Source organism: Saimiri boliviensis, chromosome 1 (assembly GCF_048565385.1).
Source record: "Saimiri boliviensis isolate mSaiBol1 chromosome 1, mSaiBol1.pri, whole genome shotgun sequence".
NCBI lineage: Eukaryota > Metazoa > Chordata > Mammalia > Primates > Cebidae > Saimiri > Saimiri boliviensis.
In genome coordinates, this window is record NC_133449.1 from 185327938 (window position 1) to 185472116 (window position 144179).

Sequence of the window (144179 nt, forward strand, 5' to 3'; positions counted from 1 at the left end):
GGCATAAAATTGACACAATTTGCTGCCTTTTCTTTTTAATTATTTTAAGATGGAGGATTGGAGAATATATGAGGAATTACATAAACATAGAGAGTTTGTAAGTACATAAAGTTCTTCAGTTTTATATTGCTTTACTAATTAAATGCATTGTAGTATTAAATAAATTCATGTAATATTTGCTTTATATCATCTCAACTTGTTTAAGGTAATCTGCATTATAAAGACATGTCAAGACTGTCATTATTTTCCCTCCCTTGGATGCAGGGTCTTTTTGCTATACTCTAAGGAATTTAAACTGGAGGTGAATTAATAGGGCATAGAAATATCTTGAAAAGTTAACATAGCAGAGTTATACAATGTGTATAAATAGCCATATTTACAAAATGTATATTGGAAATGTCCCAGAGTCTTTCCTGACAGGAGAACACTGTTGGTATTTTTCTTCCTCGACACCCTGTTCCCCAAAAGGACCTGAAATGTTACGGTGTGCAGAGGCCCCTCTTTCCCCTGTAGACAAGATTCTCGGTGCTTTTTCTTGCTCCAGTGATATTTCAGGATAATGCAAAACATCAAATGTTTGACCAAAAATAACCCTGCTTATCTCTTTTTCAGCACAGTTATATAGAAAGTTATATTTTTTGTTTTTGTTTTTGTGACAGAGTTTCACTCTTGTCACCCAGACCGGAGGACAGTGGTGCGATCTTGGCTCACTGCAACCTCTACCTCCCGGGTTCAAGAGATTCTCTGGCCTCAGCCTCCCAAGTAGCTGGGATTACAGGCACCGGCCACCACACCCGGTTAATTTTTTTGTATTTTCAGTAGAGACGGGGTTTCACCATGTTGGCCAGGCTGGTCTCAAACTCCTGACCTCCGACGATCCACTTGCCTTGGCCTCCCAAAGTGCTGGGATTACAGGCATGAGCCACTGTGCCCGGTGGTTTTTGCTTTTTTTAAAGAGAGGTTTTGGCTCTGTTGCCCAGGCTGGAGTGCAGTGGTGTGATTATGTGTCACTGCAACCTCGACCTCCTGGGCTCAGGTGATCCTCTTACCTCAGCCTGCTGAGTAGCTGGCCTTACAGGCATGTACCACCTTGCCTAGCTAATTTATTTATTTTTTGTAGTGACAAGGTCACTGTATGTTGCCCAGGCTGGTCTTGAACTTCTGGGCTCAAGCCATCTTCTCACCCCAGCCTCTAAAAGTGTTGAGATTATATTCAGGAGTCACCACATCTGACCTGGGAAATGGATATTGTTAAAAGTACTACCCAGAAACTTGAATTGGATTTAGCATGCAAATACGACAATGTAGAGAGTGTGTTTTCTAGTGGACCTTTAGCAAGTCAGGATGTTAGCCGTAGACAAAAAAAGCAAAAACCCTCTAGTGTTTGTGTGGATGTTTAATAAGTCATCAACTACATTCCCAAGAAACCAGGGCAGGACACTTGCCCACCGCCCTGAGGCCGTCCTGTTCATAAGCAAACCCAGAGAGATAAGAATCTTTCTCCATAATCCTCTTGGATAGCCAGTAAGTTTGTCATCACGTCTGAATTAAATTCCTTTTCCTATGAATTAACCCCATTTCCATGAAGGTTTTATTTTTTATAACTTTGTTTTCTGCTTTTTCCCTTGATCATGAGCAGATCTCAAGTGTCAATGCTGGCATAAATATAGAAAAGGTAGGCCTAGGAATAGACTCCTTTACAAATACACAAAAACTGGAGAAATATATATACATGCAGACATGTTCTTATTCTGTTGCCCAGGCTGGAGTACAGTGGTATGATCATAGCTTACTGCAGCCTCCAACTCCTTGTCTCTAATAATCCTCCCACCTCAGCCTCCAGAGTAGCTAGGACTATAGGCATGTACCAACACGCCCGGATAACTTTTGTTTGTTTGTTTTGTTTTTTGAGACGGTGTCTCGCTCTGTCGCCAGGCTGGAGTGCAGCGGTGCAAACGGTGTTACTTGGCTCACGGCAACCTCTGCCTCCCGGGTTCAAGGATTCTCCCGCCTCAGCCTCCTGAGTAGCTGGGATTACAGGCACCTGCTGCCACACCCAGCTAATTTTTGTATTTTTAGTAGAGGTGGGGTTTCACCATATTGGCCAGGATGGTCTCAATCTCTTGACCTTGTGATCCGCCCACCTCGGCCTCCCGAAGTGCCAGGATTACAGGTGTGAGTCACCGGGCCTAGCCCAAGAAATAATCTTTGATCTTTAATAATATACCCTAAATCAGAGGAAACAGCACCAAAGAAAGATCACCATGTTTCCTTGTGCTACTGCTAGAAGCCCCTGGTCTCAGTGTCAAGATCTTCTGTCTTTAAAAAAAGAGGAAAGGGCAGGGCACAGTGGCTCACGCCTGTAATCCCAGCACTTTGGGAGGCTGATGTGGGCAGATCACCTGAGGTCAGGGGTTCAAGACCAGCCTGACCAATATGGTGAAACCCCATCTTAAAAAAAAAAAAGAGGAAAGGAACAGTTTGATGACCTTGACAATGATGTAGTGAGTGTTAAGTGTCGGCAGAGTTGATCTTGAGACCCAAGGAGGGGTTAGTGGAGGTTATTGGAGGTGGGATGATACTTTTTTTTTTTTTTTTTTTTTGAGATGGAGTTTCGCTCTTGTTGCCCAGGCTGGAATGCTGTGACGTGATCTTGGCTCACCTCAACCTCCGCCTCCCAGGTTCAAGCGATTCTCTTGCCTCAGCCTTCCAAGTAGCTGGAATTACAGGCATGTGCCACCAAGCCCGGCTAATTTTGTATTTTTAGTAGAGATGGGGTTTCTCCATGTTGGTCAGGCTGTTCTCAAACTCCCGACCTCAGATGATCCTTGCCTCTGCCTCCCGAAGAGCTGGATGACACTTTTAAAATGCCCCTTTTACACGGTCCTCATGCTCCTTCCACCCCTCTGTTCCAAATACTCATTTCCAGTCATCTCCTCTTTTCCACCACCACTCTGAGTAGATACTAAAATGTAAAATTACAAAGTGCGCATATTATAAGGTAGTGTATTGGTATGATGAAGTATATGCATGTGGATATCAGAAAGGAGACAAATAGGTTCTTAGTTACATTGAAGAGAGATTGAGGTAACATTTTTGTCTCTAAAAATACAGAAAACTTCCCGATTTTGCAAGAGCAGTAGCTCTGATTTTCAAAGCTGGTAGTTAATTGTCTTAGTTTCAGTCTTCAGTTAGCTGATGGTCCTCTGATGCCTCTTGATTGGTCCCTTTGTCAAACAAAACAAAACAAAACAAACACAAGAAAAGCCAGTCTGACAACACTGGTTTATTCAAAAGTCTCCTGGAAGAACCTGGGAGGAAGGAGGTGGGGGTGGGGTGTAAAGGGAGTGTGGAGATGTTGGAATGGAAGGAAATGCACTAATTTATCAAAATGGTTTGGGTTAACCCTGTGGTCGAGTTGGGCCTAAGCCTTTATCTCGGCCAGGAGGGTTTCTCGGAAAGGTTTAAGGTTTGGGTTTAAGTGTTGAAGCCAGGGTTAGATTAGATTATTTGATTATTAGGAACTGTAAACTTTGGTTTTAGTTAGACTTCATCTGTACTGCAGACGCTGTAATTTGTTTTGTATTGGAGAAACTCCAATCTCCTCCAGCTTCACTAGGTCTCATTTTTTAAATGTCTGATTATTTTAAGAGCTAACTATTGATTTTTCCAAACTAATATAACATACGGGGTAGGGATGGGCTTCCAAAGACTGAGATGTAGATGACACACCAGGGACACAGGAGGTGCCCAAGAGTGATCTGGTCCCTTGAGAAATCACTCTTTTAAAAGAAGAAAAGTTAAAAATCACAGTATGCTGCTGTATTGTTATCAATGGGTCATGCACAAATGTAAAATCTCTACATTCAAAAATATAAAACAAATCTCAAAGCTAAAATGGGGGATAGGCGGATTTCAGATGCCTAATTTGCCCGATTTTATTTGTTAAAGTGCAGCTTTGATTTGAATACAAATTGACTTAGGGAGAGCTAAGGATTATTACAGATTGCATTCCTCTGGTTTATATATCCCAATAAAGGGTGGAAACTGCTGTTTATTACTATTTGCAGCCTCAAATCTAGTTCATTTATGGTAGTGAAACAGCTAATTGGCAATTTTTTTATGGACTAAATATACTGAAAGCTCAAACATAAGTCAATAGCCATTATTTAAAACATGTGACATAAATATTTTTATTGATCCACGAAGTCATCACTGAATATTTACATCAGAAGCTGTCTTCTGGTAGCACTCATTCACTTTATGTGTCCATATGACTCAGTTAAGACACAATCTTAAATTGCAATTGTCATGTGGAAATTACAATCCTAGTAGTACTGGATCTTTACAACTTGAGATCACGATGCTTGTGATTCACAGTACCCTTTGACTTTAAAATGTCCACATTTTAGCTCCTAAAAATAATGGAAGGTAACAATAAAAAATTGAAACTTAAATGCACTCTAAAGGCTTAATATGTGTAAATACATTAGCTTAAATATGTTAGCTGTTACAGTAAAATGTTAAACTTGTTATTTCATATTAGCCTCTCTAATCCTATGACCTGAGTCTCAATTACTCGGTTGATGACATTTGTCCTATAATAAATTCTAAAATATTTCTGTGTTTGTGGATTGTAGATGTAGCATTCAGAGGATTTATGACACCCTGTTCCCCACCAAAAAATTTGAGGGAAGAGGAATTCTGATCATCCCACGGTTTAAATATGTGTACTGGGACTATTTAAGGCTAATCTTCCTAGTATACTTATTTCTCACAAGTCGATTTTTTAAAAGATGAGGCTTACCCTTACAATGGTAGGCTGGGGCCTTATTCAACATTATTTTTTTCCTTTTGGAGCCACATAACACCAGGTGGAAAAGATCTGTTACTAATTTCAGGGAAGACCCATTCACGTAGTGTTGGTTAAATGGTCGCCTGCGTTCACACTTCACTGCTTGTAGACCAGAGCCCTGGAAACAAAAGGGTTACTTGTTTCCCCACCATCGCCTTTACCCGCAGATCGATTTTTCTTATTTAATCAGCGAGTAAAAAGAGAGACACAGGGAAGAAAAAAAAAAAAATTGCAGGAAGGGCAAAGTGGTGGGGGGAGGGTTGAAAGCCAGAAGCTGCAATACAGAAAATCAGTCTTGGGAGTTGGGCTGCGGAGTCCTTGGAACAAGGAAGGGAAGCCAGCAAAATGATCGCAGTCATTTCCACACAGCCAGCCTCCCTTTCCTCCTCGCTACGCGCTGGTGGCTCATTTGGCTTCCCTCTGCCACGGAGCGATCACATACATTATTTCCCCCAAGATAACACAATCACACTTGTATTTACCGACATCCTCTCCTCGCAGCCTGTTTGAGATTTGTTTTAATAAATAAGTGTTTTATGTGAATGATGTAGTAATTGAAACAGGCGCACCATTTTTTTTTTCTTCTTACTGCGGGAGGTTCCTCAACCCCAATCTGGTTGGAAAATAAAACGCTTTGTCTCCACAACCACCCCCCACCGCACCCCCACCCGCTCTCAGTGTGTGTTTTATACGTGTGTATATCTCAACCCCCTACAGTAGCCAAGAGAAAGCAGCTAGCCAATGAGAGAGCCCAGTTTCATAAAAGCTGCTCTCTGATTGGCCCGATGCGAAAGGGCATTGGGAACAAAGAAAAGTCCCTTTCAGGTATAGAGGCTGAGAGCTTCTTTTGCTCCACTCCCCCTGTGTGTGTGTTGTGTTTCAGTCCTGATTTCAGTGTTGCAGAACAAGCTTGTTGTGTGTGTGCACCAGGGGGATTTTTGTTTTGCTTTTTAGAATTTTAATTTTTGCTTTTATAAAAAATACACAGGACGGTCTGTGACATTTGATGGTCCATCTTCTTTAATAGTAAATTTGTTGAAGATATTATAATTTCCAAAATAAAGCGGCTGCAACCAAACACATTCAATGCAGTTAGAAGGAAAAGGTCAACTCGATCCAATACAGACCGTAAGTACGGTTGCGTGGTGTGTCTCTATATAGCACTTAACGGGGACTTCATGCAGGGGAATGTGAGAGTTTTATGCATAGAAATGAGGAACTAGTTACAGGGTTTGGCTTTTGCATTTAGAACAACAACCCAAGAAGGGTGGATTTTGTTCAGTAGAGGGTGAAGCATTTGTAAGTTCACACAAATTAAGCTTGACTCGGCACTCGGGGTAACTTGGAGTAAATTAGCTTTTGGGCTCTAACCCAAAGGAGAATAAAAGTGACACAGTTACATATCCTGGTCTGCAATGTCAGTTCTCTAGCTCACCTTACTCCCTCCCTCTCCTGTCCTAGCTCGGTAGACCCCCCCCACCCCCTCCCAAACCGATCCAGGAAAATGGGGGCAAGGGCAGAACAAGCCGATTTCTGTCTCCTGTCAGATCCCAGTGCCCGATAATTTAATATTAAACAAGGGAATAGTGACTCATTACATGTAATGGTTATAATTACCATTCACCATCCCCTTAAAAAAGCAAGCAACAAAAATACCATTAAGAGAAAAAATAAAAGCCCCACCCAAACCAAACAAACCCACAAATAGTAACAATGGTGTGTTTATGACAGGACTGGGCTGGGGAGCAAGCAAAAGGTTTTTCTTTGTTTAATATAGGTAGTGGGGGTCCCTAAACTCCAGTAGCTCGGAGGTACCCTTCTCCCTCCCCCAGGCGTCCCCGTCCCTGGCCCCTTGGGAAAGCCGACAAATTGGAGATAAGTTGAGGAAAGGTTTGTAAAGTGTTTCTTTAAAACATCTGCTTCGCTCTTGTGCTCATTACATTTCACTCCTTCCGAACTTCGGAGATCCTACATCTCCGAGAAATGTTTCACATTCATAACTTGTAGCTTCGCCCACTGCGGGGGGGCGGCGGGGGGAGGAGGTGGGGGAGTGTGTGCAGGGGGAGGAGAGACCTTCAGCTTTTTTTTTTTTTTTAAAGACCAGATCAGTATTTTCTTGATACGCTTGTCACCATTTTTGTTCTCACGACAACCAATTGAGCCCTTGATCCTCACGTGATGTGAAAGGCTTGCACTGTAACAAAATCGCTCCTTTTAGATGGTTGGTTCTTACTAACTCGCCCATCCCCCTCTCCCGGCCCCGACATTTCCAGCAAAGCGACTCTCTACTTCCAATCCATCAACAATTCATTACTGCTTTTAGCTTCCAAACGCCAGCTAATTAAAAATACTAAGCCAAGCTCCAGGGCCATCTGACTAAACACAGGAGGGCCAGTGGGCGAGAGGAGGAGGAGGAGGAAAGAAAAAATAAATAAAAGGGAGACACACCGTTGGCTGCGAGTTTAAGAGTGAAAAACTCCTGAAAAAGGTCGCCTTAAAAAAAACAAAACAAAAAAAAAAAACAACCTTTTTTTGACTCTAATTATCGAATTACCACATGACTGATTGACCTGAGCGACAGAGGATTCCACCCCCCTCGGGAACTATACTAGGAACTCAGTTCCTTTTTCTTAAAACAACATAAGACAGGAAAACATCACATCCTTTAGGTTTCGAAGACTGAGCCCATTTTAAACGCCGTTATTTTCCCCACCCCGCCGCCCCCCGCCCCGAGCGAATGCTGTTGTAACTGGTTTATCAGCTCATTGAATCATCTGCTCCCTCCTCCTCCACACCTTTCTTTTTCTCCTCTTGCCCAGCTTCTCATCCCACCCTTTCTTCCTCCTTCTCCTCCCTCTACTCCCCCCTCCTTTTCTCTTAAGTTAGTTCAAGAAATCAAATCTGTCAGGACGGGCGGAAAAATGCCACTTCCCGACTAACAGGCGGAATCCAGCCCAGATTTTCAGTCCTTTCTTCTTATTCTTTCTTCCCTTTCACTAATTTATCCCGATGTTAGCACATTCTGTCTTGTTACTAGCGGACGCCTGTAGGTTTGCTACATGGGATCATTACTGATCACGGTGACTCTGAAGTCTGGAACTGAAGGCGGAATGAGAAGTTGGGAAAACTTTTTTCTCTAAACTCTCTGTTTTTTTAAAAAAACTATTATTCTCGATGCTTGTTAAGAGGAAAAAAAAAAACCTATGGTGCTTCTGTTGTGAATGTGAAACATTATCTTCCAGCTGTACAGTGACACATTTTTTTTTTTTTTTTTTTTTTTTTTTTTTTTTAAGGAGAAAAGGACTGATCCGTTTGCCAAAAGGGGGGTGGGGAGGTGGAATAATGTTATCGAGTGATTATTCTGGCTGAGATGTGTTATTTGGTTTCTTCCTTCTTGATCATTTGGTGTTTAAGTAAAATGAGGCACAGGCTTGTTTGCCGAGTGGAGTGGGAGAGGCATTTTGATTTGCTGGCCTAATTAAAAAATGATAAAGGATTAAAAGGTAAGCAATGTTTGTGTGTGTGTATGTGTGTGTGTATGCATATTTATTTATTTTTTTTCTTGACAATCAACTGTTAAAAAGGGGCTGATCCCTTTAAAAACCGTTTTAACTGCTCTTTGTCAAACACACACTCATTTGCGGTCATTGAGGCCACCTTGGCGCAGATCACTTAAAGTGTATGTCTTAATCAGTTTTCCGTACAGTCAGTAGCACCATATTTAACAGAGTGAGCAATTCTGTGACCTAGGAACATGGTAGAATTGTTTAAATGTATTTTTTTCTCAAAAGGCAGACATTTAACTTTTTATATAACACTGTCTTTTTAGAGAGAAATGCTCTTAAAGACCTATACGTATATTTAAAAAAAAAAAATTATATAAGCTGTTGGGGAAAAGAGGATAGGAGGGAGGTTTGTGTGTGTGTCGGTGGGGGGGAGTTATTGGTTGTTTTTTCTGTTCCTTACTAGGAACAAAAACCAGATTGCCCAGACAATTTGTAAAAAGAAGTACTGAAACCTAAAATTAGAAATAAGGAAAATTTAGCAACATTCTTTTCTGAAAACTAGCCTCAGAACTTCCAGGGTCTGGTCTTTTAAATTGCAAGATCTAGGACATGTTTAGGGATGTTTAAAGCTCTGTTCTTCCTTCTTGTCTGAGTGTTCAGGCTGTGTTTCTGGGGTTGAGATATCACATGTGCCAGACAGAAATCCTAAACTTTAAAAAAGAACACAAAAACCTTTCCGGACTGGAATCAGATCCTTAAGATAATTTAATGCTTTTAAAAAGGTGATTATCCTCGTGTTGTTGATAAAGGGATTTTCCTTTTAGCTACCGTAAGATGCTTACTGTCATGGGTTTATTTTTCGGGTTTGGTTATTTTCCTTTAAACCTGATATTGGACTGTGGAGACAATACATGAGCTACCTTACTCTCCATCCTTCCCTGTCCCCCTTACTGACTCCCCAATACTAATCGTTTTTTATTCTGGTAACACCCAGACAAGAAATATTCGACTTTTCCCCCCTTCACAGGAAAAGGTGGACCTGGACTGACTGAGGGTGTAAAATCCCTGGACACATTCGTGGGGCAGGAAAAAGAAGAGGAAGATTAGAAGATTTTTTTTTTTCTTTGAGAGAAAGCCCAGCGGAGATAAACGAATGTCCCCTCATCTCCAAAGGAAAGTTCATCGGATTTTTATTCTAGAGAGCTCATCTTCAGGATGTCAGTGAACATTTCTACTGCAGGAAAAGGTGTGGATCCAAATACGGTTGATACTTATGACAGTGGCGATGATTGGGAAATCGGGGTTGGAAATTTAATAATTGATTTGGACGCTGATTTGGAGAAGGACAGACAGAAATTTGAGATGAATAATTCCACCAACACCACTAGCAGCAGCAACTCCAAGGATTGCGGAGGTCCGGCCTCCAGTGGGGCTGGTGCTACCGCAGCCTTAGCTGATGGCCTAAAATTTGCTTCTGTTCAGGCCTCTGCTCCCCAGGGGAATTCACACAAAGAGACCAGCAAATCAAAAGTGAAAAGGAGTAAAACTTCTAAGGATGCTAATAAATCTCTGCCTTCTGCTGCCTTGTATGGGATTCCCGAGATTAGCAGCACTGGCAAGAGGCAGGAAGTCCAAGGGCGCCCTGGAGAGGCAACTGGCATGAATTCAGCGCTGGGTCAAAGTGTGAACAGCGGCGGCAGCGGCAACTCAAACAGCAATAGTACCAGCACCGGCACCTCTGCCGCCACCGCGGGGGCAGGCTCCTGTGGGAAAAGCAAAGAGGAGAAGCCAGGTAAAAGCCAGAGCAGCCGAGGCGCCAAGCGGGATAAGGATGCGGGGAAATCCAGGAAGGACAAGCACGACCTGCTTCAGGGCCACCAGAATGGCAGTGGCGGCCAGGCCCCTTCTGGGGGGCACCTCTATGGCTTTGGGGCCAAGAGCAATGGAGGTGGCGCGAGCCCCTTCCACTGCGGGGGCACTGGGAGTGGCAGCGTCGCCGCTGCAGGGGAAGTTAGCAAAGGTGCCCCGGATTCAGGGCTCATGGGAAACGCTATGTTGGTAAAGAAGGAAGAGGAGGAGGAGGAGAGCCACAGGCGAATCAAGAAACTGAAAACTGAGAAGGTAGGATAAAGTCGCCTTCCTAGATGTCCTACTATCCTCTGTGTGCATTTGTGTGGGTGTGTGGGGGTGTGCCTCTGTGTGCCTTACACTTCTTTATGCTTTCGGGTTCTTTGTGAGATTTCTGTGGTATGCATCTTGTATATTAAAATTGGATATGGGGGAGCTTACTCGGGTGCAGTGTTTGGCTCTTGCTTCTGCTGTCCTTGCTGCTGCTGCTGCTGCTGCTGCTTGTGATGATAGTGTTTGGGTTCCCAGGTGGGAGGGCCTGCGTGTTCTAAGTACCTTTTGCCCTGTAGATCGGTTCTTCACTAGTCAGCAGGTTGCCGTGTGCTTTTAATAGAAAACCTGCTCATGTACCCTCTTGACTCTTGTCCTGGTTTCTTCCTTAAGGGAACATTTTTCTATTTTAATTTATTCATCCTAGTATTGCTGGTAATGTGTCCTTAGGTTCAAGGTTCAAGTTTCCTCCCCCAGAGGAATGTCGAGGATTCTAATTTATATTCTACCCTCATCCCATTTTTTTTTTTTTTTTTTTTTTTTTGTTACTGTCTCCAAAATAGTACTGTGAAAGGGTATCCTTGAATGAGTTCTTGTTATTGGTCCTGAATTAGACCCCAAGCTTGATGCGTTTGGGTCATTGGTTTCATAACTGCACCAATACTGGATGGTTTTGCTGACTGTTAGCACTCTACCCTCGTTCCCTCACCCAGTTCTTATCTAGAGATTTAAGAGTGTTCTCACTTGGATACCTAGCTTGACTGGGGAGCTGCTGAGAAGAATAAAACAGACTTGCTGGACTGATACTCCTGAAATGTGCAGGCATAGCCAAAGGGGATGTAGATGGTTGAGTGAATCGGAGTACTGGAATGATGTGTCGCGTTTGAACGGTTGTGGATAGTTGATTTAGGCCGTTTGGAATTTCTCCCATCTTCGTACAAGTCTGTAGTTATACGCTGCCTTGGAAGAAGTGCCCGCCCCCACCCCCCACCGCAGGTGGTGCCGCTTAGTCACAGACCACATTGACTAATGTTTGGGGAAAAAAGGTGTTCTGTCCACTAGGCAGGTTGGGAAGGAGTTAGGGGTGTGTGTGATATTTCTGTGAAATTAATCTTCAGATTAATTCTACAGGTTGTGCCTTGTAGAAGATTTCTGTCATGTGGGTTGTGGCATGGTTGTTTGGGAACATGCTTATTAAATAATTTCATTTTTTTTCTTTTTTTTGGCTATAGTTGGCGATTGGGATTGTAATGGTGCTGATATGTCTTTGGAGAATTATGTCCATGTAAAATTGTTCACTGCTACTGAAACCTAAATTCTTGTTTTTGTGTTCAGGATTTAAGTTGGAGTGTAAGAGTAAAGTTCTGATTTTTAAAAGTTGAGAGACAGACGTTAAGATGTAGATAATGCGAAATTTGCAAATAGCTTCCGAATACTTATAAATTCATGCCCTCTTGGGCAGGCGGAATTTGTACACTGATGAGTCTAAATGAATTTTTTAAAATTCCAGGTTTTGATTGTTATGTTTAAACGTGTAGTTTCCCATTATTTCTGCTAAAAGGCGTTCTGAAATCTTCTTATTACTTAGTACAGTAGGGCATTTACTTTTGTTGCCAATAGTCTTCAAATTGCAGTTCTAATCTGCTTTAACTATCTAGATGAATTGCCCTAATCCAGTGCTCACAATGGCTGTGGTTAAGGAGTCAGAGCCATTTGATTGGATTCACTGGCTGCTTGGAATGTGGGAGGTACTGCCCTTTTGCATTCCCCTTAGCCTTTTAATCTTCCAGCCAAATGTTCACATTCAACAATTTTGTTTAGCTGGCAATCGGAACATTTCAGTATCTCAAAGGCTGCTGTCATGGCAACTGAGATTAGAGCGTGGTGTCGTTTCTCCAGTTTTTTGTGTTCTTTTCACTTTCCAGTCACAGAGGAAACTGGATGAAGAATGGAAGAATTAAATTATTCATATACGTGCAACTCATCTTCAGTTAGAGCAGCATAAATGTGATAAATATGAATTACATAAATGAAGAGAAAACAAGTCAGAGTGGATCTGGAGTGGGGGAGGGGAGAAAGCACATTGCAATTTAGATTCACTTCTGGTCCGATACCAGAGGAAGTTGTGCCACCAATCTTAGCCACTGGAGTTGGCACAGGGGCCCCTCAGAGTCTTGGATCCAAGGGCTTGGGTCCTGCAGTGTTGGCCATTCTCTGTCCAGGGGCATTGGCTCAGGATCTCAAACCTTATTCCTTAAGGCTTTCCTCCCCACCCCCACCTCACCCTGAGAACGACTTCCGTTAAGAACGCTTTTGGGGCCTGGTGGGGTGGCGCATGCCTGTAATCCCAGCACATTGGGAGGCCGAGATGGACAGATCACCTGAGGTCAGGAGTTCAAAACCAGCCTGGCCAACACGGTTATACTTCGTCTCTACTAAAAAATACAGAAATTAGCTGGGCGTGGTGGCAGTCGCCTGTAATCCCAGCTACTCGGGAGGCTGAGGCTGGAGAACCGCTTAAACCTGGGAGGCGGAGGTTACAGTAAGCCAAGATTGTTCCACCGCACTCCAGCCTGGGTGACAGAGAGAAACTCCATTTCAAAAAAGAAAAAAAAGCTTTCATCCTTGGCACACAGAAATGGCACTCCCTTGCATGAATGCCACCCAGGAAAGTAACTCTAATTCCACTAACTAGTGGTTATGTCAAATTAAGCATCAATTTGGAAAATACTTCCTACTGATATGAGGATACCTATTTAAGAAGTAAAGATTTAGTAGGACAAGAAGCTTCACCTGGAAAATTATTTCAACACTGAGATTTTTTGACATTTTATACAATGTTTTAATTTCCTTCAGCCTTGCCTGATTATCTGGGTTTGTGAAGAGTAAATGCCTTGAGAGTGAAGATTATTAATTTTCAGCAATCAGACGTGGCTCATGAGGGGCCACATGTGAAAACCAAAGGGGAGTGTATGTGTGTGTGCATTTTTTTTTTTTCTAGTTGGAAGGTTCACAGGAGATTCATAAGACTTGCTGTCACCGGTTAATTTTCAGAGCATGCTTAAATGTCTATTTTTGGTCTGTTTATTCTGTTTCTTCACTACACAAAGTCGTGTAAAACATGATAAATTGGACCTTATGAAACCTAATTAAATCAATGGCTGTTCTACTCCTTTATGTGGAAACCACAAGTATGTTGTAAAAGTCGCCACTCCCTTAATACGTGAACAAAATCAAAACATGCCATAATTCTAAGATGTTTGAGCTCTATTTCTATAGCCCATTTTGTGGTTAAGCCACCAGTGACATGTCTGAATAAGTAGATTTGACGGGCTGGCTTTTGGTTGTTAAAACCTGCCTCTCTACCCTCCCCTCCTTTCTTGTGAAGTATAATGGCATTGTATTGAAACTCTTCTTTATGTATCCTCCTTAGCCATCTTACAGTTTTGACTTATTAGATAGGGAGGCATTCAGCTGGGCTAACTAAATAGTTTATATAGAGTTGATGGGTTTATTTGATTTCTGGAAAATTCAAAAATATATACAAAAACTCAAATCTTGAAAGCAACTGATACTTAAACAGAAGTGAAAGGCACAGGAGGTCATATAGTTGTGTCTCAATACCTATTCAGAGAAGAGAATTATTTCTGTAATATCATATTGCTTTCATTAAGATGGCCCTGGTCATAAAGGTGGTGACTACAAATGGACCTGTTCATAAAGGATATCATTCATTTTATTTTATTCTTTTGTAGAAGCCTTTTTATACTTCACCAGGGAATTCTGCCACATTTTCTAAGTGAGTGTGAGCAATTCAAGAACATATTTTGATTAATGAGTTTTGTGGATGATACCCCTTTTTTTTTTTTTTCAAATATAGTATCCTAAATGAATTCTACTTAGTATAGTGTATCTACTGTGAAATAAAAGGGCAGAAAGGTCACTTGCTATAATTAAAGAACAAAGTCCATTGTCAGACAGCAAACTGTTCTGAAAGCTACATAAGGGATTTAGCTGTTAAAAACGTTGGTAACTAAGGGTGGCTTCCAATCAGCATTGATCCAGCTCCTTACTTTTCTATACGTTGACAGGACTTTCTGAGATAGGGAGGGGCTGCCCTTTCACCAAGAACCCGGGGAACTTAGGTATTTGTGTGATCAGATCTATCACTAAATGCTGACTTTAGTATGTGAAACCTGTTAACTTTGCTGGAGAGAGAAGGAATACGCATAACTCATCAAGATTGTCCTGTAGGAGATAAATAGTGTTTTGCAACTTTTAATAACTCTGTAAATAGTCTGTTAAAAACAGTGGGGGCAGGGGAGGAGGTGTGGTGGCTCCTGCCTGTAATCTCAGCACTTTGGGAGGCTCAGGCGGGTGGATTGCCTAAGGTAAGGAGTTTGAGACCAGTCTGGCCAACATGTGAAACCCTGTCTCTACTAAAAATACAAGAAAATTCGCCGAGCATGATGGTGTGCACCTGTAATCCCAGCTACTTGGGAGGCTGAGGCAGGGGAATTGCTTGCAACCAGGGACGTGGAAGTTGCAGTGAGCCAAGAACACAGGTCACCGCACTCCGCTCGTGGGTGACAGAGTGAGACTCCGTCTCAAAAAAAAAAAAAAAAAAAAAAAAAAAGGTCGGGGAAGGGATTGATAGTCCAAAATGTCAAGAGGTTAAGAATGCTCTTCACGTGAAATTGCTTGGCTGCAAGATGGTTTTAATTAGACTGTTATAAAGACTTATTTTTCCTAAGCAGCATTTTATAGTTAGTAAATGAAATGTATGCCGAAAGTGCTAAGCAGAAATCTCCCTAACCACAGAGGTGTTCAATAACCAGATTCAAATAACATGGAAAGTACCATCTGTTCTTCGTTTTCAGCATGAAAAAGAGGGATTGAATGGCTGAGATTTGCTCCAATTTCGATGGTGTCTGTGTGTGCGTGTATTTTTTTTTAATTTAAAAAAGTTCACCTGGTACTTCATAGAAACTTGAAATTGCAGTAATATGAGCAACACTGTGAAAACACATGTTCCTACATTTATTTTAACCAGTTCCACTTTCATTTAAAAGATTTCCAGAAGCCCGGCCATTGAACACTTTATAATGGTTATACAGTTCCTGCAGGCAATCACAATGAGCGGTCAGCTTTTCCAAAGATCTGACTATTTAGTGAGTACCTGAATTATTCTGTCAATTTTCCCCCTGGAGGCAAGGATTGGCTCTCACACTAACTCTGGTCAGCGTTTATCAGTTAATCTAATTGTGTGAGATATTGCTGTGGCCTGGTGTTTACTATACATAGAGACCTTGTTCTTGTTCAGAGCTGTAATCTAGGATTGTTGATAATAAGGAAAATATCCTTTTAAGGGTAACTTTTGAGTCTTTGACTTTTAGATACTAAGAATCTTGGTTCTGTGTTTAGTTAGAGCCCTGGGTAAAACATTATCCTGCCTTTGTTTGAGGTCTTTTATTGAAGCTAATGACTGGGCTTGTGCCTCCCTGAGATAAATGACATTATCTCTGAGTGGACTGACAGGAAACAGACATGTTAATGGTGAAGCTGCAGGGAGGATCTGCTTGGGTTCTGACAAAAGAGTTGAGAAAGGGACCCCTGGTTGTGGTCATTAACACATAATGCATTTTTGCTCTTCCTAAGAGGCCCTTGATAATTGGAAAGCTATTTTAGCCACAAGCACTTAAATCATAAATCTACTACTCCTAGTTCCTTTGCATTCTTAAAAGTAGTAAAGTAATGTGTTTTTTGTTAACAAGTGTGTGATACGGTTTTTTAACGTGGTGGCAGTTCTAGGCTGCCTGGGTAATGACGTGTGGGAGAGCTGCACATTGAACTGTTTCTATCAGTTCAGATTCTTCTTTGTCTTTCAGCACTGCTCAGCCATCCCTCTACTTTCATAAAGTGAAAAAGTGGCTACAGAGCAGAAAGGAAGTCATTTTTCTGTTTGAAGATGTCTTGTGGGAGGGGGATAAAATCCGTTTTGTAAGATTTTGTGCAGTGATTTGAATGTGATGAAACCTGACTTTTGGAGTATGTTTTCAAAAGTCATGGGTATAATTGAGTTTCAGTGCGGTTTAAACTCTCTGCTTCTTGAACAAAGATAATTGCCATGTTGAACACACTCTAGAGGTGTAGAAGAGGTGAAAGGATCATGTTATTCTATTCTTTAATATTAAGCACTGGAAGTTTTTCATAGTAATTACTGCAGTACAACATAGTTTTGATTGCCAGCACTCTGAACTTGCCAGCAATCTGAACATCAAGGGTTTTGCTTGAATACTAAACAGTTTATTCCTAAATTACTTGTATTATGTTCTTGTGTAATGTGGAAGTCAGAATTAAAGAAATACTGGGCTATCCTTGTTAGCAGCATCTTAGGGAAAATAAATAACCCTTCTTCACTAGGATTGTTGTTGCTAAATGATCATAATACTCTCCTAATGTAGTCATTGAAGATTAAAGGGATGGAGAACAGGTGAGCTCCCTGCCTCAGTAATGACTTAGGTTGTCATTAGAGAGTAAATAATATGTGTATGATATTGGTGCCCTGTAACTGATATTTCATAGGTGTGTGTGTGTATAAATGTTGTAATCACATATACAGATGTTGCATTGGGAGTATTTGGTTAGTATGAGCTTTATTCTTTAAAAAATCTTCACTGGTGGTTTTACGTTCCACTCTGCTGCAGTGTATATGGACCTCTCCCTCTGCATCTAATTCTCTCTCCCAGTTGCAGTTTCACTAGTGACTACTTGCTCCCTGTCGCAAGTTCTTTTTAATTTCAGCTCAGGGTTTTGGCAATGGGAACAAAGCCTTTGCAACTGAATGAAAGGTTGTTAAACTATTCATAGCTGATTGACCAGCAGTTGGGCTGTTTGTAATGTTATTTTGAGAGGTTGAAGGATATGCAAGAGGGTGAGACTTAGCACTTTGCTCTTAAAGCTGAATTTTGCATATTTGCTAAATTTTGCTTAGCAATTCCTTTGGGAATGTAGTACAAAAGATGATGGGTTTTGCCTTAAGAACGGAAATGATCACAAAGCAAATACTTATATTTTGATAGGTCAGTAGGCCTTGAACCACAGGGATCTCATCTGATATTCAGAAGGCTTCTCCCCCTAGTGAAACTAAATGAAAACTAAAAGGTATATATTATAATTTTAATAGATAACTCAAAGGAAAGGGTGTTTCACTTAGAACAAATGAGTTTGAAATGATGAACTAATACTTCCATAGATTTTTCAAAACCACTTTCTCTTCTCTCTTCTCTCCACCCCTGGCTTAGTTTGATTATTATTCACTGTGACTGTTCCAGCCCAACCACTGATCTTTCTGCCTCCTGGGAATCCTCATGTCAGCTAGCACCTTAAGAAAAATGTGCCTACAGGGACATTTAGGCATATTCCAATAATGCCATATGAATGCAGCTTTTACAGTTTAAAAAGCAAGTAAAAATATATTGATTATATTTTGTGTTGTACATAATGATTTCAGAAAACAGATATTTAGGTTGTGGGATTGGCTTATTATGTTAACCAGAGAGCAGATGGCATGGTGCCACAGACGTATAATTTTACTTAAAGGGACTTTTAAGGTTTTGATGTGTTTTCTTTTCCTCTTATTTCCCTGATGGCTTCTTTTTATTGAAGGGTAACTTAAGGAGACCTGGTAGCAATTTTACTGCCTTCCCCTGACAGTTTGAAATAATAGCTTGGTCTTTGGTTGCACTGATCTTCTACCAGTCAACTCGATTCTGGTTTTTGTCAAGTGGCACAGAATTTTTAAAAAAGTGTTTGTAGTATGTTTTAAGAAGTGGACTCTTTTATTTGCCTCAATTAGCAACAGACGACAAAGTTCCAATTGGTCATACTTTCATAAACTCCTGGAAGTCACTGTTTGTCCTTTTGATTAAAGAAAACTCACGGTTTAGTTTCCTAGGAAAGCACATCTGGCCCTCCAGCTGCTTTTGGTACACCTTTTTGTCCTTCGCATTCGTCACTGAAGGTTCAAAGGTTGTGTCTAAGTTGTTCCTAGTTAGGTTAGAAAGTGTTCCTCATGCTGGAGGAAATGTACCTTTTTAAAATTTTTTAACTACAGTTTATCATGTATTTGAATTTAGCTGGCATAAAAGTACCTTTTGTTTTTGTGCCTAAATTTTACAGTTTTATCCATTCTTCACCTCAAACATCATCAGGATGAGTTGGAAAGCATCTTCTAACTTTTTTTCTTTTTTGAGACGGGGAGTCCTGCTATGTGGCCCAGGCTGGAGTGCAGTGGCATGTTCTCGCCTCACTGCAACCTCCACCTCCTGGGTTCAAGAGATTCTCCTGCCTCAGCCTCTCGAGTAGCTGGGACTACAGGTGCGTGCCACCACGCCCAGCTAATTTTTTTGTATCTTTAGAAGAAATGGGGTTTCACCATGTTAGCCAGGATGGTCTCGATCTCCTGACCTCGTGATCCGCCGGCCTTGGCCTCCCAAAGTCCTGGGATTATGGGCGTGAGCCACTGAGCTCGGCTGGCACCTTCTAACTTTTTTTCCCCAAAGTGTGCATAGCCGGACCAGATTGCTTCTGGATTTCCTGTCACTTCCTTGGCTGATTTTATGGATGGCTCATTTTAAAAACAACAAAAATGTTTGAATTGGAAGGGTTGAAGCCTTGAGTTTTCATTCTTCATGGAAAACTGTTTATTTGTGTGTGGTTCACCACAGTACATGGATAATGCTATCAAATCTGTGCTTTATTATAGGCTTATGACTAGCACAGCAGCACTTCAGTTACGTGTTCCTGTGCTTTAGTTCTTTGCCAATTCTTTTGTGATGGAAATGAAATTAGAACTGAATCTTTGCAGCGAAGGGGAAAACAGGCACAACAAATAGAAACTATCCCTTGAGCCAGTTAAGAAGTCAGCAGTGGTGATTAAACATGGCTTTTTTTTTTTTTTTTTTTTCCCCTTCAAAGTAAGTGAAACACAGAGGAAACTATTTCCGTTTAGCTTTTCCGTGAAGATAGGTGGAAGATGAGCTGAACGCTTTGAGAAGTGGAGGCTGCAACTAGACTCTATCTTATCCCCTTGTATCGTTTGACATCTTAAGTAATTGAAAAGCGATTCGTATTCCCAAATCTTTAAACTTCTCTGAAGGTGTAATTTGAGTTAAGTAGTATTGTTTGTTTCTGCTCTCCAAAGGGAACAACATGATGTTAAAACAGAGCAATTGAGCCTCTCCGCATCCAACTCCATTTGGCCAATTGTCTCCATTTACATTCCTTGCCCAAATCTTTCACCAGCCTTTCCCATGATGCCGCAGCAGATGCCAGACACTGAAGTAGAAAGCGAGCAGCTGTTTCCAAACATTACTCCATTGCTGTATTATCCTCCACAATCTGCTTTCTTTTGCTCTCCCCTTCCCCCATTCTTAAAATAAAGAAGCCTTCTCTCCCTTGGACTTTTGCATCCTCCAGTTGATCAGTGCGCCGGTTTTCTGTCTTATCAGTGGCACTGGGTTCTTCGGCAGGTCGGTTGATTGTTCTCTCTGGGAGCAGATGGAGGACCCTGGGCTCCTGGGGGCGCGGCCGCTACCTCCTCGGGCCCGGGGCTGCGCGCTCCCGACGGGGCGGCGGGGGCGTGCAGCCGGGGACGCGCCCTTCTTCCCTCCGGGAACCCGTTTATGGCCCTGAGCGCTGTAAATCTGTCAGCTCTTCACGACGCCTTCACCTCTTTCTTCATTTGCTCCAGCTTCTAGTTTGACAACGTTCCCCTGAGGCAGAATTCTAATCTGCTTCCAATTAGTCGCAAAATGTGACTGAAATTTCCACATTATGACTGCTGTTTTACTTGCACGCACACATCTAGAAACAAATTAATGCTCTTGAATATTTATTTTTTGAGCCCTTGGATTTACTTTAAGAGGAAGAGTTTCCAACTGTTTGGAAGGACTTCCAGGATTTGCATTCCCCCCCGCCCCCCCGCCCCCGAAAGCCTCATATACTGGGTACATTCAAAGAAAACAAAACCACGAGGGTTGCCTGCCTCTCCCTCAATAAGCGTTTCCCATCTTTTCAAGATTTCCCAAAATGTATTGCATATGTTTAAGTAATGCAAATAAATTTTGTAGTATTTCTAAAATAAACAAAACAAGGATGTTTGGCTAAGGAAGGGTCCCTATGCAGTGTTTTAATAAAAGAGAAATACACACAGATTTCCTTCTAAATATAGCTTAAGTATACTTTGGCCAAAACACAAAGACTTTTGTTCCACACGTTTAAATTCTTTCATTCAGTATTCAAAAGCTGTAAACCTAAATAAACGAATTGGGTGATTAATTGGCTTGGCACACATCTAAGGGCAGCATTGAAGAAGTCACTGTGGGCATTAATGTGTACCCAAGTTTTTGTGTAGGTCTCTGGAGCACACCCTCCCCAAGCTGCGGTGGTTTTGCTGAAATCAGTATAGTGGGTGGGTTCCTGTGACTTTGGTCTTTCCAGTCCCTCGGTCAGCGGCCGGTGTTAGGAGAATGGACCTGGCTGTGGGCTTTGGGCTGGTTCTGTTTGGAGGGTGATCATCACCCCAACTGCATTTCCTCTCTTTAAGTTATTTTCTTTTTCGAAACAAAGATGTTGAGCCTCCTAATTATATGTAAATATTAGAGTTCTTTAAATCTTGATTGCTGAGAATGTCAAGTTAAGACAACCATTTTTATTACTTGCCTTAAAGACTGCTTTCTTAAGTACTGGAGAATTTTAGTCCCAAGACAGTGGATCCCTGGATTAGTGTTTGTGAAAAGGTGCTACTCTTAATGTAAACAGCGAAATTTACTGATGCATTTTATAGTAGAATTAGTCTTCAAGCACCTTGGCAGATTGATATCAACAGTAATAATGGGCTTTAAAGAGGTGTGAAGGATTTTATTGATGGTAAAGTGGTTATGTTGATCGCATCACTCTATTAGTTTCTGAGTAACAACTTCGTGTGTAAATGGATGCATAAGTTTTTCTAAACGTTTTTATCACATATAATCATAACACCCTATATTGATTGATTTATAACGATCTTTTATGTGCTACTTTGAATTTCTAATCAGGAGGGGGAGAATTTATTTCATTTTGTTTAAACAAAACCTATTTTGAAATTATTTATTAGATATATAGAGTATACATTATTTAAATGATTTTCTAAAGACTTATTTTTAGATACGCCGGAATTCCACAAAAGAAGTAGGAGGGCTCTTTGTATTGCTTCCTTTCTTCTTACTCAATCACTGGTAGTAGAAAAAACCAGCCAGATTGAAATCCTTAAAAATTTAAAATGTTGGGCCTTCAGATTGCAGAGACCTCCTGGGTTAAAAAAAAAAAAAAGAAAGAAAGAAAAGAAAAGAAAAGAAAATAATAGTGGCCCGGTAGTGAAATGCTCACAATAGCAGTGATTGTGGTAGCCCCTCAAGTCCTGGGGTTCACTAATTACCCTTTAATGAGGTCAGTCTGCCCTAGCTTTTTGCCTACCTTGGGCGGAAAAGCACACAAGACAGTTGGAGTTCAAGTGGATCTTGCTGTATTTGCAACTTAGCATAACTGCTTTGAAAACCCCCAGGGTGCTTAATTGGGGCCTGGACATTTTTGTTTGGGGGAAGACTACACACAGCTCCTCATTGTGCTTGTAGGAGCCACTGTGCGTCTTGGAAGCATTACATGCTTTTGTTGATGGTGCATAGTTTTATAAACTCCAAATGAGCTTATTGCTTTTTAACCATTGGGAGAGCTAAATAATGGAAGAACCTAGAAGTCTTTGGGTTGGGCAGCCGCCAAACAGTTACAAAAAAAAAAAAAAAAAAAAAAAAAAAAAGAGAGAGAGAGAGAATGAATGGTTTAATTGTAGAGCAAACCATTTGTTTGCAGATCAACATTTACTCGGTCACCAAATCCTATGGATGAGGTGAAAGAATGAGGCCTTAAGGTACAGAAATGGAATGCCCAATGTTATGTTTCGTGATCATGCTCAGCTGTTTTTACCCTTTTTTTTCCACAAAAAAAGGCAGTGGAAGAATGAATTGTTTAATGGTGAGAACTGCTGGCCAAGTGCACTTTTTAAGCTGTACAGAGGGAGGGAAGAAGAAGGGGAGTCAGGTTGTTATTTCTGTGCTGCCTGGTCAGGAAGCAAAAATCTTAACGTTCTTCTGGCTGAGAGAGGGGCTACAAGACTGTGCTGAATCTTCCTGTTTGCGCGCTCGAGGAAGATTGGTGGTGGTGGAGGTAGGAGTAGAAACCAGAAAAAAGGTGTGTGGGAAAGAGGGTGGTTGGGGAGAGCTTTTGTTGTAAGGGCCCTAGACAATGCATCCTCTTGAATAATTGGGACCATTTATAGAAATTCCCCATGATTTCATTAGTTAGTAGCCCTGTTTCTGAATAGAAAGGGACTCTCTGGCAACAGCAGTGAAGTGGTACAGCAGTTTTGGAGGGGAAGAAGCTGTTGCCTGGAAGCCTGAATTTCAGTATGTCTTTTTTTTTTTTTTTGAACAAACAAACAAAAAACCCTTTTCTTAGGACTAGAAGACCAGAAATCATGACGTTTGTTCATGTTGTAGTTGTAGTTTGTCCTTCTAATCTTCTTGTGAATAAATAGGTTTCTGGAAAGAGCTAGTATTGTTTCTAGAAGTATCATTCTAAACACTCCCCCACTCACTGTTTTTATTTTTAGGTTAATTTTGGGAGTGAAACTCTTCATCTTAATCTGTTCTTTTGTATATAAACTGTCTCCCTTTTCGATAACTCAGGATGCTTTGTTGCTACATGGTGCGGAAAAAGCCCATTTCTTCTGTAACATTAAAATCGTTTGTTTATTGATACATATTTGATACATTGAGCTTTTAAATATCTTAATTGGCCTAAAGTGATCTTGTTTTGTTTTTCTCCTTGTTTTAAGTTCTGGTATTATTTATTATTTTGGTGTCATGATCCTTTTGAAATGGCATGATTTTTGAGTCGAAACAATGGCTGATAGCTTCATTTTATAGATCTGTTTCTTCTGAGGGGCGGGGAACAAGAGGAAGATTGTAGGAACTGGGGAGGCAAAGAGAGTGTAAAAAATTAATCTAAGTAGTTTCAGTCTTGTCAAACTGCTACTAACTTTTTAAAGTGCTATTGCTCATTCCCGAAGCTTTCCTGTTAATATTTTCCATGTTAGTGAGGAAAGAGACTGGATTTTACTTCTATGAATGTCTAAACTTCCAAACTTCTTTTTTTTCCTGAGACGGTCTCAACTGTGTCACCCAGGCTGGAGTGCAGTGGCTTGATCTCAGCTCACTGCAACCTCCAACTCCCGGGTTCAAGCAGTTCTCCTGCCGCACCCTGCCCAGTAGTTGGGATTACAGGTGTATGCCACCATGCCCGGCTAATTTTTGTATTTTTAGTAGAGACAGGGTTTCAACATGTTGGCCAGGCTGTTCTCAAACTCCTGGCCTCAGGTAATCCCCCAGCTCGCCTTCCCTAAGTACTGTGGTTACACGTGTGAGTCACCATGCCTGGCCTAAAACTCCAAACTTTTAAATCTCATAAAACTTAACACTGCCATAGTCACTAAGTGGACTAAATTTGTGTAAACACATTTTTTAAAAGTTATGCCAAAAAAAAAAAAATGTGTATTAACAGTGGGGAAACCTTCAGATGCTCACCTAAATGTGATTTCTTTGGTTGTTTGAATGTTAACATGTGCTCAGTCTAGGTTTACTTAGCAAACCAAAACAAAAGTACAAAGATAAACATGGCTTCTCTTAATATTTGTGACAGGCTAGAGGTTTTGCAATCTTGAAATTGCTCTACGATTTTAACCCTTCCTGGAAAGAAAGCTTTTTACCAAATTGTCAGTGCCTCCGCAATATGAGTGCTTCTGAGGATTTAAAAATCACCCCTCCACCAAATGTACATTTTATTTTTGTAAGTTTAATCTGTGCTCACACGTAGCGTAAAGAATGGAGAGTAAGCACTCAGCTTTCAGCCCCTCAAAATTTAGTATTGACAAGAGTTCTTCTTCTCTCTTGCTTCTCCTCTGTAACCTGTTCTGTATACTACAGACGTGGGTCCTGTTGTTGCCCATATAAAATGTGAAAGGACAAATGCCAACCTAAGACACTGTGAAAACGATTTTTATAAACCTGTTTACACCAAAGTCTAATACTTTCTATCTTAGCTCATATTAAAGGCTTTAAAGTCTCTTTTGAAAGACTAGCATTTGTATCCATAAGCCTGCTGTAAATTTCTGTACATGATTTCCTTGTAAAAACCAGTATTTTCCATTTACCTGGAGTCAGGACAGCTGCGAGAGTTACTTCCAGCAGATCATCCTGTCTAGTTTTAGGTTGGTAGGGATTCTGTAATATCTATGGTTATATACCGGTGATTGGATGACAACACGAAATCACTTGCCCTTGTTGGATTTCAGCTCTGTAAGTATATTGGATCTTAAACATGTTAAATCGTCCTTTTCTGACACTTACAGTAAACTCTGAAGCGGGTTGAAGGCTTTCACACTTGAAAAATCTAGAAAATGCCCTATGTATTCAAATCACATTTTTGCCGATGTTTAACACATAAACACAGATCTCTTCAAATCACTTGTGCATTTGGTGAGCAGCTTGCCAGCACTCACCAGAAGCAGGAGGAAGTTAAATGGTGGTGAAAAAATAGGTGCTGTTTTTATCTTTTGTCGGTAAAATAAATTCTGAAAGGTTTTTGAATAATTCGACTTCGGCTTTGTTGTTCCTTCAGGATCTCAAGAATAATACTGATCGTACAAATCTGTGCAGCGAGGTGTAGTTGCTCCCATGTTATTTGAGCCTGAATGTGCGTGCATAATTGGAGAGATTGTTGGAGAGAGAGTGTTTTGCTGTGGTAGATGTGGTTTAAATCCTAGCACTGAGCATAGCATTTACTTTCTCAGCTTACCCACAAAATCTGTGACTAATTTAGTGAATGTGAAGATTTTTGTCCAGATGGTTAGGTTTAATTGTAAAAACTGGAAAGATTTCAAAGTACCCTTTGGGGGAGTGCGGGAAACAACAAGTAAACATCAAAAAAGAAATAAAAGTAACCACAGATCGCTAAATATAGCATCTATGTAGATTTTATATTTATAAACACACATAGACATATATGCTTAAACATACACACATATAGAAGTACAGTATTTACAGTCAAGGAACAGCTTAAAGAATCTATTATAACAGCATGAACCAATACAATCGAGAAGAGAAGTCATTTTTGATGTTTGAGGATTTACTGTATTCTTAAGTGTTTCCTGATTTGCGTGTTTAGCCTTTCCTGGGCTCAGAATAGGTTTTCCCTCCAGTGTGTTAATATACCACTTTCCTGCCATTGGCTATTCTTGTATCAGATGCATTGTTAGGTATCTCACCAAACATTAGGGCAAAGATCCCTGTCACTCAGGACTTCCATTGGGTGATCTTTCCTCTCTGGATGCTCTTCGAGGCCTGGGCCAGCCTGTTCTTCCCAAACTGCAGCTGTGAAGCTCAAAGAGAGGGAGTAAGCTTGCAAAAGGGACAGTGAGATGGTGATTAGTGTGCTATGCCAGGACGAGCCTTCTTTTAAAACACCATACATTCTTCTTCACACTTCTTGCATTTGATGGCCATGCCGGAATGAGTACAATAATCGGAGCTGACGCTTTTAAAGCTACCCAGGACCTCCTTCTTCTGGTTGCTTTCTGTGCAGATGAGAGCTTAAAGCACAGAAATTGGTCTCCTCCCCCTTCACAGAGTTGGAATACTGGTGACTTAAATCTTGGGCCCCTAAATTAACTTTGAAGCTGGTGGGCTAATAGGGTTCTATAGTGAATTTTATTTGTGTTACCTGGAATTATAAGAAGAGAAAGAAGAGTGATGTGTCATGGGGTTAGGAAATAGCAGGACAGCAGGTGAGGTTATGGGGCTGTAAATAAAGTCGGAATTGTTTGAGTGGGTAGGGTTTATGATTCTGTATAGTCTACAAGGCAAGCAACATGGATATATTTCTTATACTTGAGTGGAAATGTGCCCAAATATTTATAAATCAACATATTTCATAATATTTAGGAAATATAGAGAAATGAGCTAAATGTTTACGTATTTATCATAAATTAATGGCTGTAATATTTGATTATTGAGTCCTTAGTATTTAAAAATGGCTCAAGGAACAAGTTTGAGGTTGTCTTGAATGGTAGGGAAGATAAGCAGAAGGCCAGCCATGTTAAGATAGTGATTTTCAGATTATGGAAAATCTGTGTAGGATAGGTCAAGAGAAGGTACTTCCTGTGGAGGAGTGAGTACTGTATATGTCTTTGAGGCCATTATTATTGCCAGTAGCATGGGAGAGCTAGATAAACAAAAGGTCAACCACCCCAAAGCAGAGGTGATCTTTGCTTTGATCCCCTTGGCTATGTTCCTTCTGAAAATATCTTTCTGATACGTTCCTATCCACCTAAAGCCTATTTCTCCCCCCTCCATTTATCAAGAACTTTGCCCTCCAACACCAACTTATTGAATGATCCTTAAAGTGATTTTAAGAGAGTACCTCTATCCCATCATGAGTAGACTTTTAAAGACCAAGGTATGAAATTCAAAGATAGGGACTGGTCTGATAGGAGGAGAGGCCTAAGAACTTTTCTGGTGTCTTAAGTCACACCTCTGGGCAGTCTTCTCTTCTGCCTATTGGTAATGCTGTGTTTGAAAAGAACCTCCTTTATAAAATGTTACTTAAGATTCTTGGAGACGGTAACAAGGTATAACTGATGAGGTTGAAGCTGTATCTGATGTGTGTGTTTGTGTGTGTGTGTGTGTGTGTGTGTGTGTGTGTGTTTGGTCTGATTTTTTTTTTTTTTTTTTTTGAGATGGAGTTTTGCTCTTGTTGCCCAGGCTGGAGTGTAATGGCGTGATGTTGGCTCACCACAACCTTTACCTCCCTATTTAGAGGGATTCTCCTGCCTCAGCCTCCCAAGTAGCTGAGATTACAGGCATGTGCCACCACACCTCGTTAATTTTGTATTTTTAGTAAAGACAGGATTTCTCCATGTTGGTCAGACTGGTCTCGAACTCTCGACCTCAGGTGATTCACCCGCCTCTGCCTCCCAAAGTGCTGGGATTATAGATGTTAGCCACTGCGCCTGGCCCTTGGTCTTAATTTTTTTTTTTGAGGCGGAGTTACACTCTTGTTGCCCAGGCTGGAGTGCAGTGGCACAATCTTGGCTCACCACAACCTCTGCCTCCCGGTTTCAAGTGATTCTCCTGCCTCAGGCTTCTGAGTAGCTGGGATTACAGGCATGCACCTCCATGCCCGTCTAATTTTGTATTTTTAGTAGAGACAAGCCTTCTCCACGTTGGTCAGGCTGGTCTTGAACTCCCGACCTCAGGTGATCTGCCTGCCTCTGCCTCCCAAAGTGCTGGGATTACAGGAGTGAGCCACCGCACCTGGCCATTGGTCTGACTTTTTAAAAAAGGGACTTTTATAACTAATTTAAGAAGTGAAATTCAATAGGGACCTAATAAGAAAATGAGATCCTGAGGATTTATACCATCTTGAAAGCAGTATATATTTTATATATTTCTTTATTCCATATTTGTTAATGTGTGTATATATATATATATTCATTTATATAAGTTGGGCTTTCTAGAATTTCTGCAAGTTTCTAACATATCCAATGAAATTGATTTGAGAAATAGAAATAAGAGAAGTAGTGTGCATAAATGACAGAGATTCTGTGAGGGCAGCTAGCTATACAAGGTCAAGGCTACTGGAATCCCAAGGACACAAGGCTGAAAGATAATAGATGTGATAAACTCAATATAACTTTTTTTTTTTTTTTTTTTTTGAGACGGAGTCTTGCTCTGTCGTCCAGGCTGGAGTGCAGTGGCACCATCTTGGCTCACTACAACCTCTGCCTCCCAGGTTCAAGTGATTCTCCTGCCTCAGCCTCCCGAGTAGCTGGGATTACAGGCATGTGCCACCACGCCCGGCTAATTGTTGTATTTTTAGTTGAGACGGGGTTTTACCATGTTGGACAGGCTCATCTTGAACTCCCGACCTTGTGATACGCCCACCTCAGCCTCCCAAAATGCTGGGATTACAGGCGTGAACAATACAACTTTTATGAGTATGGTACTTTTTATTTCCTCTGAAGCTTTGACTTAGGGAGAGGAGAGGGTTTTAAGGTTGACAGAGTACAGGGTTGTGAGTTTCCATTAAACATCCTGGCACATTTACAACACAGTGGAGAAGAAATTTACCAGAAAAAATAGAGTAGGAGATTTGCCTACTTCCTGCAAACCTCTGTTGCTGTCGTGTAAGACCTTTGGTGCTGGGAACTATAGGTAAGGGATGAAGTACAGATCTCACTGTGATTTTGAAGCTCTATTACAGGGTAGAGGCCTGCAATAAGTACAAGCTTGAGATGGGAGAGAAAGAGCAGGTTCAGCAACTGATGCTGAACTGAGAGAGAACCCAAAGCCCGGAATATCAATTGCTTGAATGTTTGCACTTATTTTTCTGGATGTGCTTCGTAGTCTGTTTCTTGGCTGACTGCACATGCTGTAAAATCCACTCAGATAACGCACATGCAATGTTTGGGCACAGAGCATATCCAGATTGGACAGGGAGTTGCAGAGGCCAGGTCACGCAGGGCCTTGGAGGCCATGGTAAGGAACTTGGATTGTAGTTTGAATGTGATAAGAAACCATTTCAGAATTTTGAGCAAGGAAGTGACTTAAACACACACACACAAAACAAATCTGACTGTTGACTGTTGTGTGGAGAATGGATTGCAGAGAGACAAGAAGAAGACAAGGGAAATCAGTTATAAGACTTCTACAGAGGTCTTGGTGAGAGAAGATAGCCTTTTTCGGTAGGCATGGAAGTGGTGGAAGTGGCAGGAAGTGGTCCCGGAGGCCTGAGATGATGAGCGTATGGATGTATGTGGAGTTATGAAAGAATGAGCATTAAGGAAGATACCTGGATTTTGGAAGTGGGTGGAGTCAAGAGTCGTGACTCAATTTTGATATATCCTGTGGCTGCCAACTGATTATGTTCTTTCCACAGGAAGGCCAGGGCTGGATACACAGAATGGGAGACATGGGCAAATAGGTGGGCTTCACAGTTATTGGGTTGGAAGAGGTCACCGCTAGAGTTAGTATCAGCGGAAGAGATGAGGGCCCAGAGGTGGGCTATGGAGCAGTAGGGGCCAGCACCGTGTCCATTGAGGGGGAAGAAAACCCAGCCAGTCTGGTGTTTCTGTAAAGCACTTGAAGAAATTCTAGCAAGGAGGGTATGATCAGCTGTGTCAACTGCTGCCAAGAAGTCAGGTTAAACAGAGACTCAGAATTGATTTTTGGTGACATTAGCACAAATGGCCCTGAGGTAAAGGGTTGTGATGGGGGAATACAAAAGTCTGATTGGAGTGCTTGGATTTTTTGTGGATGGTGAGAAAAAACAGGACCCGATGAACAGATCACCCTTTTCTGTAAGGGGCAACGAGATGAGGGAGTATCTGTGTTTGTTTGTTTGTTTTCCTTGAGATAGAGTCTTGCTCTGTTGCAAGGCTGGAGTGCAGTGGCTCCATCTCAGCTCACTGCAACCCCTGCCTCCTGGGTTCAAGCAATTCTCCTGCCTCAGCCTCCCCAGTAGCTGGGACTGTAGGTGGCAGCCACCATCCCCAACTAATTTTTTGTATTTTTAGTAAAGATGGAGTTTCACCATGTTGGCCAGGATGGTCTTAATCTCTTGACTTCATGATCTGCCCCTGCCCACCTTGGCCTCCCCAAGTGCTGGGATTACAGGTCTGAGCCACCACGCCCAGTCATATCGATCATATTTAAAGTGGAGAGCCCTCACAGCCTGTTTGTATGCTGATGGGAATGATGGGAGGGAGATGGAGAAGGAGCTGTCCACGCTAGAGAGAGAGGAGACAATCTCCTGGAATAGGGTGCAGCCGTGGGTCTCTGGAGCTAGAACAGTCCTCCATTATAACAGGAGAAAGAGAATATGTACAGATTTGAGGGTGGTACAGTTTTTTCTAGAAAACAAAACAAAACAAAACAAAACAAAACTAGAGTGTTTTCATTTTATTACTGTGCAGGGTATTGTTGCTATGTTAAGGAATTTAAAAAAAATACACTTGTTGGCCAGGCGCAGTGGCTCACACCTGTAATCCCAGCACTTTAGGAGGCCGAGGCAGGCAGATCATGAGGTCAGGAGTTCGAGACCAGCCTGGCTAACATGGCGAAACCCCATCTCTACAAAAAATTAGCTGTGAGTGGTGGCACGTGCCTGTAATACCAGCTACTCAGGAGGCTGAGGCAGAGAATTGCTTGAACCTGGGAGGCAGAGGTTGCAGTGAGCCGAGATCACGCCACTGCACTTCAGCCTAGGCAACAGAGCGAGACTTCGTCTCAAAAACAGAAAACAAATCAAAAACAGAAACAAAAAAACCCCACACATGTTGTAGACGGAAGTTAAATATTCATCTCCCTGTCTCCTACAGTTTAGAAGCTTTGGCCATTTTGGGTTCTCACAGCAAAAGTATTAGAATGGGGGAGGTATAAAAGCAGGTCTCAATTATTCTTTCATTCATTCATTCCTTTATTCATTCCTTGCTTTGTTTACCCAGCAAAAATAGTAAAAATATTTCCTCAGCAAAAATTCTTTTGAATGTCTATTACATGCCTAGCACAGTCTGGGTCCTGGAGGTACAGTAGTGAAGAAAACAAATCTCTGCTCCATGAAGCTTATATTCAAGTTTATTCTGGGCAAATAAATATATTTTGGTTGGTGTTACGTGCTATAAGGGAGAATCAAGCAGGGGAAGGTGGTAGAGAGAGACGGTGGAAAAGAAGAATTTTGTTTGTTTATGTTTGAGTAGGGACCTGAGTACAGTTAGGAGCCATTTGGCCCCCTTGTGGAGGGAACTTTCTAGACCCAGGGAACGGCCTGTGTACAATCCCCCAGGGGTGGGGGAGAGGGAGAGTGTATTTGGTGTGTTTGAGGAGACACCAGAGTGACTGAAGCTGGTTGAGGGAGAGAGGAGAGTTCCAGAAGATGAAATCTAAGATGGAGCTTGAGACCAGGCTCCAGAGAGCCTTCCAGAACCAAGTAAGACTCAGAAAGGTGGGAGAGACTGGGGGGCTGTGAGCAGAGGAGGGACAGGCTATGACTTCAGTTCTAAAAGGATTTCAGTTTGTGGGAACTGATCCTAAGCTTAACCTCTGGCGTTTGATTTCATTGTCATTTCTCAGTGGTTAAGGAAGAGGGTGTTACCTTGTGCGAATTATATCAAGTGATTTCACATGCTAGATTGTAAATATTGAGTCCTTTTTCAGAGAGTGGACAAAATGGTACCTTTCTATGAAGGTGTTAATTAAAAGAGTATTTACTTTGCCCAGACAATGTTTTCCAGGTGTCTCTAGTTGTGTACACACACACACACACACACACACACACACACACACGTGCTGTTGCATTAATATAGTTGATCTTTACTAAAGTTACAAACAACAAAAGATTGGAAATGATGAGGTAATAATTTAAAAAGAAATGCCAGTCTTTTTATGTGTGTGTGCACTTTCTGGGTTTGAACATGCCTCCTACTTAGGAGACTGGTCTAGAACCCTGAGAAATTCGCCGCATTTATTAAATACTTTTTGACTATTTTTTTAAAAATTCAAACAGCAGGTCAGAAATTGGTAAAAGCTCAAACTATAGTAAAATGTTATGTAATGGAAAGTGGGTTTTACTTCCCCCTTATGCCCCCCAGCCTGTTCCCTAGAGCCAATTATTTTGAACAGTTTTGTATGTCCTTGAAATAGTCCCCGTATGTTAAAGCATATATATTTATATTTTTGTCTCCTTATACAAATCACAGCATATTAAAGAAACTGATCTGCACCTTTAAAATGCCCCTTTGAACATCTTTGCACATGTGTGTTTCCAAATTTAGTTGCCCCCCAACTTGATTCTTGCCTTCCTAGCAACTGTGGAACATGAATTGCCTGTAATTTCTACAATTTAACACTGTGAGTTATAATTTTCTGACTTTAATCTGTACTAATCTGATAGTAATCTATTATTTTAAATCGCATTTTTCATCTATACAAAGAAATTGTATCTATTTTCCTAATATTGATAATTTGTAAACTTTGATTAACTTTCTAGTGAGTGGTTGGCTATTTCTTACTGATTTCTAAAGTATTTCAGTGTATATTAATTAAATACATAGCTTTTCATGTGCTTTGCAATTTTTTTTTTTTGAGATTTGGTTTCGCTCTTGTTACCCAGGCTGGATTGCAATGGCGCGATCTCGGCTCCCCACAACATCCGCCTCCTGGGTTCAGGCAATTCTCCTGCCTCAGCCTCCTAAGTAGCTGGGATTACAGGCACGTGCCACCATGTCCAGCTAATTTTTTGTATTTTTAGTAGAGACGGGATTTCACCATGTTGACCAGGATGGTCTCGATCTCTTGACCTTGTGATCCACCTGCCTCGGCCTCCCAAAGTGTTGGGATTACAGGCGTGAGCCACCGCGCCCGGCTGTGTTTTGCAATTTTTTTTTACATGCTTTGCAAATATTTTTTCCCATCTCCTTATTTGTTGTTTGATTCTGTTTATGTTGTTCCTCTCCCTACCCCGTACAAGTACTGTATAGTCAGGTGGATTGATTGATTGAGTCAGTCTCACTGCATCACCCAGGCTGGAGTGTAATGGCACAATCTGTGGTCACTGTAACCTCTGCCTCCTGGGTTCTCCTGCCTCAGCTTCCTGAGTGGCTGGAATTACAGATGTCCACCACCATGGCCAGCTAATTTTTATATTTTTAGTAGAGATGGGGTTTCACCATGTAGGCCAGGCTGGTCTCGAACGCCTGGCCTCAGGTGATCCTCCTGCCTCAGCTTCCCATAGTGCTGGGATTACAGGTGTGAGCCACTGTGCCCAGCCAAATAAATTTCTTTATTAACCTTGGAGTAAGAAATGTCTCCCTAATCCAATACAAAATCTCATAGCCATAAAAGGCAATGAGTTATAAATCTGACTATAAGGCCGGGCGTGGCGGCTCACCCTGTAATTTCAGCACTTTTGGAGGCCAAGTGAGCGAATCACCTGAGGCAAGGAGTGCAAAACCAGCCTGGCCAACTTGGGGTAACCTCATAGCTGGGCATGGTGCTGCATGCCTGTAATCCCACCTATTTGAGAGGCTGAGAAATGAGAATAGCTTGAACTGGGGAGGCGGAGGCTGCAGTGAACCAAGATCGTGCCACTGCACTCCAGCCTGGGCAACACAGACAGACTTTGTCTCAAAAAAAAAAATTTTTTTTTTTTTAATTCTCCTACTGCTTTTATGGTAGTTGAACTATTTTTATGGTCTTTAATTGGAAGTTGTGATTCTCATCTTCTTGGTTTTGGGGGTCATATTTCTACTTAAATAATATTTGATTCAGTATCCAGAAGTGTTGAATTCTTAATATAAATATTATTTCTTAATCATAGCTGTGCGTCTGTATTACCTGGAGAGTGCTCCGTCGTTTCCATTTCCACAAATATCCAGTCTCAGGTCTCTTAACCCTTATTCTGATTCTCCAGCTCTAAAGGTTGGCTCCTCTGTGTGCATTTAGCAAAAGCTTCAGATAGCTTATTTGAAGATATCTTCTCCAACCCGCTCCCTCTCTCCCCCCGCCCTCGCCTTCTCTCAAAGGACAGGTGTTGGAGTGGTTATTAGAATTTCTCGTGTGTGTGTGTGTGTGTGTGTGTGTGTGTGTGTGTGTGTGGTATGTGTGTGCGCGTGCGCATGCGTGTGTGTGTTTTTAAGAGTTCTTATAGAAAAATCACAATATTGCTTTAAATATGACTTCATTAAGGTGTTTTACAGGTGGTTAATTAGTGTACTTGGTTAAATGGGAGGCAAATGGACTAATGATTTGCAGCTCCAGCCCTAGGAATATTTACAGCCAGTAAATACACTTACTAGTGTTTTGTTTCCCAGACTCCTAGGGCAGAAACATCCCTGCACAAATGAATTGCTTAAGTAGTAAAGATGAGCCATAGCTTTGCTTAGTTAGCCATTTTGGTTTAGTAGCATGTAGATAATTGCCATGGAGGCGGGGGAAACGTTTTGGGAGTGTATACAGCATGAAGTTTTAAGTATTACTGCTATAGGTCAGATCTATGCAGTTCATCTGTTCTGGTCAGTTGGGCTTCAGAAAATTGCCATTTTGCTATTGTGCCTTCAGCATGGAGCATAGCCAATAAGTCCTGCTGATGTTGGCTTTTAGGTAGATTGTACCCTGTTGCAGACCTTTTATTCTTGATTCCTTCCTGGGTCACGATCCAGGGGAGAAGCTCTAGAACTGGTAATTGGGGGATTGTTCCCACTTGATGATTTGGCTTTCAGTTCTTTTTTTTTTTTTTTTTTTTTTTTTTTTGAGACAGTCTTGCTCAGTTGCCAGGCTGGAGTGCAGTGGTTCGACCTTGGCTCACTGCAACCTCTGCCTCCTGGGTCCAGGTGATTTTCTTGCCTCAGCCTTCCGAGTAGCTGGGGTTACAGGCACTCACCGCCATACCCGGATAATTTTTGTATTTTTAGTAGAGATGTGGTTTCACTATGTTGGCCAGGCTGGTCTCAAACTCTGGACCTCAGATGATCTGCCAGCCTTCCAAAATGCTGGGATTACAGGCGTGAGCCACCACACCTGGCCTGGCTTTGAGATCACAGTCACTGTCTGTGAACCTTACTTGCTTCCTGGTTATGTTTCTGACTATCTTTACTGTTCCAAAAGAGTTGTGATTTCCCCCATTTCTATTTATTACACTGCAAACACATGTCGTTTATCTACACTTTTGCTGTTTTGTTCTATGATGTGTGAGTGCCTGCCTCCCCTGCCAGCCTGGGACCCCGAGGGCATGGATGCCATCTTATTTCTTTTTATCTCCCCAGCACCTAGCACTTCGCCCTCTTCTAGGAAATGCTCAGTCAGTATTTGTTGAACTGGATTTTCTTTTAGTAGGGTTACAGAGGAAAAAAGGGCCTTAAAACTAGCTCTGCGGGGTCCACATCTTATGTCTTTTCTTCCATTTGGTGATCATTGGCAAAAACATTGATGGGAATTACCTGCGTTTTCTTGTATCTTGCATTTATGTGACATTTTAAAATCATTTAAAAGCAGTATCATCTGTATGATCAGTTATATTGCACCTAGTTTCCCAGGTCTGGTAGGGCATGCCTGCTGAATTATATTTGTTTATTTTTATTTTTAGACAGAGTCTTGCTCTGTTGCCCAGGCTGGAGTACAGTGGCGTAATCTCGGTTCACTGCAACCTCCGCCTCCTGGGTTCAAGCGGTTCTCCTACCTCAGCCTCCCAAGTAGCTGGGATTATAGGTGCATGCCAACACATCCAGCTAATTTTTGTATTTTTAGTAGAGATGGGGTTTCACCATGTTGGTCAGGCTGGTCTCGAATTCTTGTTCTTGTGATCCACCTGCCTCAGCCTCCCAAAGTGTTGGGATTACTGGCATGAGCCACCACCTCGGCTAATTTTAAAGAATAAAGATGCTTTACTCAGAAGGGTCAGGCTGTCAGAATAACAAATTGTTATGGTATCCTGTTTGCAAAAAGCTGCATCAGGCAGATTTTTGTCTGATGATTTTTTTGTTACCCACACAACTTTCAGGGCTAAAATGAAATGCTCCTTTTTTCAAAAGTCATTATTCAGAAGTAAGAGAGAAATGCTTATTATAATTTATGGCTTAGATGTGACCTTGGGAAAGTTGTTTAAATCAAGTTAATGATTTAATTTGCAAAAAAAAAAAAAAAGCCAGCCCAGGAATTTGGAGTGTAACTAGATATTACAAAGTCAGTCATGAATTTGGCTCCTTTATCTCTGTTGAAATTTGTATAAGAAAATGAAGCATGGCCCATTCTGACACTTTTGTTGTATAACCATTGATTACAATTATACGTCATTAATAGCCATAACTGTTGTTAAAAAGAACAGTGGTTTGATTTATTTTTACCTGGAAGTTGCCCATTAAACACAGCATGTTATTAAAATTTATTTTTCCTAAAAGTATACTTTTAAGCATACATTCAATAGATTGAAGCTGTACATGTTTACTGTGAAAGTCTGTTGCGCCTGAATGAATTCCAGTGTTGCTGTGTTAGATAGCTATAGCATGGTTGCAGTTTTTGTAGAGCCTCTACTCAATTTTATCTTTCTTACCATTCAACTTTTTGCCGGAAAAGTGGTAGAAAAAAGAAATCTCATAATCAGAAAGGTGATAGAGAAACCTCATGATCGGTTATATTGTAAAAGAAGATGATGACACTCATTAATGAGAAATCTAGCATTTTTTAGAGTGAGCGTCTAATACTATATCAACACAGCTTTGGATTATTTAGTTTCCTTTTTGACACACTCCTCTTGCCCTCCAATACGTTTACTCAGATAAAGTACTTACTGAGAAGGCTGTTTTTTGTGTTTTTTTTTTTTTTTTTTTTTTTCTAAAATAAAAATGACAGTCCATAATTTGTAATCTCTGTACAGTGCCTGGTGTCTAGCTGCCCAAGGAGCATTGGTTGAATTCAGTCGCGCCTTCAATGGTGCCTAGGTACTTCCAAAGCCATACTCCCGTGGGTTGTTCTGTTATTGTTGTTTTGACAGCCTTCCGAGATCGTTAGAGAGTATGTCATTGTTCTGACTTACAGGTGAAGAAACTGAGGTTTAGAATGAATGCATGTGTTTTTAGTCTAGCAAATGTTTATTGAGCGTGCATTGTAATGAAGAAGAGGCACAGCTCTTGCTTCTGAATTTACTGCCGGGTCAGTTCTCATCTCCTAGGTAGGTTGGGATGTTACTGGGCAAAGAAAGTACACACACACGTAAACCTTTGCTTCTGTAATTACAAGGTTTCTCAGGCTCTACAAATCTTTGAACCCTAGATGAAGAATCTTTGATTCCCACATAAAGAATCTTTGATTTAACCATTGCTTGTCAACAAGCCCTTGAATTAGGTAACTGACTTAGGGGGCAGATAGTTTAACTACTGAGAAGCAACAGGAACCCCATGCTTTTTTTCCTCCTCTAATGTTTTTCCCACCACCCCATGCTGATTTTGAAATGGTGAACAACAAATTAAATAACAGGAAAACACTTCGTAAATATAGTGTTCTACAGATATAAATGCAAACAAATCTGTAAGTGGTAGGGAAACCCAGACCACACATTTTGCGGTGTGGCTTATGCTCATATATTAGGGAGCCTGCTGGAACCCCACTAAACTGTTAGTTGCCAGCTGCTGAGTTTAATCTGATCATTTACAAAAATATAGCAATCCTCACTGATATGTTAAATACAGACATCACTGGAACGATTGCTGTGCCTGTGGCATATATCTTTGCAAGTGTTTTCTATGTATGGATTGTCAGAGCTAGTTTAATTCTAATTGCAGAACGAAGTGGGATTTATATCTGTCTTCTTCAAATAGTTGGAAAGAAGACATTTAAGCACTTAGCACATATTTTGATTTTTGTTCTACATTGAAAAGAATCATGTTAATGTCAAGAAACTCATTAATGTGCAGGTCAGTACTAGCAGATTCTCTTAAAAGTTGGTGGATGGCAGAAGTATTAAATATGGCATCTATGTGATGAGATTTTACAAAATTTCTGACTTTGAGGGTAAAGAAAAAGCCAATGGATTTCCTTTTGTGCATGTTAATTTAAACATAATTTAATAATGACTTCATTTGTTTCATTCCAGCATTAAAAAGGGACATGGAGAAGGCTTGCCTGTCTTTATTCACCAAATAGCAGTTTTGCAGACCCTTACAAGTTCCCATATGCTAGCGAAAAACATTTTCCAAGAAGTTGGCAGCATTGCGCTTTGTAGCTGATGCCAGCTTCTTCCTTGGGCCAATTCAACAGAGAGGAGAGAAAGAAAAATGCCTTGTTTTAGTGGCTGAATTACTCTGACAAGCTTTCACATCGCCCCTCCTCTTATTAATATTCTTTTTGATGTGCGCTTGTAAAACAGAGGATTGGCTGTTAATCTCCAAGATCTCAAGGGCTTTTGGCAGTGGCCCATAATTGATGTGTTCACATGGCTGTTGTCTGACTACTAATGATTAGACAGCAGTGTTATCTACCAGCTAAATCAGTGTTGCTTATAAATCACACTTGATAAACTGCAGTTTCATTTCTTCAAAGAGTTCGTACATGTCTGCATACTTTGATGGAAGTGCCAAAGGCATTTCATGATTCTTTGACAGCTTAGATTAGGTTTATTTTTCATTTCTGTTTGACAAAATATTAGACTTTCTAACGCATGTGAAAGAGAATTTTTTTGTTCCCCTAACAAGGCATTTAAGGAGTGATAAGCAGAGAAAGATGACCTGCTTTCAGTGGGAAGATAAACAAGTTGGGATAGCAGGTCCTAGTTTTGCTTTCGCTACCTACTCCAGGGTGAATGGAGTGGGGCCATTCCATTTGGTACCATGTCACTCTGAAAGAAGACGAGAAGAGGCCACCAGGGAGGCAGTTTGCAGTGTGCGGGCCTGTGCTCAGATTGTGACATGGTGGAGCAGTGAGACTGCACTAATTGTTCAGCCATGTTATGTGTTGAGCCCGTGCGTCAGGGTGTGATTCTCCTTTATCCATGGGCAAGAGAAAGCAAAAAGGATTTACAAGAGGAAGAGCTAACAGCCATAGTGTTCATTTTCCTCCTTCGCTGCCCGTATGGGGACACTTGGCTGGCCACAGACACACCCAGCGTCCCCCATCTGCCCAGAACTCTGTGTACTGCAGAGATAAAACCGGGTCGCTTGTTGCATGCACATGGTGGGCTTTGAGAACTTCTGCTAAGTTTTGGGTCTTTATTGGCTGCAAACTCCTGTGGTCTTGAGTTAACTTTCCTCATTTATAAAACTAAAAAAAGAAAAAGGACTAAATAATGTCTCAGGTCATTTTACTGGTCTTAATTTCGCATGTCCTTGGGCTGTGTTGTTCTAGAGCCTGGAAAAAAAAAAAAAAAAAAAGCCTTTTTGCTAACATTAGTTAATCTTTGTTTAATTTTTGAGACCAAATATTAGTTTGCAAAGAAGTGGTTAAATCAGAATGGTTTGCGATTATAAGAAACTGATTTTTAGAAAGTGAGTGAGTGAATGAATGAATGAATGAATGAATTTATTTGAGGTGAAGTCTTTCCCTGTCACCCAGGCTGGAGTGCAGTGGCACAATCTTGGCCCACTGCGACTTCCGCCTCCTGGGTTCAAGTGATTCTCCTGCCTCAGTCTCCCTAGTAGTTGGGATTACAGGTGCGCACCACCAGGCTCAGCTAATTTAAAAGAAGTTTTTAGTAGAGACGGGGATTTGCCATGTTGGCCAGGCGGGTCTCAAACTCCTGACCTCAGGTGATCTGCCTGCCTAGGCCTCCCAAAATGCCAGGATTACAGTCGTGAGCCACTGCTCCCAGCCAGCAAAAATGAGTTTTAAAAATCCCATTTCTTTTAAGAGAAGTTTATATAATTTTAAGATGTGTCAGAGGGTAAATATTTACTCAAATTTTTCAACTTTTATTCAGAATAAAATTATGTTCTATGACAAAAATTGGGAGTGGGGTTTTGCTAACAAATTGTTAAAGTTTAAAGAGTGATTAGAGCTCTAGAATGCAAGAATGCAGGAGAATGCACTTAACACTAAAGCTACCTGAACAAATGTCACCTACCCTACCCTACCTCACTCCACCAAAACAAAAGTCCTGTTAGATTTCACTGAGCCCTTCCTTTTATGTCCAGTACTTTTATGTCCTTAATTCTAGGTGCCAAGTTTATTTCCCAGCTTCCTAAGAGTGGCTTTGACGTGAGCACTACTTTTTCCTAGTGTATTTTAGGACTGTAATTAAAATAAGCACTATAGTCAGGGAATAAATGTTTATTGATAAGTATTAACATTGATGAACAAAGGTACTTAACTAAGCTGCTTATTAAAATGACTTGTGGTTGAAGGAAATCCCCTCTTTTTTGTTAAACGAAACAATTTAAATGTAAGTTGTTTTGGTTATGGTTATTAGATTTTAATGCACTGTGGAAAAATACCCATGATTAACTTAGAGACGATAGCCATTCAGTGATTCAAATAGATGCTTCATTTAGTTTTGATTCGTAAAGCAACTGTATCAGTTTCTAATGCACCTATAAAATATGAGAAAAATGCATTAAAAGGTATGGAGTATGGTGTTCATTATGTAAAATATGTATGTATAAGTAAGGGCTGGTTGGTAATATTAAAAATAAAAATAATGATAACATTTTAAAAAGATTTTTTACACCACTTAAAAATAATATTTTCTGTTAAAAAGCAGTATATGTACCTATATCTGTGAGCTTTATGAAGTGTGTATATTACCAATATGGCAAAAAATAAGCATGCCCTTTTTAATTTTAGAAGATACCAGTTTTTCTTGACTGATGATTTATATCATGATTCAAATCTACTTGATTTAAATGTAGCCTAGATAATGCTAAAAGTGTATTGCAGGTGTTTGTCGACTAGCTAGAAATTATTTTAATGGTTAAGGGAGTGCATAATAGAAATATTTATTTTGCTGTAGTTATGGGAAGCTCTGTCACCCATAAGGTGCTTGTACTTTGATATTAGACACATTTGTAAAAATAAATAATAAATATTCTGGAAACGTGATGCCAAGGTAGTGTGATCCTGTTTACCACCCCTGCTATCTTTCATTTCTTTGTGGCTTCATTTTTTTGTGTTAAAGAGTAAATAGGCCAGACGCGGTGCTTCACGCCTGTAATCCCAGCACTTTGGGAGGCCGAGGCAGGTGGATCACTTGAGGTCGGGAGTCGAGACTAGCCTGACCAGCGTGGAGAAAGCCCGTCTCTACTAAAAATGCAGAACATTAGCTGGGCATGGTGGCACATGCCTGTAATCCCAGCTACTGGGGAGGCTGAGGCAGGAGAATCGATTGAAAACCTGAGAGGCGGAGGTTGTGGTCAGCTGAAATCGAACCATTGCTCTCTAGCCTGGGCAACAAGAGCAGCACTCCATCTCAAAAATAAATAAATAAATAAGAGTAAATAAGGTGACTTGGTAATTGTGCAAGAATAAATGGATAATAACGTTTATTTTTATTTACATTTGTGTGTTCTTTTGAGACCATTTTATAGAGTTTGTTTCATTTGATTTTTGAACTGCCCCTATAAAATAGCTGAGGCAAAGCATTCTTAGTTCTTATGGATGTCTACACTAGATGTAGAAGATCCTGATCTCATTCTTAGGCTACTGTGATTTTTCCTAGGATGTCAACTTTTAGAAGAGGAAAACTCAGTCTTCCATCCAAATAAAATCTTATTATGTAGTTGGTTCTAAAGAACTTTAAATATTCAATTATAAATTCATCCTCAGGTATTTTGAAGGGGTTCATTTAATTTGAAAATTGTCCTCCCATTTTCAGCGACTATAGCAGTATGTTTTGCATGTGCTGGTTTAGCCATGTGACAAATTAAGCAAGCCCTATGAACATGTGTTATCGAGATTGGCATCGGCAAGGACAGTAATAACTAACATTTCTTGAGCACTTATACGGTAGAGATACTAAGGGCTTTATATAGGTTCTCTCCTTTGATGTGTCTTAAATACAATTAGGTCATACTATAATCCCCACTTTATAGGTGAGGAAATTGAGGCTTAGAAAGGTTAAATCAATTTTCAAGATTATACAGCTAGTAAGTAAATGATCTGAGATTCAAATCACAGAGACCACCCTCTTATTACACTATATTACCGAGTTCAAAAGCATCAGTGAAACATGTCACGTGTGACATCAACCTGTCTGTCATCCTCTGTGAGAAGTAGCTTCTGGGACTGATGGTCTTAGTTGTTCATCCATGACTCCACTTCTGGATGAAAGAACCCCAAGTTTCTAGGAGGGATTGTTTCATTTCTAGTCTACAACACAATGTGTTTGAGAACATAATTTTTTCATCTAATTCATTCACTTGTGGGGGAATTAAGATAAAATATCCTGGTTTTCAAGCTGAAAATGTTATCGAAAGCACATTGCAATTACATAGTAGGCTTAAGTTTCTTCTTTTAGGAATAGAGAGGTATAATAGATTGACAATTTTTTTTTTTCCCCATTTTGAGACAGAGTCTCACTTTGTTGCCCAGGCTGGAGTGCAGTGACGCCCTCTCGGCTCACTGCAACCTCCACCTCCCAGGTTCAAGCAATTCTGCTTCAGCCCCCTGAGTAGCTGGGATTACAGATGTGTGCCACCATGCCTGGCTAATTCTGTATTTTTAATAGAAGTGGGGGGTTTCACCATGTTGGCCAGTTTGGTCTCGAACTCCTGACCTCCCGTGATCTGTCCGCCTTGGCCTCCCAAAGTATTGGGATTACAGGCGTGAGCCACTGCACCCGTCCTGACAAGGTTGTTTTTTTTAAAAAGTCTGGTTCTCTGTAAGTTCTGTGAAGGGAGGGATCTTGTCTGTCTTGGTTATCATTAGCACCCAACACAATGGCTGGTATGATAAAAAAATGTTCAAGAAATATTGAATGTTTTAAGTTATGACTGCTTAAGTTAGAACTGGAATGTGGCTCCTCGTATCTCTTGGTTTATGACTTCTGTTTTTTTTTTTCTTTTTTTCTTTTTTAAGAGAATTAGGTAGTAGCAGGTACATTTATTATTATGTTTCTTTCTCTCTCATTGAGAGATGGATCTGGATGTTTACTTTTAAAATCTCCTACCCTTCTCTCCACTCCCTACTTCCTTTTTTCCCTTCCTTCCGACCCTTTTCCAACATACCCTTAACTCCCCTTCCCCCCCACCAACATATGTTAACGTCCAAGAGTAACCTAAATGAGCTCTTGAATTCACTAGAGCAAGGATTGGCAAACTTTTTCTGTAACCGGCTGATAGTAAATATTTTAGGCTTTGCAGCCCAAGAGGCAACATCACAGATACTATGCAGGTACTTGGATAACAAGAGAGAAAACAAGTTTCCGTGGAGTTTTTTAATTGACAAAATTTAAAATCCAGTGAGCCCAGTGTTTGGTAATACAGGTCTACTAATGAGAAGAATGAAATTCTTTTTCTGGGAAAGAATAGCATTCCACTTAATAAGTGTTCAAAGTTAATGTTTGCTGCCATTAAATTGATTGCCAGAGTTCATATGTAGAAAACATTCTTAGCTTTCAGGCCTCAGGAAGACAGGCAGTGGGCCAGATTTGGACCATGGGCCATCATTTGGTGACCTTGTAACTAGACTGTGGACTGAGAAATCCCTAAGGAGGGTCACTTGCCCTCGATATTCCTTCTCCTAAAGGCTCATTCATTGCTCTAAGGACTGGAAAGAGGTACAAGTGGGATTTGTAGAAGTGGAAACACCTCAGGGAACTAGTGAATATAAAGATACAAGAGTTCTAAGAGAGAAGGGAAGGAGAGAGCGTTTATCTCTGTTCAGAGACCAATGGTGACTAAGGAGCATATACCTTGGACTCATCAGATTGGGAAGGCCAGGATCAGGTGGTGGCGGCTGGGGATGGAGGTCTGGAAAAGCTTTATTTGGGATACTCATTGCTTTTGTGACTTAGCTTCCTGAAATGAAGGGCTCCTTATTTTGGCCATCAGTGACACACAAAGATTAAGGGACATGGCATTTGGGGATAGGGTCTGGTTTCTCAGAGATCATGAGTCATCTAATGGAAAAATAGGTGACTGCAGCCATGCTGGGGAGTCATTTCTTCACCTGAATTGAAACAAAACATTCCAGGTTGGTGTAGGGGCAACACTGTGAGGTGTTGCCACTGGCAGTTAGGGTGAAATTCAGGGAATTATTAGGAATAGCTGGAGGGTAAGCAGGGACCCTGGGCCAGCTCCACAAAGTGGGCCCTCTCTCCTTGTGGCTTCTCCATGGCATCATTGGACACCAAACGGCCCAGCCCTGCCTAGTCTTAGAGCCCCGCTCCTTAGATTGCAGTCACCCCACTCTCCTGGTTCTCCCATACCTCTCCAGCCACTCTGCTCCTGTTCCACTCTTTGTGCCCCGTCACTGTTGAGGTCTACAGGGTTTTGCCCCTTCTCTTTCCATTCTTCACATTTTCTCTGAGCCATCTCAACCACTCTGCTGGCTTGATTACTTTCTCTGTGCCAGGGGTCACAGAGATGATCTAGAATGATCTAACGTAGATCATTCTCTTTGAGTTCCGGACAGCTCTGTCCCTCCACCTGATACACATTGCCCAGCAGGCAGTCCTCTGCCCAGCCTCCCCATTCCAGTACATGACACTGTCACCAACGGAAATAGAGCCCCGGGGCACATCTTCGAGTGTGTCCTCCTCTGCCACTTTCCTGAGTCTGACCTCTCCTCCCTATTCCCCTATCCCCAGCACAGGTGCCAGCCAGGTCTTCTTGGAGTACTGCAATGGCTTCTTTTCTTTCATATTTTTTGTGATTGACTCCGGCTGTGTCGCCCAGGCTGGAGTGCAGTGGTGCGATCTCGGCTCACTGCAACCTCCACCTTCCAGGTTCAAGTGATTCTCCTGCCTCAGCCTCCCTAGTAGCTGGGATTACAGGTGCGCGCCTACAGCCAGCGAATTTGTAATGGCTTCTTGTTGTCCTTCCTCCAGTCTTGCCCTGTCTTACCTGTCCACATGGACAATCGGATCCTCCTGTGCCCCTACTTCAAAATCCTCAGTGCCCTCTTCCAACTTCACAATAACCCCCTGGATTCTTAGTCTGGCCTGGGCTCTTGTGAGTTCTCCGATATTCCAGCCTCAGCTCTCCCTGCTTCCCTGCTCCTTAAAGTGCTAGCCCCTTCACAGAACGTGCCATCCAGAGCTGCCCAGCTCCACTCCACCTCCCATCCCTTCAGGCTAAGTCCTCCACTTCCTGAAAACCCAGCTGGGCAGACGCCCTGCCCCACCCTCCTGGTGCTCCCACAATGCCCTGGGCTTAACTGACCGTCTTCAGCTCTGACCACAGCCTGCTCTGCCGCCACTGCTCATCTCCCCGCCTTCCGGACATTGTGGCACCTGGCACAAATTTGTTTGATGAAGGAATGACTTCTCCAACAGTGAGGCGGCTTAAACAGCAACCCATACAAAGGGGGAGGCATGGGGTTAATACATGATCCCCATTACACAAACTGGGTCCTTATGTCACCTTGGACTCACTTGTGAATTTCAGGACCTCTGTATGAGGAGTTGAAATAATAGTCTCCAACCATCTGCCCTCTCCTGTCTGAGTTAGCCTCTGTTTACTTTTACTCTACAGTGGAATGGCATAGCATCTTTTCATTAAAAAGTTAGTTTAAAAAAATGATAAAAAAAAAATATATGGTCATGTTAAAAGTTCAAGCAGCACAGAAGGCTATAAAATGAAAAGTGATTCCTTCTTCTTCTACACTGGTAACATTTCTGAAAGAACACACAAGAAACTGTTAGAAGAGAGGTTCTCTCTGGAGAGTGATCTGTTGACTTTTATTAATCAAATCTCCTGTGTTCTCAGGTGGGGAAACTGAATTCTGGAACTTTGAGCAAGCAGCTTTTTTTGTGTGCAGGGCTCTGTGAAAAGAAACTTTTAAAAGTGGTTTATGGTTTAGAATTTGGTAGCGGGCATGACAGACCTCACTGAGGCAGCCTATGGCCCCTTGTTTTTGCTCCTGACCCTGAGAAGTAACTTATCTCTTAAGACTTAAGTTTCCTCACTTTATAAAATCAAATGAGAAAACCCACCCTTGCCTTTCTGTAAAGCTGTAATAAGAACGAATGTCTCTTTAAAGAGTCCTTGAGGCTGGGCGTGGTGGCTCACGCCTGTAAACCAAGCACTTTGGAGGCTGAGGCGGGCGGATCACCTGAGGTCGGGAGTTCAAGACCAGCCCAACCGACATGGTGAAACCCCGTCTTAAAAAAAAAATGTAGATAAGTATTACATATGGATGGAAATATCACATACATGCACATATAGAGGCTGTATGAAAGCAGGAATACAGAAGCTTTGTCGTGTTTTCTCTCTCTCTCAAACATTTCATCTCTGTGATAAACTGTGGAGAGCTTTATCCAGTTGCTTAACTGATACAAAATGAAATTTTCAAAACTTCGTTTAATTTATTAAAATTGATCAGTACTTTGGATCAACATTTGGGAGGTATGGAAAGAAGAGGCAGGAGACATACATAAGAGGCTTCTTAGACATATGTTGAATTGATGTGAGCAATATTCAGATTTTGCAGGGAGGAAAGTGAGCAGTACCAAGATAGTATCCTCGGCAGGGAGTCAAAATTGTCTTCTATGGCCGACCCACAGTGCTTTGGAAAAGCAGGTTTTTGACCTTTTTAGGATGCCACATAGCTCCCATACAGTGTGACTCAGGTCCTTCCTTTTCATTTAATTTGTTATGACCAGCATGTTTTGAGTTTGTGATTCAAATATGTAAAATTTTGGTTGAAAATAATCCTTTTAGGTGATTGCAAGTGAGATTCCCTAAAAGAAGGTAAGAAAAAGGACTGATGTTGGCCAGATGTGGTGGCTCACGCCTATAATCCCAGCAGTTTGAGAGGCCGAGGCGGGCAGATCACCTTAGGTCAGGGGCTCGGGACCAGCCTGGCCAACATGGTGAAACCCAATCTCTACTAAAAACATAAAAATTAGCCAGCATGGTGGTGCATCCCTGTAATTCCAGCTACTGGGGAGGCTGAGGCAGGAGAATCACTTGAATCTAGGAGGCGGAGGTTGCAGTGAGTTGATATCATGCCACTGCACTCCAGCCTGAAAAAAAAAAAAGAAAAAGAAAAATAACTGATGTTAAGCTGAGAGAAATCTGAATACGGTGATGTTTCCAAAATGGGCTTTACTTTCCTTTTTCCCTGCCTTTCTTTCTTCTTAAAATCATGTCCGCATCCAGAAGCGTGAGGATGAGAGACTTCTAACCTTTCTCTGATTTCAACCTAATTTCAAGGAGAAATAAGAGTCATACAAGGACAATGTCTTTATGAATGACCGATATCAACTAAGATACGTGCATGATTCATGTGTTTTGAAATTGATTTAGGCTACTGTAGGCACACTCATGTTTAGCAACATCCATTTACCATTGAGCTTTCTTTTTAAAAAGTTTCACTCTTAAGGGATTGGGAACAAGATCTAATTGATAGAAATGGAATTTGTGTGAAACTTTACAGGAATTCAGCTTTGTACAAAGGGCCTTGTGAAAAGGATTAATTCAAGAACACAGGCTTTTTTAGTACCTTTATGATGGTCTCCTTTCTTTGTGGCTTAGTTTTGTGCTTTAAGTGTCTTTGGAAATAGGATGAGAGGAAATCAGAGAACTCTTATGAACAAGATATGAAAACACTGATCATTTACTGCTGCTATTTAAAGCACACACAGCTCTCTGAGCAGTGAAAGATGTCAGCGGCACTTTTGAAACAGATTAAGTATCTGTGGCTCAGCAGTAGGACAGGTTTTCAAAGAACACAAACGAGGCTAAGTATGTGACAACTGATGTGGTGTGGTGGAAGAGAGTCCCTGTGCCTGCCCCCGCTGAACCAATATCGCTTTGCTATGGAACTCTACACAGTTCAAGGCCTTTGAGGGAGGAATTTAATTTGGCTTCATAACAAAAGAAATTTAAGACATTGAGTTGAGTAGTTTAATTATATTCTATCTTTACATACTACCTTCTGCTTTGCTTTGAAAACTGTCATGGCTAGAGAATGAAGTTAAAAATAGACACTGCTGTTTAAAGCAGATTTTACACATGTAGCTGGGTGTACGTTCTCTTGCTTTGTGACCTGCCTATAGGGACCCTTCTGGCAGTCAGACACAAACAAGTCAGTGACCCCCTTTCCCCTCCCCCAAAGCAGTGCCATGCAGACCCTGGATTTATTTATTTATTTAGAGACAGTCTTGCTCTGTCGCCCAGGCTGGAGTGCAATGGAGCGATCTTGGCTCACTGCAACCTCTGCCTCCTGGGTTCAAGCAATTCTCCTGCCTCAGCCTACAGAGTAGCAGGGATTACAGGTGCCACCACCACGCCCAGCTAATTTTTGTATTATTATTTTTTTCAGACATAGCCTCACTCTATTGCCAGGCTGGAGTGCAGTGGTGTGATCCTGGCTCACTGCAACTTCCATTTTCCGGTTTCAAGCAATTCTCGTGCCTCAGCCTCCCGAGTAGCTGGGACTACAGGCAAGCACCACCACGCCTGGCTAATTTTTTGTACTTTTTAATAGAGATGGGGTGTCACCATGTTGGTCAGGCTGGTCTTGAACTCCTGACCTCAGGTAATCCAACCACCTCAGCCTCCCAAAGTGCTGGGATTACAGGCATGAGCCACTGCACCCAGCCCTGGATTTTGGCATTCTGGAATTTCGGCGTGGCCAGGGTCCTAGCTAGAGGTGGAAGCATCCATCTTGGCCCTGCCGGCCTTGAGGCCAGAACCCTGGTCCATTCCCAGGCTAAGTCTGACTAGATCAGCTGCTAAGCTTGAACAGCACTTGAGGGCAGAGTTGGTCTTTATACTGGTAATGAGAAAGTGGAAATGACGGTGTAATTCCCAGTCTGTGCGTAGTTGTAGTTTTAGAATTGGATGGTTTAAAAAAAACAACTACAATAAAACAAAAGCTGAGCTTGGGTTTCAGTAGAGTTTTAAAGTAAGGTTTCTGAAGGGCTTGTAGTATTTGCTTGCAAGCCCAAGACTCACTATTCTGAACTATGACTAGTAAAGGGTGATTCAGGTATATTGCTTCCAACATACAGAAAAGGGTCAGAAATTACCCATGGAGAAAGGTTTCTTTCCATCTCATCTTCTATTTTACATTTAGAAGGGTTTGCTTTTGATGTTAGACCAATGTGGGGTCAAATTCTGGCTCGGCCACCGACCCTGAGTGACCTTTTAAGTTACTTAACTTTTCCCACGTTTCCTTTTCCTCATCTGTAAAATACTTCCCTTAACAATTTTGTAAAGATCAAAAGACAGAATGCACAGTATAATCCCTCCTACACTACATGTGGTAAGACAGTTATAATCCCTCTATGTTGTATGTGTTTAAAGTAGCTGCTGATGTTACTATTTTTATGAGAAAACCCCTGGACTTTAAGATCAGAGAGCTTTGGTCTTGAATTTCAGCTCCTTGGATGAAGTTGCCCATCCTCTGAGCTCTTCAGTTTTTCTGCTTCTATAAAATAGAATGTTGTGAGAATTAAAGGAGATAGAAAAAATCTGGTACCTTAGACTCTTTGTGAGAATTTGCCCGTGTTGTTTTCTCAGCAAGCTGCAAAGCGTCAATGGCTTTGATCACGCTTCTGAAAGGAAGAGTTGTCTCCACTGCGTTTACAAAAGGCGGAATTAGAAGTGACCAAAGTTCACTTGGTACAGGTTTGTCCTTTAGGGATGGAAATTCAGCTTTGATGATTAGTTTTGGAGAAAAGATCAGTGCCTAATTTAAGGAAAGGGTTTTTTAAGCTTCTCCTGCTTTGCTAATGAAGCAATGATGTCAGGCAGAAAAAGGGTGGTTAAAATGCAAAGTGAGAGACTGCAGCAGTGGTCACCTCTAAAGAGCTGTGATTTCCCTTATATGGTAGTGGAGTCTCTTTCTAATGCTTTTTAAATGAGGAGGTGACTGTGGGCAATCTCATAAAACAGCCCAACACCAGGATATGGAGAAAACGTGAGCATTAAGTAATCGGGCCCCAGCATGCTCTTAGAATATAAAAATACTGGCTCTGAGCAAGGTAAAACACCATCCCCGCTCTGGTTGTTGGCGATCCCAGGAATGAGGAGTTAATAGCAGAATAGATGTGGAAATTTTTGGCAACAGATGGGAGAAAGCTGTGGCAAGCTTCCTTGTCAGGGTTTAGACCTGACCCCAGGCAAAGGAGCAAACCTCTGTTCCTTCTGGAGGCTTGCTTCTTTCTCTGCAGCCCTGGGTTTCGACTTCGCCCTCCACCTGGCAGCAGAGCCACTTGAATGTCTCTTTGTTGGGTCTGGGTGGAGCAGGAGTGCTCCAGGGAGCACTCTCCAGCCCTGCCCTGGCAACCTATCCTCAATGGTTGTCAGTTTCCTATTACTGAAAGCATCACTGACCAACACAGTCAAATGCCCCAGTGATGAAACGCTGTCCCCACCAACACTCCAGCTTTGGATTCTTCCTTCCTCACCAGCTCTCAGGAAGCCCTTAAAAGAAGGTGAACAGAGAAAATATTGCCAGGGTTTCCCTGCAGATTGCCCCCTCCCTGCCCGCCCTTCCCCGCAACCCAGCCCTCTGATTACACACACTAAGTGCCGCTATCTGTGTAAATAACCTTTTCTTCCCCACCTCCCTTCAGCCTCCCTGCTCCCGGCTCCCATGCTCTTAGGCTCTCTCGCGTGATAAATAGCCAGGCTACTGCTCAGCGTGCACCAACACCTGGGAATAATCATGCAAAAATAACAGTGAGAGACTGCCGCACGTCTGTTCTTGACATTAACTTTACTCAGTTTGACAGGCTGCCACCACCAGCTGTTAGACTTATGGGTCTTTTTTTTTCCAGTGGAGATGGCTGCTTTCCTGCTTTCCTCTTTTTTTGGGCTCTAATAGGTTACATCAGTGTCCTATCAAGATGACAGAAAAGAGCTTTGACAAAGAAACCATTGCTAAAACAGGCGGGTTCTCTATTCTGATATTTTATTCCAGTTATTAGTATTATTAGAGTAATAATCCCCCACTGATTTTTAAATGAGGAGTATCTGATTAGAACTATATTAGTGTTTCCCCCCACAGAAAGGGATTTGTAGTTGCCTCTTGTGAATTGCCTTTGAATGTAGCCGATACTAGCATTTGGTCTCATAGGGCCAAACTGCCTATCGATTTCAGGTCTCAGGTATATTTGTAATAATGATACTAATATTGACAATAGTGATAGCTCCTATTTATTGAGTGCTACCTTATACCAGGCCCTGAGCTCAGGTTATTTGTATGATCTTATGTAGCAGTCACATGAGTCGGGTGTTATTTCCGTTTTACAGATGAAGGTACTGAGTCCCCAGAGAGATCAAACTACTTGCCTAAGGTTTTTGTAGCTAACAGTAGAGCTGGGATTCCAACTCCCAGTGAAGACAGATCCCTGCACCACCCTGTCTTCCATTAACACCCTACTTTTTGCTCTCAGGCCACCATGAAAGGTCCTTTGGCTGTGGTTCTACACTTATTGTTGTAATTTTGCTGTATTTGTGTGATTATCTGACGAGTGTCACAGTCTTGCCCACTGCACAGTCAGTCCACAGGGCAGGGACCTGGTCAGTTTGGACCCCTCTTGTTCCAGCAGGTTGTGTGGTGCCTGGCACACAGCAGGTGTGTAGTAATTATTGGGTGGATGTGTGATAGAGTTAAGGTGAGCTGCAGTAGACGATTAGGGTAGCAGTGCATGAAAAAAAGCTGCAACTAGAGATTAGGAGGAGGAGATTCTCTAATCAGTACAGGACTCATCAGGACCTTCATGGTGATTCCATCATTGCCATAAAATTGTAAAATGGGATGGGTTAAGCCGGTCAGTCGACTGCTGCCAGATGCCAGTGTGTGAAAGATGCAATAGTTCCCCAGGCTGAGCTTCTCAAGGTTAAGCCCCCTTTCTTATATATTTTTAACATACTTTAACTGCACTTAACCATGCATTTGGAGGGGATTATAGATTTATGTTAAATATAGTAGGATATAAAAAGGGGCTTTGGAAGGTTGTGTGCAGGGTTAGGGAACTGTAATATCAGACCAGGGACTTTTAAGCCAGTGTTTACTGAGCTAAGCACTATGCTGAGCATTCGCTTTGCATGGATTATCTCACTGAGTCTCCATTGCAACCCTTGTGGGGGTAATTGTTATTATGACTCCCATTTCTTAGAACTAGACACTGAGTCTTAGAGAAGAGAAGCCCAGCAACTTGCTCAGGGTCCCACACAGCAAGTACTGACAGGGTCAGCGTTTGAACCCAATTCTGTCTGCTCACAGGACCAGAGGTTCAGGGCGTGGTAGGCTGCCTCCTCACTGGAGGGAGTCCTTGCGGAAACCGTTCCCACCTTCTGCCTTAATGACCTTCATTGATTGAAGAAATTATGGTTTCGTGTATGGATCAGTGACCTGAGAAATCAGGGTGCAGTGGAGTTGATCTTTTGGATAAGGCAAAAATAACTACTGAAAATGCTTTAAAATGCTGCTTTGCATATGATACATGTGACTTCATGTTTGACACTGAGATACACTAGAGAACTGAAACCTTTTGGGGGGAACAGCTCCCACTGGGCGCATTACCTAGCAGAAAGAATTGGCCACACTCTTTGAATTACTTCCCTTCTACCCTTCTTCGGTTTCCCGGTGTATGTTGAACTCCTGTCAATTTTCCGCTTCCAGGATGCCATTGTTTTATGTGTACCCGGGCTGCCACTAGAGATAGCTTATTACACTTGTGCAAATATGGGCCATAGTTTTCCCTCGACTGAGTAGGGCGGGCTAGGCGATGTTCTGTGATTGCTTCAGGGAGAGGCTGGAAGCCCGAGCTCCAGCAGCCTCTGGTTGGGCAAGTCATGTGGCAAGGCTGCAGTGAAGCTCAGCCCTGTTAGTTGATGCCACAAGGAATGTGGACCCAGCAGAGCATATTATCCAGTTGTTATTTTATGAAATAGGATACATTTAAATTCTTCCCTAATTTTTAAATTGTTGGTAAAAAAAAAAAAAAATTAGAATGTTTTAAAAAGTAACATACCTGCCACATAAAGACACCTTTTGGAGTGGCTGTAAACCCCACCTGCAAATTCCGTTCTAATTGGTGACCTCCAAGGAAGAGGGGCCTATGGTGGGTCACATGGGTAGACTTTCTGCTCCACCTCCTCCCCAGTCCCGGCATCTCACAGGGAATGGGGGGAAGGTGCAATTCTCCTGTTTGGTTCTCCTCTCACTGGTAGTGCTGGTCTGGTACCTATGGGAATGGCAGTTCTGAGCCCCCATGAGACAGCCTGTACTACAGTTGAAAAATGAAGAGAGAAATTCACTTGTCCAAGTCAAAGATGTGAACCTTGAAACAATAGCAACTATCGGGTTTAAGGCTTTTAGACTATTATCGCATTGGGGTGCTATTTATGATTAAGTTTATATTTCTAGTCAAACTTTCTGAACCTTAGCTTTCTCATTTTAAAACAAAAAGGTTCTTTCTGTAAATATCAATTGAACTTGCATGGTTACATTTGGATTGTGTTACTGGAAACAAACACAATTAAGTTACAGGTAGGCCCAGAGTACTCTGGCTTCTCCCTTCAAGGCAGCCAGATTCCAGAGAAATTTGATCTTAGAAATTACATAAATATCCCAGAGAGAGAGAAAGAGAGAGAGAGAGAGAGAGAGAGAGAGAGAGAGAGAGAGAGAGACAGAGACAGAGACAGAGACAGACAGAGACGGAGAGAGAGGTGTGTGTGTGTGTGTGTGTGTGTGTGTGTGTGTGTGTGTGTTTCTGCATGCAAATACATCTATAGGTGGAGTTAGGATGAAATAAGGATTTAGTCTAGAAACTGTTGTGATAGGATTTGTCATCACTATTAGGCGACTGAAGAATGCATTTGTTGTTGTTGTTGTTTTTAAGAGACAGGGGCCTGCTTGTTGCCCAGGCTGTAGTGCCATGGTATGATCATAGCTTACAGCTGCCTTGAATTCTTGGGCTCAGTTGATCCTCCCACCTCAGCCTCTTAAGTATCTGGGGCAACACACATGCCACCATGCCTGGCTAATTTTTAAATTCTTTTTTGTAGAGATGGGGTTCTTGCTGTGTTGCCCAGGCTGGTCTCCAACTCTCAGCCTGAAGTGATACTCCCGCCTTGACCTCCCAAAATGTTGGGATTATAGGTGTGAGCCACTATGCCTGGCCAAGAAAGAATTTTTCTAGTTGTGGAAAATGGGCCTCAGAGAGGTTAAAGGACTCTCCAGAGTCATAAGCTGTAATATCGGAGTTATCATAGGCGCCAGTCCCAGTGTTAGCACGTCTTGCCACCGTAACCCTTATTGCCCCATTGTGTTCTCATCTCCAAACCAGAGAACCGATACACTGTAAGACTCTTCACCTCTACTTTTATTCCATTTTCTTGTGTATCCAATTCAAGCTACATTTGTTCCTTTGGTATTAATGTAGGCTGTCGATCAGGTGATGTGAAGAATGTTTTCAGAACAATGTTCATTTTGCCTTTTCAATTTATACACATGACATCAAATTGCAGTCAATTTACAGCTAACTATACAAATTAAGAAGTTGGAAAGTGTGCAAAAAACCCAACCGATGTATCATTTTCTTTGGTTTTTTATTTATTTTTAATTCTGGAAAGTGATTCTGATCTCAGCCAGTCTTTTAGTGGTAATAAAGACTACGAAGTAGCATTGTTTTTTTCCCCACTTAAATTTCCTCTCTCAGAACCCCTTTGTTCATTTGTCAGCTCAGTTTTAAAATAAGAACTATCAGTGTGAACTTTGATCCACATTAAGCTACATTTACACAAAAGCATAAATCACAGTATCTGGGGCTTGGGGCTGTTAAATGCTTTTCTTTCTTGGGCTCTGTGATCAAGAATGCAGAACAATAAAAAGCATGGAGCAAAAGAAGTTTTATGGCAGCTTTGAGAGCAGGAAATTAAGTTTTTTTAACATGCAGATGGGTGAAAGGCTGTTCTGTTGCATCTTGGATCACTCAGACAAGTGAACGTCAGTTTATCATTTTAGCGAAATGCAAACTGTAGAAATAGTTCCTACAGTCATATGAACAAGAAGCCCACACAGATGACTGCTTCAGCTGTTTAACTAGGAGCACACTTCCTCATATGACTCCTGAAATACACTCTTTTTGTTTTGTTTCTTTTTAAAAAAAAACCAACAAAGACTATATACTATTATGCCTATAGCCAAGTGGCTACTAAAGATAATTTACAGTGGATAACTGGGAATCTGTGAACAGCAGAATAAGGCAGCGTTTTACCAGAACGATCTTCGATGTGTCCTTTTTACATATAGGATTTGTTAGCCCACCTGATAATACATGCGAGGTGTCATCCCTTAAATGTAGGCCGTTTCTATGTGCAACATGAAGACATAGGGAATCTGGAGTCCTGGTACAAATGGGCTTTGCATTTGGCATTTTCGCAACCAATCATCAGTGTGAAAGCTCTCTGGAGCAGTCCCAGCAGTTGTGACAATGGGCCAAATGAGTGTACTGTTTAGTACATGCATAGCCTTTGGATTCATTATGGCCAGACTTAAACTTTTTGTGACGAAGAACTCCTTTGCTGCCTCCTGGGGATAGCGGTGCAAAAGAGATATCATTGCATCACAAGATCTATGGTTGGCTGCGATTTATATTTCCTATATTTGGAGAGACGGTGGCTGAGCCTTAATCAAACTCATTAGAGATCTTTAGCAGTTTAACCACGGAAGGATTTGTTCATCGGAGAAACTCAAGTTATGTTGATGTTGGGTTCATGCATTCATCTCTCACCTTGTATGAATTCTGCTGAACTTTACAGTAGAACACTTAATTAGGAGTTGATGCTTAATACATGCAAACAGTATCCAGTTTATGTGTTTCGGTGTAGATAATAAAGTTTATATGTTTTATGTATTCAGCAAAGCTAATGTATTTTAGTAGTGATTTAATTCATTATGGTTTATAAAGTACTTTGAAAACAATTTTACTTCATCTCTTAAATTATCAGTGTTTATTGGAGTTTCACCTTTGGAAAATGTTATAATTTTTTAAGTAAGATTTTGTTACATGTGAGAAGTAGCCTTCATTTTGCAAAACATGTTTCATTCACATCTGCTGAGGCTGACAGTTGTCCACTGATGAATTCAGAAGAACACTGGAGGCCTGCTTATGATTCAGGGAGCTAGCACTCTGTTTACCTTGTTTGGCATGAAAAAAGAAAATGCTCATTTCTATTCGACTTTATATTTTGGCACCATTAAAACACTCAAAGCATATTAGAATTGCAAATGGAATTTGGAATGGTGATGTATTCTAGAAGTGATATAAGCAAATTGCATTAAAAGGAATTCACAGAATGCAGCACCTCTGCAGTAAGCCTGTCTGTCTTTCAGGTTGACCCCCTGTTTACAGTGCCAGCGCCACCACCACCGATTTCCAGCAGTCTCACGCCTCAGATTCTACCCTCCTACTTTTCCCCATCTTCATCCAATATTGCAGCACCGGTTGAACAGCTTTTGGTTCGGACTCGTTCTGTGGGTGTCAATACATGTGAAGTTGGAGTAGTGACAGAGCCAGAGTGTCTTGGGCCCTGTGAACCCGGGACCAGTGTGAATTTGGAAGGGATCGTGTGGCATGAAACAGAAGAAGGTAAATACAATTTATTTTTATCTATTTCCCCATGCCCTCTTCCCCACAATGTATTTATGTCCACCTATGAGGAGAATTTGTGTTGCGGTATTCAGAGGAAAGAAAAGTGGTTTTTTACGCTCTCTGGATTTGTGTTGAAATAAGAGCTGTGTTTGTCTTGTGCATGGCTGCTTTTACATTGTGGATGAGTTGGGTATTTCTAAAAGTGATTCTCTTCTTTAAGTGCTAACATGGAAGGACTGTGAGAAGCAGGGTCAGGGTTTACTCTTCCCCTAAAAGGTATTGTGGAAATTAGGAAGGGGGAAGTTAATTTAATTCTTAGGGTGCCAACCAATGTGTTTGTCTTGCCATGGTGGTTTCTGTGTTGTACAGGCTTATATTTCCTTTCTGAATTGAGCCAGGGTTCTTGCACATAGTGAGGACCATTGTCATGATGTGGTATGGCCAGTTGGTGCTCAGGAATAATGAGGCCAGGGCCAAAGACTTAAGCCCCAGTTAAGCCGGTCACTTCTCTTCTACGGCCAGAGACGTAGAACGTTTTCTGCTCCTTTACTCGCCAAGCCATTTGGCAAAGGCAATGCATTAGTCACGAGAGAAACAAGGTTCAAAGGAAATGGATCAGGATTAATCTATCATTACTGTTGGAATGTAAGTGAGAGCATATGCCATGCTGATAGTCCAAATCATGGTTGGCCGTGTCTCATAGGACAGAACCACCAGGTACAAAGTGTTTCGTATAGCCAGTGTCATTAACAAGCCAACCAATGACCGAAAACTGCCCAGGCGAGCTGCAGCGCTCCATTGGGGAATGAGAAGAGTAGAAGAGCTAAGGGAAGAAGAGTGCCCCAGGGTGCTTCAGAGAGCACCAGGGAACAAAGGAAAATGAAGGCGTGGGGGAACTCTGCTCCCCTGCAAGTTAGATTGGTCAGAGTTAAAGGACATGACAGTCGTTGAGATCATGGTTATTTGCCAGAGGAGTAAGGGCAGGATGTGGGTAACAAGAAGGGTCTGAGACTCACAATTATTCATTCCATTCGTCTGAATCAAGGGGAAAAAATTGAGGGCTGCAACTCAAAGGGAGAAGGTGGCATGTATTAAAAAGTGGCTGAGTGGTTGGGGAATGGGGATATATTGAGGGTAATTGCTGGGCAAGTAGTAGTTGATAAAAAAAATTAGTTAAAGATAGTGAAACTGGGGGGATGAAAGAAGAGAATAAAAACCAATGAGAATCAGATGATAAGTGTTAAGCATAATACCTAAAAAAGGTAGAAAATGGCTCAAGCTGTTTCAAGATAGAAAACACAGATTCTTAGAGAACTCTGAATTCTACATATTACATTAGACATAGTCTTGTAGGATATGTTTCATAATTAAATAAAAATATTTGTACCTAGCACTGGTAAGTATAAATAAAGAATATGCAAGAAAGAATCAGAGAAAGAAACTGAAAGGAGCTGTGGTGAGCTCTTGTTTGCTCAGAGGGAAGTGATTAAAATTCACTTTTTTTTTTTTTGGCTTTAGAAATTTTTGAGTTTTGGGTCTCTTCTTTCTTTGGACTTTTAATTTGGGTTTTTCTGATATTCTGGGAAGTCATTTAAAACAATACTGTGGAGCCACATGGGGAGGAATTGATGTAGAAGGAGCTAGAATTTGTCTCATCTTGCTTGCCTGTTCAGTCACCGTCCAGTACAAGGGGTCCCATATGGGCAGCAAGGTTCTATCACGTTATTCTCTTGGGCTGTGCACGATTTGCCTTCCCTTAGATTTTCTCTAAGGGAAATGGTGGATAAGGCTTTCAAACTGACACTTCAGTGTGAAAAGTTTAAAAAAGGAATGAAGACATTAATAAGGCCACAGTGAATTTGTTCAGGTGCAGATTTTCAGGAACAGAAAGAGTAAGGGTTAATTTCCCTAAACTTGAACATCAGATTTTTTGTACTTGGATAATTACTCATTAGGGTGAAGCGCTGTCTTCCCATTTCTTAGCTGTGACTTAGCACGCCCATCAGTTTATTGCTTGTCATGATTTTATTTATTCAAGTGTGGAGTAGGACTGAGTTCCTGCAGTGTGACCTCACTGGGTGGTAGATGCTGTAAAATTAGCCACAGACTTTCTGGAACAGCTATAAAGCTTGGGTTATTTTTCACTTTGCTTAGAAGTCTGCTTAGTTTTGACTTTTAACCTTAGCCTCTTCTCAAAGATAGGATTATTTAGGGAAAAATCCATGCTTAAAAACTATAGCAGTACCTAAGTCGATGTGGAATTCTGGGCATATGCTTAAAGAGCTGTAAGATATTATTACTACTATTATTATTTGATAGTGATATACATAAAGCCTCACCAGCTCCGCTCTGTCCTCTGAAAAATTGGTCTCCTGAGTCCAACGTAGCTGCTTTTATGTGTTCTCTGATCCATCCATCTCTTTGGGTATCTGCACATTCATACAACAGACTGATAGCCTTAGAAGGTTTTCAGGCTGTTGGCAGATCCAGCCTTCTTTTAACTGCCTCACATTTTCCAGGATTTGGAATGTGTGGATGTTTACTGTGGTGATGAGAAGGAGCTGGAGCTGTTAATAGAGTTATTCTTGCTGAATAAACTAAACTTCTGACCTCCAAAGAATTTAAGAACTCGTCTTCGTAAAGGCCTGGGTCATAAGATGTATGTTTAATGTGCAACCATTTTCAAGAGTGTTCCATTTGCATTTTTTCTCACTGCAGCGTGTTTAAAGCTCTTGTACCAATTTAAAAATTAAACCCACTTGACCATTAATTTTTCCCTTTTGGGAAAAACAAAGAGACACACAGAACAAACACATTGGGAGCCAGTTATTTGGCAGAGCTGAAAGAGGGATTCCGGGAGAAGGGGAGGGGAGAGTAAGCTACAATAGTTTTGTGGTATAAGATTTCACTAACAAAGAGCTTCAAGTCGAGCATTTATAAAACTGTCAGGTGCCTTTGACTAATGTCCTGTAGATGGAGTTGAATAAACCCCACCCCGTCCCTGGTATTTTCACTTTGAGAGTATTGTGTAACTTGGTAGTGTTTTCCACAAACCTAATTTGTTACATCCGTTCATATGTGTGTGAAGGTTCATATGTGCGTGTGTTTTAAGATCCTAGAATTGTAAGAGTTCATGTCTGCCGTCTTTGGGGAATATTGAATAGTACCGTGATTTCTTTGGATGGTGGAGAATGGCAACACTGGACTAGGAAAATCCCCATTCAATACTTAATTCTTTCTCGTGTTTGGAATTTCTCATTAGAGGAGGAGTCTTTGAGTCACAGTCTTTCCCCTAGTGTTACTGCTGGTACATGAAGTACTGGTTGTCTAAGAACCAAGTTGTGCTCAGGAATAAAGTGTTACTAGTGAAGTTCCCTCTGGAAAAAATTAATGGGTTTCAGATCATGCCTAATAGGAGAGAAAAACTATTACTGCATTTGGATGTTTGGTTATTCTACTCTGATCTTTTTTCTTTAAGGTGAATGCATAGGAGCAATGATGTATTGTACAAAATTACTCACAGATGTTGGAAAGAATTTCCCTAGCATGTATTCCTGCCATTTGGGGCACACATGCCTCTGTATGGGCATTTGAAAATTTGCTCTTTAATAAATAAACCAGAAAAAACATGATATGTATAGCAATGTGTGTAAATAGATATGTGCTGAACTTAGTAGCCTTTATGAATGTGTTTGTTTCTGATTTTTATTGAATTGTGTTTCTTATTGGCTTTTTTTTTTTTTCCGTCTTACCTGAGAATGTACTTGGTTAGGCTGAGAACAGTCGGTCGCTATTGTTATGACTGTTATTTACTAATGCTCTGCCACTCTGTCATTCACAATCCTTTCACTTTCTTTCTGGTTATGTACAGCCATTGAAGAAAAAATGAGAGAAAGAAAACTGGTATTTGCCAAAGACAGTTCTCAGAACTGTGCCTTTGAATCACCTTGGGAGCTTTTTCAGGTGTTTGTTTAGTCTCGGTTGGCATTTGGGTCTGGTTTGGTATTGGTGTTTGGTCAAAGCTCCCTAAGGGATTCTAACAAGGCTGAGAACCACTGTCTCACGGCAAAGAGTGGATGCCCTCGCCCTTTGCAAGTTCCTTGACCTTTTCCATTGAAGGAAGACACATGCATTATTACTTCACTTTCCCAGGTGTAAAATGGATGTAGGGACTCCTGCTTACCTCACAGTGCGGATAGTGTCTATCGAGATCCTATGATGAGGGAGCAGGGTTGTTTAATCACTGTGCTGACGAGAAAGAGGGTCTGGCTTTGCTCCTCACCATGAACTGCACAGAGGATTTAAGAGGCTTAACAAACAGCTGGTAGTACCACTCTTCCTAATTCACTGACATGGGGAGAGTGGACCTTCCTGTTGATTTCTCAAGTGAGCCAGATGCACTACTTTTCTTTCTGTGTGCCCTCCGCTGAATAATTTTTGATATGTTTTAGAAGCCCATAGTATTAGGAAAGTTGTTGGCAACTTAAAATAGTGACTATCATTTTAATGAGAAGACTCAGTACTAGGTGTGAGAGGAAGAATGCTTGTTTGTATGAAAACCTTCTTCATCTGATGTGTTTTTCAAGGAAGGAAACAGATTTTGGGAATCAATGTTTTCAGGGTAATTAACTGGAGAAAGAAATGATTCTTTTTTTTTTTTTTGAGACAAGGTCTCTTTGTCGCTCATGCTGTAGTGCAGTTGCTGTGATCGTGGCTCACCGCAGCCTCAATATCCTGGGCTCAGGGGGTCCTCCCACCTCAGCCTTCCGAATAGCTGAGACCACAGGTACACATCACCACACCCAGCTCATTTTTTGTTTGTTTGTTTGTTTTGTTTTGTTTTGTTTTTGTATTTTTTGTAGAGATGAGGTTTTGCCATGTTACCCATGCTAGTCTCAAACTCCTGGGCTCAATCCATCAACCCACCTTGGCATCCCAAAGTGCTGGAATTATAGCGCACCAGCTTACTCAGCCTCAAGCTAATTCATGAAAAAGCAAATGATCCTATGTAGTGGAAGATGAATCTGTGGTATTGTTATTCCTGTTCTGCAGTATTTCCTTACCAATCTTACTAATGAAAATAGAACTTTTCTTTTGAAATTCTGATTAACTTGAGGCAAGATTAAACATTCATCCAGGCTTACTTTGTATTTGCAGGAACAGCATGGAGTTGGTACAGTACTTTACAGAGTGAAATATTATTTATTGAGGTATATCATAGTGACTTTGTTAGTTCAACTTTGACTCACAGGAGGAGTAAGATGTCTATTTCGTTACCGTGTCCCAACAGTGGCGATGCTAACAGCGTAGTAACGGGGAACTTGAGATGGCTAATAGGCATGCTTCCTGTCACTCCTATGCTACGCGGAGATAAATCAGCATCCAGTATGTGAATTGGGCAGGTGAACATGGTTGTTTAATCGCCATGCTAGTGAGAAAAAGGGGTCAAGGGGTGAGCTTCAACCATGAACTCTACAGAAGTTTTGAGGGGCTGGAAGAACTACTAGTTAGGGCCACTCTGTATTGGCTATGAACTTTCCTCTCGCCTTCCTGGGCCATCTTGCCATGGAAGCTGTCGGTGAAAGTGTGGATGGTTCCTTGAGGTTCATCATCCTCTGCAGCAGAGCAGCTCAGGGTAGCAGTGAACTTCCAAACTACGCAAGTGCTACCCATTTGCACGTGGAAAAAGCAACCCAAATAGCAAATCAAATTGACTGGACCATAGACCACCTTAGTTACCTCTGATGGTTCTGAGTACAATGATGAAAAAAAATCTTTTTAGTAAAAATAAAATTGAATTAAGGATATATGATAGGCAACAAAACTCATCAAGGTATTTTTGTTTTAAGATTGATGAAACAAAACGTTACCAGCTTCACAGAAAAATACAGAAGGTAAAAAAAAATGGAAGACAGGACTTCACATAGGCATACAATAGACAGTCAATGAAGTGTACTGAATGGGGAGAAAGGAAGGAAGGAAAGAATTGTCCTGGGTTTTGTGCCATTTTCCTGGATTTACTTTACTGTTGAACCTAGTTGTTTATGCTTTCCTGATGAGGTAATGCAGCCAAATTTGGATGTGATGAGTGATTGCGTATTTTGCTGGAAAGCAACAACATGGACTGTCACTTTATCTCCTGTCAATGTGAAAAACAAGCTGCTGTTGAGCAGAATTCCATTTAATGTTTTTAGATCAAGTATTTGTTTTTTCGTGTCATTTGTGTATATATTTTGGTGGTGACTTAGGTGCTAAGTAATGAAGCAATAAGTTTAAAATTCACTGTGTAAAGACATTGTTACCTCTTTTTTTGTATTGGTTGAGATTGTAGCCAGTTTTATTCTTATATGCGAATATATAATGGAAAAGTTTAGTTCTTTCTTAGGACTTAGGTATAGTAAAAGATGTAAGCACTGTCTTGTAATATTTGTGTGTATGTGCTATTGTTCTGCTTTTTAATCTTCTTCCTGTAAAGAGGAATTAGTAAGAAAATCTTGAGTGTCTTAATATTACGGTGACTTGGAGCCAAAGATGTATTTTCTAATTACAAAATGGAAATAGTCTCACTGGTTGCAAAGAATAGTTTGTTGTCCTAGGTAGGCATTTGATTCAAATATTTCACTGACATTTTAAAAATAAGTTCTCACAGCAGCTTTATTAAGATATAATTCCCATAATTTATAATCTACCCACTTACAGAGTATAATTCAGTGTTTTTTGGTATATTCAGAGTTGTTCAACCATCACCACAATTCATTTCAGAAAACGTTTATCATCAAACCCCATATCCATCAACAGCCACTTCCACTTTCTCCAGGCCCATTTTGTTGATTTTTACATCATTGTCCTTGATTCTTTGTTGTTTTCATGTGTAAACGTGTATGTTTTGTGGCTCATAGAAGGGACTGGTTTGTTGAGTACTTACTTTGTGCTAGGCGTTGTGCTAGGCATGCTTGTCAGGTCATGATTTCCTTTAACCAAATCCAAAGTAAGCCCACTGAACCAAATCCGCAGAACCAAATCCAAAGTAAGCCCACTGTCGTGATCTGTATTTTAATAAAGGAGACTTAGAAAGGGATTCACCTATGCCAGGTAGCACACCTGGCGAGTGGGGGAGAGTCTGACTTTGAACACACTGTGGTTGGACTTTCAGAGCCCTTGCTCTTCACACAATTCCTGGGTGTTCTGGATTTCTGTCTACCTCTTCACAAAAGTTCCTGTATATTTTACAAATTGCTCTTTGGAAAGGGAGTCAAATGTGATGTAATAACTGGAGTTTATTTTTAAACACAGAATGATAGGAATTTCTTTATACTTCCAGCATCTGATTTTGGCAGTAGTATTTGAATCAGCTTCAGCTGGGTTGATGTATATAAACCATCACTTTCAGCCCCACTATGCTGCGAGCTTCTTAAGTGCACAAATTCCATCTGTTTCGTTCACTGTTGTCTCCCCGGCGCCTGGCGCAGAGTAAGTGCGCCATACATATTTGTTGAATGTTGAGTAAATTCGTGGAACAAAGTGATATGGTCTTGATACCTGTTTGAGTAGTGTAGCTTTCTAGTCAGAAATATGTTACTTCTAAATTAAGTTTCGTCTAGATAATTGAAAATAGAGAAATCTACTTTGCCATTGATATAAAAAAATCCATTATAAAATCTCATTACATTTTATTATATTTCAGCTTTCAACCTTGTTATTGTTAGATTAATCTGCCCAAAAAAAGATGAACAAAATATTTGACATACTTTTTCCCTTAAATCATTTATATCCTCAATATGGTTTTTATTTTCTGATTTTAAAAGGAATACATGGCGTTTTAGGAGATTTGGGGAAAAAAAGTAAAAATGTAGAAGGGAACAAAATCTATAATCTCACAGTTTTGGTAACCACTTAATATGTTACTTTTTCTTTCTTTCTTTCTTTCTTTCTTTCTTTCTTTCTTTCTTTCTTTCTTTCTTTCTTCCTTAATTCTTAACTCTAGGTACAGTGTTGTACAGCAGGTCTCTAATCATTATGAAAAACTAAAACTTTAAACCTGTTAAGCAGCAATTTCCCCTTTTTCCCACCCACAGTTGCTGGTAACCACCATTCCACTCTGCTTCTGCCTGGCCAACTACTTTAGATACTTCATATATGTGTAATAATTATGTAACTGGCTTACTTCACTTGACATAATATCCTTAAGGCTCTTGCATGGTGTCACATATGACAGGATGTCCTTTTGACATGCTGAATAATATTCCAGTGTGTGTCAGTTTCTCAATAATATTCCAGTGTGTGTCTGTTCCTCAATAATATTCCAGTGTGTGTCTGTTCCTCAATAATATTCCAGTGTGTGTCTGTTCCTCAATAATATTCCAGTGTGTGTCTGTTCCTCATTTTCTTTTCTTTTCTTTTTAATTTTTATTTTTTGAGATGGAGTCTCACTCTGTCTCCCACGCTGGAGTGCAATGGCGCAATCTTGGCTTATGTAACCCCTGCCTCCCGGGTTCTAGTGATTCTCCTGCCTCAGCCTCCTGAGTAGATGGGATTACAGGCACATGCCACCACGCCCAGCTAATTTTTTGTATTTTTAGTGGAGATGGGGTTTCACCATGTTGGCCAGGTTGGTCTCAAACATCTGACCTTGTGATCTACCTGCCTTGGCCTCCCAAAGTGCTGGGATTACAGGCACGAGCCACTGTTCCTGGCCTGTTCCTCATTTTCTTGATCCATTCACCCATTGATGGACACTGAGTTTGCTTCCATATGTTGGCTATTGTGAATAATGCTGTGATGAACATAGGGATACAGACATCATTTAAAGACCCTGATTTCAATTTGGATAAATAACCCAGAAGTAGAATTATTATCTTTTGATTTTTTAATAATAGCTATCCTAACAGGTATGAGATGGTGTCTCATGGTTTTGGTTGCATTTCCTTTGTGGCTAGTGATGCTGAACACTGAGCATCATCACACATAGTTGTCGGCCATTTGTGTATCTTTAGAGAAAAGTCTATTCAGGTGTTGCACCAAACCCCACCTTAAAAATAAATAAATAAATAAATAAATAAATAAAAGAGGCAGGGTCTTGCTCTGTCACCCTGCCTGGAGTGCAGCCTCAAACTTTTGGGCTCAAGTGATCCTTCTGCTTCAGTCTCCCAAGTAGCTGGGATGGGCCTACAGACGTGTGTCACCATACCTGGCTAACTCTTTTGTGGAGACGGGGTCTCACTGTGTTGCCCAGGTTAGTGTTGCACTTCTGACCTCGAGTGATCCTACCATCTTGGCCTCTCGAGTTCCTGGGATTATAGCAAATAACAAATAACCCAATGAAAAATCGTGTAAAATGGGGCCAGGTGGGTGAGCCTGCACCTGGCCTTATTTTGCACACATTTTCATTGAGTTATTTTTAAAATATTTTTTGCTATTGCTTTGAAGGAGTTCCTGTTTTGGATATTAACCTTTGTCAGAAACAGAGTTTATAAATATTTTTTCATTCCTTTTTTTTTTCACTCTGTTAATTGTCTCCTTTACTATGTGGAATCTTTTTAGTTTCATATAGTCCCACTTGGCTATTTTTGCTTTTGTTCCCTTTGTCTTAGTGTCTTTATTGAGATCATTGAGTAGATAAGGTATTTTGTTGTTTGTGTTTCTGTAGAGGTGGGGTCTCACCATGTTGCCCAGGCTGGGCTTGAACTCCTGGGTTCAAGTGATCTTCCTGTCTTGGCCTCCCAAAGTGCTAGAATTACAGGCATGAATCTGTGCCCGAACCTGGTTACACTTTTTAAAAAGGCTGCTTTGTAAGAGCAGTTTTAGGTTCACAGAAAAATTGAGAGGAAGGTACAAAGATTTTCCACATATTCTTTGCCCTCCCTACACGTGCATAGACTCTCCGTTATCAGCATTCCCCACCACAGTGGTACATGTGTTACAGTTGATGAATCTAATTGACACACTGTCACCCAAAGCTTATAGTTTCTATTAGGGTTTGCCCATGGTGTGATACAATCAGTGAGTTTAGACAAATGTATAATAACCAGTATTCACTATGTAGTTTCTATAGAGTATGTACACTGCCCTAAAAATCTTCTGTGCTCTACTTATTCATCTCTCCTTCCCCCATCCCTAGCAACTACTGATGTTTTTATTGGCTCCATTGTTTTGCTCTTTCTAAAATGTCATATTGTTGGAATCATTCTGCAGACATTTCAGACTGGCCCTTTTTTTTTTCCTCAGATGAAGTCTTGTTCTGTCATCCTGGCTGGAGTGCAGTGGTGCAATCTCGGCTCACTGTAACCTCTGTGAGTTCAATCAATTCTCCCGCCTTAGCCTCCCAAGTAGCTGGGATTACAGGTGCCTGCCACCACATCCAGCTAATTTTTGTATTTTTTCTTTTTTTTTGTCACACAGAGTTTCGCTCTTGTTACCCAGGCTGGAGTGCAATGGCGCGATCTCAGCTCACTGCAACCTCCGCCTCCTGGGTTCAAGCAATTCTCCTGCCTCAGCCTCCCGAGTAGCTGGGATTACAGGCACACGCCACCATGCCCAGCTAATTTTTTGTATTTTTAGTAGAGACGGGGTTTCACCATGTTGACCAGGATGGTCTCGATCTCTTGACCTCATGATCCACCCGCCTCGGCCTCCCAAAGTGTTGGGATTACAGGCATGAGCCACCGTGCCCGGCCTTAATTTTTGTTTTTTTTTTAGTGGAGACGGGGTTTCACCATGTTGGCTAGGTTGGTCTTGAACTCCTGACCTCATGATCCGTCCACCTCAGCCTCCCAAAGTGCTGGGATTACAGGCGTGAGCCACTGCTCCTAACCAGATAGGCTTCTTTTACTTGCAGTATGCATTGAAGTTTCTTCCATGTCTTTTTGTGGCTGGGTAATTCATTGCTTGTGAGTGCTGAATGTTATTTCATTGAGTCTGGATATATCACAGTTTATTTGTCCATTCACTCCTGAAGGACATCTTGGTAACTTCCAAGGTTGGCAGTTATTAATAAAGCTGTTGTAGGCCGGGCGCGGTGGCTCAAGCCTGTAATCCCAGCACTTTGGGAGGCCGAGGCGGGTGGATCACAAGGTCAAGAGATCGAGACCATCCTGGTCAACATGGTGAAACCCCGTCTCTACTAAAAATACAAAAAAAAGTAGCTGGGCATGGTGGCACGTGCCTGTAATCCCAGCTACTCAGGAGGCTGAGGCAGGAGAATTGCCTGAACCCAGGAGGCGGAGGTTGCGGTGAGCCGAGATCGCGCCATTGCACTCCAGCCTGGGTAACAAGAGCGAAACTCCGTCTCAAAAAAAAAAAAAAAAAAAGCTGTTGTAAACATCCATGTAGAGGTTTTTATGTGGACATAAAGTTTTTAACTGCTTTGGGTAAATAGCAGGGAGTGCAATTGCTAGATCATCTGATAAGAGTATGTTTCGTTTTGTAAGAACCTCCCAGACTGTCTTCTGGAAAAGTAGCAATACTGTTGGGCATTCCCACCAGATATTTGGTGTTGTCAGTGTTGTGGATTTTGACCATTCTAATGAGTGTGTAAGTGGTAGCTCATTGTTTTAGTGTGAATTTTCTTGACAATATGTATGCGGAGCCTCTTTGCAAGTACTTACCAGACATATGTATATCTTTTTTGATGAGCTCTCTGTTAAGGTTTTTGGCTTTTTTTCTTTTTTTTTTCTCGGAGTTGTTTTCTTATTATTGAATTTGAAAAGGTCTTGGGATATTTTGGAGACATGGTTTTACTCTGTCACCCACAGTGGATTACTGATTACTCTGTCACCCACACTGATCACTGGTGTGTTCATGGCACATTGCAATCTTGAACTTTTTGACTGAAGCCATACTCCCGCCTCAGCCTCCTGAGTAACTGGGACTACAGGTATGCACCACCATGCCTGGCTAATTAAAAAAAAATTTTTTTTTTTTTTTTCAGAGACATGATGTTGCTCTGTTGCCCAAAGCTGGAGTGCAATACTACAATCATAGCTTGCTGTAACCTTGAACTCTTGGCCTCAGATGATCCTCCCATCTTGGCCTCTTACTTGATCTTAGCCAAAAGGCTGAGACACGCTCCATCACCTTGGCCTCTCAAAGTACTGGGTTAGAGGCATGACCTAGTATGCCTGGTCTTTAGTTTTTCTGATACAGATCTTATACATGTTTCTTTTACTTTTATATTACCTAAGTATTTCACCTTTTGAGTTGCTAATATAAATATTATTATGTTTTTAATTTCAAATTCTACTTACTCATTACTGGTATATAGGAAATTGATTGACTTTTGTGTATTAACTTTATAGCCTGCGACCTTGCTATAATTTCTTAGTCATTCTAGGTAGGTACACTTTAAAGTGTTGCCTTCTTTTAATCTTAACATTAAAACACAAGCATTTCTGATGTTATTAAAACACTCTCTAGGAAGCATTTAAAAAAAAATCAAATATTCCATGGAGTGGACACACCGAAGCTTAATTGTAAATATCCATTAACAACGGATATTTACAATTGCTTTCAAATTCTTAGACAAATATAAATAGCATTATATAATATATTTCTATGTATGAAGGTTTTTTGTTTTGTTTTATAAATTTGGAATTTTTATTCTGGGATCAATGTTCAGGAAACTGAATTGCTGAGTCAAGGTACAGAAACATTTCTAATGTAGTGGAAACACATATTGCCTAACTGCTTTCCCCAGGAGTGTGCCAGTTTATACTTTCTGGATGAGAGTGCCCGTCTCAGTTATCCTTTCCAACTTAGGACTTGCTGACATTTTGATGACAAAGGGGATGAAGCTGTAAGCCAGATGTATAGCTGTCAATGTTCATATCCAGGGTCCTACCCTAGGTAGAAAGGGAATGAGACTTTCTCCTCATAGTAAAAATCAAAGTTGTTCAGCAAGAGAAAGCAAGAGTGCAAGGGATGCTCCCAGGAGACCACATGGCTGGGCTCTGCCTCAATGGAGGGCTTTGCTGGGATGACAGAAAGGTTTGGATTTAACTTCCGCTTGTGTCTAGAATGACTTTTACAGCTCTTTCTCTCCCAGGTGAACGAAGTTAAAAGAGACTTTTAAATATGAAGAATTCAAACACTCGAGGGAGAAAATTAGTCTGTCAAGCATCCATGCTGAACTGGAAGGAATCTGATTTACTTGTGTTTCTGTCTCTGTAAACATTTTCTTTTGGATTCTGCTTTTTCAGAGTAAAGAAGGATGAAGGACAGGATTTTCCAGAAAACCCTTTGCATCTCATGATTTGTTTGTAGTATATAATTCGTCACCTGATGTGTGCAGTGTGCAGTTTTGCCTGGCATGTCCAAGTCCTGTCCCCTGCCACTTCTATTTTCTCTCTTAGTTTCTTTTTCCTTGGCTGCTTCTCTGTATCAAACTACAGCCGAAGGAAGAACCATCGAGGTAGTTTTTTAAAGTAATATCTACAAAAGCATTCCTATATGCCCTTCTGTGGCCTTTCTGTTCTCAAATAAGTTTGGCTGGTATTTTCCTGGCAAAAGGAAAATAGATATAATATGAGAGAAGGCATATCATGGATTTTCAAAAGCTGTTCTCAGCAAAGAAAGTAGGTGGAATTAGGCTCGTAGGCACAATTGCAGGGTATCTAGCAAAGGCTGACTTAACCCAGTGAGGAGACCCAAGAAGGTAGAAAAGTGCTGTGAGGCAGGCAAGATGCTTACTGCTCATTTGATAATTTCTTGTAATTGAATAGGAAATTAAGCAATTATATATATATATATATATATATATATATATATATATATATATACACACACACACACACACACACACACACACATCTATACACATTATACCCATATATATTCATTTCATAATTAAGTCTTCAGACTCAATACATGTAATTGAGACCCTTTCACAGTATTTCAGTCCTTGGACATTAGCGATGTGGCTGTTTCCTTTATGTGACACATGACACATTTGGTGTGTCTGGACAATTAAACACTTTTGCCTGGAGAACCTTCTGTTGCTCTGTCAACACCATCTAGTTAGCATTTTCTCATTTGTGGAGAAGATTCCCATAATTAGGCCCATTATTCTTATGGAAAAAATGAGGTACAGACTATTGAAATCAAACGGCTGTGGGAAGTGTGTTCTTTCTGGATTTCTAGTTTTATCTGAAATTATTAGTCGTTCCTAGTTTTGAGTCTGTTTATGTGCGCATGAATATAACTAGCTATTTCAAAAATATTCTGTGAGGTAAATAAATAAACGTTTGCTTGTCCGTTTGAGGTTTTGACTGAAATGTGGAAACTTAATTCGGCTTATTGAGTGAAATGTTTTTAAAATTTAATATTCACCAAATATTTTTACAACAACACCCCAAATGTAATTTCCAGCCATACATTTCATACCAAGGAAAAAAAAATGACCCACTCCTTCCTGTGCCTCAGAGAGTCAATGCCTTGTATTCTCCTGGCCCAGTGGGCAGTTTTGATTTTGCCAGCTCTTTGAGGACTCACCTGTACATTTGTACAGTTTGTATATTGTCTTGTGGATGTCTTCCTGATATCCACGTTGACAGACAACTTTTGAAGTAACTCAAGTTGACAGGGCTGACTGAAAACATTTAATGTGTCTTATTTTACTTGAGCAGCCGCAGAGGCCAACTTGTTTAAAGAGAACCTGCAAAAGCTGCTTTCCTCAGCTTCATGAGAAGACCTAGTCACTTTGCAGAATATGAAAAGCCATCCAGTTCCAGACAGTGCACAGAGTACACATATAAAATGATATGTGTGGGTGGGTACCAGGAGCACAGAAGAACTACATAACCAGGACTGGGGCATTGGCTTGGCACCCTCCTGCAGCTGGCTGCAGTGAGCAAGCGTGTAAGAGTCACGTTCTTTTTTTTTTTTTTTTTGAGACGGAGTTTTGCTGTTGTTACCCAGGCTGGAGTGCAATGGCGCGATCTCGGCTCACTGCAACCTCCGCCTCCTGGGTTCAGGCAATTCTCCTGCCTCAGCCTCCTGAGTAGCTGGGATTACAGACACGTGCCACCATGCCCAGCTAACTTTTTGTATTTTTAGTAGAGACGGTGTTTCACCATGTTGACCAGGATGGTCTCGATCTCTCAACCTCGTGATCTACCCGCCTTGGCCTCCCAATGTGCTGGGATTACAGGCTTGAGCCACTGCGCCCGGCGACAAGAGTCACTTTCAGTTCAAAAGGTCTTTGAATACTCAAGGGCAGACGTATTAGGAGGCCATAGACCAGGAACCAGGACAATCTTGTGGCGCCATGTTGAACTTGTCCCTTCCATAGACTCCTGCCTGACAGGGTGACTGAAGAGCATTGTCGCATTCACAGGGATAGGTAATCTAATGGGATTAAGGAAATGGAGGGTCAGTTTCCAAAGAGGCAGAATAGAGTGAGCTACTTAAAATTCAATTGGTTGCACATTAATCTTGAATGATTCAGAAGTAGAGCATTACCTTAAATTTCCCAGTCAGTTAGTAGAGAATCCCTAAAGTATACACCCTCTAGGAAATCTCACTTTATATTTGGCTTTTGAATTAAAAGTCTTCTTAAAATAAATATCATCAGCCATACCAGTCCTCCTTAGCTTGCAGTTTCTTGTAAGTAGCACATTTCCAAGTATGGAATTTCAGCAAAGCACATCATATGTTGAGTGCGACTGTTAAGTATTTGAGGCTGTAATTTAGCATCACCATCTTTATTTTCTCACAGTGAGAAAAACGAAGTATGGGGGAAATCTATGACTTGCATAGACATCAAGGCAGAGTCCAAAGGAGAATTGCAAGCACAGAGTTGTGTGGCTGTAGTGATGGCTTGGGAGGGATGTGGTTGTTCTGCCCACAAATACCCACCTCAGGGTTTCAGGATCAGGCGCACTGGCATGTACTGAGTTCCTCCTCTGGAGAATGAGGCTGGTAGCTAAGTCAGATCCCCTGGGGTCTGCTGATAAGTTGCCATTGCAGTTGTTTTTCCTCTAGATTTGACTCTACCCTGACTACTTCTGATCAGGAGAGTCAGGTTTTACACTACACTTTACCCAAGGGACGTGCAGATGCTCGACCAACGGCTATGCAACTGTGACTTCCCGGCATTACTCAGGGTAGATTGTTTGTGTATTTTGGACAGTAGAAAGAGTAGTCTGGTGTTTACAGAGGAATATTAGGGGATTGTCAAGGAGCCTAATTTTGTGGTGTTCTTTCACTCTGTGTTCTGGCAGTACAGCTTGCTGTGGTTCAGTGTTCTGTGTCATTTCCCCGTTCATTTCATTCTGATCATTAATGAAAATCAACAGAAGTGTAGCAGGAGCGCCAGGCCAGTTGGTAGGCATAGTACGATTGGTTAGAGCCCAAAATGAAAACATTAAGATTACCTGAAGGCAGCCACAGCCTTACTTCTATTACATATGAACTTCGTTTTTGAATCCATGAATAGTGAAAAGTATCTGGAGTTGACAGTACATGACTACAAAAGCATGTGGGAAGTTATTTGCCTTTATAACCCCTCATGACAACTAACCAAGAAGCGCATTTATATTTCATACAAAACGTTGTGTTTATTAAGACCCTCTGAAAGGGCGTGATTGTACAAATCAAAAAGCATCTATAATATTTTGCTTAAAAATTCTTCTTTGTTCTTTTGGCTGCAGTAGTCTACCATCTAGCCACTTTGCAGATTTTTAAAATGTATTGTTGCAGAATCCTCAAGAGTTCTTGGTATTTCAGTCATGACACGTATTGGACAAACCATTTTTGAGAAATGACCTGTAGCTAGACCGTGAGAAAAACTGAATTAAAACAAAATGGCGTAATGGCTGTAACTTTGAGATTACTATAGTGTATTGGTTTTAGAAGAAGGGAAAAGGGAGACCAGTTAAAAGGAAAAGGAAAACTAAGTAACTAGTAAACTTCTTTGGGGAACTCTCACTTCCCACTATGCCCATTTGTTATAAAAATACAAGGACATATAATGACTTAATGAAGTTGTTTCAGAGTATTCCTGTTCCGTCCTCTCCTTTTGCTGACATTATCCCCATTCACTGTGAAAACTAGTACATTTTATATAACCTAAGTATGATGTAGTTCAGAAATGCCTTAGGACTTGATAAGGTACAAGGGAACAGAAGAACACTGGAAGAAAGCACGGAGCAGGTGCCAGGAGCCATACCGGTCCTCCTTAGCCTGCAGTTTCTTGCAAGTAGCACATTTCCAAGTATGGAATTTCAACAATGGCATCTCCCTTTTCTTACCATCTAGCTGTGTTTCCAGGCTTGGCCTCCCTTTCCTCATGTGTATAGTGAAGGGGTGGAGGTTGGAGTACATAATCTCTTGAAGATACCTGAAAATTCAGGTAGCAAAGGAATGTTGAGATATTAGAGTGTTCTTCATGGCACAGTCAGGTAGCCAAGGAGTGTAAAGGTCGGAAGGTGTTCTTCATGGCAGCATCATTTCAGACCTAAAGGACTCTAAACAAAATTCTTAGCAAATAGTCAGCCTTGATGGCATTACCCATAGTGCGAAGTCCTGTTGAACGAGTAGGCATGACTTGAGTCTCCCAAAATAGATCTATTTCTAGGAATTTTTCTTCACTCAAATCATTTATTAAATTAGTAGCACTTCTGCAGGTAAAGTGGGGTCTGGTTTGATTAGGCTGACACTTATTTTATGCTCTGATACACTCCAAGGAAGAATGAACCCATTAAAGACATTATCTGGTAAGATTCCTAAGAGGTAGAGTCTTACCAGTTTCAGTAGCAGATTTTGGAATCCCTGGTCGAATGTGCCTCTACAGGATCCAATTACTTCTAGTGCTACTTATATATACCTTGTATTAAGACTCCTTAAAATGCTCAAAAACCATTGTGAAATATAGGATTTGTGGGATGCATGAGAGTTAACACATAAATGCAGTTGAATTTTCTTTTTAACTTTTATTCAGGTTATATGTATATGTAGTTTGAAGAGCCACATAGCTCTATAAGGCCCATCACAAAGAACAGTAGTTTCATATTTCACCTTTCCCTTCACCTAGTTTCTGCTTTCCAGAGGCAACTCACTAAACTCTTTTAACTGGCATTTTTCTCTTCGTTTTGGAAACACGCTTATATGGATATTTCCTGATTTATTTTTCAGTTTTAGGTATTTTATAGTAATTTCTTATTATAGAAGATAATGATTTAGCTCCCTTATTCACCCTTTCCTCGAACAAAGACATCTTACCACCACCCATGCTTTCCATACAGTTATGAGTTACGAGTTCTTCATTGCTATGTAACAAATTATTCTAGAGGATAGTACCTTAAACAACAAACATATCTCACAGTTTCCATGGGTCAGGAGTCTGGAAGCAACTTAGCTGGTACCTCTGGCTCAGGTTGTCTCAGAAGGTTTCAGTCAAGCTGTAGGCAGGTGCTACTGTCAGCTGAAGACCCCATCCAGTGGAGATGAAGGAGCCACTTCTAAGCTTCCTTACATTGTTTTTGGCAGGCTTTAATTCCTCACTGGCTATTGGACTTGCTATGCCACATAGGCCTCTCCATAGGACTGCCCACAACATGGCAGTTTGCTTCCCAGCAAGATCACACACACACACACATACATACATACACACACACACACACACACACACACACACACAGAGAGAGAGAGAGAGAGAGAGAGAGAGAGAGCAAGAGCGAGTGAGCACACCCAACCCAAAATGGAATTTGTAGTATTTAAGTAACTTAATGTTATAAATGATAGCTCATTACTTCTGTTCATTATAAGTCAGTTCAGCCCACACTCAAGGGAGGCATCACACAAAGGTGTGAATACCAAGAGGCAGTGGTTGTTAGGGGCCATCTTAGACACTGGCCACCACAAGTAATTATGGTTAGGTCCATATTCACTGTTTACTTTATGACTATATAGCTATTGTTTCAGCACAGCCATGTGCTATGATTACCTTTTCTAATCCAACTATTTTCATAGACTTAATAATTAGCTTTTTTGTTTGCTTAGTGTTCTGAGCATCCACAATGACTCACCATTAACTGTCATGCCAGAATTGTATATAAGTTGCTTCTCAGTATGTTGAAATGCATCAAGTATTCGTTCCATACATTTTAACTTTTGGAATAGCTCCTCCCAGAGTTTTCTGACCTTTTCCGGTCTGGACTGATTGCTTAGGCATTATCAATAGCTATAAAAATCGGAATCTCTTTTGTATACCATTCTGAAGATGCCATTACCTCTTATATTGGATACCCTATTTCCCGACTATGTACTCATCTCTCTTGGTCTATCCCTTCATTTTGGTGGGTGCACATTTTCCAGTAGCTTCCTAAAGAGGGGTTTGTGGGAAGGTAAAATTTTGAAAGCTCAGATTGTTTTAAAAATGTCATGCATAAAAATGGCTTCTGTCTACCCTCATGCTTGATTGATAATGTGGTTACATGAAGAACTGGTTGAAAATCCTTTTTCTTCAGACTTTTGAAGATTATGCTCCCTTTGCTTTGAGCTCCTCAGTGTTGTCGCTGAGTAGTGCAATGTCATTTCTGATTTCAGATCTTGTATTTGATACCTATTGCCCCACACCAGCAACTCATCTTTTCTTTGTTTCCAGTATTCTGTCATATGTCAATGCCATCCTTTAGCATGAGTCTTTTTTTAAGACAGGGACTTGTTCTTTCACCCAGGCTAGAGTGAGTAGCATGGTCCTAGTACACCACAGCCACAAATTCCTGGGCTGGAGGGATCGTCCTGCCTCAGGCTTCCAAGTAGCTGGGACTTAATGGCCTGCACCAATGTGCTAGGTTAATTTTTTTTTTTTTTTTTTTTTTTTTTTTGTAGAGATGTGCTCTTCCTAGGAGTTTAAGGGTAGTCTTGAACTCCTGACCTCAAGTGATGCTTCCAGCTCAGCCTCTGGAGTTGCTGGGATTCCTTCTTCTTCTTCTTCTTCTTTTTTTCTAGAGAAGGAATCTTACTCTGTTGCCCAGGCTATCATGCAGTGGCACTATCTCTGCTCACTGCAGCCTTCACTTCCGTGATTCAAGGGACTCTCCTGTTTCCTGAGTAGCTGGGATTACAGGTGCCTGCCACCACACCTGGCTGATTTTTTTTTTTCTTTGTATTTTTAGTAGAGATGGGGTTTTGCCACGTTGGCCAGGCTGGTCTTGAACTCCTGAGCTCAAGTGATCCGCCTGCCTCAGCCTCCGAAAGTGCTGGGATTACAGGCATGAGCCACCATGCCGGCGCGGGATTGTTTTTTTTAATCTGTTGTGCTGAGCTTGGCTCTCTCATTGAAAATTCAAGGGCTGTAGTTTTGGAAATTTTATAGATATATTTCTTTGGAAAGGATGTAATTTTCATTTCCATGCTCTAGCTCTTTCTTTCTGGAACTCCTTTTATGTAGAAGCTGAACCTCCTGTAGCAATCTTCTTTTCTGATCTTTTCCCTTCTGTTTCAAAACTCTGGTTTATATGCATTTTGTATTTTCTGATTTGGGGTGAGTTTTTCAAATTTATCTTTGTTTTTTTTCATTTCCCTCATATAGTTTTTATTTCTAAAAGCTTTTTATTTTCTTTTTTAGTTATTGGCATTGTTCTCTTAAAAAGCCTTCTATTCTGGTTTCAAGAATGAAGCATCTCCTTATTTCTTTGAAGATATTTAATTGGCCTTTCTTCTTCTTTTTTTTTTTTTTTTTCCAGCACTGCTTTTAATTCCTCTAAGGTTCTGTTTTGTTTTTGTGTGTGATTTGTCATCTGTATTTTATGTTGGAGACTTTCCTCAAATGCTTATAACCATTGGCTGGCTGCTTCTATGAGTGGTGTGCTGAGAAGTTTGAAATTCTGCATGCTTCAGTAGAACTGGTTGATAGTATAGGCAGACCTGGGTAGATTGTTTCTATAGAGTTGCAATTCCCATATTCCTTTTCTCTTGCTTTGATCAGTATTCCCAGAAAAGGCTTGGCTGATTTCCTGGCAACCAACTTTCTTGGTGCCAGTTTTGGAAAAAAAGAGAGTGAACAGCATTCACTCTTTATTATATAAACTTTATAAACTTTGACTTAAATCTTCCCTTTTTAAAAATCTGGCTATAATATCATCCCCATTTTACAAATGAGAAAATGTTTAGAGCTTTAAGTTCTTTGTTGCAATTTCTTCGTAGCTATCATTCCATGACCTAAAATTGAGATCATTTCAGTCAATATGGAATGTGCCATCATAATTATCCTTCCACATAGATCTAGTCATTTAATGTATCATTATTGTGGTTTGCTGGCTTTTTTTTTTTTTTTTTTTTTTCCCAAATGTGGCTTCAGTGATGCTTGGTTTTCAGAAGACTGTAAGTTTGGGACTTAAAACAGCAGCATGTGAATGGGCCAGACTCCTCACAACCCAGCCCTACCTCCCTCCCTTATAGCCCTTGCCAGATCATTATCTTAGGCTGGAGCTCTGTTTCTATCTTTACTCACCAACATGAGCTGTTCACCAAGCTGATTTTCACAAACACTTTCAATGTTGACCAGCCCTTTAATATCTGCCCTTCTGAGAATCAAAGTCCCAGGAAAAGGCAGATCTCATGAGCACTTTCCTTCTACAAGGGACAGATGCATGGAAAGCACCTCATTAAAAACAAGGGACACTTTTGTGCCCTGTGGTAAAACCAAGGGGGCAGGGTGTATTCCCCTGACCCTGAAGCACTCTGCTCACTTAGCCAAAGCACATTCAGTCACCTGTATTTTCAGGTTCTCCTTCTCAGCCCAGAAATGTGCCTTCTTCTTCAGGCCATCTGCTTCAGAATAAAAAAAGGAACTTGCCTACCTTCCTTGAGCAGAGACTGTAAAAGGTGATTTTAAACACCACATTGATATCTTATTCTGAGGCAGGGATTTTTCTCTCTCATGTAGCCCCAGTGCACAGCACATTGGCAGCTACCAATAAATATGTGTTGTCTGAATGAATGAATGAATGAGTGAACAAAAAGGAAGTCAAGTGAAGTCATAACCTGACTTCAGCCTGACTAAAAACAGTCTTCCCACTTCTGTCCCCCATCCCTCCCATGCTGCTCAAGTCCTACACAGGCACTCCCAGGGAGCTTGTTGCCTGGAGTCTGTGCTGTTCTGCCAGTTGAGTCAATGGGTGACAGGCAGTAAACTGAAAGCAACGTTTTTATATCCTTAAAAGTGCTATCTCTGAGGAGCACAGTTTGTAATGTGGGAGGGAAAAGAAGCCTCCTTTCAGATGGCAGGCTTGATGCAGTCAAAGCTGCTAATTTGTTTTCAGCTTCAAGGAGATTTAGAGCCTTGGCCTCCCTGGCAGTAGCTCACAGTGGAATTGTTTTCTTGCTCCTTCATGTAAGCCTGCTGCACAGCAATACGAAAGGCTGGGGTGTTTACTGAACTGGCAGGACCAAATTCTTCTTTTTGCAGACAGATCCAGAGGTTTGTTGCCCAGGACTTTTCTGACTTCATGGTGAACTCTTGGGAAAATTACACCAATCTTTTTTCATATCTGAGGGCAACCACAGAACAGCCTACAGGAAGGAGCACTCGAGTCCAGTCACTTACCTGCTGGGAAAGGAAGAATCAGAGGGATAGCTTTTGGCTCACGGGCCCTGGGCAGAGCTGTCATCAGCCCTGGCAGAAGTAGACAGCATACAAAGGAAACACACATCAACTAATGTGCACCCTCAGAAAACGCTAGCCAGACTCAAACCTTTGGCAAGTCATACCCCTGGCTTTGCCTGCCAGTCTAGATGTGAGTATGGGAACGGAGATGGCAGCCCATTGTGGTGGGAATGGCAGTTCCGAGTTGTCCTTTTCTGGCCTCCGGTTAAGTCCCCTGTCTGTTCAGACTATATTTACAGGAACTTATCAGTGGCACTTACAAGGGGAATATAGAAAAAGAAACTCTGCCAGGTGGTTCTATTTATGTACTCTTGGTCAGCCCTTTCATTATTATGTAGATTTCCATAGTTAATTAGATTAATTTTAGTCTCTTACAATTTGCTGGGATTTTTGTCCCAAAGTGGAGGCCTTTGGGTACTGAAAGTTGAGGTTTTAAGATTTCTTGGTAATGCCTGGATCAACATTCTAGGAATGGCTTCATTGCCAGCTTTCCTTTTTTGGCAGTGGAAAAGGCATGAATAATGCCTTCTTTGAAGCTTTAAGGCACACAATAAGCTAAGAACTCTCTAATTGTGCTTTATAAGCTGAAGGGGCTGACTTACGGGCAGCATTTGAACAAACTTCTAGTCACCATAATTTAGTAAGGGTTGGCTGCCAAAAGCCATGTAAGGCTTTATTTGATCCATTTATGAATTAAGAGCCTGCAGTAAATTAATTGCCATATATTGGGGCTAATAAACTCTAGCAGGATGAGAACGCCTTTGGGTTCATCTGCAGAGAGGAATAGGGACTGAGAGCTCCTTCCTGGCGTCTGAGTGTTTCTGGCTCGGGGCCTTCTGCAGGGCTGGGCAAGGGTGGTGTTCGTGCTCCGTGTCCACTGAAGAGTCATTTGAGCTGGCTTTTGGCTCTGCAACTGCTGGAAGGCTTTGCTCTATTGATCATAATAAGCTGTTCTGTCTTATTAAAGTTGCATCATGGAGTCTGGTTTTTAGGAGCCCTATTGAGAATTAGTTGCAGAAGAAGTGATTTGCTTGTATTTTCCGACAGTTAACAGGCCAAGCAGATGGGAGAGCAGACCTGAAATAGTTGGGTTGGCTGCCTGCCACTGTTCTATGAATTTTGATTTGCACGGATATGTAATAGTTGTATTTTTCCCTTTTTTGGAAGTGCTTGCCTGTGAGTCTTGGGAAAATTAATCCTTAGTTTCCTGTAAAGTACACCCTTGTGCACGAATGTTGCTGCAGTGCTCCTTACGGACCCTGTGCTGTGTCCTATGTCAAACAGATCAGGACACCATAGACCGTGTTCAGTCGAAGACGAGAGTTCTCACTCCAGTTTCCCATGGCTCCTCAGGGGAAAACTGTTTTCATTCACAATTTACTTTCTGTTTTAAGATGTTTTCCCTTTCAAAGAGTGGGGGGATTACTTTTCATTTTCTTCAGGCTGCATTCACCAAAATATTGAATAAATTCAAGAAAGGATGTGAAATTTAAGCTTAAAAAAAGGAATTTATAGGCAAATGCGAAACGAGCACGCACGTATCTAGGTGAAGATCTGAGTTCTTCCTAAATCAGTTAAAAACTTGTCTTATTAAACATTGAATATACATGCAAAATAATATTTTAAAACATATGCACAAGATATTAAAAAAAGCATAAAAGCAAATGTATATTTCTTATCACTAGATTAAACAAATAGAAAATTTCACTTTCAGGACCTTTTCAACCCCTTAGTGATCCTTCCTTAATCCTATTCTGCTTCTTGTCCTCCCTAGGTAACTGCTATCCTGAATTTTGTGGTTTTTTATTCCCATGTTTTATCATATACCCCTAAATTCTTAAAGAGTACATTGCTTAGTTTTGCATGGCTTTGCACTTTGCGTAAATGGAATCGTGTACAGTGTATTTTCTCCACTTGCTTTTTTCACTCGACGTGAAGCCTGATTTCATTGTCAAAGCTGCATCATGTTGTTTGAATATACCATTATTATTTATCCATACTTGTGCCCATGGACTTTTGGATTATGGCCAGTTATTTACTTTAATTTCACACGCTTTCTCCTGGTATCTAAGCCAGTTGTTAAACAATCCAATCTACTTTAAATAGTGTGCTGCTATTTTTTTTTTTTTTTTTTAAGATTTGTTTTGCTAGTAGGGTACACCACAAAATATTTTAGATGTTATAGATTATAAAATGACCATTTATTACACACTTCAAAGAAAGTTCCGTATTTACCCAACAGTATAAAAGAACAGGAGCTTTGTTTGTCTGCTCTTAATAGCAGTCTGGATAAGTCATTGCTTCTGCAAAATGCATTGCATTAATATTTGTTAAAACTACAGCTTGAAGAGTCAAATGGAATTTTAAGATCAGAAAGATAAACAGAAGGAAAAGAAAACCTCCAAGAAGTGCCTACTTCATGTCCATATGCTGCGTTCGCCTCCCCTTCTTGGGTTCACAAAGCATTTATTGTTTGCCCTCGCCCCTCTGATGGCTCTACGATACTCTGGTTACGTCTCTCCAGTAGCATTCACCAAAGGCCTTTGATGACATCTCTGGCTTCATTTAATGTTGAGAACACATTAACTTCTCAGTAACTATGTGCCATTTTTCAGGTATGTCTTCTGAGACAGGCTTTGTTGAGCAGGTAGAATGCCACATCTCCGCCTCTGCAGCCCATCCCCGCACCGCCAGCAGGCCTTTGCATGGCCAGTTGCCTCATGCCTTTCAGCCCTTGGCACAGATGCTACTCATTGAGAAAGGCATTTCTTGACTCCCTTTTCCAAAATAGTCTCTCTCCTATTACCCTGTAAACCTTTGCCTTATTTTCATCAAGGATTTAGTACCTAAAATGATAGCTGCTTGCTTGGTAATTATCTGTCTTGTCCCATGCAGGCATGGAGTCTGTCTTGTCCGCTACTGTATTCCAAGGCGCTTAGAAGTCTATGATGGGGGCAGAGCATAAAAACAGACGAAGAAAATGAATTTCCCTTAAATAACAGATAGATGAAGGGTATTTCTAAAGAAATGATGGCTATAGTCTCATGGAATGAATCCTGGTAGGAATAAGAGTCTTTTAAACAAGTCATTCAACTCCTTAGGCCTTATTTTTCTCATCGGCAAAATGGGATTAAGGATTTGGTAAACATAAAATGTTAACGGACACAAAATTGCTTTGAAAAATGGAAAAGTTATTATGAGAATGTGTTGCTGATACCTAACTGCCACTGACTATATTAGCCTTAAATGTTGGGGAAGGGAACGTAGATTGAAAGTGTCTTTTTTACAAATTTTCCTGCGGGAAGAAAACAGTCTTCAAATAGAAAAGGATCAGTCAGGTTGGAAGGCTCCAGAAGACTTTATATTTCAAATCCATGACCTCCAAGTCAGCTTGAGTAATTTTTGTGAAGAATTTGCACACGTTTGAATGAATCATCACTTAGCTGACATGTACTGGAAACTTACTAATAACATTTTTATTTTTCTTCTCAGCACTTAGGTATTCAGCCTTCTGTAAATTTCATACAGCATACTCTTTAATATCCTCTTATTTTTTCGTCAGGGTGTTTTCTTTATCTGACCAGCTGAGTTGCAGTCTTCTTCAAAGGAGAGACTGTTTTGTTTTTAATTTATTTGTTTTTAATTTGTTGTATTTGAAAAACATAGTCATGTGCTTTGCAGAGAAAGGGTGTTTGTATAAAAGCTTATTAAGTTGTTTTAATACTTTCGATTAACCTTAGAATCAGTTAGGCCCATTCTTCTCAATCTAGACTGCATATTAAAGTCACGTTAGGGCTGGGTGCTGTGGCTCACACCTGTAATCCTAGCATTTTGGAAGGTGAGGCCGATGATCACTTAAGTTCAGGAATTCAAGACCAACCTGGGCAACAAAGTAAGATCCTGTTTCTATAATAATAGAGTAAAAAATTTAGCCAGGCCTGTTGGCGTACACATATAGTTCCAACTATTTAGGAGGCTGAGGTAGAAGGATTGGTTGAGCCCAGGAGTCTGAGGCTGCCGTCAGCTGTGATTATACCATTGTACTCCACACTGGGTGACAGAGGGAGACTCTGTCTCGAAGCAAAACAAACACACAAAATTATTTTAGAAATGTAGAAAAAAAAATGCATTCACTGAGTCCTAATGGTCAAACATTCTGATTCAACTGGTTTAATATTCAGTCTATGTGTTGTTGTTTTTTTTAATTAGTTAGTTTGTAACTTCCTACACGTTATTCTGATAAGCAGTGTGGACTGGGAACCACTAAACTAGGATGGAACATTAGTTCACCAACGTGGCCATCCACTGCAATCACCTCGGCAAGTTAAAATATGCTGATGTTTGGGCCCCACTTCCACAGGATTTGATTTAAGTGGGGATGGGCATCAAAACTTAAAAAGACTACCCAGTTGATTCTAATGTGCAGCAGTTTTTGAACCACTGGACTCAGCTGTGGGCTGTTTGAACATAGTACCAGACATAGGTAGGTTAGCCCTTGTGTAACTTTACCTGATTATTCAGTTTTCTTGTAATGTGCAGTGCTTGGCAAAAAGCAGATTCCTGGATGCCGCACCGGAATCTATGGAAGAATGGTTAGAGGAATGCCAAGCTCCGTGATGGTGTTTATTTATGATAATGCAAGTTTGGAGAACATGGCCCAATAATTATTTCCGCTTCTAGAATTATTATGGTTGTGAGTAAGTTTTCTCATAATTCACCTGGTTTGCCTCTGAGCAGAGAAACTTGCTTTGCAAGCACATCCTATCTTTTGAATAATTAAAAAACAAACTTTCATGTTTAGGGAAAATGTATATAAACAGCAAAAGGCATCAAATTATGCCATGTCAGGAAACAATTATAATCGCTTTCTTTCTGTAGCTAAATGATCATAAACTACATGCTGTGTATATCCTTGAAGTAAATATCCTGTTTAGAGATAAACGTTTGATAATAAGAACATGTATCAAAACTGATAAGAAGTCTTATTTTACCTGAGGTTTCTTCTCCCCTACTCCATTTTCTATTTAGGCTTTTTCGAATTTTGAGCTGTTGTCTGATTTGCGTTTAGCTCTATTTTGTTTTCGTGATTTTTGTTTTAAGGACATACTCAAATACAGTATTATATTAAAAAAGAGAAATGAATAGAAAACCAAAGATGAAAAGCTGAGATCATTCAATAGAATCTATCGAATTCTGTTATGGGCCTAGCATTGTAAGACTATTCATACATTCTTTTTACTAGGAAAGAAATTAAAAGATTAAGACCATTTCTTATGGTTGGAAGATAAATATAAATGTTTTACAGTATCAAAAAAAATGTACAAACTGCTTAATCCAGCAACCGGTTAATTAACTGCATAATAGCTGAGAGTGGGAGATACATCTGTGTATCTGTATTTCTGTCTATAAACATCATATTGTCTGTTTCTAGCCACTTGTAAGAGACTTCCAGTCTTTTGTGGGAGAAGGTTCTCCTGGTGTGAGTTAAGTACACTGAGTTGAATAATAACAAGCATTTGCAGCATTGTGCTGAATCCATTTGAAAAGATGCACAAACTATGCTGATAGTGATAGTGAGGATATGGGGTGGGTATTGGGACCTGATAGTTAAGTCAGGTCCCCTTTGTTGGCTGTTGGAGGCTCCAGAAATGTATTGATTGCATGTGGCTAGTCTTTTGGGTTATGTTTTTTCTGCAGTTGAAGACTAGCCAGTCCACTGCAGTTCCTGTTTTTCCTTCCTTTGAGAGTCACCTTAATTTAGTAGGACCTTACTGTTGTCACCACATACTCACTACAAGCCTATGATACATGATGTGGGCTCATACTTTTTTCTGATGAAAGAGTTTTTAGGAGACATATTTGTTTTCTCTGGACTTTGAACAATGTTAAGATCTGAGATTTTTGCCTTTTAACGTTTGAGACGCTAACATCAAAAGGCTGTTCCTTCAAAGAGCCTCATGTTGCTATTTAATTGGTAATCACTTTTCCCCTGGTTTAGCTTTGGGCTTGGTATGTTTAATAGGCTCAGTATTTTTATTTTATATGGTACTATGAGATGAGTGTCTGAATCAAAAACACTAAATTCTGATTAGGAAGACAGTTGAACACCTAGATTGAAGATCTGTTCCAGTGGTACTTGAGAAACATCTAAAACGATGTTTCAGTGAAAATAAGTGAAGGTCCTTTTGCTTTTCGTAATTATTCCTTTGGCTTGCATGACAGCTTTCCTGTTTCCCAGTCAACGTAGCCTCACCGAGGTAATCCAGGGCATAGTTTGTTAGTTCTTTAGAGATTCTAAAGAACTCTAAAGAGCGTAGAGTTCTTTACTAAGTGGAAGAGTGTAGGCCAGTGGTTTCCAACTCCTGTTAAATATAAGAATTCCTTTTTTTGCAGAGGCTGTCCCATGCACTACGGAATGTTAGCTGCCAAAAAAAAAGAATTCTTTTTTTAAATAAGTGGCCTTTGGCATCCAGATCAACTGAATCACAGTACTTATGAGTTCCTAGGAGTCAGCCATGCTGTTTTTCTTTTGTTTTGTTTTGTTTTTTTGAGCCAGAGTCTCACAATGTCACGCAGGCTGGAGTACAGTGGTGTCATCTCGGCTCACTGCAACCTTTGCCTTCTGAATTCAAGCGATTATCCTGCCTCAGCCTCCTGAGTGCGGGATTACAGGCGCCTACCACCATACCTGGCTAATTTTTTGTATTTTTAGTAGAGACAGGGTTTCACCATGTTGTCCAGGCTGGTCTCAAACTCCTGACTTCAGGTGATCCGCCCACCTCAGCCTCCCAAACTGCTGGAATTACAGGCATGAGCCACTGTGCCGGACCTGCTTTGGTTATTTAAAAACAAAACAAAACCTTCCTTATAATTAATGAGCACTAGGATTGGAAATGACTGACGTAGACAAACTGGTTTTATATTGCATTTGGCTGAGAAAGAGTTAAATCAAGTTTATTTAACTGGTACCTGTTAATATTTTATGTTGTATTTCTCAGTAGAATTCTTAGGGAAAGAATGACTTTTAAAAATGCTTTTGCTGGATACCTTCATTATTTGATTCTTTTTTTCTCGTAGTATTGGGCTTCTCTGAAGCCTGTTGACTTTTTCTGTGTATTTCATGATAAAGAAACCCCAGAGGGCCTGGCACAGTGGCTCCTGCCTGTAATCTCAGCACTTTGGGAGGCTGAGGCAGGCAGATCACTTGAGCCCAGGAGTTCAAGAACAGTCTGGGCAAAATGGGGAGACCCCCATCTTTACAAAAAAATTTACCAAATTAACCAGGCATGGTGGCTTCTGCCTATAGTCCCAGCTACTCAGGAGGCTGAGCTGGAAGGATGGCTTGAGCCCAGGAGGTTGAGGCTGCAGTGAGATGTGATATGATCCTGCCACTGCACTCTGGGGCGAGACCCTGTCTCAAAAAAAAAAAAAAAAAGGAAAAGCCCCAGGACAGTATGACGTGCTTGTTTCTTAGCCCCAAAGATAAGCTCAGTTTCTTCATATAAAGTATTTTTGTTTAAGGGAAAAGAAATAAATTTGACTCTTGAGGTATTGTGTGGGTAGACACATTTAGAAGAGAAGGTTGAGAAATTAAATCTGGTGTTCTCACCATGTGCTGTATGTAGTAGCTACTAGAAACTTAATGTGGAATGGGATTTGGTTTCATGGTTTCAAATGACCTTTCGGATATGGTGAGTTATTTAAAACCCCAGGTGGCAAGGTGAGTCTTGGCACATTACTGATCTAGGAATTGGACAGGAGATATATAGGCAGAAAAAGACCTTTCTGGGCTTCTCTTTATTTTGTGTGTCTCTATTTCTGACCATTTAGTTAGAGCTTCCTTTGAATATTTTATTATCTACTTGGTTTGTAATCAGGACCACCCACCTGATTTTAGCCTGCTGACTCGTTTCTGCCTTTTTATTCCCTCAAGCCCACAGTGCATGTGTATTCATGTTTTTGCTTTCCATTCACGGAGCTCTCCAGCTGGGAAAATATAGTGTGTACAATACTCTCTGCCTTCAGCTGACATTGCTCATAAATTGCAACAGAAACACTGCTATCAGCAGCTTAATAGCAGGTAGAATACAGCTCTACATATCAAGTCTCAGCAGGATACAGAAACTATGGTTACCAAATTTCCAAAGGAGAAGGGGAGGGGGTAGAAAGTTTTCTATCTAAGAATAACTGAAACAACATTGAAAATTGATTCACTGAAAGCAGCTTTTTGAAAAGGACTTATAAGAGCTGACCCAGTGGTTGCTCTGCTGTCACTTTTTGCTGAATTGTTATTTTTGAAGACCTCACAAGAAGGGTTTTGTGTGAGGCAACGGTATAGAAAAGGCAAGCTTGTTTGCTTCTCTTCCTTCCTTTCTCTCTCTCTGTCTCTGTCTCTTACAGTTTTAAAAGAAAAGAAAAGGCCTTTGATAAACATAATGAAAAGTGCACTGGTTAACTCATTCTACCCTATGGTGATTAGGTGGAGTTAGGAGTCACCCTCAGGCACACTCACCTTCATACACAGGCATCCTTGGCAGACCATCCATGCCTACGACAATGAAGAATCTAGCCTTGCTATTCGGTTTTTCTCTAAGCTACCTTTTTTTTTTTTTTTTTTTTTTTTTTTTTTTTTATCTTGCATGGTGACCAGTCCAGTTATTTGACTTCTGGTAAAATAGCACAAAATTACACAGCATATCAAGATGTTCATATTTTAGGCCAGGCTGTGAAAATGGGCACTCTTATTTATAGAGCCTTTCCATTTAAAAAAAAAAAAAAATGAAAAGAACAGATAGCTGCACTTGTGAACATTTCCAGTGCTTTATTTAGCACATCGTTTTATCTTAATAAGTGAGATTATATTAATATTTTGAGAAGTCTCAAATTCCCCTCTATCTCTACAAAGAAAGGATTGCTGGGCTCCATCATCTTTTGTGAGTAGCCACGGCAGAATTCTGCCTCTTGCCAGAGGAGATTAGTGTGGGTGGCGAAATAATTCCTTCTTTAAACCAAGTAAAGCTGTTGTATTAATACTCCTGTCATAGGGCTCAGGCAGATATAAAGCTCTCCGCCTTGTTCCAGGCTCCTTAGTGACTTCCAAAGGAATAGTCAAATACATCCTACTCCCACCTGCAACCCAGTGCCCAAAATACTGGAAAGAAATTGATCAAAATCATCATTCCCCATTTCTCTCCTGGAAAAACTCAACACAATTTATGCATATCTTAGTTTATACGATGTACATTTTTCTTTAAAGTCTGTTAGCCTGGCGGCTCTGGTAAGAATCACTTTGGATCCTTAGGGCAGGGCTAGGGATTAGCATCTAGAATAAGCACTCAGGGTGGTTTTTGTCATGTGCTGAGTCTGGGAAAACCCAGGAGTCTGCTAAGCCTGGGTATCAAACTCATCTGTACCGTCCTCCAGGAGTCTGTGTGTGAACCAGGGACCCAGGTTCTGAAATCTGTGCTATAGTTCCTTCAAAAATGGAACCCTGATTCTTAACATAGTGCCTTGCAGGGGCAGCCCGTTTGGTTTGGGTATTGGGTGCTGCTCACTGTTCCTGTCAGGTCCCTGGGTACTGTACCATCTCCAGGAGAGCAGGCCGTGTGGCGGCTGATGCCATCCCGAGAACACCTCTTCTTCCATTGTGGAAAGCACAGACAGTGTGCACCTGAGAATGCAGTCCCCTCCTTCCGCCTTTCAGCCAGAGTGGCTGCTTAAGCCTTGTGATAAAATGAAGCAAGTAGAGCAAGAGGCTTGCAATGTAAGTTTAGATGAACTCTACTTTGTAATGTGATTTTGAGGGGGGGCGGGTGCTGAGTCACGAGGCTCCTCCTTGACTACCACTTGCCCCTGTCTTATCAAAGTGCTGTCCCGGGAAGCCTATGGTCATATTTACCAGAGGCAGTAAAGTCAGTACTGCTTCGTCTCATTTTTTTTCTTCTTTGCGCTAAACGGGTTATATTTTAGCAGTATGCCCTTTGCAATAGGTAGTCTTCTGGTTCATTCTCTTCAATGACTTTGTATGCCGGAAGTTTGAGACGTTTGGGTTTGGTTCTCTTGCTAATTAGGCCGAGAAGTTTAGGATTAAATGAATTGGTTGAATGATTGATTAAATGAATTGCTTCCTGTGTCACCGACTGCAGGACTTTGGTTACTATTCAGCACATTGGCCCCTTCTTTACCCAGATCTCAAGGAAGTCTTGTCTTGAACCCTCTATTCTCCAAAGCAATTTCTAACCACTTAGATTTGTGTTAGTCTCACTGGGGCAAAATTCCCGAAAGGCTCCTGGTTGTGGGTCAGGCCTCCCAGCTGTGTGATGGTCATTAAAGGAACATCATGCTCATTGGAGCAGTGCTAAGAGCCGGGCAACTGATGTCCTGATGGCCACCTACCCCAGAAGCTGCGGTGTGGAGGCAAAGGATCACTGGAAGAGAAGAAAGTTCGAGATCAAAGTGTGGTCTGGGCTCTGGTTTTCACTCTGTTGCAATTAGTTTTAGGGCCTGGTACTAACCATTTAACATTTCTGGGCCCTGGTTTTCTTCTCGATAAGGAGAACGAATATGGAATAAGTGATCTCCAGGATTCTTTTGTGCTTGAAAATTACGTGATTTTTTTTTTTTTTTTTTTTTTTTTTTTGTGGTGTTTGTTTGAGACAAGGTCTTATTATCAATCTCCTGGGCTCAAGCAATCCTCTGGTCTCAGCCTTATGAGTAGCTGTGACTACAGGTGCTTGCCACTACGTCCAGCTATGGGTCTTCGTAGGTTGCTCAGGCTGGTCTCGAACCCCTGATCCCAAGTGAATCCTTCTGCCTCGGCCCCCCAAAGTGCTGTTATTACAGGCATGAGCCACCATGACTGGGCTCTGTTGCTTGTTTATTGGTGCTTATTTTATATGAGTTCTAGATGTGATACGGTGAAGCTTATTGTGTGATTCAAGTACCTTGTCATGTATATTTAGCACCCTGACCAACTAGAGCAAGGGGCAAATCCCTTGACTTGAGGGCCAGGAGTCTTCTGTTCACTCTCTTTGCACCAGTGTCTTCTACATGAGAATACTGGGTAATTGTCATCATCTGGAGCCGAGCGCCCTGGGTTCCATTTCCCAGCTCCGCAGATCACTGCCTAAGTGATGTTGGGCAGTGACTTACTGCTTTCTTTGTACCTCAGTTGTACAATGGAGATACTGTAATACAGCACCTCCTCTTGGGTGGTTAGGAGGATTAAAAGAGTTAGTATTTCTGAGACATTTTGAATAGTGCCTAACATAGGCAGCACTTGTTAACTTAAACAAACAAAAGTACAATTCCCAGTGTTGTAGTATTTGTTCTAGGCAGAGACAGAGGTGTCTGTCATTAGCGTGCCAGCATGCTGTCTATAATTTGGAATTTCAACAGAGAAGGTCTTCTTGCAGTTTCTCAGCAATGGTGTTGATGTTGTCATTACTTTTCTTCCAACAGCAGTGACGATGGGGGTGGGAGGAAGCTATGTTGAGGGATGAAGGCCGTGCAGGACCTGCACAGAAGGAACTCTGTCCCCAGGAGCCCAGTTTCACTGATTGTCAAAAGCAGCTTTCCTCTGGGGTCAGGTGGAATTAAACCACAGGAACACATGTAGTTGGGATCAGTGCTTTATGGATATATGCTTTGTAAAAGATATTTATTGCCCCCCCTCCATTCCTCCTGCCATCCTAACTTCCAAACACATACCAATAAGTTTCTTTCATTTCTTTAATGTAATGACTGGCATTGTGAATATAGTCTAAGTAGATGTTATCTTGAAGAGCTGATCTTAAAAACTTCATGTACTCAGGGATCAGGCAGTTCATTTTTGCTTTGAATTGAATTGCTAATTTATATTAAATAGATGAAAATTTACATCTCTGTAATCGGCTGCTCCAGAGGATACCTTCTGCATTCTGTACTGACGATATTTACTCATAGGCTGATTTCCAGGTACCTACACTGTTGATATGGTGGCCATGTGTGTTTAGAGTGACAATAAAAAAAATTTTTTTTATTATTTTGTGTTCTATTTTATAGAATATATGCTTGGATACTGGATTTCTACCTATTTAACAAGTTTCTGTTTTTAAATATGTCTCTACATAAAATTAGGCTAATTTAATTAACTGGGATTAAGCATTAAAGGCCACAAATTGTCAAACAGATTAAACACATACACACACCACACACACACACACACACACACACACACACACACACACACAGAGTTTGTATTTTGGTCATTTGAGTTGTGATAAAACTAGTCAAATTGAGTTACCAATCTTCTGGGGCTGGGGGGGAATGTGCCTTTGCTGTATTATGAAGGCGAGAAAATTGAAGTTTTTTTCTTTCCGTTTGTTTCCCTTGTATTAGGAGCTAGGTACATGATTTCCAGTAGCCTAAATAACTGACATTTGAAAAGAAACTATTCTATTTGTATTATTTGGAGAGCATGAGCTACCCAGAAGCACATTGGGAAAGAAAATTATCTTTTGTATGTCAGCTAGGACAAGGGAAGTGCCTATTGGCCACTTGAGGACACAGATGGCGTGTGTCCGCTTCCAGTAGTGGCGCTGTCACCAAAAGGCAGATGAAAATAATCTGTACCAACAAGGACCACAGCAGGAAGCATCATCTGAATTTTCCACTATTGACAATCTTGAATATGTAGCCTGGCATTTGCATTGCCATGCAACACATTAAATAATTTTATATCTCTTTGAAATCAATTTCTGGTGATCACACATGCAGATTGAAAACTATGGCTTTAAGATTTATGTTCAGTGTATAAAATTTACGTTCCCTGAAAGGCAAAGAAGGCTGTCATTTCATGCCTCCTAACCTTCATTGTCTATTTCCCTTTGGTACACGCAAGCAACCTAGTACGCACAAATGTACGTGCCCATTATGGAGAGATAGCTTTCTGCTCTGTCAACTTTGTTTTATAAAAGCTCTGTTTTCTTTATTGCCTTTATCTATTACATCTGTAAAATTTATTTAAGCAATGACAAATCTCTCTTTGGGGCCCAGAGTCTGGGAGAATAACCACTGGCAGGCTATTGGGAGGAGATTTGTTGGATATGACTGTTCATTAAACTGCAAAGAGTAGTGGGAGAGGCCAACAGTCTGGATCTGCCGTGGCTGGGCGTGTTATGGGCTGTGTTTAGAGCTTCTACATCAGGTGAGCAACAAATGTACCTCATCAATTGCTTTTGTAATAGTTCAACAAAGAAGAAGGCTGCTGAAATCTCAGAGGAAGGTTCCTGATATCTTTAACTTGTGAGATCACTTATTCCACAAAAATTTCTAATGAAAAAAGGCCGTATGCGGTGGCTCGTGCCTGTAATCCCAGCACTTTGGGAGGCTGAGGCGAGTGGATCGCCTAAGGTCAGGAGTTTGGGACTAGCCTGACCAACATAGTGAAACCCTGTCTCTACTAAAAATGCAAAAAATTAGCCGGGTGTGGTGGTGGACTGTAATCCCAGCTACTCGGGAGGCTGAGGTAGGAGAATCATTTGAACTTGGGAGGCGGAAGTTGCGGTGAGCCGAGATTGCGCCATTGCACTCCAGCCTGGGCAACAAGAGCAAGACTCCATCTCAAAAAAAAAAAAAAAAAAAAAAAAAAAGGAAGGGGCATAAAACCAAATTGTTTACAGCTATACCATTATCAGATTAAGGAAGGGGCATAAAACCAAATTGTTTACAGCTATACCATTATCAGATTATTTTTAAAATGGAAGAAACAACTGAGATGAGTTTCTTCACTGAGGAGAGATCAGAATCCACTGATGAACAATTTTCAGCTTTCCAGTTTTTACTTTTATATTTGACTGGGGAACATAATTATAATACAGGAGCTCTTTTGGCTCTGTTGTACTTTTATTCATTTTAATATTTCATGTGATTGAAGAATGGCAGCTCAGCAAATTAAATTTATAACCATTGGTGTGCCCCAGTAAGTATTTAAGAACTGGCTCTGGGGTGGGAGTTGTAGGGGGAGAGCCCTGGTTTGTAACATTTGCTGTTTTCTGTGGTGATTATATCACCACCATGGTCGGTTTCAAGTTTCCAGTGTGATATCACTGAACCTGGTATTGAGAAGGGATGCTTGCCACCTGCATCACATGCCTGCAGCATACCACTGTCATCATCACTGAGATGACGTTAGCCTTGTGGGTCCCCATCCACCATGCACAGTTCCTTCATGAAACTGTGTTATTTATAAATAACTTTATCTAAATGTATACAGTGCATTTAGGAGTATGGTATCGGAAGTCAGACTGCCTGTGCTCCAAATCTCTGACTTTCTGATCCAGGGCAAGTCAGCCAGCTAAGCTTTCCAAGAGTTAATTTGCTCATCAGTAAAATAGTAATAATAAAAGGACCAGACACACAGGCTCTGAGGAATGAATGAGGTAAGCTCTATAAAAACACCTATGCTTGTGACCCACACATAGCAAAGCACTCAGTCAGTGTTCCTAATATTTATTTTCTGTCTTCATCCCCTGGGGACAGTAACAGAAATGTTAACTGCCTAGTGTGTAAAATAATGCCTACTTTATAAGCTTTGAATTGCGTTCTTTGAAGCTTCAGAGGAAGCCCCAAATTCAACTCTACCAAGATTCAGTGAGCAAGTCTTGAGTTCAGTTTGTCCATAGGCTTACAATTTTTAGTGATTTCAATCTTTATTAACTCAAGACTTAAAATTTGTAATCTGTCTTTATACAGCAGCTACTTGAATATTTTAGTTGTTTATCTCAGAACTGTTTATTTCTAGGCTATAAGAAATAGGTCTACTCAAGAAAGGTTATTTACATAAGAACAAACTATTACTCCATTTTGTTTTGAATACTTTACAAAATGTTTTTTGGCCCAGTAGCCCGTTGTGTTTATGAGCTTAATGTGCTATGATGTATTTTTAGTGGTTAAACATTAAGGAGTTGTTAAAAATTTAAGCTACAGATACAGGACTACAATTTAAAGGGAAAAGGTTAATTGCAAATTCTAGTTTTTCTTGATCTGATTCTCTCTAATATTAAAATTAAGTTGGATTGAATGGCACCAGAAAGTGTGATCGGCCGCACCAGAAGATTTTTTTCAAGACAGAAAGCATTGTTGCCCTAACCAGCGCCTCTTTGGAAAGCTTATCAAATTTAGTATTACTTTCACGTATCTCGGAGTCAATATATTATCCAGCACACAAGTGGAGCAGAATTTAAAATGGTTTTCTGCTCACTGGTTTGGGAAAGTGTGCACTAATTCATGTGCTGAGATGTACTAAAAAAAGTATTAATAGCATAATACTTTGGCTAAATGGCAAAGTCTTTTGTGGCCGAAAATTTCTCAATCGAAAGCTGTGTATCAAACCACACCATTTGTTTTTTGGTGCTTTTTCCCTGAGCCCAAGAACTTTACTTTCCAGAATGCCAACATGTGTTTTTCTCCTTGCAGCATTCACATTCTAGCCTGTTTGTTTGCCACTTTGAACAGCAAGGTTTGGGCGGTGGGGTGGGCTCGGTGCACGCTGTGTGGTTGGTCGGGTCTGTGTCCCTGTGTAGTGAGCGCGACAGACCTGGACGCTCTGGTGTGTACCTTCTACAGCCACCCCACTCAGCCACACCACTCACCTTTCCCTCCTGTCTCCCCTGAGAGGCCTGTTTGGGTAAGAGATAATGGGCTGCCTGTTTTCTCTTTCAAAGAAAACCGGAAAGCCTTTGGACCAATAATTCTGCCACCCCTTTAGAGTGCTGAATTCTTCAAAGGAAGCCTGAGTGGAGCGTTGTACTCTTCACCCTGAGGCTATCCAGTCTGTTGCTGGCTGCTCACAAATAAAGCTACCAGTTTCCATTGAAAAAGATCGTTAGTTATTTTAAGCAAAGGACATCAGAAGGAAATTATAGGTTTCTACCTCATTCTTCCATCAGGCATTTTCCTGCCCTAATATACTAATCCCCGCAGATATTTGTCATGAAAAAATTTATTTATTGTTCCAGATGCCAGCCCTCAAGTGTTAGCATCGTCCAGCCAGACATTGTGTTTGCGTTGGTATTAGATTTACCAGTTCAGGGACTGTGCCGAGTACAAACCAGATTTTTGTCCAGGAGAAAGATAGAGAGAGAGAGAGAGAGAGAGAGAGAGAGAGAGAGTGTGTGTGTGTGTGTGTGTGTGTGTGTGTGTGTTTCTGTACCTCTTGAGAGAATTACAAGGCAACCTGGGAGGATGCTGAAATATTTGGTCAGGTTTTCTTTCAGTGAAGAGCGGTGTATAAAACACACCCTGATGATGAGCAGCAATTAACAGTGCATTACTTTCTGGAAAAGACTTGAAGTCGGCTGCCCTGCAGGTCAGAGTCAATAAAGACTGAGTTACTAACAATAGCCTTTCTCTTGCTAAAGCCTTGGACTTAACCCTAACTTCATCAGACCAGAGAATAAGAGAATAATGCCAACAATAGGAGTCTTGGAGGTTGACTTGGGCCTAATGCACAGAGGCAGTAAAAGCTGTCAGAGAGCGTGATTGATTGGCTCACACGCCTTAGTCCCCAGTGGGAAGCACTAATGTTCCTGCGGCTTCTGAGAGGGCTGATGTGCCACCTGGGGTCAGAACTTATCAGCCTGTGGGGCTAATGTTTCAGACGAGGCCAAAGTGCAGTCAGTAATTTTTTTTTACGGAAATTTGTGCTCAGATTCACAAGGAGAGCAGGTTTTGACTTGAATTCCTCAGTAGTCCAAGAAAGAAGTCAGAGCCAACTTCAGATCTTCCTGCTAACATCTCTGCTGCCATATATTAATAACACTTAAGACAGTTGTTAATTGAAGAAGATAATTGAAGTCATCATGAAATATTTATTTGGCGGTTAACGTTTGGAGACAAATTTCAGGAGTTTCGGAATCGATCGGTAAAATGGGGAAAGGAAACAGCAGCAATTCTGAATTTATGAAAAAGCAAAATCACCTCTGGAACGCAATAACCAGGTCAGGTTAAATCAGAGTGACTTCGGAAACTATTAAGTGTCCATGGGGAGCGTCGGTTTACAGGCCCTGAAATTGAGGTTCGTAGTACTGACAACATGGAGAGAAATGTTAGGTGATATCAAGGACTAGAAGAGATACAAATATCAGAGAGGAATTCGGTTTCAGTTCGATGCCTGGAACACTTCATCCTGTTTGTAGAGAAAGGTTAGCTGGCTGTGTGTGACTGTGTGTGTATAGACCATCTCTGTGTCTGTGTAAACACACGTATTTACACACAGAGTATATAGAAATAGACAGTAAAGCAGTGACGCTGGGCCGGCTGGTCAATCAATAACCAGCTAAGTTTTGTTCTGCTCCAGCAAAATGACGACTTTGCCCCAGTAAGTGCTAACAAAGGCCCTTTTACCTTCAGTGTGCTGGAGGAGAGCACTATTAGTCACACTTCATTAGGCTTGTTTACAGAAAAGAGCTGGTCTCTAAGCACCTTATTGAAATACTTGTAACTCTGTTGGGCTTTTTTTTTTTTTTCCTTCCCTGAAAGATAAGGAGTTTGGAATGTGGAATGGGGGAGAGTGGGAAGGCAGCCTCTGAAGCTGTCAAGAGAACTGGTGGGCCCAGATGGGAATTGGGAAGATGAGTTCACGTTTACCCTGCTCTGTCCGTCTGCATCCCCAGAGCCTTGCTGCAGAGTCCCATTTCTGTTGTCACGGTACTGGGAAGCTTTAATTTTGCCTTTTGCAATTTAGACAAATGTCAGGCATTCAGTTAGCTGTTCCTGAAAACATGAAAAGAGGTTTCCTTACCCTGAAATAGCCCAGAGATGAGGCTTCAGTGGTTTAGAACTGCATTTCTCAGTTGACTTTACTATTGAGTAGTCAGAGGAAATGTTTGCTTTAAACAATGGATGAGTTAGGAAAGATAACTATTATATCAGTTGAAATTGGTGGTAGGTATAGAAATAATAAAAGAAGTCCCTAAGGTTGGAATTTGCAGCCCTTAAGAATCTGAAAGATAGGTCCCATTTAGAGTAAGCCTGGTCACCAGCAGTGGGGGACAATTAGTGTAGCTGGAATAACTGAGTTTGCTTCACCTGGAAGGAATGTGGGAGGGCTTGCTGCCGGCTGCATTTCTGAATGCGGAATTCATAGCATTTTGGCATCTCCCTCCATTCTCCAGCCTTTGACCTGGGTGAGTTACAGGAGAGTTTAAAGCAGAGGAAGCCATAGGACCTATCCTGAGTGGCTACTTTATGCCAGTTCTCCTGTTAAATGCTTTACATAAATCACATCTTATTTACTATTCATATTATCCCCATTTTATAGATGAGGAAACTGAGGCTCAGGTAGGTTGAGGTCAGCTCAAGATGGAGCAGCCACAGAGCTGGCTGTTAACAGATTGGTCTGCCTCTGTCTCCAGAGGGTTTTCGGGTGCTTAGGGTGCTCCATTCGATGACCAGTGTTTATTCTTTCTTCCTTCCTAGTCCTCAAAAATAACTGCAGACTAAACTTGAAGAGAGTTCATCCTGTCAGCGTTCCCTGTTGCATTCTAACCTGAGCCATGTTCTGTGGCTTCTCTATCAGAGTGTGTGAACTACTTCCCTCACCGCCTGCAGGGCATGCCACCTCTGGGAAGAACAGGGAGGTTTACCAACAACTCAAGCCTCATTCACCCTATTGCCAAAGGTGAAACTGAGTCTAGTTTCTCTGACATTCATATTCCTTGTTTCCTTTCTAGATTTGCAAAGATGGTGGCTTTTTGGTGACACACAAAATATACCCCTTTGTGTGCCATACACATGCCGATCCCTCCCATTTTCTCTCTCTCTCTCTCTCTCTCTCTCTCTCTCTCTCTCTTATACACACACACACACACACACACACACACACTGAGGTAAGAGAGGCAGTTCTGTTTTCGGCTGCCATTGTAAATTGCTATTTTAAATTTCAGTGAGTGGAATAATAGCAGAGTGATCATCTCCAGTAAATGTTGTTGGCCTTTGTAAAGAATAGCTTGTTCAGAGGTTTTATGATTTACAGAGGACACAGCTGGTGGCCAGCAGAGCGGTAGGAATGTATGCTCTCCTGGGCCCGGTATAGCTGGAGATGAAAAGGGCCCAGAGCTGGCACAAAAGAAAATAAGCGCTCTGACTTTAAATAAAGCATCATAATTTATAGGAAGCCTGGCTCTTCAGTCCCAGTGAGACACGTGGATCAGTGGCGGCTTTTTGATGTGGAGCATAATTGTCAATTGGTTCCCACTGTCTCCTTACAGCTCAAGGACTGGGGATGGTAAGAAATTACTTTAAGACATAGTCCTATAATCTATAGTTGTTTTACACCTGTTTTGACAAGTGATTCGACAGCATTTAAATCTGGAACTCTGCTGATCACCCATGATCTACTGATCTACAAGACGTGGTGGGTTTGGGAGGAAAACTAGGTGATAAGAGGTGTTGGGAAGACGATCGCTGCTATTCCCGTTTCCTTGCCTACCGCTCCCCACAAGGCATGAGATTTTTCATTCTTACATTTGATTTCCTTTGCATCTTTCAGTTTCATTCATCTTGGTAATGACTTTGCCTTCCTGCCTGTTCCTCCTTCCTTTGCTCCTGCTACTGGGGAAGAATTGGGCAAGAAACAGAATATACTGCCAGATACAGAAAATAGGGAAGTGGCAGATAGCTATTAAAGACCTCTCACCCATTTCCCCCATTTTAGTCCTAGTGTATTCTGAGTTTTGGTGTGTGGCATGGAGGGGGTTTGGCATGAAGGATGACTTATTTTTGTCTGCTTTCACTGTTTCCTTTACCTGATTTTTCTAGTCAAAGTAATGGTATCATGGAGAGCTTGGGTATATGAGTTGTTAATTTAAAAAAAAAAAAAAGATCCTGTAATTAATATTAAGTGCTGAGAGCAATGATTTGAAAGGCTGCATACTTTCAGTTGCTTATCTTCAGTGACATGCTGAGTCTGCCAGTGGGAGTAAGTGAAAGCTGTTTCCCTCTCATTTTGGGAGACTCTGGCCCTGTGCTTTCTGCCCAGGGCCACCTGTAATAGCTGTCTCCTAAAATAACTCTCTTAGGAAAGGAATGAGCATTAGGAGGTAATACCATCAAAACTGTGTCATTATTACGGCTCATAGTAGGCCTAGTTCAATAATTATGGAATACCTTTCCCAAACTTTTTAACACTTTCATTTAAAGGAAGAAAAATATGTCCTAACAAGCTAATGATACAAGTTCCTGAGACTAGATTGGGGGAGGGGAGTCAATTCTGTTACAGTGGGCATTGCACCTTTGTCTTCCCACGAAGAGAGGGAGGAGGAAGACACTGAGAAATCATCTGCTACTCTAATGGGGAGATTTGGCTTTGAAAAAGGAGAGGGTGTGAGAAATCTGCCCCACACTAGAAATCATCATCCCAGTTCATCAGGTTTTAGACTCATCAGTGGTGCCTGACAAGGAGCAGGAGAAAATGAAGTTTAGAACTTGGCACTGGAAATCAGAGTGGTGCTGTTGCCTAGTGTGGTGGCACTAGGCCTCAAAGGAGGCAGCTACTTACTAGGAAGTTAAATCAAGAACAAGAAATAAAACCCCTTGGTACTAATGTATACAGACACACACTCTGTACATGTACCTACTCATTGTTTATACGTTTGAATTGCTCCAAATGTCTGTTCAGAAGACTGTATTTTTGTATGTGATTCCATCCTCCTGTCCTTATTTATCCCTTGCGTCCTGCTGTGTGTTAACTGAGCCTTAATGGACCATAGCCTGGAGACCAGCCCTTTTGGGGTGCAGGGGGTGGCTTTTGATGCAGCCCAGTTAAACGCCTGATTTGCTGTCCTTGCTGAAGCAAGCTCTGGGGGCTTGTCCTCGTCCCCCCTCCCCCAGCACTATCACCTCACACCTGTTCTGCCTGCCTGCCACCAAAGTAGGGACTCCAGGCACCTTAGCAGAAACTGCTAGAGGAATAAGGGGTACATACTGTGGTGTGAATGGTGCAGTGCATTTATTTTATTTTACTTTATATTGTTTGATTTAATTTGATTTTAAAGCTGGCCTCAAGTCGTCAAGGGTAATGTTGCTTTAGGATATATATGTTTGCCTAACTTAAAAGCAAATATTTTTGTTACTGATCAGAATTCCTGATTAAAAATTACTTTCTAAAGATCTCCATGTGATTTTTTTTTTTTTTTATGATGCTCTTTGTTACCTAAAATGTCTATAAGTACACCTGTGACGTTTTATAACTAGGACTCTTGCTTGGTAGAACATGTTTTGATTACTTAAAAGAAAAAGCATGTCTTTCCACAGTACATGTTAACTGATCTTGAATGATCTGTTTTGATTTAGCATTTTTTTTCATGTTATATCTTGGGCCCTGTAAGTTTTCATTGGTGCTGAAACTTGGTCTGTGAAAATATTGTCACCATCTATGTGTGCAGTGCAGCCTCCCATGTGGATGTATGGGAAGCATGTTAGTGTTACCACTGGTGCCTTATAAAAGTCTTCTTTCTGCTCCCTCTTCTTACAAGACTCTTTAACAGGCCATTGTATTTTCTAGCAGTAGAAAAGGATAATGTTACTAGGGAAGCCAGAAAAAGAAAAGCAGCTAGAGCTTCTTTTAGCTGACCAGTCAACTGGATATTGACCACCTGTCTTCATGGGAAAGAAATAGATGGCAGTGAATAAGCGAGAGTCTAGTTTTCCAAGAAGCTCAATGATTTTCCCAAATCAATACAGCTCATCAGGCCTCAGAACAAAGGCTGCAGGGGAGGTGACAGTGATGGAAGTGGCTCTGTGTTCTTTTGTGTATTAAACCATAAGACCCATGGGGAAACAAGTTTTTTTTTTTAGCTGTGTAGTGTGTGTGTGTGTGTGTGTGTGTGTGTGTGTGTGTGTGTGTGTTTAGGGCTTCTGTGTATTTAGGGGGGAAATCCTTTCAGGGGTGTGTGTGTGGGGGGTGGGGGTGGGGGTGTGTCTGTGTTAAATTATCTCCATAGATTGTATACCATGATCAAACATACTTTTGAAAGAGGTAAGTACAGTCAAGTAAGAAAGAGTATCATGTTTTAAAATGCAGACTAGAACAGCATTTTGCCACTGCTTTTTGGTATTGCTTAAGGTTTCATTTTGTTGTTGTTGTTGTTTATGGATCGGGTTTAGATGAATCAAAAAAAAGGTCTCAGTGTTCAGATTAACCTCTGGCAAATGAAGAATTGTAGCTATCCTGCCATAAACAAACCCTGTTCCTAATGCCCTGAAAATAACACCAAACCCTAACAGGAATGCTCAACTGTCATCTGAGAGGTTATAATTAACACGGATAGCGTGATGCCAGCGTAGTCCTGCCGCTGACAGAGAAGATCTATCTAAACCAGCAATTTTTAGCCCTTCAGTCCTTTAATCTCTAAGCTCACTGTGCTTTCATAAAGTAGTACATTAACACCAGAGCAGTGTGTCTCTGGGGTTTATGACTGGGGTGGCGGCACACTAGGGCATAAAGTGTTTCATTCACTTTCTTTTGTTAGTACTGCCCTATCTCCCAAGCCCCGTTGCCGTACACTATTTGTTCAGATAAAGCCCTATGTTCAGGGTGACTAATCGCAGCACTATGTTCCAGATGGTTTGATTACAGGATGTAGTTAAAGTGACTCTTCAAACATTCAGCCCAGCAGTAGGGCTCTTTAAAAAAACATACTGCATTTTATGGTCATGTGACAACACTTACTTTTCCTGTCCTGGTGCTCTGTATATACTTGGCACAGGTAATGGGAAAGTCCCTCCGAATTTTGGCTGGCAGGTATTTTATGAGCAACCTTAGTGGTACATTTTAAATTTTCCCAAATAATTGTACCTGAAGAAGGATCTGTCTGAAGGTTATAAGCTCCAAGGCTGGAACAGCGAAGCTTGTACTATACAAGATTCAGCTTTTAAAAAGTACGAGTATCGAATATCACAGAGTGATGACAACAAACTAATGGGGGGAGGGACTCCTGAACAAAGAAATGGTGATAAATCATACTATGTACAATAGCCGCATTGTGTAAAATAGAGGGTAATATGGTATTTGAACTATATGGATTGTATTCTGTCCGCATGAAATCAGCATATTGTGACATTTTATCACTAATGTTTCACTAGAAAAAATATATATAAAAGGAAAGAAATGTGTAAGCTTTTTTTTATTAAGGATTATGGCGTGAATGGGTTACCATTTGGCATCATTCGAATGAAGTTTCTGTTTTCTGCCTGGGTGCACATCAAGTCCATCCAGATGTGGTAGTCGGAGAGAGTTCAAAAAAACTTCTGTCTGATTCCAAAGCATTTGCGATGCTTGGCAAAGACTTCTGTCCCGGGGATGAGGCACTTTAAAGACTCTGAAACAGTCTTTAAACTCTAATACAAACAGTGTTATGTCGATCCACTGGGAAATCAGGCATTTGCCCCGTTCTTGAGGAAACAGCTTCACAAATACCAGAAATAATAATTCATAAGCCACATTTACAACGTCTTGGGAGCAAAGCCTCTCCACAGAGAATGTCTATCATCTATAAAGTTAGTGGGAGATTATGCTTATTGAAAAAGTATGGTAGTAATAAAAGGAAGTCACTGAAGTCTGGAGAATTCGGTCTAGACTCTCTCTCGTCAGTGTCCGTGTAGTTAGTTCCTAGGTGTTTAATGAATTCTCACTGTTAAATAGGCACTGTGCTGCCAGGGTTTGTGGGTGCAGGCATGCTCCTGTTTTTAAGAAGTGTTATCTAGTTGGAAGAGATAGGCATACTGTGTATACGAGCAGTGGGGGCCATGTATTATGGCTGGACAAATAGCTTCAACAGTGTTCAGACCTGGGAGGTTCTCCTTGTCATTCAGGGTCCCAGATGAAGGAGACTCTGCCACCTTCATCCTGAGGCCTTTGAGATCACAGTAGCCATTTCCATTGCAGCCAGACAGAAAGGGACGAGTGGATGTTATGGGCCAGGCCTGGAAATGGCCCGCATTGATCAGTTCACTCATTTGCTTTCCATAGGACTCAGTCACAGGGCTGCATCAGAGTGATAGGGAGGCTGAGGAGGAGTCTAGCTGTGCGTTCAGAAAGGGAAGGGAAACATGGCTTATCAGCTTCCATCAAGCCAAGAACGGTGTATGCAGTGCTGTGGGGACCCAAGAGACAATGGCCGTCTTTTGGTGGTGTGCATGATATGTGGGTGTCTAGGGCAAGCATTCACAGAAGTGAGAACGTTTGCATTTGTCTCCATGTGCTTCTAATTCATTAGGAACTTTCCCTAGGGATTTGGACTAAGGCGTATTCAAGGTTTCTTTTAGGGGAATTAAAAGTGTGACATTAAAAATGGTCGAAGAAACTTGCCTCGGCTGGAGAGTAAAGGAGACGAGAGAGGATGGGTGTGGTCACACCTGTAATCTCAGCACTTTGGGAGGCTGAGGTGGGAGGATTGCTTGAAGCCAGGAGTTCAAGATCAGCCTGGGCAAGATACTGAGAGCCCACCTCATTAAAAAAGTAGAGAGAGAGGGGGAAAAGAAGAGAGAGTGAGCAGGGGGTGAGGAGGACGCCAGCATGGTCGTTGTCCTTGCTGGATGAAAGGCTGTTGACTGGATGATGGGTGGACTGCATCTGCAGGGTATCGGGAGGTACAGGCAGGACCGAGGTATTCAAAGACAAATTTAGTTTAACACAAAGAAAAACTTTTTAACAAGATGTCTGGAAAATAACTAGGCAGTCCTGGGTGAGTGCTGTGAAATCTTTTTTTTTTTTTTTTTTTTTGAGATGGAGTTTCGATCTTGTGGCCCAGCCTGTAGTGCAGTGGCTCCATCTTGGCTCACTGAAACCTCTGCCTCCCAGGCACAAGCAGTTCTCCTGCTGCAGCCTTCTGAATAGCTGGGATTACAGGCAGCTCCACCACGCCTGGCTAATTTGCATATGTTTAGTAGAGATGGGATTTCACCACGTTGGCCAGGCTGGTCTTAACTCCTGGCCTCAAGTGATCTGCTCGCCTTGGCCTCCCAAAGTTCTGGGATTATAGGCGTGAACCACCGCGCCGGCCTGGTGAAATCTTTTATCAGTGATGAAGCTGGAGGGAAAAGGGACACATACACACACACACACACACACACGTCCTGAGAATGTTGTACTGGCAGTGCAGTTGGCTTCCTGGTCTCATAGCTATTGCACCCTGGGAACTTTGGCCCATCATGGTTCTCTACGCCTCTTAGTACCTTTAGGCATCTACTTCTGTTGCCAACCTTCCGGAACTTGTATACTCCTCATTCAGATTCCCAACGGTAAGTCCCTGCTGGGCTGGCTGCCTTTGCTCCCAGTGCCCATCACTCGTCCAGTGAGATGGGGGCAGGGTTAGGATCACTGGTCTAGGTGGGGGCACCATGAACATGAAATCCAGGATCTAGCCTGATGTGACAGCATAAAGGGCCTACTCTTAAAAATGCAGGTAATAGACAAAACTACTTCCATTTCTGCATTACAGTGTATGCCTGTATCGGTTCTGTTCTAAGCTTACAGACACTTGAACTACAGAGTTTAGATGGAGTCCCAAGTAAAACATGGTTGATTCTATAGCACCAGTTAGGTACCTAATGTGTACCTCATAGACACACACAGTAAGTGTTTGTTGGGCTCGACATCTTCCAGGAAACCCTTTACGAAGGACATAACAACACCGACTGAAATCATTATGAGGTCTCAGGCTTTTTTGGCTTGAGGAAGTAAGAGCCTCAGGCTATATAATAAAGACCTTGTTCTTATTAAATGCTCTGTAGGTAATAGGCCTTTGCGGGCAGCATCTTAGACAAAGTGTTAACAATACAAAGAAGAAACCTGCGTGTGGTCAGCACAGTCTCAAACCATCCGTTGTACTCTTCAGCTGTATTCTTGCTTTATTAGTAATAAGCCTCAGATATTTTTCAAGTATAAAATGTTTGTTACAGTGCATTAGCTCCTGAGAATGACCAGGCCCAGTCTCTGGGTGGAAAGGGAAGAATAAAAAACCTGGTAGAATGCTTGACTATAAAGATGAAAAGTACTTGTACTGAGTGACCCCAACACCTAGCTCACAGGCTAGATGTTTGAATAAATGTGCATGAAAAGAAACTATTTAATCTTTCTGGAATAAACGTACACTTAATTCCAATGTCTATGTGAGAAATAGAACTTTATGCCCAGATTTATAAAATTCAAATTTGCACTTTTAGAGAACTAATTTTCATCATGGGCGTTTATGCCTTCAGTAAGTGTAGTCTGCTTTATATGACTGTGGGTTACAAAATGTTCAAGATTTTGAGATTTCAGCAAAATGATAAATCATTTACATGTCTTAGAACTAAAACACCACCTTTATACTTGGCCCTTCACAATGGGGTGTTGTCTAAACACAGAGCTTCTTACAAAGCAACAATACACTGCGTAGTTTATATGAGAAACATTCCTTAAGCCTTCATTCCAATATAGAGTGGCAGATTTCGCTGTGTAAACATGTGCCTGTATATATTCGCATATGAATTGTAGGCAGATTTAAATACTCTGTGGCATTGTGAAGCAGCTCATACATATAAAGAAAGATTAGACACAAGTACACATATTTAATTAGCACTGCTTGATGGAGGGTGTTCAGAATCTCCTTGTGAGTAAAGCATTTGTTGTTGAGCATTTTAAATACGGAGTCCTTCTGGAAAAGTAAGGGTGACTTATTTAGGCCCTTTGAAGTTAAAAATGGACTTTTCTTTCCAGGACTTTATTCCTTCCGAGTGCAAGTAACAACGGCATCACTTGTACTTGGATAAGAGGTCTGCTTGTGGGGCTTCTAGAAAGAGCAGCAGGAGCTGTGAATAATTTTACAGTGAGGAAGTTGCGACTGCAGATCTGCCTTTGTGACAGCTTCAACCTGTGGCCCCAGATAACCAGTGATTAATTGCCTGCCCTAGGTCCCTTCCTTTTTTCCGGCTCCAGGTTTCCCTGGACCCTGTTTGAGACTGTGAATTGCGTTCTGAGTGTTCTGCGTGGGCCGGCGTGCTTCGTGGAGCCGCGTGGTTGGGGGGAGCACAGCACGATCACGCAGACCGCAGCTCTCACTGCACCGCCGGGCTCGTTAGTGTGAATGAGCACGTGTCCCGCGGGCAGCCCTCTCGCCCCCGACGGCCCGCGTCCCTCTGCCTGCAGCACGCTCGCCTCTCCCCGGACGCCGCCTCCGTGCTCCGGGCGGCCGCTTCGGCCCAGCCAATCAGACGCGAGTGCTCGCAGCGGGCGCTGGCCAATCCGCGGCCAGCGTTCGCTGGAAACGCGAAACCCTTAGGGGAAAAGCAATAACAAAAGCCTTTCACTGCAGACAAATGTTAAGTGTCTGTGCAGACTTTTCCTGTTTTTAATTTTATTACTGCAAGAATGGAGGGTTTGTTGTTTCTTTCATGTTTCCTTTCAAGCAATTTTAATTATACATTTGTGCTACATCAGGGACTCTGGAACGCAGTGATTCAGCCTTTTGCATCTAAAGCTAAAATGCAGTAACCTTCTGGCAATACAGATATATTCCTGCACTGTAAATATAGCTGACATGCTAAAGAATTTTAAGCAGCTGCAAAGGTCTTTGACACCACACACAGTGCCCCAGAGAGCAGATGATGAGAAAACCAGCTCAGTCTTCCCTTTTGCCTCCTCTCCCACCCCCTCCCCTTTCCTGAAGGGATATGCTCATAAAGAATCCTTTCCTCCAATTGTTCTGTCTTTTGCAAATTTTGACCAAATGCCTAATTACCATTGATTCGCATCGCAATATGAAATTTTATACTCAGTGGTTTTTTAAAAAAAATGTCCTGAGGGAATTACATTGGAATCAGCTGTGATTTGAGGAAATACTTGCTTTGCTCCATCCTAGCCTTTCCCCTGCTAGCCTCTTGCTACAACAGACTGAATTAACACTGAGTAAATAATTCAGCTGTTGCCTAAGTAATAGCAACATAGACCATATGGGAAACAATTTTAAAATCTCCTTTTGAGACTTTGGAAGGAATCCTTCTCCATTACTTGAGTCCCGATCACTCAAATATTTTACCTGCTGTTAAAAGGTTCCCAAGGAAATGAGTCTTACCTTGTGAGGTTTCCCTTACCATCAAGGAGCCCATTACAGGTTTTCTGTAAAATTCAGAATGGCAGTGGTAATGCAAGTGAGCAAACCAGCTAGAAACAGACTTTGACTAATGTCTTCTGGTACTTCCAAGAAAGAGTAGGGGTAGGTGCAGAAAACAAAGGCTTAGTTAAATATTTTATTTCTTTCCCTTAATATTTTATGTATGTCTCAAAATCAAGATTCTATTAAAATACGCTTTAAAGAATTTTTTTTTTTTTAATTTGGCATTTGCCCTCTCAGAAATAAAGAGGATATTATATTTTGTTTCTCTGTGACATTTGGTATACCAAGCGCACTTAAGTTTAGTAATTCACAGATGCAGTGCTGAATTAAATTGCCTGTCTGCAAAGCATTTGGAAAAAGCAGAATGGCTTGCAGGAAACAAGTGTGTTAGTTTTGAGATTTCTTTTCTAATCCTCTGAGGCAAATGCTTACCAAAGTTGATTTCAAAGATAACCCCAAGAGCAAATCTATTGTGCACATTTATTTTCTTAAGAGGGCTATTTTAGGAGTCCTTAATATGAAACAAGACCAAACACTGAAACAGATGCGGTACTGAGGCTGATTACTGTCTCACAAAACCGAAGAGGGGAGGATTAGGAAAGAGAAATCATAGTTGATTGTCTGTTACCTGGTAAGTCCCCACTCTCCCCTCTATGCCTATTTTTATGCACCTGCATAATGTTTTTCCTTAAGAAAAATCACCATCATTTTATATTGTTGAATTGAAAACAAAACCGATTCCTTTCAGTCACCCTCTGGTTTAAGCTCTGGTAACTGGCGCTAGTTTATGTTGGCTGCTTGCCAAACGAAAGCAATTATGTGTAATAATAGAAAAATTAAGAGGTGAATGTTGCTGTTTTACAGCAGGACATGGCAAAAACCATTTCCTTCTGTCAGCAGTATCTTGATTACACTCTCACACACAGTTTCACCCTTTGTACCACATGCGCACGCGCACGAATGCACAACACACATTATTTCCTGTGGGTTTTAACTTGAGGTCACTGAAACCAGAAAGAGGAAGAATGCAAACCGCAGCTTTTGAAAGCAAATGAGAATAGAACTTTGCTGGGAAAAAAAGAAAAGAAAAAGAAAGAAGAAAAGAAAGAGAAAGGAAGAAAGAAGGAAAGAGTAAGTGAACTGGAAATAAGAGTAATCAGTGGTAACTGTGATCCTTTTTCATCCTCTGCCTTCTGCAGGTGTCCTAGTGGTCAATGTCACCTGGAGGAACAAAACGTACGTGGGAACCCTACTGGACTGCACCAAGCATGACTGGGCCCCTCCCAGGTAGGAACAGGGCCTTTTATTTCTCTCCCTCCTCCATACTGTCTGCAGAGAAACTATAGAGAGGGCTTCGTAACACATAAAAGTGCGCCTGTAATTGAAACCAGGCAAAGGAGAAATGAGCGATTTAGGATTGAATGCAGTAAAATGCAGATGCTAGATTTCTTTTCTATCAGAAGATCTGTACTCCCTACCCCTTCTCTCCTGCCTTTGTTTTCATTTTTTTTTTCTCTCAAAATGGGAATTTGAACTGGATTGGAAGCTAGCTACTTGAGCTGTTTTTCCTTGGTTTTTGTGAGGAAGAATATAAGCCCTTGGTAGCCTGCTCTTTTGCAGGTGTTGGAAATCGTCAGTCTTTTCCTTGACTGGGCCCAGCCCTTAAGCTACTGGAGTGTTGACTCCTGGGCTGCATTGTGTGCTTTGTGTTTTCACCTGGCTCTTTCGGGGATGCTCATTTTCACATCTGTTACTTGCTTCCATAGGTTTTGTGAGTCACCGACAAGTGACCTGGAGATGAGAGGGGGCCGGGGCAGAGGGAAGAGAGCGAGGTCTGCTGCTGCCGCCCCGGGCTCCGAGGCCAGCTTCACGGAGTCCAGAGGGCTGCAGAACAAGAACAGAGGGGGGGCCAATGGGAAAGGGAGGCGGGGCAGCCTCAATGCCAGCGGACGAAGGACACCCCCAAATTGTGCCGCCGAGGACATCAAAGCGAGCCCTTCCTCCACCAACAAAAGGAAAAACAAGCCTCCAATGGAGCTGGACCTGAACTCCAGCTCTGAGGACAATAAGCCTGGGAAGCGCGTCCGCACAAATTCCAGAAGCACTCCCACCACCCCTCAAGGGAAACCAGAGACGACTTTTTTGGACCAAGGCTGCTCTTCTCCAGTGTTAATCGACTGTCCCCACCCAAACTGCAACAAAAAGTACAAGCACATTAACGGCCTGAGGTACCACCAGGCTCATGCACACTTAGACCCGGAAAACAAGCTGGAGTTCGAGCCTGACAGCGAGGACAAGATCTCGGACTGCGAGGAAGCGTTGAGTAACGTGGCGCTGGAATGCAGCGAGGCAAGCACAAGCGTGTCTGCTTATGACCAGGTGAAGGCACCGGCATCCCCTGGGGCCGGAAACCCGCCGGGGACCCCAAAGGGAAAGAGAGAGCTGATGAGCAATGGCCCAGGTTCCATTATTGGTGCTAAAGCTGGGAAGAATTCTGGCAAAAAGAAGGGCCTTAACAATGAGCTGAACAACCTTCCAGTCATCTCCAACATGACGGCCGCCTTAGACAGTTGCTCAGCCGCGGACGGCAGTTTGGCTGCTGAGATGCCTAAACTGGAAGCAGAGGGATTAATTGACAAGAAAAATTTAGGAGATAAAGAAAAGGGCAAGAAAGCAAACAACTGCAAAATGGACAAAAACCTCTCTAAACTGAAAAGTGCCCGGCCCATCGCCCCTGCCCCAGCCCCCACTCCCCCGCAGCTAATCGCTATACCCACTGCAACCTTTACAACCACCACCACGGGGACAATACCCGGACTGCCCTCCCTCACAACGACTGTTGTTCAGGCTACACCAAAGAGTCCTCCATTAAAACCCATTCAACCAAAGCCCACGATCATGGGGGAGCCCATCACCGTGAACCCAGCTCTGGTGTCACTCAAAGACAAAAAGAAAAAGGAGAAGCGAAAGCTGAAGGACAAAGAAGGGAAAGAGACGGGAAGCCCAAAAATGGATGCCAAGCTGGGGAAACTAGAGGACTCCAAGGGGGCCAACAAGGATCTACCTGGCCATTTTTTAAAGGATCATCTCAACAAGAATGAAGGGCTGGCAAACGGACTGTCAGAGTCTCAGGAGAGCCGCATGGCCAGTATCAAAGCCGAAGCCGATAAGGTTTACACTTTCACAGACAACGCTCCCAGCCCTTCCATCGGGAGCGCCTCGAGGATGGAATGCAGCACTTTGGTGAATGGGCAGGCACCAATGGCACCCCTGCATGTGTTGACCCAGAATGGGGCCGAGAGTTCAGCCGCCAAGACAAGCAGCCCGGCCTATTCGGACATATCCGATGCTGCTGACGACGGTGGTTCCGACAGCAGGTCAGAGGGCATGAGATCAAAGGCCGGTTCCCCATCGGATATTATTTCTAGTAAGGACGGTGTAGTGAAAGGGCATTCTTCAACTACAGCACAATCATCTCAACTGAAAGAGTCCCATTCTCCCTATTACCACGGCTATGATCCTTATTATTCTCCAAGTTACATGCACCCTGGGCAGGTCGGCGCCCCTGCAGCTGGAAATAGTGGGAGCACACAGGGAATGAAAATCAAGAAGGAGTCCGAGGAAGATGCTGACAAGAAAGACAAGGCAGAGCAGTTAGATTCTAAGAAAGTGGACCACAGTTCCGCATCCTTACAGCCTCAGCACCAGTCAGTGATCACACAAAGACATCCCGCTCTGGCTCAGTCACTTTATTATGGCCAGTATGCCTATGGGCTCTATATGGACCAGAAGTCTCTGATGGCCACCAGCCCTGCCTATAGACAGCAATATGAGAAGTACTATGAGGACCAGAGGTTGGCAGAGCAGAAAATGGCCCAGACTGGGAGAGGAGACTGTGAAAGGAAAAGTGAGCTCCCCTTGAAAGAGCTGGGCAAGGAGGAAAGTAAACAGAAAAACATGCCATCGGCCACAATCTCAAAAGCTCCCTCTACTCCGGAGCCTAACAAAAACCATTCTAAACTAGGGCCATCAGTGCCTAATAAAACTGAGGAGACAGGTAAATCGCAGCTTCTCTCCAATCACCAGCAGCAGCTTCAGGCCGACAGCTTCAAAGCTAAGCAGATGGAAAACCACCAGCTTATTAAGGAGGCTGTAGAAATGAAGTCTGTCATGGACTCTATGAAGCAGACAGGTGTAGACCCAACCTCGAGATTTAAACAAGTAAGATTGTGGAGCGTGGCCCCAACAGGGAGAGAGCAGTCTGAGACTTGTATTATACATGTCTGGGCTTGATCTGGTTAGACCTCTGACACAGGAAGGAAACCCACATTAAGAGTATTTTCCTCTTCTCTTGAAAATATCTTAAGATTCTCAGGAGTTGCTGTGTAGCTCTCAAATGTACATTATCACCATTTTCTTGTCATGTTATATAGTAAAAGGAACTGTGGGCATGTGCTTTGCAGATTGTGTTCTATGCCACTAACTCGCTCTGTGACTCTGATGAGGTCCCTTAATTTCTAACTTAGTCCAAGGCGAGGGCATTCCACGATGGGGCTGCTGAATTCCCACTCTGAGATTCTGAGTCTCATCTCTAAAACATTTATTTTCCATTTTCAAATTTCGATTCGCATCTTCTTGGAAGATAATAAAAACTGGGTCCCTACATTCACATATCCCATTTAGTTTTAGTTTTTGTTTTTAAGACCGGGTCTCACTCTTGTTGCCCAGGCTGGAATGCAGTGGGGTGATCTCAGCTCACTGCAACCTCTGCCTCCTGGGTTCAACCGATTCTCCTGCCTCAGCCTCCTGAGTAGCTGGGATTACAGGCGTGCGCCACCACGCCCGGCTCATTTTTGTAGTTTAAGTAGAGATGGGATTTCACCATGTTGGTCAGGCTGTTCTTGAACTCCTGACTTCATGATCAGCCCTCCTTGGCCTCCCAAAGTGATGGGATTACTGGTGTGAACCAATCGTGCCTGGCCTCATTCATGTTTTTAATAGAATTGGGGTCCCAAATTTCTTTCACAGGGGGTCAGAGATGCCTAGCTTTCAGCTTTACACTCTGTGTTGAGTACCCCAAAACCCAGAGCTTAGTGCTGAACGTTTGTGAGGAGGGTGAGGAGGTTTGGGTGGCGGTCCTCAGCAGCTCTCCCAGAGCCCCCGGGGTCAGTCAGCCTGAGAACACCTGAAAATTGGTCACCATGAAACCACAAATGTGCTAGCACCGTCTGTCATGGTTCAGACATCCTGACCTACTGCAACCCCATGAGCATTAATCCTGGTATTTCCCAGCACTGCACACCCCCACTCCGGCCCTAACCCCCATGCTTAGATAATCCCTGGTGCATTAGAGCAAGAACCATTACCCGCCCCACCCCCGCCGCCACCACCACCCACACACACATATTCACTTAGACCTAACTTTGCATATTCTCTGAGAACCTGAATCCTCAGTGGGTTTATATCATGAATGGGATGGGCATCACAAAGGCCGTTTAGGATTCTCAGTTACCCCACTTCCAGAGGCATAAATCAGGCTGTCACTTCACAGGTCTGCATAAGAATGATACAATTTGGGGGGTTTATAGATGGTTTTGTTTTGCAATAGAGAAGCCAAAATGTGTGCTATTAATTTGAAATTTTGTTTCGATTAAGATGATAGCACATAATGAGAAGTGAGCCAATATGTTAAGCCTCAGCTGCAGTAGATGAGGAAAATGTATTAGGAAACCAAGAGTTTTTCCTCGTAAGTGATGTTAATAGCTATAGCAATTACTTAAATTTACTATTATTAGCTTGAGTTAGAGTTTTTAACACTCTTTTGACCTGTGCGAGATATTAAAAGGCAAATGAAGGTGGAATTGAATATGTCTGAGGATGCTATTTAGTGTTGAGAAATTACAGTAAGGGCCCAACTCTGAATTTTAGCAGACCTGAGCTTGAAACCCAGCTCTGTGACTGGGCAGCAGCATGACCTTGATGTTGCTTGAACTTCTAACACTTCGGTTTTGTCTTCTGTACAAGGGATCAATAGTAACGCTGCTTACCTGGGGCATTATTACCTTGTAAGAGAAGGAGGCAAAGCAATTAGCACAGTGTCTAGCACATAAATAAATGTCAACTTAGCATTAAAATTGAGAGTACTACTGCTGTCATGATCATTAACAAGTTTTCTTTAAAATTGAAATTTTAAAATAAATCTAATGTTTTTTCTTTAAAAAAAAAATCAGGATCCAGATTCAAGAACATGGCATCATTACGTATACCAGCCCAAGTATCTGGATCAGCAAAAGTCAGAAGAACTTGATAGAGAGAAGAAATTAAAAGAGGATAGTCCCAGGAAAACCCCTAATAAAGAGAGTGGTGTGCCCAGCCTCCCTGTGTCATTAACGAGCATTAAAGAGGAGCCCAAAGAGGCCAAGCGTCCTGATTCTCAATCAATGGAGGAGAGCAAGCTGAAAAATGATGATCGAAAGACCCCTGTGAACTGGAAGGACTCTCGGGGAACAAGAGTGGCTGTCTCCTCACCCATGAGTCAGCATCAGTCATACATACAGTACTTGCATGCTTATCCTTACCCGCAGATGTACGATCCAAGCCATCCTGCATACCGAGCTGTTTCTCCCGTCCTAATGCACAGTTACCCTGGTACGTGTTGTTGGTTCTGACTATATTGGAGGGAAGAGGCAATGTTCATGTATTAGCTGTTAAAAACTCAAGATAAATTAGAAGCTTCAAGGGTGACATTTGTTTTGCTTGTTGTTACACTGTTTAAAGTCCCAAAGATGAAACTGATTTAATATAAGATTTCTTTTAATGAAATGTCAAGAATCTTCAGCTATAGTTTCCATAGTCTCTGATGGTCTGCTATAGCTGTTAGACTGACAGATACTTTATAGCCTATGAAAATATTCTAAGCACTTACTGTCATAATCATTATAGCTACTATTCCTTTCACTTAAGCAGACACGTAAATGTATGAAATGGCTATAAGCTCAATTCTGTTTATAACCTCCCTTCATCAGGATGAATTAACTGGGAGAAGAAAATTGGAGAAGCTAGATACAGTTTAATGATGATGTAGCCCATTCTTAATGGAACTCCCTATTTTAAGATCTCTTTGACTCTTATCCCAAATTCATGTAACCCAAATGATTTCTTTTTTTTAAAGACACAGCCCTTAACTTGATGTGGCATTTGTTGTTTATCTGCAGGGGCCTATCTCTCTCCAGGATTTCATTATCCTGTTTATGGGAAGATGTCAGGGAGAGAAGAGACAGAGAAAGTCAATACCAGCCCTAGCATCAACACGAAAACAACCACGGAATCTAAAGCACTGGATTTGCTCCAGCAGCATGCTAACCAATACCGCAGCAAGTCTCCTGCTGTAAGCCTCCTTTTGTGGTTATTTAAGATTAACATGTTTTAGGGGAGAAAGGGGAACAAACTAGAGAACAGCCTTGAAATATAAATGGGTTTCGGAACCCAGCTGTGATTTCAGGATGCTGTTTTATCCTAATGCATAAAGAATGGCTCGTTCAAAAGTAAGATGCTTTGACACGTGCGAGAAAATTGTTAATGCTTGTATGGCAGTAGCAAGCTTTTCTGTTGCAAACATCTAGCATACCTTGCTTACCCAGGAGGATGGTTGTTAGGTAGAAATTTAAATTCATAGGAACCAACTTTTGGTGCAAAATATGTTTAATAAGACACTGAGGAATTAGGTAACAGAGGAGTCTATTTTATATACTTTTTGTGAGTAAGTAGTTCAGAGGCTACAAACTGTTGGCCTTTTGGGCAAATCAAGCTTTTCAAAAACATATTTTCTCCTGGGATAGCTTTCAAAAATCAGATATTTTACACGCAAATTCAGATGATCTCTTTTAATACAATAGAAAAGAGATCTATTGTAGATCTCTTTTCTGTGGGCCAGGTGTGGTGGCTCACACCTGTAATCCCAGCACTTTGGGAGGCCAAGGTGGGCAGATCACCCAAGGTCAGGAGTTCAAGACCATCCTGGCCAACATGGTGAAACTCTGTCTCTACTAAAAATACAATAATTAGCCTGGTGTGGTGGTAGGCACCTGTAATTCCAGCTCCTTGGGAGGCAAGAGAATCACTTCAGCCTGGGAGGCAGAGGTTGCAATGACCAGAAATTGTGCCACTGCACACAAGCCGGGGCGACAGAGCAAGACTCTGTCTCAAAAAAAAAAAAAAAAAGAGAGATAATAGAAAATCGGGTTCAAAATCCTCTGGCAGAAGCTGATGGGAGCAAGTAGCCCCGTCTAGGCAGTAAGTCCTGCATCCCACCAATGTGCATGGATATAAATAGAAGCTCTCCAACCTGCATCACTTACCTTTGTTTTTAGCTTGACTTCTGGAGGGATTTGAGGGTTCTACTACTTGTATTGACCCTTCATATTCACGTCATCACTGTCCATGGTTGGGGGTTCATCACTAGCAAAGCTGAGTGCTCGTGACATGTAATAAGGCACAAGTTTGAGCCTTGCACACTGAGGCTCGTATGCAAGAGGAATTCATGTGGCTTAGGGGTGAGAACTGTGTCTGCTGTTTTTTTGCCTTGATTCTTTGTCATGTCCCTTTAACTCTGCTGAAGCAGTACAAATACGTGTCTGTGAAAGACGGCTCTTCCCCAAAAAGGGTGAGTGCTCTAGTCCTAGACACGGTTGTGAAGAGAGACTAAATAAAAATAGGATGGCGCTTGGCTATGAAAGAGTTTAAAGTAAATTAAAATAATAATATCTGCAATGTGAATAGTCTACCAGCGACTCTATAGAGAAACTAGAAAAGGTGATTTCTGAATCTGTTTCTGAGTCTTCCTTCTTAGGACAAGGATTTCTTTTAAGTGAGAAGGATAACTTTAGTTAAAGGGTGGATGGGTTCTAAAGGTAGAAAGGCGTAGGAAATAAACCATCCTTACCCCAAACCATGGTTTGGGAGGAAGGGAGCTTCTCTGTGGTAGTTCAGAAATTGAGAGATTAAAAATGTGAGTGTAGGGCGGTGATTTCTTGTGCTTTATATTGGCATATAATTTTAGGGCATGTTTTTTCAGTAGAACAAAATGTGTACACACATGTTTAAAGTTGTGAGATAGGTTCTCCCCACAAAATACAAGCGTAATTAGAAAACTTGACTTCAAAGGTATCTCCAAAACGATTTATTTTGTAACAGTTGTCTTTATGGGAAGCAGTTGGGTGAATTCTTAACCTGCACTTACGAACTAATATAGAGAGAAGTCCTTATTGTCATCATTTCAGGAAAACATTGGTGTCACTTGGTTTACTTTGGGTGGAGCACTCCTTCAATGTTGGCTTAATTCCAAACGAAACTAATGCATGTCCTTTGAAATTCTCTTTAGTTTCTAAAGAATTGTATCCTTATATTTACTTTTAATCATTAACACAATAGGTGGTTTAGCACTCTTCTAAAGTTGATATTCAAAGCATTAAGGGGGGAAATCTCTCTTTTCTGTTGCAGCCAGTGGAAAAGGCTACAGCTGAACGGGAACGGGAGGCAGAAAGGGAAAGGGATCGCCACTCCCCCTTCGGCCAGCGGCACCTGCACACGCACCACCACACCCACGTTGGCATGGGTTACCCGCTAATCCCGGGTCAATACGACCCTTTTCAAGGTCAGCAGCTCTGTCATTACTGTGTCTTTGGCCATTCTGCTTTGGAAAACAGTTGTTAAAATTGCATTTCACATCTTAAAATAAAAATATTGAGCTTTGAGTTCACATTAGTTCTCAGGAGGGTTTTTAACACTTATTTCCTAGTGACACAGCTAAGGCTATTCTCACATCTTTGTATTCTATTGAGACATGAAATGGCTACCACTTAATAATTGTCACCAGTTGATGTTATCTGCGGCTTACTGTTATCTCACAGACTGAGGGTGGTGGCCAGTGTCTGGGGCACTGAATATAACAATCAGAAGATCAGATATCTACTTCAGGGAAATTGTATGAAAAGGGGGAGATGGTGGGAGGCTTTGGTGAAATTACTTGCTTTGATTTCTGCATGCTTTTTAAGTTGCTGTTTTCCCATGGAAATCATGGGAGTAATGTGATCAGGTTTAACGCTTTTATAACCTCATTCAAGGGTTTTTCACAGCTCTTCACTGCTGTGACTTCACTAAATGGAGAATTGAGAAAGAGCAACATTTTTTAAAAGCCATCGGGGCCGGGCACGGTGGTGGCTCACACCTGTAATCCCAGCACTTTGGGAGGCCGAGGCGGGTGGATCACGAGGTCAAGAGATCGAGACCATCCTGGTCCACATGGTGAAACCCCGTCTCTACTAAAAATACAAAAAAATTAGCTAGGCATGGTGGTGCGTGCCTGTAATCCCAGCTACTCAGGAGGCCGAGGCAGGAGAATTGCCTGAACCCAGGAGGCGGAGGTTGCAGTGAGCCGAGATCGCGCCATTGCACTCCAGCCTGGGTAACAAGAGCAAAACTCCGCCTCAAAAAAAAAAAAAAAAGCTATTGGATTGATATGAGGGAAGCTTCACCTTGTGGTTTACTAGTTGAACGTGTATTATTTGTCCCATCTTTGTCATTTCACAGCAGGTGGGTGGTGTCACCATCTTTACCACTGGCTAGAATATCACAGATTGCATGGCTTTAAACAACAGGAATTTATTTTCTCACAGTTCTGGAGGCTGAAAGTTCAAGATCTGGGTGCCAGCACAGCCAGTCTCTGCTGAGGCCTCTCTTCCTGGCTTGTGTGTAGCCGCTGTCTTGCTGTGCGTTCATGTGACCTCTTCTTTGTCCATGAGCTGGTGGGTGGGGAAGGGGCAGGGGGAACCCTCGTGTGCTTTCCTGTAAGGACACTAATCCTGTCCTGTTAGGGTCCCACCCATATGACCTCATTTAACCTTAATTACATTCCTATAGGCCCCATCTCCAAATCTGATCACATTGTGGATTTAAGGCTTCAACATATTTTAAGCAGACATAATTTAGCCTATTGCACTGAGTTGCCTCTTTCGCTGCTGTGTGAATAGAAAGTAAGAGAATGTATTTGAAGGTGTTTCCAAAACTGGGAAGTGATATACAAATGTGAAGGGCCATTTTTATGTATTCAAGTCTTTTTACTTAGTGTCAACTAGTAATGTTAAAAGAGAGCTTTTCAATTTCTTAAACAATTTCTATTGGTATGTTAAGAACTTGGAAGAGACAGAGGTTTTATTTCTAGTCTAACACATTATATATAAAGTATATATGAGCAGAAAATAATTGTCTTTTTAAAGATAATATTATTATTGTTATTTTACTGTCTTACATTACCTTTGGGAAATGAAAATGTATCCAAATAAATAGACATAGGAGATGGTAATCTTCCCTAGGTTTGCATTTTTTTACTCTCTTTTTCCCCAGGACTGTCTTCTATAGAATTTAAAAGAATTCTCTATTAGGCACCATCATGCCATTTGGAGCTATTACAGGCTCTGACTGCTACCTTCGTCTTGTGGGGTGAAAGTTAAGAGCGTTTCTAAGTTTGATTTACTGATTCTGTGTACCTTACGAGATGCATTGTGTTCAGTCGCTGGGGAAAATGTTAAAGTGATAACAATTATTATGAAAGTATTGTATTCCAGGCAAATAGCATGCGGCTTCTGTAATTCATTGTGACTTTTGATTCCTGTTGTTACCTGGCATCTATTATTTCTCCTGAGCTTCCTATTCAGGAATGCATGCGAACCATTTAGCACCATGCAGAGTTGGAGAGATGGAATGCTGTATCTCCTTTTAATAGCTATGAAGAAAACTGCAGAGTGTTCAAGAAAGAATAGATAGCAAATAGATCAAATGGTTTGTACTGTGTCCTTGCTGCATGAAACAGTTCACGTGTGTGTTCAGGAGAGGACACTGTGCTGCCGCTGGGTCTGTGGCCCTTCTGCACTGGGCCTGTATCTACTCTTGTCCTTCTAAAGGTCACAGACACTGTATATTTTTGTCCCCATTAGGCTTGACCTCTGCTGCCCTTGTTGCCTCTCAGCAGGTGGCTGCCCAGGCATCTGCATCTGGAATGTTTCCTGGACAAAGAAGGTAAATATCCTCTACATTTTAAATTAGTTCTAAATGGAAAATGTCTTAATGGTTGGGAGGAAGCAAATATGGGATTTTTAGACCAAAAACCTATCTCCTTGGGTTTTATATCATTATAATGAGTGTGTTTATTATGCCAGTATGAGTTGCTTCACATGCAACTTAAAATTCCATGATCCTCATTCTATGAGGGTTATGTAGATGAGTAATTAACTGATTAGCTTTTCAGACAGTTGAATTTTTTTTGGCTTATCCTTATAGCATTGCTAAAATAATTCACCATGACTCCCTTTGTTTTATTACATTTAAAGATAAAGTTGCAAATGGAGACATTTATTTTCATAATGCTAAAGGTAATGTTTGCTCTTCGATATTTTAAATTATTCCTTAAGTTTTACCAAGGAAAATGATTTAAAGGAATTAAATTATTAATATTATAAAATTAATATTTTTCACTATGTATATCATTACTTTGTGTTTATTCACTTTCTCTGGAATTGAATTCCACATTTGAATGGAATTAAAAATAAGCCTATCAGTCTTATAGTTTCCAGGCTCACAATGTCAAATGTTGATAGAGGCCGGGCACGGTAGCTCATGTCTATAGTCCCAGCTCTTTAGGAGGCTAAGGCAGGTGAATCTGCTGAGGTCTGGAGTTCAGACCAGCCAAGCCAACATGGTGAAACCCTGTGTCTACTAAAAATACAAAAATTAACTGGGCCGGTGGCGTGCCCCTATAATTCCTGCTACTAGGGAGGCTGAGGCACGAGAATTTCCTGAACCTGGGAGGCAGAGGTTGCAGTGAGTCAAAATTGTACCATTGCACCCCATCCTGGGTGACAGAGTGAGACTGTGTTTCAAGAAAAAAAAAGTTGATAGAACCCTGTGCTAAAGCTTGCTTTTCTTTTGCAGAGAATAACAAGATTGGAAATGTACATTGTCATGTGACTGGATCACATGGGGAAGCGCTTTATACAGACATCAGTTCCATGGTGTTAATTTGAAATGCCTTAATGGCAGGCAAAAACCAGTCATTTCATTTTTGTAAATTACAGATTTTATCACAGAGTAACAAATGTTGCTGTAATTAAACTTCTGTTTTATATATATATATATACGTATACATATCTGTATATATACATATATATATATATTATATATATATATATTCTTTACTTTTTGTATCAGTAACCAGGCTCGCACAAACAGGGTCTGCTGCCACGTCGCAAACCACTCAGTAAAGGAAATTAAAAATGTATTTGTCATGTTGAAAAGTGTTAGCCAGAAAAGGCTACTTTCTTTCTTTTCCTTTTCCTTTAAAATTGTAAATAAATAATGTTATGTATCAGTGTGCCTGAACCTTGCATATCCTTCACATATTTCCCATAAGCCCCTTGGAAAGGCTAACTGTGATGATGACACTTTGGTACAATGTAGATGTCGATTTGGTGGCTCCTGTTAAAGATGCATCGGTGTAAAATGTTCCTGTAGTCACTCTTTGTACTTGTGTATTGTGGAAAAAATACTTTTGGAAGGCATGGGGTTGCCAGTACCACAAAAACTGTGTTGTATATAATGTAAAGATTAAAATGGGGAAATAATGAGCATCTGTGAATAATGAGGTGTCATTTTTTGATAATCTTGAATGGCAAATAACCCAATCGCCTGCGTACCAGAGACATCTGTGATTGTTCTATTACTTGAATAGTCCTGCAGTCTTTTTTTTTTTTTTTTTTTTTTTTTTAATGTTTACAATTACCCAGTTTTAGAAGAGAGAGACTTTAATGCCATTGCCTGGTTACTTGTTTTATGCTGTAATCTAGTTTATTTTATGTAAAATGTATATTGAATGCTTTCCTTTTTTATACCTGCCTTAAATAATTTGGCAATCAGAATTAAAAAGGTTTTTTTTTTTTTTTAAATAATGACTTCTTGTCTGTCTCATGTTATTTTCTACCTGGCTGATAGTCATTCTAATTTTCAAAGAAGACTTTCTTAATATTATTAATAACCAACATAAAACACAGTACATAGATACTAACTTTTCGGATAGTATACATAGGCATAACAACCAAATAAAGTATTTAATTTGGTGAATGTATTCCCATTCACATGGTATTTACTCTAAACATGGAGCATGATATCATTAGAAATTGGTAGATACAGGTTTCTGTGGTATGTAATAACACTCCAAAGATGCAAATCTGATGACATGCGGACAGTAGGGAAGATATGTAAAAAGTCATTCAGTCAGTTAGCTGTCATTACATTGATTTACTAAAATATTTTAAGCCACATTTTAACTGCCTCTTCCCCCACTCCTTTGCTTTGAACAAACACTGAGTGCCTGCTTTATCCCAAGCACAGTGCAGGGTGCTGGCATATTGCAGTAACAAATTCTCGTCTTGACAGAGCTTTCATTTTTTAAATGAAACATATCATAAAATACTAAATAATATACAAAGCATGTTAGATGGCTGATAAATGCAATGAAGAGAAATGAAGCATGGGAGTGGGGCACAGTGAATGTGTGCTGGAGTTTGTAAACAGAGTGGTCACTAATGAGATGAGGGAGGGGCCGGGCAAGGTGGCTGACACCTGTAATCCCAGCACTTTGGGAAGCCAAGGTGGGCAGATCGCAAGGTCAAGAGATCGAGACCATCTTGGCCAACATGGTGAAACCCCATCTCTACTAAAAATACAAAAATTAGCTGGGCATGGTGGTGTGCACCTGTAGTCCCAGCTACTCGGGAGGCTGAGGCAGGAGAATTGCTTGAACCTGGGACGCACAGGTTGTAGTGAGTCATGATTGCACCACTGCACTCCAGCCTGGCGATAGAGCGAGACTGTCTCAAAAAAAAAAAAAAAAAAAGAAAGAAAGAAATGAGGAAGGGATCCATGCAGATGTCTTGGAGAACAGCACTATGGTGAGGCGATAAAGCCAGTATCATAAGCCCCAAAGTGGGAGTGTGCTTTGTATGTTTGGACTGGTTGATTTCAATGCTTCATTCCAGCTGTAAGTTTTTATTATTTTACTGTAATTGCTAATGACAGTTTTACCACTCAGTGTACTAAAAAGTTCTTTAAGCTGACAGAATTTGTCTTGGTATAATTTGGTTAGATCTACCTAGAGGCCTTTCCTTCACAAATGAATAGAATTTTGCAATCAAAAAGAAATGTTTCCCTTGCTTTTGAAAGAACACCTTAAAGTGTTGCCTTTGCTGCTTGCCTTATACATCTAGTCCACGTTCTTAATAGATTTCAGTAAGAAGGTATTTTTCTGTTAGTTTTCAGTTTTTCTTGTGAATACCTTCCAAGTTGTCATTTATAAAAACATTGTTTATGGTATTTATTCCTACACATAAGAGTATTTCACATAGTTTTCATCATTTTTGAGTTATCAAAGCTTTTTAGTTTTAATACAGCATCTGGATTATCCTTGAAGACTTGAGGTAATTTATCTTATACCAGTTAAGCAAGTATGTTTTCTTTGTTTAGAATATAGTTAGCAAGGTATCTGTTGGTTGCCTACATGCTGATCCAGTTCTTGACCAACCCCTTAACTGTCAAAGCACAGAAGCAGAATTAAGGTCAACTTACGTCTTCACTAGCTGAATTATTATGTTCCTATGGTAGCTGGGTGATACCGTGGATTCTTGATGAATTTTTGCTCTTAGTAATATATATGGAAGCCAATCTTACCTTTCAGCTGCAAAATGACTAGATGTATGTTTATTACATACTAGGCTTTTAAAAATCACTTCTAATAAGGTGATTAAATAAATAGGGTTGTAAATAGGTGCATTGGACCATATTTAACTCTGCTACTGTAATAAACGGGAATGCTGATAAATACAAAGAGATATATGTCCAAAAGCACTTTGCGATTTGAATAGGTTCTTCCTTTAGGCTTTTACTGGAACATTATTCATGACGGTTTAGATTAATCACTAAATGAAGTTTTGTTTCTTCCTCTTACTGTTACAGGGTTGTCTTTGGTGATGACAACATGAATTGCCAAAGGCCAGAGCTTATTTATATTATATGTGCCATTTCTCTGGCTGACTATATAGTCAGTACCGAATGGTAAATTAAAGATTCCCAAAAGACAAGCGTACTTGGCTCCATTATATTACTATGATGAATCTGCCATTAATACGTTCTAATTGTTTTACTCTTATAGACATAAAATCGGTCCCCTTAGTGACTAATAATAGGGTTTATTGATTTTGCTAAACATTATTCATTCCAGGCCTGCTCATATCAGCTTGTCCTGAACATATGCAAAAAGCCTGCAGTGCTGACACAGTGCAAATTAACTTCATGGAGAAATGGGAGTGAAGAGTTGTTTACAGCTGTGGTCCCATTGAATACAGAATATTAAAAACCAGGTAATAGGCTCCATATAGAACCATTTATTCCTAGATTAAGATCTCAGATGGCTTTTGCATGGAAACTTGCCGTTGCTGTTCAGCCCAGGCTATTAACACTTGAACAGTAAAAAGGCTGGCCTTGTACATTCACACTGGCTGTGACTCTGATTTAGTGTGGTTTCAGCCGAAGGGTCTGTGAGTAACCAGAATGAATAGCTCTGATTGATGCAGGATAAAACAGCAGTTTAAATGATAATTACCGGTCATTTCATTCCTTCCCTGACTCTGAAAAAGAGACAAGACAGGCAAAGCCATTTATTATTGTTTTTGTCACTCACCACAGTCATCCGTCCCCTGCTTCTTGCAGTAGGCTGAGTCATAAATGTTGTTTACTTTCAGTTCACTTTAGAAAACAAAGCGAAGCCCCCAGTCTGACTTAGCAGGACCTCTGCTACACCGATTCTTTTTTATTTTTCTTAACAAAGTTACTCTTTAAAGCAAGGGGTTAGTTCTCAACCTTGACACTATTGGCATTTGGGACCAGATATTTCTTTTTTTTTCTTTTTTTTGAGACAGAGGCTTGTTCTGTTGCCCAGGCTGGAGTGCAGTAGTGCCGTCTCAGCTCACTGCAATCTCCACCGCCTGGGTTCAAGCGATTCTCCTGCCTCAGACTTCTGAGTAGCTGGGATTACAGGCATGTGCCGCCATGCCCAGCTAATTTTTGTATTTTTCGTAGAGATGGGGTTTCTCCACGTTGGTCAGGCTGGTCTCAAACTCCTGACCTTGCGATCCCCCCACTTGGCCTCCCAAAGTGCAGGGATTATAGGCATGAGCCACCGCGCCCAGTTTGGGATCGGATAATTCTTTGCTATGAGGGAACTGTTCTGTGCATTGTAGGATATTTAGCTGTCATGATCTCTACTCTGGAGATGCCAGTAGCAACCGCCCCTACAAATTGTGACAACCAACAGGTCATATGACATTTAGAACTCCTGCCTAGCCCCTGCCCCACAGGTAGAGTGCTGAGTTCTATTGTTCTTTGTTGCTTTTGGAGATAGGAGAGCCATCGATGGTTCCTTGTAACTGCATGTAAATAAAATGGGGATGCTCATTTGACCCATGTGTATAAAATTGGCCCAGATTTCTAGCTCTTTAAAAAGAACTGGATGATCCAGACTTTAACATAATAATTAGTAATTCTTTTAGGTTGAAGGTAAATTCAATTTAAAAACCACATCTGAGGGCTGAATTCACAGCATGTCAATTAGCAACGCTAGCCCTCTAAAAGCACATATTATTTCTTCTGGAATGAAGGCTGTCAATGGAAAACCTGGAAAAATGGATAAATCTTAACTGAGCTGCTGGGGTTGAACCAGATTTTCTTCACACAGGGAGAGCCATTTCTTTGATATACAGGAACAAACTGAGAGATTCTTACATACACTACACATTTCAGTGAAGATTTTTTTTTCCACTTAGACACTTGAAAATAAAATGAAACCTCAAAATCTGTGATGTGGAGAAAGTTAAGGTGTCCAGGGCTGACATGAGCAAAAGACATGATGACACCCATGGACAAGTCTAGGTATAGGTCTGATCAGACTGGCCTGACCCTTGGCCAGCTGTTGTCATGCTCCTGTCCACCTGGGATGGCAAGTAGTGCTATGGGACAAAGCTTCTTTCCTGTGTCCATAACAGATGTGGCGAATCCTTGCAGTGTTCTCTCTCCCTGAATGTGTGTGAGACCTCATAACTGCCCCAGTGCAGCTTTCCCAGTAGCCCCTAAAAAACAGACCAAAGTTGACACGCCCTCTGCAAGAAGCTGAATTCTTATGGAACTAAATCATGACCCTATAACTTTCAAGGGTGTCACCCTCACGCCCCCCAATTTGAGGCAAGGAGACTTAACGTGGCACTATTCTTCCTTTCAACTATTTTCACTGAGACATTGGAAAATAAAATGAAACATCAAAATCCACGATATGGAGAAAGTTAAGGTATCCAGGGCTGTCATGAGCACAAGGCATGATAACACTCATGGGCAAGTCTAGGTGTAGGGTCAGACTGACCCAGTTACTATTCCCATTTTAGAGCTGGAAAAACTGAGGCACCAGGGTAAAGTCATCTGCCCAAGTTCACACCACTATGTAAGTGACAGGACCATAACCACTAAGCTATGCTGCTTCAGAGAAGGGATAATAACTTCCAAAGTTATTTGTTTACCTTCAGCGTTTTCAAGCAATTGTGATTTCTTTAGTCGGAAAGTTGGGGAACCAGAATCGTTACTGACTGACCCAACTTTCTACTGGTTTACGGGGGTGTTACGTTTTTCTTTTATGTTATCATCACATCTTCTTTGACCCTCCTGTCACCCCCTTATAATGATCTTTGATTAGATAGAGTCCATCCAGTGTCATCTCGTCTCAAGGTCACCTGATTAGCAATTGCAGTTCCAAGTGCAATCTTCCTTCCCCTTTACCATGTAGCAACAGAATCACGGATTCTGGGGATTAGGACAGGGACATCTTTGAGGGCTACCACTCTGCCTGTCATACCACACAACACAAATGCCTTTCTGCCTGGGGAGTATTAACACAGTGATCATAGTATAATAATTCTACTATATAATATAAACATTACAACTGGTATAATGACCATCATCAAAATTACAATATATTTACTTCGCACTTCGCATGTAATAACTCATTTAATTCTCATAACCACCCAATTACTATTCTCATTTTAGAGCTGAAAAAACGGAGGCAAAGTAATTTGCCCAAGTTCACACCACTAGGTAAGTGACAGGCCCATAACTACTACGCTATACTGCTTCAGAGAAGGGATAATACACTCCCTAGGGAATCAACAAGATTTTTTCCTTTGCTTAAAGTGCATATTATTTCAGAGGGGCAAATAAGGGAAATACAGCGTGTGTCTCCAGGCTGCTCTGAGACAAAGCCCCTGTGCGGCCTGAGCTGGAGCCAGGCATTAAACCCTTGTTACACTCCACATTCCGGGCCCAGGATCCTGAGAGCCTAGCAGCTCCTCAGTGCACTGCTAGCAGAGGTTGCTGAAAGGGTTACTTTTCTTTTTCTCATTGTTATGGTGGCCTTGGCCTTTTTTTTAACACTCTACCATATGTGTCTGATGATCTGATGACTAGAAGCTCTGACTACAAGAGTTAGGCTTCATGGGAAATGGTGCTTGGGTGTCAGCCTAATGGGAAGGCTGGTGCTTTTGTGGTGCTGGCAGAGACTCTCATTGATGTTCACAAAGGGTCATTCCAGTGTTCTGACAAAGGGCCTCAAATTTGTACTTTTTTTTTTTTTTTTTTTTGCCAGGCTGGAGTGCAGTGGCACGATCTAGGCTCAATGCAACCTCTGACTCCCTGGTTCAAGTGATTCTCTTGCCTCAGCCTCCGAGTAGCTGGGATTACAGGCATGCGCCACCACATCCAGCTAAAAATTTTTGTATTTTTAGTAGAGACGGGGTTTCACCATGTTGGCCAGATGGTCTCGATCTCCTGACCTCGTGATCCACCCACCTCGGCCTCCCAAAGTGCTGGGATTACAGGTGTGAGCCACTGCACCCAGCTCAAATTTGTACTTTATCTACAAATAATGTCATTCTTACTGCCTCAGGGGATTTTTGAAAATATTAGAAAGAAAGATGTTCAAACCTCAGCTTCAACTCTTTAAACATCCTCCCCTAACCGGATCCTTCTCCAGTGTATTTTGTGTGTACTAAGGGACAAGGGAATACGTGAAACATACTTATTTGCAAGATGTAAACATTTCAATTATAATTTCTGCAACCTTATACTGGAATTGCTTCTTTATTTCAATATGGTGAGAACCTCAGAAAACAAATGCCTAGATTTTTCTTGGCCCCTGAGAGGACTTTGCTCAATAGTAAGTGTTGGGGGAAAATACAGAAATTGAAGAATTCTTCCTAATAAGGGCGGCAGGGACCAGTGAATTAAAGCATCCTGGCCCCATTTAATCACTGGAGGTCACTGAACTATAGATCTGAAAGAGAAAGTAGTTCCATCTTCCTCATCACACTCCAGAGAAGGTGGTCCAGCCACCCAACCCGTCCTTCTAGACCAGATTGGAATTTTCCAGGGTTGGGGAGGGGGTGGAATCCCTAGCCTAGTGGGGATGACCTTTCAGCGTAATAACCATGGAGAGGGAGATTGTCTCTAGCAACGCTGGTGTACAGCTGGATGTTTTCAGCTGCCTGTAACAGAAACCATGACTGAAACTGCCATCAGCTATAAAGAAATGTGTTCTCTCCCCTGACATGAAGCCAAGAGCAGGGTGAGCTCCAGACATCATCCTTCATGCTACTGACTGTGCTCCTCTGGGATACTCTTTGGTTGGTCTTCCTTGGCCTTATCTCCTGTGTTATGGCCACAGAAGTTCCAGATCTCTGTGTGGAGACATCAACGTCCACGGGAGAGAACTGTGTCTTCCTGCGTCTCTTAGGAGGGAAGAAACCTTCCTCATACACCTCTGCCAGGCATCATTCCCTTATCCTTGTTCAGAACCAGGCCACACGCTCACTCTGAAACATCACTGCCAAAGAATGGGATTGGCATGAGTTCCTCAGGCATGGGAGGAATGGCTCATGGCGTAGAACTAGGATTCTGCTGGGGAGAACGAGGAAGGGCTTGAATGTTTCATTGTCTGAGGTACGAATCTTTCATTGTGGCCAGTGGGATGAGGTAGATTCTTCTAGTGTCCTCTCAATGCTCTTGAGGTGTAAGTCTGGGATGGGTGTGGGTGGGAGGCAGAACGTTGTTTGCACTCCAGAAGGACTCAGGCCCTCTGCTGTAACTGATTTTTCCATAGAGAATCTGGTGATTGGGCAGAATTAGACTAGCGGGCACGGGGCCGTACTGAACACACTGTTCCGACAGAACATGAAGAGATTCAGAAACCTGCTGTCTTTCTTTCCTCTCTCTTTTATGACACAGCTGAGTAAGACTCTATGGGTAGGAAGAAAGGTACCACTGTCTTCTACCACTCCCTAGCGTGTACACACACACACACACACACACACACACACTCCCCTTCAAAGATTCCCCAGAACTTACAGCCTATAAGAAAACAGGGACCTACCTTTTCCCCAAAGCAATTTCTGCACTCTGGAGAGAAAAGAACTCAGGACCGTTTTTACTAGAATGTAGATATAATTAGGAGGGGAGAGTGGAGGGGAGAAGGGACTCGAACGTCCGGAAGGGCAAGCGCTGAGCCCTGGCATGCCAACATGGGAAGCAGAAAGGACAGATTAGCCCACTGGCAGAGGGAGAATCTCACCACATCACGAACAAGGGAGATTCCTTTAGGAGCGAGAGAAACCAGGCTTTAGCTTGGGGTCACTGACTTAGAGTTACGAAGATCAGGAGCGAGCCTTGACCGAGTCTCAGAAAACCATCTCACTATTGCTGGAACGGGAAGAATGGGTGGTCAGCCCCTAGAAGTTCCAGTTGGGTGGGGGCAGAATCCTCCCGGCCTTTGCCCCTCTCTCCACTCTCAGAGGGCAGAGCAGAACATGTCTGGTAGGGAAGAAGATAAAGGACTGTCCCCATTTTCCTGCCCCTCCACCAAACTGAATTTGTCCCTGATTGGGTAAATGGTGGGCAAGCGACTCACCCAGCAGATCTAGTGACTGCAAACCCTTGGGGTGGGATTAATTCCTTCAAAAGAAGGAATTTTGAAAGTGCGTGAGCAGGACACAAGGCAGAATTCATTCAGGAAGTATTTCCTGACACCTATGGGGGGGGGCGCTAGTGACTCAGTGCCCATGTCCTGTGTCCTGGGGACAGGGTGACTTACAGTCAGAGTGCAGCAGCCCCCTTCCACCCCTGGAGAACAGACAGATGTCTCCATAGAGCTGAGCAAAGCTGAACTCTGCAGACCTAGTGCTGGCCAAGAAGGTCTGCATGAAGACAAGCACTCACTGCGAGACTCTGCTGCAGAAACCCCCAAGTGCTGTGTGTCTGCCGCCCCCAGCCCCACCATCTCCTCAGTGATAAGATACTGGGAGGCAGACCATAAAAGGTGGATTTTATGACAGCAGCTTGATGACCAGACTGTCCCGCAGTCAGGGCTGGCTGCCTCCGAGGAGGGCTGAAACGGGATGACTCATGGAGAGGCCCCAGCAGGCAGCCAGCCAAATGAGCCTCTGACCCTGTGGTGTTGTGGGCTGGGCCATAAAACAGGCCACTGGGGAGCCACAGATGTGCAGAGAGGTAGGGAGATGGGATGACTCACTCCACCCCTGTGGGAGCTGAGGAGTGAGAAGTAGAGATAGAGCCACCTCCGAGCTAGCCCAGTGCCTGCTAGCAACCAGCCTCTAAATGGCTTCCAGCTTGACAGTCCTCACGCTGTGGCAATGTAGCTTCTGGAAGCCTATGGGACCCTGGGGACATTCCTATGACTGGCTCCAGTGGGTGAGGTGTGCTCCAGATATGTAAGTGACCAAGCACCTTCCATGTCAGCTAGAGGAACTCCCTTGTCATCATCCGGTGGTGGAAATTGATGAACTGGTACCTAACATGAATTCGCTATCCTCCTGGGAGGTCGAGACGCTCCAATCTTGTCTCACTCGATGTAAGCAGCTCCGCAGGCCTGGAAGCCTCCCACTGAATGCCTGGCAGGGCTCCCCTGTGCACCCACTGCTTTCCAGGGACACCGTGCCTTGGTCAAGGACATTTAAGGTGTCAGTCACATGTATCTATTCAAGCAAACATAAGCAAAGTAGGCAGATATCATGTAAGGGCAGAGGGGTTCTTGCATGAGCAGGGGTGACAACTGTGTCCAAGCCTCATAGGGGCTGGCACTGGGTGGGACCTGGGAGGTCTAGGCAGCATGGAAGCTCCTCTTGCATACCCATCTTGGCTTGTTTCGTCTGCTCTTGCTTCTCCTCTGCCTCCTTGCTCTCTGCACACTGGCTCTCTCTGATTCTCCAACCACATGACCTCGCCTGATTGGCAATACTGTCATCTCTCAGCTCGAATTGCAGATTCTCAAGAGAAACGATGGAGGTGGCAAGGCTTGGGGCCCACAGGATGGAATGAACTTGCTGAGGGAGTGGAGGCTGGCAGTGGGGGTTGGGAATAGGTTGCAGAGCTGGCTCCTCCTTTTGGCTCATTTTGACTCAGCCTACACCACGTTCATCTAAGCCCTTTGTCAAAGGAACAGGAGCAGAAGTTCATGCAAACCAGCTTCATTACAAAGAAGGTTTATTGAAAACGTATAAGAATCTGTCTCATATTATCCAAGGACAGGAAGGAAATGGGCCTAGTGATTGCTGGCATCTAGAAAATCCCCACATCTCACTCGAATATCTCGTAACATCTCACCCCTTCTTCTCTTAGTGTATCTGTGCCATTCTCCTGCTTCTGCTGACAGACTGTTTCTACCTCTTTGTGACTTCCCTGTTCTTGTAATTGAACGTGGCCTAGGATGGCTATAGAGCTCATGAGGGCTCATTTCTCACCATCATTTAACTGACCTAGCCTTTCCGTTTGCACGCCAAATTCCTGTGCCATGTGCAGTGGATTTCTGACCATGGAATAACCACATGTGACTGGGCCAGATTTGGGAGAGGTGTATGGAATTACGTAGGACTGTCAACACTCCTGTGACTTAGGAGATCCTAAGGGTTTTAGGAGCTCTGTGCCAGCAATTGGGGGGTGGTCCAGACAAAGCAGGCCCGCGGAGCTGCTTACATGAAGTGGCACAAGGTCAGAGATTCTCGGCCTCCCAGGAGGATAGCACATTCATACTTATTTTTTACACCACAAAAATAGAAATGTCTCCCTTCTCTCTGAGTAATTCCTCTTTTGTCCTGCTTTACGTTTTCCATGTTGTTTACCACCAAATGACATGTTATACACTTGTTTGTGTATCTGATTATGGTCTTCTCTTCCCATTAGAATGTAAACTCCATAAGAGCAGGGACCTACTCATTTTTTCTTACTGTTCTATCTCCAGCACCCAGGACAGGGTTTCGCCTAAAACAGGCACTTAATAAATTTTGTCAAATGAATGAAGAGCAAATGCCATGTCAGGTTGAAGTAGAGATGCCATTAATCTGCCTCCTTTCTTTGAGAATCTGCCTCACCCACAATCTCTAAAAGGATTTTTTCATAATGAACCTTTTGGACCATATTTAACTTTATGCTAATGAGGTTACTTTTGGCGGTCCCTTAGGTAGCGTCAGGAAGGAGCATGTCATCAGAGGAACGAACCACATGATTAGAGAGCTGGAACTTTTCGGAGGAAGGACTGGAGATTTGAGTCGTCACCAATGGCTAGTGATTTCATCAGTCCTGGCTGTACAGTGACCATTTTATAAAAAAATTCTTCCATAAGCCAGCCACAGTAGCTCACACCTGTAATCCCAGCACTTTGGGAGGCCGAGGCAGGCAGATCACAAGATCAGAAGTTTGAGACCAGCCTGACCAACATGGTGAAAGCCTATCTCTACTAAAAGTACAAAAAAATTAGCCAAGCGTGGTTGATATGTGCCTGTAATCCCAGCTACTGAGGAGGCTGAGGGAGCAAAATCGCTTGAACCCAGAAGGCAGAGGTTGCAGTGAGCTGAGATGGCACCACTGCACTCTAGCCTGGGTGACAGAGTGAGACTCCATCTCAAAAAAAAAAAAAAAAAAAAACAATAATACACACAAAAACTCTTCAACAACGAGGTTTAGGGAGCTGGTGAACTGGTCTGCTGAGGCGTGTGCTGGAAGGTGGCATGCTGGAGAGGGCATGGAAGCTATGTGCTACCCAGTCTCCACACCTTGTTTTCTATATCACTTCCATTTTGCTGTTCTGTGTTGTATTCTTTATAATAAAACTGAGATTATAACTCTTTTTTGAGTTCTGTGAGTCAGTTTTGCAAATTATTGAACCACAAAGGAATCATGAGAAGCCTCAGATTTGTAGTTAGCAGGGCAGAGATGCAGGTAGTCTGGGGACCCTGTCTGTGGCTGGCTTCTGAAGTGAGGAGAGTCCCGTGGGACTGAATCCTTAACTTTGTGGGTCTGCACTCACTCCAAGTCATGTTTGAATTGAACTGGGTTGTAGGACACCCAGTTGGTGTTAGAAAATTGGAAATTTGTTGTTGGAAAAATGATGTAGTTTTCTGTAGGAGGTTCAGGGAAGAGATGTCTGAAGGAGCTAAAGGAGCAAGTCACGCAGGTGTCTGAGGAAATGTTTTAGGTAGAGGGAAGAGCAGGTGCAAATCCTGAAGTGAGAATGTGTCTGCAGTGTTTAAGGGAAAGCATGGAAAACTGTGGCTAGAATACAGATGAGGGGCGGAGTGGCAGATGAGGGGTTATGTGGACACAGCCTTGAGGTAACAGTAACCTTCAGCACAGCCAGGCACGCTGTCTTGTAGTGGTGGGACAGGCAGCTCACACATTTAAGATGCACAGATCAGAGTTTGTTGAAGCATTTTAAACTAAAGCATACAGGGGGAAGCAAGTTGAATAAAATGGAGTGGAGGCCAGGCATGGTGGCTCTTACGTGTAATCCCAGCATCACAAGAGGCCAATGTGGGAAAATCACTTGAGGCCAGGAGTTCAAGACCAGCCTGGGCAATGTAGTGAGACCTTGTCTCAAAAAAAAAAAAAAATTAATTAAGTGGGTATGGTGGTGCATGCCTGTAGTCCTAGCTACCTGGAGGCTGAGGCAAGAGGACTGAGGCCATGAGTTTGAGGCTGCAGTGAGCTATGATTGCACCACTGTACTCCAGTCTTGGCAACAGAGTCAGACCCTGTCTCTAAAGAAAAAAAATGTAGTAAATTAACACACCTAGGTTGGGGAGCACCAGCCAATGGAAGGGTCACACAATCTGAATTCAGGGTTACACAGTGATCATGTATCTTCTCTGTCCACGGTTATGAGGGCCCAAGTAGAGGACGAGGAAGGTGGAAGGTGCCTGGGGTCAGCATATGCCTGCTCTATTGGAGGGCCTGGCAAAGGGCTGCAGCATCAGCCTGATGAGCAGTTAAGGGCTTTATCTGCATCTCCAAGGTAGAGGGGCAGCTGAGGTCCTACCTGGGTGTCACCAACGAGGGGCTGAAATAAGACTTCACGGATATTGAATGCTTCATGACCTCATTCATATTTAGGATACAATGTACATTTAGTGGCCCATGTCTCTCATGTATATTTAGTGTATCATGAATATTTAGTATTTACTTCGTTCTTCCTTTCCTTCCTAACTAGGTTCACACATATTGCTCTACTTACTTTATTCGTCTAACATATCTCCCAGGTAAATAATTTAATTACCTATGCCTAGCACATCCAATGATTTGCATCCATCTCATTTATTTCTTTGCCTTCTCTAACAGAACGGAACATTTTCAATTCAGCAAATGGTCATTGCATGAGGCCCTAAGAGTTGTGTGTGTACTTGGGTGGGGAAAGTGACAAATTAATTAAGATCTTACATATTCTTGTAAGAACTTCATTTTTACTTTTTTATTTTTATTTTTTAAATGGAGTCTTGCTCTGTTGCCCAGCCTGCAGTTCAGTGGTGCGATATCGGCTCACTGCAATCTCCACCTCCTGGGTTCAAGTGATTCTCCTACCTCAGCATCCCAAGTAGCAGGGATTACAGGTGCCCATCATTGCACCCAGCTAATTTTTGTATTTTTAGTAGATACAGCGTTTTACCATCTCGGCCAAGCTGGTCTCGAACTCCTGACCTCAGGTGATCCACCCGCCTTGGCCTCCCAAAGTGCTGGGATTACGGGTGTGAGCCAACACGCCAAGCTTGTTTTTACTTTAAAGGGAATGAAGAAGCTGCCTGTTTAGATGATTCTTTATCACACAAATGGAAGATTTTAGGAAAGGCAGAAAGTAGGAAAAATAGAAGAAGGTGCCAGCTGCTTCTTTGTAGAGTGGTGTCTTATAAAAGCTGCTGAGAATGTGAGTTATGGGTGGGGTGGCTGGGGGAAGGATAATGGGTATTATTTTCACTTGTTTGCCTACCAGCCATTCCAATTTTGCAAAGACGGCAAGGTGAGAAGAAAGTGTGGGACAAGGCAGCCACCTCAGGATGAAAGAAGACACTGGGCAAGAGCCGACGTGGGTCAGCCTGGAGAGCAGAACCAGCCTTCTCTGGAAGGAGGTTTAATAGAAATCTGCAAGACAGGAGGTCATATATTAGCACCTTTCAGATCAAGGGACACTGTTGTTTTTAAACTGATTGTTCAATCTTTCTTTTTTTTGAGACAGAGTTTCGCTCTTGTTACCCAGGCTGGAGTGCAATGGCGCGATCTTGGCTCACCACAACCTCCGCCTCCTGGGTTCAGGCAATTCTCCTGCCTCAGCCTCCTGAGTACCTGGGATTACAGGCACGCACCACCATGCCCAGCTAATTTTTTGTGTTTTTAGTAGAGACGGGGTTTCACCATATTGACCAGGACGGTCTCGATCTCTTGACCTCGTGAACCACCCGCCTTGGCCTCCCAAAGTGCTGGGATTACAGGTTTGAGCCACCGTGCCCGGCTGATTGTTCAATCTTTATGATAAAGTTGGCTTTTCCCCCAAGCTGTCCTGTTTCAGTTCATCCTTATCTATTTCCTTCTGCCCATTTGAATAGATTTTGAATGATATGATATTTTCTACTTTGCACTATTTCATTATTTGAGTTAGCTGGGATAGAACACTAACATATTTTCTTCTGATAGAAATGTTGGGCCTGGAGCGGTGGCTCACACCTGTAATCCCAGCACTTTGGGAGGCTGAGGCAGGTGAATCACCTGAAGTCAGGAGTTTGAGACCAGCCTGGCCTGGTCTCAAACATGGCAAAACTCCATCTCTACTAAAAATGCAAAAATTAGCTGGGCATGGTGGTAGGAGCTTGTAAGTCCAGTTACTCGGGAGGCTGAGACAGAATTGCTTAAATCCGGGAGACAGGTTGCAGTGAGTCAAGATCGCACCATTGCACTCCAGCCTGGGCAACAAGAGAGAAACTCCATCTTAAGAAAAGAAAAGAAAAGAAAAGAGCAAAGAAAAGAAAAGAACTGTTGTAGTGTTTGTTTACGAAGCAAAAGAGTTTACCAGTTTTACCTGATATAAAAAATCCTGGAAACCAATTTAAGCTCTACTAAAAGAGTCACTTAAAAATGTTTTTGTGAAGTATAATTGCTTTTATTATTATTATTATTTTGGAGTCTCTTGTTGAAAAGAAATTAGGGGGTTATTCCTTTTTCATGTTCCTATAACACAGAACTAGCAATTGCATTTTGCTTATTTGTAAATTGCAGAATATGTTTCTTAAAAAAAAGTATCATAAAACTTATGAAACAACAGGACTGTACTGTTAATGTTTCTGCCAGGCACGATGGCACATGCTTGCAGTCTCGGCTACTCAGGAGGGTGAGGTGGGAGGATCACTTTAGCCCAGTGGGTGAAGGCTGCAGTGAGTTGGGTTCACACTGCTGCGTTCCAGCCTGGGCAATAGAGTGAGAGATCCTGTCTGAAAAAAAAAAAAAAAAAAGTGGGGCCAGGCATGGTGGCTCACACCTGTAATCCCAACAGTTTGGGAGGCCGAGGCGGGCGGATCACGAGGTCTGGAGTCAGAGACCAGCCTGGCCAATATGGTGAAACCCTGTCTCTACTAAAAATACAAAAATTAGCCGGGCGTGGTGGCGCATGCCTGTAGTCTCAGCTACTCAGGAAGCTGAGGCAGGAGAATCACCTGAACTTGGGAGGAAGAGGCTGCAGTGAGCCAAGATTGCACACTGCACTCCAGCCTGGGCAACAGAGTGAGTTTCTGTCTCAATAAAACAAACAAAAAAACCCCATAAAAGTAATTTTATCTTTATATATTATAAAACATGACTTGAACAGCAAAAGTGGTATGTTATTGCTCTAAATATACCTTGACACATTGGTTAGCCATATGGAAAAAAATTAGCCTGGAATCCTATATAATTCCTTGCAATAAAATAAATTCCAGATGGATCAAATCTTTAGTGCAAGTATTACACTACTAGAAGAAAATGTGGATGAACTTATCTCTATTAGAGTTGGAGCGATGTTTCTGTTCATAGCATGAAATTCAGAAGCCATAAAGGAAAAAATGGATAATTTGATTATATGTAAAAAAATTTAAGTTGCACTTGGGGAATAATATCATAAATAAAGTCAAATAGCAAACAGAAAATGGGAAAATATTTGCAAAATATACCTCAGGCAAAGGGCCAATTTTTATACTCAAATTATTTTTAAAAAGCATTGAGCCAGCAACCTCACAGAAAAGATGAGCAAAGGGTATAAACAACCAGTTAACAGAAAAACTGCAATGACTGAGAAAAATATGAAAAGATGGTCATTTAGTGAATTAAAAGGACAAGAGATTATTTTTTGTCTATCAGTATGGCAAAGGTTAGATGTTGGTGAGTGTGTGGGTCCAAATTCCTACACCCTTGGTGAGAAATTTGCTAGACACAAATTTGGAACTTTTTGTCAAAAATATAAATGCACATAATAATTTTCTTTTAGGAACTAGCCTATAGTCCATCTCACTCAATAGACAAAAACACTGTACAAAAATGCTTGTCGCAACATTTTAAATGACCGAAAATGACGTAAATGTCCATCAGTGTGTTCTAGTAATGGCGCGGCCACAGTATGCGGCCTTGAAAAGGATAAGTCTTCGTGTATTTACATGATATGGTATCACATATTGTTAACAAATGAATTTGCTAGATACTATGTATAGGGTTATAGGAGTACAATCTTATGTCTGTAAAAAAAAGAATACATATTAATATATGTGTATGTTTGTGTTGTATGTTTGTGTGTAGGTGTGTATGTGTGTTTGTGCAGTATATTTATATTTGGATAGAAAAGCCTGGGAAGCAAAGTACTTCAAACTGTTAGCAACAGTGATTTGTGATGAATTGGAAGTGGAAAGAAGTAACCTAGAGGAGGGAGGAAATATTGTTGTTAAGTAATATAATTATGAACTATTTTTTTTTTTTAAATGAAGGACACAAATCACTTTAAAAATAAACTGACATTTTTCTCAACAACAATTTATGGCATGATGTGTCTCCAAATTATATCTATCTCTTTTGCTATCACCACCTCTATTTAATTTATTTCTATTTAATTAATTGTATATATATTAAACAAAGGGAGAATGTTTATTAGTTATATAATCTTTCACAGTGATGTTAATGGCTTTGAAATATACAAAGTTTGTCTTTGGCTACTAGTGAATAATATTTTATTCTAGGATAACATTATATGCATATTCTTACAGGCTTAATGAGAAAAGTGCTCAAATGGAGTAGCAAATAAATGATATCTTTATTAATAATAGGCTAAGTACCCTCTTATGGTACTTAATATCTCAGAGTTAAAAATAGACATCTCAGAGTTAAACATCAATTGCGAAGCTGTCTATGTAATGTTCTTTTAATAAATGTCTTATTTTGAAGTAATGGAGAAAGTCTCATCATTTTAAGAATGAGTTGTGGCCGGGCGCGGTGGCTCACGCCTGTAATCCCAGCACTTTGGGAGGCCGAGGCGGGTGGATCACGAGGTCAAGAGATCGAGACCATCCTGGTCAACATGGTGAAACCCCGTCTCTACTAAAAATACAAAAATTAGCTGGGCACGGTGGCACGTGCCTATAGTCCCAGCTACTAGGGAGGCTGAGGCAGGAGAATTGCCTGAACCCAGGAGGCGGAGGTTGCAGTGAGCCGAGATCGAGCCATTGCACTCCAGCCTGGGTAACAAGAGCGAAACTCCGTCTCAAAAAAAAAGAATGAGTTGTGATGGGCAGTTAGGAGTCAGTAGTGAACTCCTTTGCACTAGGAGCTGCTGCTTTGGAAAGAGCAGTTTAGAGTGCTTACATGTTTAGTGAGAAAGAAGTTTGGTGAGGGCCCTGTGATTAGTTAATACCCAGAGTAACAGAAAGGCTTTCTTTCACCCTCTCCGATTTTCTCCTGCTTAGTCTCTAGGGACTGGAGCAGCAGCTGTAAGCATGCTTAAGATAGCTCTTGTAGTAAAACAATTGCCTTGTATTCCCATCCCATATACTCATATATTTCTATGTCAATGGAGGTAAGCCTGGATCTTGTGTGTGTGTGTGCGTGTGTGTGTGTGTGTGTGTGTGTGTGTGCAAGTATTTTGTATTTGCCTGAACACCTTTGCCCAACCTTTTCATCACAAGCTCTGAATCATTTGTTTTGGGTGTGTCTCTTGTAGAGATTAGTTTCTTAGAAATCCAATTGGAAACTGTTTCTTTTAACACTCAAGTTTAGCCCATTTTCATTTATAGCTCTAAAGGATGTTTGTCTCTGTTCTGTACTATTTATTTTGTACTATGTTATCTTTTTGCTAACTTTAACATTGTAATTCTTGTGATATTTGGGAAGGCTTATATTTGTGTGCAAATGTTTTGTACAACAGGCTTGTATTACATAAAAGTGTAATTACCCCATACAAAGACTACTTCATCCAAAGTCTCTCTTGCACAAAGGCTGCCTTTATTTAGTAACTCCCGTCTCTTTGCTCCTTACCATCATCCACGATAGGATTAGTTTACTTTTTCTTCCTTCTCTGTGTACTCTCCTTCCTCCAAATTTAGTCTTATTGTTTTTATTGTTGCCTTTGTGGTGCTAACCCTTCCACCACTTGATCAATATTAAATAACATGACTTTGTCCTCACTTATTTTCTGTTTTCTACCTTCTCCTCTCAATTTTTATTATTTGTAATAGGCTATAAAAACATTTTTGGGGGGCCAGGTGCGGTGGCTCATGCCTATAATCCCAGCACTTTGGGAGGCCAAGGTGGGTGGATCACGAGGTCTGGAGATCGAGACCAGCCTGGCTAACATGGTGAAACCCAGTCTCTACTTAAAATACAAAAAAAAAAAAAAAAAAAAAGCCAGGCATGGTGGTGGGCACCTGTAATCCCAGCTACTCGGGAGGCTGAGGCAGGAGAATCACTTAAACCTGGGATGCGGAGGTTGCAGTGAGCCGAGATGGCGCCACTACACTCCAGCCTGGGCGACAGAGCAAGACTCCGTCTCAAAAAACAAAAAACAAAAAAAAAGGACAACACTTTCATACTTAAAACAAAATTAAACTAAACACTCATTATAAATGACGTGATCTTTTTGCCTAGCTGTCCAGAATATTACTTGTTTATCTTAAAATTTCCTTAACTTTATTAGAAAACTGCTCAAATGGAGTAGCAAATAGATTTTTATTAATAATAGGCTAAGTACCTTCTTATGATACTTAATATCTCGGAGTTAAAAAGATTATGTCACCGAGTGCAGTGGCTCATGACTGTAATCCCAGCAGTTTGGGAGGCCGAGGAGGGTGGATCACCTGAGGTTGGGAGTTCGAGATCAGCCTGACCATCCTGGATAAACCTCCTCTCCACTAAAAATACAAAATTACAGGTGTGGTGGCACATGCCTGTAATCCCAGCTACTCCGGAGGCTGAGGCAGGAGAATCTCTTGAACCCACGAGGCAGAGGTTGCAGTGAGCCCAGATCATGCCACTGCACTGCAGCCTGGGCAACAAGAGGGAAACTCAATCTCAAAAAAAAAATAAATAAATAAAAAAGAAGGCCGGGCGCGGTGGCTCAAGCCTGTAATCCCAGCACTTTGGGAGGCTGAGGCGGGTGGATCACAAGGTCAAGAGATAGAGACCATCCTGGTCAACATGGTGAAACCCTGTCTCTACTAAAAATACAAAAAATTAGCTGGGCATGGTGGCACGTCCCTGTAATCCCAGCTACTCAGGAGGCTGAGGCAGGAGAATTGCCTGAACCCAGGAGACGGAGGTTGCGGTGAGCCGAGATCGCGCCATTGCACTCCAGCCTGGGTAACAAGAGCGAAACTCCGTCTCGGAAAAAAAAAAAAAAAAAAAAAAAGAAAGAAAAAAATTGTGTCTCAGTGTTTGTTTTCTGTTTTAATTTCCCTATACATAATGTGCCTGTTCAATGTACACATACAAATCTTTACTTATTTGAGGGAAGTTTATTTACTGATCATTTCAGAATACTTGCTCTGTTTTACAGCCCATCTTAGGAGATTCCAGTTATGTGTACATTGAAAATCCCTGATTTCTGGATTGATTAGATACATTTTGTTTTTTATAATCATTATTTTCTTTACAATTCTTCAATTTTTAAAAAAAATTTCTATCTTGCTAGCTTATTGCATTTCTATCTTTAATATTTTTGGGGTTTTTTTTTGAAAGTTTCTATTTCCCCCTTTGCTCCTTCCATTTAGAAAAATTCATTTCTCTATTTTTTTCTTATATTTATTTCCTGAGTTCTATCAGTGATATTTTATACCCCCTTAGCTGCCTAGTCTTCTCTGTGTTCTTACATTTTGATTTTGTAGTCTTGCTTTATGGAGGTAATTGTTTTATTACTTTAAAAAGTCACAGTACATTTTGTGATTATGAATTTTATCTACTCTATGGCAATAGAATATTTTTTTAATGAGCTTTTTTTAAAAACCTGTTTCTAAGTTTTGATGCTGTAAAAATGTTTTTAAAACCACACTGTACTAATTATACATGATGGATCGGGTTACATTTTCTTAGACCGCTTATTTAAAGGATGTTTTTGTTAGGAGTGGGAAACAGGGCCAGATAAAATTCCAGGCTTTGTAATGGTTCTTTTCTCTGCTGTCTTAGTGACATTTTGCTTCAATATGATATCTCTGTGCTCAACAGGCTCTCTTTTGCTCTCTGAATCTGATAGCAGGGTCGTAGCTCACTTCATCGCACAGCAGCCTTCTCCTGAGTTTTTCACTTCTTAGTGGATCCCTCTCGTTTTCAGCACAATGTGTTTATGCTTTCTGGGATCTGCTATGAATTTGGGCTCCTTCACCTGTTGTTGGGCTGCTCCCTGATGCTTCCAGAACATCTTCCTTTGGGGTTCTGCCTAATCTCTGCTGATGGGGGAGCAATAATAATAATAAGTTGACATAGCGTTCTTGGTATCCAAGTTTTACCAGAAATTTTTTTCCATAGTTCTTATTACTCAGTACAGTTTTTATTTATTTTTAGTTACTCAGTACAGTTTTTATTTATTTTATTTTTATTACTCAGTACCCAGGAGAAGAGAAATTCTGGACCAAATTGTCATTTTGTTTATATCAGAAGTCTTTATTTTCATACTTTAAGCATTTCGCTTCTATTATATGGTTTTTCTTCATTGCTCAAGGCATATATGACTGAATGAGAATAAAGGAAGTAGAATTCTCTTTGATTCTTCCTCCTAAACTCTTTAAAAAGGATCATTTTTCACTGGTTGGTTTACATCTTTCTAGATAATTTCTCTATGTACATATATGAAATTGGTATTATATATTTTTGGCTGGGTGCAGTGATTCACACACTTTGGGAGGCCAAAGTGGGCAAATCACAAGGTCAGGAGTTTGAAACCAGCCTGGCCAATATGGTAAAACTCTGTCTCTACTAAAATACAAAAATTAGCTGGGTTTTGTGGCGTGCGTCTGTAGTCCCAGCTACTTGGGAGGCTGAGGCAGAAGAATCGCTTTTACCCAGGAGCGGGAGTTTGCATTGAGCTGAGACCGTGCCACTGTACTCCAGCCTGGGTGACAGAGGGAGACTCTTTCTCAAAAAAAAAAAAAAAAAAAAGAAAAAAAAAGAAATTGATATTATAATTTTTAAAATTCATATCTTTAATCTTGTCTTCTGTTAATACTTTTAGGATACTATCTCATCCTATCATTAACTTTGTTCTTTTTCTATAGCTACAGAACATGATAAAATTTTATAAGAATGATCGGTCTTGAAACATGACAATTCCTTCTATCTTCAAGGGCAAAGTGTTCAACAAAAGTTAAGCATTATAATTGTGGTAACTTTCTCTTTCTCTTTCTGAGTTTTCCTTTATACCCCTCTCTTTTCGAAAATCCGAAAGCAAGAACCGAAAGGCTGCTCCCTCCTTCCTCCTCCTATAAGGATAACAAACATCTGCTGAAGAGGAATTCTTCACGAACAAAATTCCTTGAGGGAAAAAAAGGCCATTGGAAGGAGAAGAAAACCTAAAATTGTGGGACTTAGATACAAGATGGGCTACTTTAAAAATAATCTTTTACTTCAGAAAGATTTCTAGTTTCTGTGTTATTCTAGGCATGCATGAACCATTCTGGAATAGCAAGCAACATCTTGCATGACATGGTCACATAGGCATTTTTCTGCAGGAAAAGATCTTTAGTATTAATTAGATCCCAAAGACATCAATGAATGAAACGTTTAAGGAATACTACTGAGGATACTAATAGTTTGCGGCAACGTTAGTGTGGGTAGTGTTGTGGCCATTTGTTGGTGTCCCTGCCTGATCTATTTCCACATTTGGTAACAGTACCTCAGTGTCTCTCTGGAGGACTGCCCTCCTTCACTCTCAGGCCAGGTGAGTGCATGGCTCAGGTGTGGTCAATAAGCATATTCTATCCTCTTGGCCATAATGTGTGTTTCAGGAAGTGGGCAAGTAACTCACTACAGGTCTGAGAATTTGCTGAAACTATTAGGAAATAAGCACCTTTTTTTTTTTTTTTTTTTTTTTTTTGAGATGGAGTCTTGCTCTGTCGCCAGGCTGGAGTGCAGTAACGCAATTTTGGCTCACTGCAACCTCTGCCTCCTGGGTTCAAGTGATTCTCCAGCCTCAGCCTCCAGAGTAGCCAGGATCACCGGCGTGCACCACCATGCCCAGCTAATTTTTTTTTTTTCTTTTTTTTTTTGAGACAAAGTTTCACTCTTGTTGCCCAGGCTGTAGCGCAATGATGCTGTCTTGGCTCACTGCAACTTCCGCTTCCTGGGTTGAAGTGATTCTCCTGCCTCAGCCTTCCAAGTAGCTGGGATTATAGGCATGTGCCACCACACTCGGTTAATTTTTGTATTTTTAATAGAGATGGGATTTCACCATGTTGACCAGGATGGTCTCGATCTCTTGACCTCCTGATCCTCCCACCTCGGCCTCCCAAAGTGCTGGGATTACAGGCATGAGCCACCATGCCCACCCTGCATCTTCTTTTTACTGGAGTTGTTGAACAGATGTAATATAA

General features: G+C 41.5%; 1 protein-coding gene across 3 annotated transcripts; it reads left to right on the forward strand.

The window, feature by feature from the left end:
• Positions 1-5691: 5691 nt before the first annotated feature.
• ZNF608 (zinc finger protein 608) lies at positions 5692-121464 on the forward strand. Of its 3 annotated transcripts, none has more exons than XM_010339309.3 (10): positions 5692-5983; positions 9389-10482; positions 56628-56883; positions 108825-108912; positions 109392-111846; positions 113856-114273; positions 114840-115012; positions 117124-117277; positions 119616-119697; positions 120610-121464. In XM_010339309.3, the coding sequence occupies exons 2-10, from the start codon at positions 9577-9579 to the stop codon at positions 120614-120616; spliced, it is 4539 nt and encodes a 1512-aa protein (XP_010337611.1). In that variant the 5' UTR covers positions 5692-5983; positions 9389-9576; the 3' UTR covers positions 120617-121464. The 3 variants fall into 3 exon arrangements, with proteins under 3 accessions (XP_010337611.1, XP_074238132.1, XP_003920698.1); XM_003920649.4 differs by lacking the exon at positions 5692-5983 and adding an exon at positions 6977-8358; XM_074382031.1 differs by lacking the exon at positions 9389-10482.
• The last annotated feature ends 22715 nt before the right edge of the window (positions 121465-144179 follow it).

What these genes read in the sequence shown, in the direction of transcription:
- ZNF608 (XM_010339309.3), top strand. Translation starts at nt 9,577, where the DNA reads ATGTCAGTGAACATTTCTACTGCAGGAAAAGGTGTGGATCCAAATACG. An exon ending in CAACCTCGAGATTTAAACAA is followed by an intron (nt 111,847 to 113,855) that starts GTAAGATTGTGG and finishes AAAAAAAATCAG; the next exon opens with GATCCAGATTCAAGAACATG. An exon ending in CCTAATGCACAGTTACCCTG is followed by an intron (nt 114,274 to 114,839) that starts GTACGTGTTGTT and finishes GTTTATCTGCAG; the next exon opens with GGGCCTATCTCTCTCCAGGA.